General features: G+C 34.3%; 10 protein-coding genes and 2 non-coding genes across 12 annotated transcripts; 8 read left to right on the top strand and 4 right to left on the bottom strand.

The window, feature by feature from the left end:
- Positions 1–4,093: 4,093 nt before the first annotated feature.
- Positions 4,094–9,848, bottom strand: LOC125836482 (protein NUCLEAR FUSION DEFECTIVE 4-like). The gene is made up of 3 exons (XM_049515655.1): positions 9,510–9,848; positions 4,669–5,540; positions 4,094–4,598 (listed from the first exon to the last, which is right to left on the bottom strand). The coding sequence occupies exons 1-3, from the start codon at positions 9,846–9,848 to the stop codon at positions 4,094–4,096; spliced, it is 1,716 nt and encodes a 571-aa protein (XP_049371612.1).
- A 21,461-nt stretch (positions 9,849–31,309) lies between these two features.
- On the top strand, positions 31,310–31,391 carry TRNAS-UGA (transfer RNA serine (anticodon UGA)). The gene has a single exon. It is a non-coding gene; the product is annotated as a tRNA-Ser (tRNA).
- Positions 31,392–32,200: 809 nt separating this feature from the next.
- On the top strand, positions 32,201–35,400 carry LOC125836586 (nuclear transport factor 2B-like). The gene is made up of 2 exons (XM_049515772.1): positions 32,201–32,649; positions 35,110–35,400. The coding sequence occupies exons 1-2, from the start codon at positions 32,353–32,355 to the stop codon at positions 35,182–35,184; spliced, it is 372 nt and encodes a 123-aa protein (XP_049371729.1). The 5' UTR covers positions 32,201–32,352; the 3' UTR covers positions 35,185–35,400.
- A 1,320-nt stretch (positions 35,401–36,720) lies between these two features.
- LOC125836318 (uncharacterized) lies at positions 36,721–37,019 on the bottom strand. The gene has a single exon (XM_049515502.1). It carries the CDS (start codon positions 37,012–37,014, stop codon positions 36,808–36,810), a length of 207 nt encoding a protein of 68 aa, XP_049371459.1. The 5' UTR covers positions 37,015–37,019; the 3' UTR covers positions 36,721–36,807.
- A 1,133-nt stretch (positions 37,020–38,152) lies between these two features.
- TRNAS-AGA (transfer RNA serine (anticodon AGA)) lies at positions 38,153–38,234 on the bottom strand. The gene has a single exon. It is a non-coding gene; the product is annotated as a tRNA-Ser (tRNA).
- Positions 38,235–38,819: 585 nt separating this feature from the next.
- On the bottom strand, positions 38,820–39,056 carry LOC125836321 (uncharacterized). The gene has a single exon (XM_049515504.1). It carries the CDS (start codon positions 39,054–39,056, stop codon positions 38,820–38,822), a length of 237 nt encoding a protein of 78 aa, XP_049371461.1.
- A 5,625-nt stretch (positions 39,057–44,681) lies between these two features.
- Positions 44,682–48,097, top strand: LOC125836478 (uncharacterized). The gene is made up of 7 exons (XM_049515651.1): positions 44,682–45,384; positions 45,520–45,808; positions 45,920–46,130; positions 46,243–46,342; positions 46,430–46,588; positions 47,197–47,661; positions 47,901–48,097. The coding sequence occupies exons 1-7, from the start codon at positions 44,682–44,684 to the stop codon at positions 48,095–48,097; spliced, it is 2,124 nt and encodes a 707-aa protein (XP_049371608.1).
- An 8,352-nt stretch (positions 48,098–56,449) lies between these two features.
- Positions 56,450–71,124, top strand: LOC125836579 (ABC transporter I family member 11, chloroplastic). The gene is made up of 11 exons (XM_049515767.1): positions 56,450–56,594; positions 56,698–56,743; positions 57,787–57,866; positions 58,178–58,229; positions 58,343–58,476; positions 58,853–58,967; positions 59,084–59,170; positions 59,308–59,356; positions 60,565–60,649; positions 61,938–62,068; positions 70,963–71,124. The coding sequence occupies exons 1-10, from the start codon at positions 56,491–56,493 to the stop codon at positions 62,014–62,016; spliced, it is 831 nt and encodes a 276-aa protein (XP_049371724.1). The 5' UTR covers positions 56,450–56,490; the 3' UTR covers positions 62,017–62,068; positions 70,963–71,124.
- A 1,212-nt stretch (positions 71,125–72,336) lies between these two features.
- Positions 72,337–76,221, top strand: LOC125836671 (DEAD-box ATP-dependent RNA helicase 21-like). The gene is made up of 2 exons (XM_049515874.1): positions 72,337–74,553; positions 75,849–76,221. The coding sequence occupies exon 1, from the start codon at positions 72,429–72,431 to the stop codon at positions 74,436–74,438; it is 2,010 nt and encodes a 669-aa protein (XP_049371831.1). The 5' UTR covers positions 72,337–72,428; the 3' UTR covers positions 74,439–74,553; positions 75,849–76,221.
- A 6,221-nt stretch (positions 76,222–82,442) lies between these two features.
- LOC125836669 (transcription factor TCP20-like) lies at positions 82,443–83,494 on the top strand. The gene has a single exon (XM_049515872.1). The coding sequence runs from the start codon at positions 82,492–82,494 to the stop codon at positions 83,335–83,337; it is 846 nt and encodes a 281-aa protein (XP_049371829.1). The 5' UTR covers positions 82,443–82,491; the 3' UTR covers positions 83,338–83,494.
- A 2,136-nt stretch (positions 83,495–85,630) lies between these two features.
- Positions 85,631–87,443, top strand: LOC125836477 (UDP-glycosyltransferase 87A2-like). The gene is made up of 3 exons (XM_049515650.1): positions 85,631–86,132; positions 86,334–87,158; positions 87,373–87,443. Exons 1-3 carry the CDS (start codon positions 85,631–85,633, stop codon positions 87,441–87,443), a joined length of 1,398 nt encoding a protein of 465 aa, XP_049371607.1.
- Positions 87,444–89,441: 1,998 nt separating this feature from the next.
- LOC125836476 (UDP-glycosyltransferase 87A2-like) lies at positions 89,442–91,948 on the top strand. Its single transcript, XM_049515648.1, has 2 exons — positions 89,442–89,943; positions 91,071–91,948. Exons 1-2 carry the CDS (start codon positions 89,442–89,444, stop codon positions 91,946–91,948), a joined length of 1,380 nt encoding a protein of 459 aa, XP_049371605.1.
- The last annotated feature ends 17,574 nt before the right edge of the window (positions 91,949–109,522 follow it).

The following is a 109,522-nucleotide window of genomic DNA, read 5'->3' as shown; positions in this document are numbered from 1 at the left end:
TTTACTGGACTTTAAAGTCCAAAAACTCGAATTTCAGCCCTTTAGGACTGTTATTACTTCGCTACTAAGCTGCTGCTGCCACCGATTTGGATTTTAACCCAATAAGATCAGCTTCTCTTTCACATCTTAATGGAGGTTGACTCGAAAAGGAAGGAATGCAAGGGGATGGAGAGTCCAAATGGACTCAAACAGATGAGTTTATGCAAAAAATGAATAAGAAAAGGAATTAGCAATTGATCAGTGAACAAGATCTATGACAATAATTATATTATGCAACAACATCAACTTGTCAAAGGGTTATAAATGCATTGATATACATATTATAATCAAATGACCAACATCTTATCATAATAGATCAACAAATCAACAAGAAGAGAAGTCAACAAATAGAAGAAAAGCTCAAAGAAGTTTCAAATTTAAGCAACGAAGATTCTGATGAGACATTAATGGCACAAAAACAGACTCCATTTTCAATTCTTAATCTACATGAAAACCTTAAATATCATTGAAAAGAAGAAAAAAGAAAAAGAAAAAGGAGGGGGCTTTATATGACTCTGATGCAAACAATGAACTAGAAAACACTTCAAACAAATGATTTCTACGTGATATTAAATTCAAGATCACAAGTTAGCCTTCTGTACAAAATGGACAACATACAAATAAATACCCTTCAATATGCTAAGATCATAGAAATAAAATAAAGAGGATTAATAAGCGACATATGGAGTTAGGAAAAGATCTAACGATAACATGTAATTTAAGAGAAACAAAACAGTTATCTAAAGAGGGATTAAGATCTAATTTGACGTAGTAACATTGTCCCTTTAAGATTGAACCTTTTTTTTGTCTAGACAAGTAACTCAAAGATATTAAGAATAACTTATAGTTTTTAAAATAAAAGACTCAAAAAAATGAATTAGGAAGGATAGGCTCGTTCGAAATTTCAACAAGCACACCTAAGACTTAGTTGAAACACGTAATACCGAGTAACAAGATTAGTAGACCACATGCAATGTTTGAGTAGTAAAATATGCATCAACTCATCTAACACAGAAGCAAGGCTTAAATAAGCTAAACATTGCATTCTAACTAGATGAGTAGAAGAACTACACAGCTAATAACCTCACTAATTTAAACAAACCTGATGAACAAATCACCCCATTCAAATAAAAAAGGAATACAAGATTACACACTAAAATTGACATCTACAAATTCAGATTAGGTTAATGCTTTAAACGACTTTCGGAAGAACATTGGAGCCATCAACATGCATTTAGAAAATGGTGGGAAAATTGCAACACGAGATTTCAGCTAAGCATAAAACTTGAAACAACAAATAGAAAGACCTCAACATTAAGAAAAAGAAAATAACAGGGCATATAAATGCATAAGACCTTTTACAACAAATACATGGAGAATTGACAACTAAATCCAAAATTTTGAACAAAATTTTAATCACCCCTATCAAAACTGAAATTGAATAGCTGAAGGTTTGAACACCTTTATTTAGTAAACTAAATTAGTCCTACATAATCGCTAAAGAAAAACAAACACTTCAACATCAAAATTAAATTAAGAACAAACAATTAATACCAAAACTAAGAAAGACTAAATTTAACTTGGCAGATAACAGAGGAATCTACTATTGATTTCATAAAGCAGAAAACTAAAAGGAAAGGAATAAGAATGTTACCTGGTTCTGGGCAGCGAACCGAAACGACGAGTTGACGGAGATGATTCCACCTCTTTCAACTCGAACAACCTCAATACGTTTTAAAATTTTAAACTATGGTACCAAGATTCCCAAAACTTTTAGGGTACTCTTTGTTCTCCGAAAATCCGTCCCCTTGAACAGTGAATGGGGTGGGTTTATATAGAAACCCGAAAATCCCAAAAAATGGATGAATTCTCGATGTGGGACTACTGGAATTTTGAAATTCTTAGAGGATAAGGCGCGAGTTGGAATTTTGTACGAAATTGTACAATTCTCACACGGTTATTTGAAGAGAGACGCTTGATTTTGAAAAAAGGACGATCGAGCCATATGATTTCGACACCTAAGGATTCTCCAACTTTTTTGTACGAAAAGGATAAGAAAGAAAGGAGAGGAGAGAAGAGGACGGACACGCGCGATTGGACTCACGATGGGTCGCGACTGGTTGGACTGCTTTCTGTGTTTGTAGAGTTGGTCGTTGTTCTTTCACGCGAAGAAGAAGAGTATCAGGTCGGGTGGGGCTGCGTTTGTATGTTGGGTCGGTGGAGTAATGAAATTGTAGGCCAAAAGAATTGGGTTTTGGGAATTTGGGCTAAAATTTGGGTTAGAGGTTATCTGAAAGTCCAAATATGAACTAAATAAAGTTCATATTGAGGGATTCAAAGGGAACACGTCCTTTGATCTAAATCTCCATCAAACTCAAATTGATTTCAATTAATTCACGTTTGATAAAATGGGAACGAGACAAAATTATAAACTCAACTGATTACTCAAGCTTCTTTAACTTTAACAAAACAAATTAATTATTTTGAAAAGATCTTAACTAAATTGCTATCACTTTTAAAGGTAATATGATGCGTACTTAATTAAAACTCTATTTTTTGGTAAAACGATTTTCTAAATATTTATTCAAAAAAAAATATGAAAATTATATAAATCTATATATCTTAAGTATATAGAGATATATTTTATAGGAAAAACGGAAAATCGCCTTGAAAATGATCTCTAAAGTATTTTTTTTTTAATTTTCGAAAACAATTATTTCAAATTGTTTGAAGTTTAAGAAGCTTGAAAGTTAATCAAATTGTGGAGGGTGGCCAAAATTGGATGTCAACATTAAGATAAATATTTTTTTTAAAATCATGTTTACCTTTAACTTATTAAAGGTTTATATTTTCTGAAAGATGAATTACACTACTTACAAAGTTGTATTTATTATTTCACAAAGAACAATATTTCTTCTGTTTCATATTAGTTGGTCACTTTTCATTTTGTAAAGTGCTTAAGAAATCATAAATAAAAAGATAATTTTACTAATTTACTCATTAAAAAACTTCTTGAAATTCTACAAACAAATGTGAACACTCTTAGGGGTCGTTTGATAGAGTGTGTTGGAAAAATAATGCATGCATTAGCCTTGTGTATTACTAGTACCTTGTTTGGTACTCTTTTCAAGCCTATGTATAATTGTGTGTATTGCTAATACCATGAATTTCTAGGTACTAGCAATGTAATGATTTCGATGCATGCAAAAACTCAATTAAAGACTCAATTACTCCTCAAAACCTTTTTATATTTTTTCCACCATGAAAATGGAGGGAGGGTATCTTTATAAATAATTTTTTTTATGCAATACATGCTATTTTTTATCCATCAAACCAAACAATACATAAAAATAATTTATGTATAATCAACGAAAGCATAACTAATACATGCATTACTAATGTTTTTTATTTATTTATTTAGAGCATGTTTGAATTAAATTAAAAAATTATTTTTAAGTTAAATAAAAAGTCAAATTGAAATGACTTTTAAATCAAAAACTAAAAGTAGGCAGAGACCTATTTTTGATTTTTGATTTTTTAAAGTCATTTTAAGCTTTTTTTTTTTAACTTTAAAGTCATTTTAGTTTGACTTTCATACCTAGACTAAACTATTGAGGGTGTGAATTTTATACATAAACTATCACTTATTAGTTTGAGAAACACACCTCTGTGGTATGTGTAATACACTCTCCCTTTTATTTGAAAAAAAACTTGAACATTCCACATGAATAGATATATTTCACCTTCACAAAAATTAAATAATAAACTACTAGTATTAATTAAATATTAAAGATTAAAGTATTACTATCCCCAAAAAAATATTTTTTTTTAAAATAAAATTTTAAATTTTTCTTACCCCACTCCACCACCTCCTACCCATATCGCGCTCCTCCCCCCTCCCCCCAAAAAAAGAAGGGTTATCCATTCATTCCTTCAAAATATTGTATTATTTTATTTATTTTTTTAAAATTCTACCTCACCCTATTAAACATCCACTCCTTGGAAATATGAATTGACAGAAGATGTCCTTATATTTCTATCCGTCGAGGATACATTACATACGAGATCTTCCATACAGATTAGCGTACAGAGTCTTTGTTCGGTACACCAGAATCATGCTTAGAACAGCTGCAATAATGCAGAGTCCTGACAATATCAAGGAAGTCAAGAAGAAACAAATGGTACCTTCACACTTTAGAGGTTCATCCATGTTCAAAAATCTTGTCAAAACCGATGCCATCAAGCGTCCTTCATGGGGTTGTTGAGCTTGCTTTTCAGCTTCCATGTCATAAATACTACTAGCAATAAGACCTGAGAATACTAATGAACCAATTGGTGTGGAAATAGTGAGGAAATTGTACACACACCCAAAATTCTTTAACCCAAACAATTCAGAAGCAGCGGCTGGCACAACCGCCCAATGAGTTCCATGACCAAGTCCAACCAAAAGAGTACCAATATACATAGCTCCAGGCCAACCCATAGCAAAGAAGAAATGACCAAAGGCCATCACGACTTGAGCAATAGCCAACGCTGCATGCCTTGGATATGCATTATCCCTGTTTGACAATGTCATATGAGAAACTAATGAGATTTAATTTGAATATTCATGTAAAGATAAGTTCATACCTGACGATTATCTCAGAAAAGTATCCACTGCCAATACGTCTAAGGAAATTCCATCTGCTAATCATGGAAACAAATACATGTGTGTTATCGTATCCAAAAGATTGGCTCATCTGTCCCAAGTTATCAATGACAGTCAAACTAGATCCAGAACCAAAAAGCAATGAGAAAAACATAAGCCAGAAATCTGCTTTTATTAAAGCCTGGACTAAAGTAAAGTCCTCTCCCATACAAGGACCTCGTCTTTTTTGCTTTTCTAAAGCAGGAAGCAAGTCTACTCCCTTCGGCTTCTCCTCTTCAGCCTCACATGATATAATTTCTTGACCATCGCCGTGTTCTGATCTGCCAGGACCCTGATCACCTGACTGAGATAGAAGTGCCTCTTCTTCTTGTACTACTATTGGCTCTTGAGTGAAACTCAAATAGATAGGGATCACAATAGGAATTATCAAGATAACAAATAGAATAACTGTGAAGATTATAATAACATTTTGGCTAACATCAATAAAGTCTTCAACAAGCATAACTCCCATTAAGTAAGAAGCTAAAAGGAGGCATATACTGTAAACAAATGAAAAACTTAAACCATCAGAAGGCCTAACTTGTCTATGGCCTCCAATAGGCCTGATTATAAACATGAGAGCTATAATCACCATTGCTGGTGCAACGGCAATCATAAATATAAGTGAAGCGTGATCCGGGGAATGGATTACTGCATATATCTGAGTTAAAATAGCACCACCTAACCCAGCAAATCCCTTAAGAATCCCAACTACAGGACCACGACTTTTCGGGAAATTTCCCACACAAGAGACTAAAGCTGCTGTGTTGAAGTAGGTTTCACCATTTGTTCCTACAAATATAAGAATGCACATCTGCAGAAAAATAGTTAAACTTAAGTATGCTGTTAGGGCAAAAACAAAATGTGTGACAATTTTGCACTCTAGTAGACACTAATACGTTATGCCCAATTTATGTCATGGATAAAACATAATTCATTATGATGGTCAGCAAAATAGGGACTGAGGAGTGAGATCAATGGGTTTTTCTTGTAGGGAAAGGTTTGGAATTTACTGTTCTTTTTCTTGTAGGAAAAGGTTTAGGACTCTATAAATAGAGGCTTGTTCCTTTTAATTTAATTAGCATTCTCAATGTAGTCGGACTTTGAGATTTATGGTTAAGGGGGAGAATCTGTGGGATACAAGTGATAGTTATCACTTGTGTAAACCTCCTTGTATCTCATATTTATATAGTGGATTGCTCTTTTTTTTTTTTATAGATGTGGATCGATTGACCGAACCACGTTAATTCTTTGTGTTTTATGATATGTTTCTTGTTTGTCTTCTTACTCATGGTGTTTCGAGGTTTGCTTTTATAGCTTTTGCATGAAACCAGAGGCGGACCTACCTTATTAAGTGGGGGAGCAAGTGCACTCTTTAACTTCGGAAAAAATCATGTGTGTATTTATATACCTATCTTGAGAAACTGACAGAAACTAGGATATAATTAACAACGCACTCGTTCGAAACATATGAGTGTTCTTGTGCTGGTGGTAAAAGGCATAGGAACTACCTGTTTGACTAGGGTTCGAATCTGACTAAAGTGCTAATTCATTATGTTTATTTTAAGTTTTGCTTAGAGATCATATTTGATGCATCTGAAGTCTTCAAATCCTAGATTCACCTCTGCATAAAACCTAACTATTTTCAATCCTAACATGACCAGCCATCTGAGAGAAGCAGAATGACAATTGATTATATCAATATCCAAGTGCAAACTTTGGTACTATGCCTCAACTCTAAGCGAGCAGAGTTATTGTCGATATGAGTTCTTTGCATAAAGGGATAAGGGTCTGAAAAATACCTCAACTTTGGTCGAATTTGCTATTGCGATACTAAACTTTCATGAGGACTTATTACCTCCCTAGACTATTTAAAAAATACAGTATTAAATAGTTTAGGGAGGTAATAGGTCCTCATGAAAGTTTAGTATCGCAATAGCAAATTCGACCAAAGTTAAGATATTTTTCAGACCCTTATCCCAAAAATAAAACATAAATAGTTTTCTATGTATATATTTTCCTAAAATGAGGAGATACGGATGCAATTTAAATAGCACTTAGCATGCAAGGTATCAACTTGGACACGATCACTTAGGGTGTGTTTGGTATGAAGGAAAACATTTTCCGGAAAATGTTTTCCAATTTTCTTATGTTTAGTTGGGCTAAATGTTTTGGAAAATGTTTTCCAAATCAACTCATTTTTCTCAAATTTAAGGAAAATGACTTCTCTTCTAAACTTAGGGAAAACATTTTCCAAAATTATCTTCCAACTTCAAATTACAATTATTTTTTTGTTGAAAAAATCAATTTATTTTGTCCCTACCCTCAAACCACCCCCAACCAACCCCCCCCCCCCCCCAACCCAAAATAAATAAATAAATTTTAAAGCTTGTTTTTAAATTCAATTTTTTTTACCCCACCCTCACCCCTACCCCCACCCCCCCCAAAAAAAATATTAAAAATTGTTTTTAAAAGATATTTCTAATTTCAATATTTTATTTTTTTACCCACCACCCTTGCTCCCCCCATCAACCCCCCCCCCCCCTATTAGCCCCCAACCCCCTTCAAAAAGAAAAAAATTAAGTCGGTTTTTAAAAAATATTTTCAACTTCAAATTTTTATTTTTTCATCCCGATCCTCGATCACCCACTCCCCAAAAAAAAATTGAGTTTGTTTTTAAAAAATATTTACAAATTCAAAATTTCATTTTTTCACCCTACCCTCGACCCCCCACCCACCTCCTACCCAGCCCCCCACTCACGCACCCCTAACCCCCCCCCCCCCTCAAAAAAAAAATTAAGTTTATTTTTAAAAAATATTCTCAACTTCAAAATTTCAATTTTTCATCTTAACCTTGACCCCTCCACCCACCTCCTACCCAGCCCCCCCACCCACCCACCCCCACAAAAAATTTAAGTTTGTTTTTAAAAAATATTTTTAATTTCAAAATTTCATTTTTTCACCCCTAGAACCCCCACCCACCCACCCCCCCTCCCCAAAAAAAAATAAAAAATTTCAAGTTTGTTTTTAAAAAATATTTTCAATTTCAAAATTTCATTTTTTCACCCCTACCCTCGACCCTCACCCACCCATCCCCTACCAGCCCCCTACCTCCCCTCCCCAAAAAAAATTAAAAATTTCAAGTTTGTTTTTAAAATATATTTTGAATTTCAAATTTTCATTTTTTCACCCCTACCCTCGACCCCCACCCACCCACCCCCCTACCAGCCCCCCCCCCCACCCCAAAAAATAATTTTAAGTTTGTTTTTCAAAAATATTTTCAACTTCAAAATTTCAATTTTTCACCCCTACCCTCGACCCCCCCCCCCCCCTTCACCCACCCCCTACCACCCCCACCCCCCAAAAAAAAATTTAAGTTTGTTTGTAAAATCTATTTTCAATTTCAAAAATTATTTTCTACTCTAGTAAACATAAAAGATATTTCTCAAAAATATTTTTCATTTATAAATCAAACACTAAAAATCTTTTCCATAAAATATTTTCTACTTCCCAACCAAACATGAGAAAATAAGTCAAAAATCAACTTGTTTTCCAGGAAAACATTTTCCATGGAAAACATTTTCCTTCATACCAAACACACCCTTAATCTCACATTAAATGGCACAAATGCTTGTCTAACATTTACTGTTACGATTTACGGGCAACTTCGTTTTTACACTAAATACTTCCTCAAAATAGAAATGTCAGACTAGAAAAAAAGAAAAGAACAATTATTGAATGCAGAAAAAGAAAAAAAAAATGGATTCAAAATTTGAAATTTATAGATTTTTATAATAACCTCATATTTATTTGGATTTACAGTTAAATATTTATAAAATATTAGTCAATTTTTTAATATACAAGTATTAGCAAAAAGTTATTAGTTTTGTTAACCCGTAGCTAAAACTTTGAATCTGCCCTGGACAGAAACATGTTCTTCGACTTTGAGGCCATTTGAGAAGCGGAGCTAGACGGAGTTCATGGGTTTGAACGAACCCATTAGCTTTTTTACAGATTCTATATTTGTATTAGAAAATTAAATAAATATATATATATATATATATATATATATATATTAACATTTGAACCCCCAAACAAAATTGATTTAGAACCCTCAAACTCTTAACCTTGATTCTGCCTCTAAATTGAGCTCAAGCATGTTGAGATATCAAGAGTTCCACACCAAACTTTTTGAAAATTAGTTTTTGTGTTTGACAAAGCAAAAAAAAAAATGATTTCGTGACAATCCTATTATTTTAATGCATATCATACAAGATAAAACGAAATTGACTTCAATTATAAAAAAAAATGGAAACTTTTCAACGTCCAACGATAGCAAAAAGATACAAATGAAATGAGTGGACAGCAAGAGCCTCGTTTCAAAGGAAAACTCATAATAAAGACAGAGGTGCGTTCAGTACGGAGGAAAATATTTTCTATCAAAAGAAAAAAATTCTAGGAAAATATTTTTTGAAATCTTTAAATTCGGTAGATAAGCAAAGAAAAGAAAAAAAAATCCGAGATGATAAATACGTTTTTTACTTATTTTTTTGTATTCAGTATTTTAAGTCAAAGAAGTGCACAATTGAGATGAAGATGAGATGTGTTATAAGTTAGAGAAGAACACAGTCAATTGAATCACTTGTAAAACTTATTTTCAGGCTTCAATTAAGAAAAATCATTTTTTATATTTTAAGTTTTGTAAAAAAATATTTTAATTTTTTTTGATAGTTAAAAAACATTTTTCGATCAAAAACTTAATGAAGAAGGGTAGTCTTCTCACAGCCCATAATGGCAAAGGTGCAGTTCTTCGAGTAACAATAAGCCAAATCCCACCATATCCAATAAAATTCTGGATAGCACCAACAAGAAGTGCAGCCCATAAGGGAAAAATTTCACACAAAGTAGCAGCTAAAAATCCAAGACTATAACCCAAATCTTTTGCCACAATCAATCGAGCAATCTGTTTCTGATTGTAATTCAGAGAGATTTTAATTACTGGAGAAATACTGCCGAATAGGAATACAATCCCCGCACAAATTTGAATCCACATTGCAGCAACGAACACGAGCCATCTGTTATTCAAAAAATAGCCAAATCTTTCTTTCAGATAAATCGTCATAGAATCTGATCGAGCCAATTCAGAGCTTCAATTTTTGTTTATGAATGAATGAAGTAGCGTGGGGTGGGGTGGGGTGTGGGGTACTATATAGTATTACTAGTATATATGCCTGATTTAAAATGTAATAAGAATACTTAGTAATATATAATAATAATAATAATAAGACATTATAATTAATATAATGAATACACAAACTTGACCGCAATCTAAAACAAATGTTGTTTTGTTTTGGAAAATTGTATTTTAAATTAATAAAGTAATAGAGAGAAATTAGAACTCTTTTAAATAGTAACTCACTATCTTGCGGTTTCTGTAAAAGATAAACACAATCTAAATTTTTTAAATCAATTATTTTTAATTTATATTTCTACTTTTTCTAAAACTAATACACGTGTATGTATTAAAACTGTTTTCATATTTGTTTTAGAAACAATATTTAATTTTAATTATTTTTAAATTGCTTTAAATTTTTGTTTTGTTTTTTGAATTATAAATTATTTTAAATCTTTCAATTTCACGTAAAAAAAATACATAATTTGATGATAAAGTTGAAAAGTTGAAGTTCGTTTGAATTCAAAATGTATTTAAATTTGAAAACCTCCTAAAATTATGATAAAATTGGGAACTGTAACCACTTTCAAAACCACAAGCTTTTATCTTCCTATTTTTTATTTTATAAAATCATTTAAATATAAAATTTTTGTATTTAAACTCAAATCAAAATGCAGATAAATTTTATATATATATATATATATATATATATTACTATTATTATTATATAAACTATTATTATTATTATTAGATAATTTTTTTTGTTAATAAGCTTTTAGTTATATATATTTATTTGATTTTTTAAAACTCAAAATTCTAAGAATCCAACTTGTCTATTAACATCTAACATTTTTTTTCATTTAAATAAAAAAAACAAAAATTCTAATTTGTCTTCTAAAACAGTTACTTTTTTCCCTTTAAAAATTAAATTAACTCTATTTAATTAATTTATAATTTAAAAATTAAAAATTAGAGATTTTTTGTGGTGCTGACATGACACTTTTTCCTCTCCTATTCTATATAGATAGATTATATTTTTTTGTATTCTCTCCGTTTAAAAAAGAATGACCTACTTTGATTTAAAACGAAGTTTAAGAAAAATAATAATTTAATCTTGTGGTTCTAAATTAAAGTTATGTCAAATGTATCAAAATGTCATATAATCTTGTGGCCTTAAACATGTCACGTGGAAAGTTGAAGTTAAAGTGTTGCCAAAAAAAAGAAATGGTCATTCTTTTTGAAACAGACTAAAAAAGAAACAACATCATTCATTTTGAAACGGAGGGAGTAATAGCTTTACCATACCCTACTTTTTTTGAAGGTTTATCACTCAAATTATAGATGTGTGACATTAGGTGACGATAAAGAACAATCCAATCTATTCATTAAAATAATACAGTATAGTATAATACAATAAATTATAAAATAATACATAATCACTTTATATTATTATATCAAAAAATTATATATTTCAAATGTATTCTTAACCTTGTGTACAATCCAGCTTGAAAAATACGTCAACTCAAGTTAATTTTGAGTGGAAGAAAAAGATGGAATACAAAGCATTAGTAGATGTTTATCCATTATCATCCATTCCTTTGTCGATAGAGATGGACTACCTATTTTTTTTTTACATAATAAAAGCTGTAAACTACAAAAAGCAAAAAAAAAAGAGTGGTGTACTATCAAGTGGAGCCGCCTGTCTATCTCTAGTAATCTGGCCATAGTGGTGGAACCATAAATTTTATTTAGAATGTCCAAAAATAATGATGTATGACTGTTAAAAAAAAAAAGTAAAAAAATATTGTGATATTTGGGGTTCAAATTCGAACACACCCATTATCACTACGACAAAGGCATAACTTTTGTTAAGGGTGTCTAACTTTAAATATATATAATTTAAATGTAAAATTTAACATATATATACAACGTAATTTTTCGACAAAAACACCCTGGGGTGGCTGTGGCTACGCCACTGTCTGGCCGGTCTTTCTGTCCAGACCTACTTTTGATTTTTAACTTTTTAAAGTCACTGTAAGTCATTTTTTAATTATTAAAAATTATTTTTATATTTGTCAAACACTTTCAGTTATCAAAAACGGACTCAAAAGTAAGTTTGACCAACTTTTAAGTCAATTCAAACACTTTTTTTGTAGATCAACTAATATGGAACAACTATTTTTAATACAGTAATCAACTAATATATAAGAGTGATGAAAAGTATAGTTTAAATTATATCTTTAAATGTATTCATTAATAAGTGTATATTGCCTCACAAAATGAATTAATATGAAATAGCAAAAGTACAGATTCTAACAAATTCAATTATTGGATCGTCCCTCAACCACATCATTTCCATCAAAAGATTCCTTATGAGAAGCAAGTCATTTATATATGGTATTCTTTAAAGTTTGAAATGCATAGTATTTGAAACTGATTGACTTGACCACTTAAAGATTGTTGCTAAATTGAGTTTCTTTTCCTCTTGATATTTATTTTGGTATCCGATTAAATTTGAATTTATGCCGAAAAGTTTCATATTAGAGGTAAAACATTTTCACTATTAAAAAATTGCTAAAAAACGATGAACAGAAAAGCGACGGACGGCGTCGCTCCAAAAAACGACGTCATTTGCCACACTGTTCGTCGCTTTTTAATAAAAATAATTATTTTTTAAATTATTTTACAAAAAGCGACGGATGGCATCTCTTAGTCTGTCGCTTTTTTCCGTGAATTTTTGCGCCAAATATATATATATATAATTAATAATTATTTATTTAATATAGATATAGACATTGTCCGTCGCTTTTAATTAAAAATAATTATATATAAATTAAACAATAGCCACGCCGTTTGTCGCTTTTAATTTATTTACTTTATTAATTATTTTTTTATGAATGCGACGGACATCATCTTTTTGTCCGTCGCTTCTTGGTCAAATATTTTAAATAAGTGACGGACAGTGTCTCTTTGCCCCTCAATTTTTAGTGAAAATGTTGGTCAACAATTTTAAAAAAAGTGACGGACATAGAGACGTTGTCCGTCGCTTTTCATTAAATATCTAATACATACAGTTGCGATTTCCCCCATTTCCCATTTCTCCACTCCTCACCGCCGCCGTCCCTCCGTTCGAGTCACCAAGAGCTGCTGTCATCGCCGTCCCTCCAGAGCTGTCGCCGCCTCCTTCCCCTCTCTCTTCATTCTCTCCTTCTCCTTTAAGGTTAAGGGTTTAATTTATTTTTTAAAAAATCAATTTTGTTATTAGTTTAATTGTAATTAGTTTATTTGATTTTGTTAGTTATTTAATTGTAATTAGTTTATTGATTTTGTTGTGTATTGATTGTTAGTTTGAATAAGGGATTATCAGTTAGTGAGTGAATTGAAATTTTTTAATGTTAGGGTTAGTTTGAATTAGGGTATCCTAGCTAGGATTTGTTTGAATTTGGGTATTTCTTGAGTTAATAAGGTTGATTTTGAGATTTTATGACTAGTTTGAATTAGGGCATTTAAGAGGTTGTTTGAATTTGGATATTATTTGAGTTAGTTTGATTTTCGGATTTTAGGACATGCTATTTTGAATTTGGGATTTTAGGGCTAGTTTGAATGAGGGTATTTAAGGACTGGTTTGAATTACGGTATTTAAGGACTGGTTTGAATTACGGTATTTAATGACTTGTTTGAATTTGGGATTTTATCACTAGTTTGATTTTGGAATTTTAGGACTAGTTTGAATTTGTGATTTTAAGACTAGTTTGAATTTGAAATTTAGGACTAGTTTGAATTATATTTGAGATTTTAGGACTAGTAGTTTGAATTATATTTGAGATTTTAGGACTAGTAGTTTGAATTTGGGATTTTAGCACTATAGTTTTATTTTTTGATTCTAGGAGTACTTTGAATTTGTGATTTTAAGACTAGTTTGAATTTGGAATTTAGGACTAGTTTGAATTATATTTGAGATTTTAGGACTAATAGTTTGAATTGGGATTTTAGCACTAGTTCGATTTTTGGATTCTAGGAGTACTTTGAATTTGTGATTTTAAGACTAGTTTGAATTTGAAATTTAGGACTAGTTTGAATTATATTTGAGATTTTACGACTAATAATTTGAATTTGGAATTTTAGCACTAGCTAGCTAGATTGAATTTGGAATTTTAGGGATTTGAATAACAACCTAATTAGAACTTATAATTAATTATAACTTGAATTTACTATAACTCGAACTTAATTAGGAATATGAACTTGAAATATTGTTGACCTTAATCAATTAGAACTTAATTTTTAACTTTATTAGAACTTGGATTTTATTTGAACTTAATTAGAATTTTGAAGTACTTGAAATCTTATTGACCTTAATTAATTTGAACTTAAATTAATTAGCACTTTATTGAACCTAATTAATTTATAATAACTTGAAAAGTTAATTAGGAATATAAACTTAATTTTGAACTTAACTAGAACGTGAACTTAATTTGAACTTAATTAATTAATATTCATTAATTAATTAAGTTTTAACTTTGTAGATATTGCAATGTAGTATTTATATTAACAATATAAATTAGTTTATTGTGGTAAAATTATTATTAAATTTATTAATATAATTGAATATCTATATATTTGTAGATGGATCATCGTTTGTGGATGTATAATATGCATTATGAAACTGGTGCTGGTTTGAAACCTGAGTTTATTGACGGTGTTAGAAATTTTATTGAACATACAATGACACATGATATTTTCAAGAATAATGGATTGGTTAGGTGTCCTTGTAGTGCATGTAGGTGCTTAAATTTTTTTGAACCAGACACAGTCATGGTTTATTTGTACCTTAATGAATTTAAGCCTACATATTTTGTATGGATTGATCATAGAGAAAGAGATGAATTGAATGTTATGTTTTATAATTCAATGCTTGTGGATGTATATAATATGATTGCACCACATGGTCAAATTAGGGTTGAACGTGATAGGGTTCATGAAATGATCAATGATGTTTTCGGGGTTCAAGATGGGATGGAACCCGAACAATATTTTAATGAAGCTCCTAATGAAGAAGCAAAATGCTTCTATGATCAATTAGAAGAGTCTAGTCGTCCACATTCTGCCTTGTCAGTTGCGGTTAGATTAATGAATATTAAATTCGATTGGAATGTTCTTAATACGGCTATGGACTCAATGATTGATCTTTTGGGTGAACTAGTTAATCTGGAGTTTAACATACCTAAGAACTTCTATCATGCAAAAAGTTTGGTTTCTAAGTTAGGATTGACATATGATAGAATCCATTGTTGTGTTAATGGTTGCATGTTGTTTTACAAGACTGATAGTGAATTAGAAAATTGTTAGTTTTGTGGATATAGTCGTTATAAGAGGACTCCGACTAGAAAGATGGTCCCAATTAAGGCGTATCTACATATTATTCCTGGGTTAAAAAAGTTGTATGCATCAATGAGGTCTACCCCACATATGAGATGGCATCATGAATATGGCAGTCGTCTGAAAGTGCTCATTGGGCTTCAGAGCCATATGCTTAACACATGTAATTCGCCTCTGGGTGTCTTGTCTCATGCATCTGATGGTGAATCATAGAAGCATTTTGATAATGTATATCCTGATTTTGCTAGTGAACCAAGAAATGTTAGATTGGGGTTGTGCGCAGATGACTTCACCCCATTCTCTAATGTTTCTTCAATTTATTCATGTTGGCCGGTATTCTTACTCTGTATAATCTTCCTCCTGAAATGTGCATGACCAGTCCTTACATCTTTCTAAGTTGTGTTATTCCAGGTCCCCGTAATCCAAAAAGTTTGATTGATGTATATCTACAACCATTGATAGATGAACTCAAACAATTATGGTTTGAAGACATTTTGACTTATGATATATCAACTAAGCATAATTTCGTTATGCGACTTCTTTAATGTGGACTATTAATGATTTTCCTGCATACGGGATGTTGTCTAGTTGGATGACAGCTGGAAAGCTAGCATGTCCGTATTGCATGGAAAATAGTAAGACATTCACTTTAAAGCATGACAAAAAAAATACACGATTTGATTGTCATCGCCAGTTCTTGCCAATGGACCATGAGTTTAGAAAGATGAAAAATGTATTCAGGATAAATAAGATTGAAAGTGACCCCCACCTTCATTACTCACAGGGAATCAAATTCGGGAGAGAGTTTCTCAACTACCTAAAGTTACAGAAGCTTCACCTTCTAGACTTCTTGGATATGGTGTTAAACATAATTGGACCAAACAAAGCATATTTTGGGAGTTGTCGTATTGAAAGGACAGTCTGCTACGACATAATCTTGATGTGATTCACATTGAAAAAAATATTTTGATAATTTATTTAACACAATGATGAATGTTAAGGGAAAGACAAAAAACAATTCAAAAGCTAGACTGGACATAAAGGAATATTGTAGGAGTAGAGAGTTATGGCTGCAGGAATTACAAAATGGTAAAATAGGTAACCCTAAAGCCAATTTTTCATTCACATTGGATGAGAAACATGAAATTTGTGAGTGGATTAAAAATTTGAGTATGTCGTAGGGCTATGCTTCGAATTTAGGAAAGCGGGCAGATATGAATGAATGAAAATTGATAGGTATGAAAAGTCATGATTGTCATGTATTCATGGAAACTTTAATTCCTATCGCTTTTAGCCATCTACCTGAAAGGATATGGAAACCAATCACAGAGATAAGTCTTTTCTTTAAAGATTTGTGTTCTGGAAAGTTGTTGGAGAGTAGTTTGGACATGATGGAAGAAAATATTCATGTTATTACTACTAAGTTGGAGAATACCTTTCCATGTAGTTTCTTTGATGTGATGGAGCATCTTCCAATTCACCTTGTACAAGAGGCCCGCATCGGAGGTCCAGTTCAAACAAGATGGATGTATCCATTTGAGTGGTAACTATCATTGAAATATTCACTAAGTAAAATAGTTAATCATTAAGTTTTTTTTCCTTTTTAAAAATATATAGATATATACATGCAGAAAAATTGGCAGTTCCAAGCAAACAATTAAGCAAAGGGAAAAGATCGAAAGATCAGTTGTTCAAGGTCATATTGGTAGAGAAACTGGTGATTTTTATTCTTATTACTTTGGGACTGATGTGTCATGTAGGAGAAACAGCTCCAATCGCAATGATGAAGGTGATATTGATCTTTTATTTCCACTGATATCAATTTTTAATCAAAATGATCGAGGATCTAAAAAATGTGGAAAGCGAAGCTTCACTAGTATGAAAATGCAATCAACTGTGACACATATTTTGCTTAATTGTTAAGAGATTCAACCATATCTCAAGTAAGTGTTAAAAATATATTATCAAATTACATAAATAAGTGTTAATTAACTAACGAAATATCTGAATGTACAATGATCAGCTTGTTCGTAACACATGGGGTAATGAAGCCATCTATACGGAATTTTCCAAATGGCTAACAAAATATGTAAGTGTGCAAGCTTACATTGAATCAATAAGTATTTAATAATGTATTCATGTTATACTAAATTATACTATTTTAAACAACAAAATATAGGTTTACGATGAATACTCAAATGTCGAACATTTGTAATTATTGAAAGAAGTTGCACTTGGACCTGAATCTCAAATTCAAACAATGAATAAATATTGTGTCAATGGTTTTACGTTTCAAACTGAAGAAGTTTCTAGGAATAAGAAAACAATAATAACGGTGTCTTCATATAAGGTGATGTTGATGGTACTGGCCAAACTATTGAATATTATAGTGTCATTCATGAGATTATTGAAGCAAGATATTCAGGTTGACCTAAAAAGAAGATCGTATCATTTCAGTGTGAGTGATTTGGCCCATCACACAGAGGCACAAAAGTGGACTAACAACATAATATAATTGAAGTTAAGCACACTAGAAAATACAGAAGTTATGATATTTTCATCATTGCACAAAATTCTAAACAAGTGTATTACGCTTTATCTTCATTGCGTAGAGACAAAGTGGATTGGTGGGTTGTTATAAAGACTAAATCTATGGGAATAATTGAAATTGACAATGTCTTAGATGTGGTGTACCAAAATGAGGTTGCAATTGTTCATCAACAAATTGATGTTGAATTGAAAACCACACTAGAACATCCTCAACACATATTAGAAGAAGTATATGATGATGAGATAATGATAAATGTTGAGGAAGAAATAAATGAGGATAGGGAAGATGATTCAATTATAACGAAGAATATGACAATGAAAATGGAACAACTGAGGAGCAAGAATAAGATAGTGATGTAAATGAAACAAGCGAGGAGGAATAAAAGTAGAATGATAGACTATAAGCTAGTATGTAAGTTATTTATTTCCCTAATACTAATTTTATTTAATTTGTGATTTTTATATATTATCCATGTAAATTTGCATACATATGTCATCATGGGTGATTAAGGTGATAGATCTCGCGAGCATCTTGGAGTTAGTCAGCCTAATAAGACTAAAAATAAGAAGTCTATGAGACCTATAGATTCTAAGGATATTCCAGTATTTCTTTCTTCTGCGCTGGAGCAAATTACTCATGATACTCATTTATTTGTTGTTTCATTTGGTACGGCGGATCCTCGACAATATTATCATGATTACCATTGATCAATCGGTACTTCCTCTTTTTCACAGTCACTGCCTCCACGGCGCTATGAGGTCTTACCTTTATAGGATATTCGTCGAGCACGACCCTTACTGGTTGGCTGTACTCCATCTCCCTCTCCATCTCCCACAGGTACATCTCATCAACTATCTACCATGAGGATTAGAAATTTTAGTAATGAGCAGTCAGATGATGTGGCCGGCACACCTCCATTGACTCAGCATTATGTGCATCCTCGTGTATTGGCAGAGTCATGATTGAGCCGGATGAGTCATCATAAGTTTGTTTTGTTATCTATTTATTACCTTATTTTACTTATTTGAGCATCTTTAATATATTATTTATGAACTAACATGTTTATTATGTGTTTTGCAGGTGGTATCCTGCAAATGATGTTGCCCGGGCTTTAAAAGATTCTGTGAGAAGGCTTTTTACACAACCTTATCACTCCTGGAGTGAAATCCCAAACAATATACGTCAGGCGATGTTTAATGAATTTAAGGTAAATATTTTTTTAGTTAAGTTTATTAATTTTAGTATCCTTTACTTTTTTTTAATTATCTAACACTATTCATTTTTTCAGGTTATGCGTACTTGAAAACCGAGGTTTAATATGATCATTGCGATCAAATTTGAGAGAAGGGCATCCGCGAGACTGTCTAGTTGGCTAAAGAAAGCCTAGGATACTGATCAATGTCCGGTTTGGATGTTGCCTCATGTGATAGATGAGTTGCGCCAATAATGGAACACAGATAAGTTCAAGGCGATGTCCAAACAAGCCAAAAAGGCTAGAGGTAGTCTTAAGGGTGGCTCATTGAACACCAAAGGTGCAAAGAGTGTTGGAACAATTACAAGAGATATGGTAAGTTATAATTCAATTTTTTATATAAATAATTAGTTGATTAATATCGTTATAATACACATTTCATTTTTATTTATAGGAAAAACAAATGGGCTGCACTCCCGGTGTACCGGAGGTTTTCGAGAAGTCTCATGTGAAGAAGAAAGAAAATGAGTCAGATCCGGATGTGTGGGTGGAGGAAAGGGCCGAACGAACCTTTGTAAGTTATTTAATATGAATAATATATATTAATAGTGAATATATTTATGATATGTATATATATTGATGTCAATTTTGATATTTAATATGCAGAATGAGTTTAATCATTACGTCAATGAAAATCTAGATAGTTCAATCCAAATGACACCTGAATTGTCCAATCAAATTTGGACAGAAAAAGTGGTAGATGGGACACATAAGGGTAGAGTCTATGGTCGAAGCTCTCGAAACAATCTAAGACAAGTCCAGTCAGGCTTACAAGGTATTGGATCGTCATGTCAAGCTGAGGCACTTGACGGTGTTCAGATTATTGCTATGTCGGCTCAAATAGCACAACTTACATCGGCACTGACAGAGTCTGAGCGGAGAAGAGTAGCTAAACAACAAAACATGAGTGCGACCGTTCAACAAATCAAAGAACATGTGCCGAACATCGCTCGTCTACCTACTACATCTTCGGCTCCCGAGGAGACCGACAACGACAGTGAGTAGGAGGATGATTTTGTAGATCGCACTCCCTAATTTATGTCTCTTTTATGAACTTTTTAAATTTTTGAAACACATTTTGAATGACTTTATAAGTTTTTGAAATGTGATTTAGATATTTTTGGAGATTGATTTAAGTTTGTTGTTTTATATGTTGTGTGTGATGTTTAGATTATATTTTTTTTTATTAGGTTGGTTCAATATGAATTGAATTGATTTATATTTGCAGGTGGGCAGCAGAAATTACAAAAAAAAGCGACGGACATGGTGGTTTTGTCCGTCGCTTTTTTGCATTATTTTTTTTCAAATAAACCCGAAAAAGCGACGGACATGGTCTTTTAGTCCATCGCTTTTCTGGGTCTTTCAAAAAATTAATTTCTAGAAAAGCGACGGACAGTGGTCCTTTAGTCCGTCGTTTTTCTCAAATTTACAAAATTTATAATTCCAGATGGAAATAAAATATAAATGAAAATAATAAAAAAAAAAGTGACGGAGACCGTAACTTTTTTAGAAAAAAAAATCAAAAAGTGACGCAGTCCGTCGCTTTTTTGCGACATCCGTCGCTTTTTTGCGACATCCGTCGCTTTTTGAAAAGCGTCGAGCAAAAAAGTGAAAAACATGATTGTGTCGCTTTTCTGTCGATTTTGACCAAAAAAGTGACGCAGTCCGTCGCTTTTGACCGTCGTTTTTCGACTGTTTTTTAGTAGTGTTCCTAAAAAAAGTCACTTCGTATTCAAAATGACTCGAACCCACATAAATGTGAAACTTGATTAATTTGATTGATATTAGGTGATTTCATTGCAAGTTCAATAATTATTATCTTTAATCTATTAGAAAAATAGAAAAACATCATTAAAGAAAGAGATAAGTGTCAAAAATACACTCAAACTATTCCTTATTTCTTGAGTTTCATACCTAAACTATTGAGAATGTGAATTTTATACCTAAATTATCACTTATTAGTTTGAGAAACAATACACTTCAGTGGTGTGTAATGCACTCTCCCTTTTATTTAAAAAAAACCTTGATACATGGCATTTCACATGGATAAAATATTCTACATTGACTAAAATTAAATAATAAATTATTAATATTAATTAAAAATTAAAGATTAAGGTTTTCGTATCCCCCAAAAATAATTTTTTAAAAATAAAATTTAAATTATTTTTCTTACCCCACTCCACCAACTCCTCCCCCCTCCCCCGACAATCCGCCGTCCTTTTAATTATTTATAAAAAATTCAAAATTTCACCTTCCCCCCCCCCCCCCCCCACCCTCCAAAAATAAAAAGGTTGCCCATTCATTCCCTAAAAAAATTGATATTATTTTATTTTTTAAAAAATAAAAATTAAACCTTACCCTATTAAACCTCCACTCCTATTTTTTTTTCTCATTTTGTGTTAGATATGTACCTATATTTTTAGAAATGTTTTTCTACTTGAGTATCAAATATAACATAAATAAAAAAATTATTGTAAAAAGAGTCTTGCGGCATCAAATTAAAAATATTTTCGATATGTACATATCCAATAGAAAATGAGAAAAAAATTTAAAAGCAGAGGGTTAGGTGGAGTGAGTAGAATTATTGTTTTAGAAAAAATAAAAAATATCTACATTAATATTGAGGGGGTGGGTGGGAGATGAAGTAAAAAACATATTTAATAAAATAAATTCAAAAAAAAAAAACTGAAAAATATGGGCAGGCGGGGAATATGGTGAGAGGAAAAGTGATGGAGTGGGGTAAGAAAAAAATACATTTTATTTTATACAGAAAGTATTATTTTTTTGGGATAATAATTTTTTAATCTTTAAATTTAATTAATGCTAAGCAAGATAACTCATTTCGTGGATAAGGGCTATATATAGCCTTAGAATGACGTCTTCTGGTCCTCATGTGGATGATTCCCCATATGAGAAGTGAAAGGTTGGTTTATTAGCTTGAAGATCGTTATTGTGGGTACTAATAATTTATTTAATTTTGTCAAGGTGGAACGTTTTGTCCATATGGAGTGTGATGTGTAATTTTTTTTATAATAAAAGTGAGAGTGTATTATACACACTATGATGAGAGTGTTATAAAAGATAGATATGTGTTATCTCAAACTAATAAGTGATAGTTTATGTATAAAACTCACACTCTCAATAGTTTAGGTATGAAACTCAAAGAAAAAAAAAATTATGTGTGTTTTTGCCGGTTATCTGTTAAAGAAATGACTTTGAGATGCGAGAGAATTGACTTTCAAACGGATATTATTCATATACGAATTTGAAAAATACATATCATTTCGATATACACCAAATAATATGGGTCAAATTCAAGAAATCTAAAATTATTAAGCCTATGTTTCAAGATACATATGGCCCGATCGAAGAAAAAAGAAAAAAAATTATAAATAGCAAAGATAATAGATATAATAAGACTCTATAACTATAGTTTTGGTAATTGCGCTCCATAGCTATAGTTATGTTTGTTATGAAGGTTGTGTTTATATATTTTGCTTGGTCATATACAAATAGGGTATATATATACACACACACTAGTTTTTTGACACGTGCGTTACACATGATTACCAATTCCAAAAATATATGTTATAGTAAACAATATTGCTTGTTTAAGTGAATATTTGAATAATAAGCTTAGGAAAAAGTCATATTGCAGAGTCTTTTGTGAATGTTCAATGTGGATCGTCATATATATCTCTTATTCACGCAAACATACGAAGATGGTCACTGAAAAGTTTTATTAGTTAAATGCAACAATGTATATATTTATTTCAATTTGATGAGGTTAAGACAGCTGTTGACACCCAATTTTGACCCTTCACAATATAAATTAATCATTTCGAGTTTCTTCAATTTTAAACGATTTAAAATAATTAGTTTTATAAAATTTCAAAAAAATAAATGATAACAATAATAATAGTAATAATAATAATATAGCTTGCAAGTTATTTTAACTAGTTTTGTCACGTTTTATGATTGTTAGATAATATATATGTTTTACATAATTACGTATATAATTATTATATTTATGATTATTCGAAAATGGTCTCAAAAAAGATTTTAGTTTTAGTTAAATATTTGGTTAATTAGTTTAGTTATATAATAGCTTATATTTTTTTTAGTTTATATTTGAGTTGATTATTTTATTTTGTTAATATTAAGAAGCTCATTAATTAATTTATATTAATTCGTCTTATTTGGCTTTTTAATCGAATCAGTAATTAAACTCAATTTGGCAAACTTGTCAATTTTCATAGGCCATAATTGCAATTCTTGTGACTATTTCCTAATTTGCAAAACCTATCCACATTTTGACCCTATTTTCAGCCAAGAAACGGGCCAAATTCCACTCCATCCTTTAAGCCCACCTAAAGAAACCCATTCCAAACAACAACTCAACAATTCCAATTCAATATCCCTTTTTCAGCAGCCCACCAAATAACCTGCGCCCAGCCCATTAACCTACTGACCCAACCCAACCCCTTTTCCCCTTTAATTTCAATACGTACAGTAGCGTACATATCCAAAAAAACAGAACCCCCACCGCCCATACTCTTCTTCTTCTTCAGACGAAACCCAGAAAGCTAGTAAATGTCAACATCCACAGTCGCTCAGACCGGAAATCCCGCAGCAAATCGCGTCATCTTCTTCCCCTCTCCCTTCTTTTCCGTTGAAAATGGGTGCAATGGACAGCTTTATTTCTTATCTCTTCAAAATTTCGAATTTCAAATTTCATTATGATCCATATTTTCAACCTGTTTTTCCCCTTTTTTAATTGGAATCTCCCCTATAAATACCTCTGTTCTTTCATGTTAAAAGAGGAGAGAAAAAAGAGGGAAGAGGAAAAAGAAAGGGACGGACAAAGAGGAAAAAAAACATAGGAATTTGAAGGTTGGAGAATAGTATTCTTTGAAATCAAACCCACGAAAGTTTGAGCCTCGAATTTTTCGATCTTCTTTCAAGTTCTTTTGCTTTTGCTTATCGGTTGGTGAGAATCGCTATTCAAAGCTCGTTTGTTTCGGTTGCTGCCCACAAAGAGGTAATTTCTGTCCTCCTTAATATTCTTATTTCCATATCTTACTATTCCTTTTTCAAATAGTGTGTTGGATGCTTTGATTGTTGTAAGAAATAGGTCGCTATGCCTTAATACATTTGGAATATTATCATGTGTCATATTCTCTGTTCATTTTAGGTTATTTTGTAGGTTTCGAAACGATGTTAGACGTAGATGCTTTCATGAATATGTCACTAAACCAGTTCGCTTTTGCTTGTATTTCGCTGTCTTTGAGTATCGAGCTATCCTAGTTTGTTGTTGTCAATGTTGTCATACATGTAAAGGCAAAAATCTCAACTAACTTTCTACTACCTAACATGACCCATTTTGAACAAGTCTATACCATCTTTCTGCTTAAAATCTTAGTCTTGTTAAATTTAAGTGTTATCTCTTAAGATTCCGTGGAGCATGAATTTATTGGCGTTGATTTTTCATGTGTATAGTGTGCTGATTTTTCTTTAGTTTAAGATCAATTGCTAGTGGTTTGGTCATATGTTATATAATCTTTGTACTAGTCTACTATGATAAAGAATGAGCTTATGCTTAGTTGATTTCCGGCAGCGCGCAAGCGAGATCGTACAGATCACGTGTTAAGCCATATTGTTGTTTACTTTATTAGAATCTAGACCTTATTTTAGTTTGAGTTTGTTGAATATATGGTTGAGTGTCATACACTATTGATGAGGACAATTTCCATGTTGCTTAGCATTTTCGTTCACTGCATTAAGTGCTACTGCTTAACAAATGTCCTTTCTTATGGATATTGTGTTTGTCTGTGCATATTGGTGCTTGCAACTTGTTAGTTTGTGTAGTAGTGTTGCTATATTTAATATTGGAATAGAGCCTTTTTCTCTTCTTTTGCTTAACTAATTGGGTCTGCTAGGTGCCTTCAACATCTCTTTTTTTTTTGTTTTGTTATTATTTTTTCCTTGGTGCGATTAGTTGGCATTTTTAGGCTTTTATAGATGGTTTTAATTTTGAATATTGTGTGATACGTGTCATTGGTCAAATGTGCAGCATGTTTATCACTAAAAATATATGTATTTTCCATCATGAACACATCATTGTTTAGGCCATCTAAATGTTCACCAATACTACTAATGGTAACTTATCATCTGTTTAAAACATGATACATATCTCTCTGGTTGGTTGCCTAAATAATAAGTTATACGTTGTTAAAACTTCATGTCGCAATTAAATTATTTATGTATCCATAAATATTAATCCTCACCTTCGTTTTGTTACATGTGAAATTTGCTCGGAGTCCAACATAAACTCCTATCTCCTCTCCTTGCATCTCCTCGTTGGGCCAAAGGCCCAACTTTACCTCTATTCGAGTCAGCCAAAGCAATAGAATGGAAATATAGGGCTGGAAATCCAGATTGCAGGTGTCCGAAAGTCCGAAAAGGGGTTGTATACAAGATGTATACAGCTATAGACATCGATATACAGGTCAAAAAGTATGAAGATACAAGGCTGGAGTGAAATACAGGTGTTTGGAAGCAAAAAATACAGGAAACGGGGCTGATATACAAGCTGTATACACTGATATACAGCTTGTGTATACAAAAACGGGTTTTGTTTAAACCCCAAAAAAGTAGCGAATTTGGCCCAAGAAAGGCCCAAATTCAATTTTTTTCCTTACGCTTTAATTATTTAATTGCGATTACTTATTATTTGTTGTTTAACTCTAACTTTAGAATTTTTAATTTAGTTGAAATCCCCAAAAGATGAACTATTCATCTGAGTTGTTTTGTTTATAACAAAACTTATTTTATCAACTCTTGTATTTTCATTTATAATCTTTAGTCTAAAATAAAACAAAATTTATTAGTTTAAAATAGTTTTTTTCGTAAACCAAAAAATTACTCAAATAAAAATCAACTCATTTAGTTTCGTTAACATTCTAAGTACTTGCCTCTAATTCAATTGTCTCAATTAAGGTCCCATTTTCTTAAAAAATAAAAATTGCTATTTGTTTAACTATTTTCTCAAAATTAATCTAATAGTATAAATTATTATTATAACTACTTACTTAGTCATTTTCTCAAAAAGGGTTAGTCAATTAATTAAAAAATGATTTTTATGCCTTAATTTATTAAATTGGTTTAAATTATTATTTCAAAAATGAATAAAATAAATTCTAATTAATCTTGTTTTATTAATATTCTAATCACTTGTATTTCGAGTCAATTGTTCCATTTTGAATCCTTTTCTCTAAAAAATCAAAATAAAATGTGTCACTTATTTAATTATTTTCTCAAAGTTAACTAAATACTGTAAATTATCATATTATCTTTTATGTTAAACCATTTTCCTAAAAATAGTCAAAAATATATATTAGTCAAGTCGCAGGTCAACCGCATGTTAGCGGGCACTTCGAATGCTCAAACCCTTCTTGAAGTGTAAATTGAACCCCAAACCCTCTTTGATATTTTCAAATGATTTTTTCTGTTTAAATCTTTGAAAATTATAAGTTTTCTTAATTTCTTTAAAAAATTAAGTGGCGACTCTTTCTAAGTATTTTTCAAATTGTTTTATGCTTAGAACATTTTAAAAAGGTGATTTTTCTAAAGGTTAGAAAAATTACGGCACAACAGAAAATCATGTAATTAGTCTTATCTCACTAATATTACCTTATAGACATTATTTATTTTGTATTTTTCTAGTCATCTAACCAGATGTGCTTTGCATGTATGTGTATTCCACGTTAAATTGTTTAGATGTCATATGAACATGTGAAGAGAACAACTACATTTAATATTTTCACATTTGTAGTGAGATTTTTTTTTTAAAACAAGCAGTCGAAACATTTTAAAATAATAAATTTTCGAGTTAGAAGGTTTTGTTAACTTGATAATACATTTGTGACATATATAAGACTTTATTTTAAATACAAATACCTATCTAAATATATATATATATATATATATGCATTAATGAAAATATTTATCTCATAAAATTAGATATTAAATAAATAATAAAAATTAAACTAATACAAACTTCAACTAACGTTATTACAAGTAATATGAACTTTTCTTCGTCCAAAATACTGAAATATTAAGAAATAGTAAATAAGTAAAACAAAAGGGCAATACTTATATAGTAATAACTATTTTGAAGGAAACTTCTAGAGAGTTGAAATCACATAAGTAGTATTGATAAATAGAGTCTCTCTTTTGTCTTGAGCATAAAAAACTAATCATGACAATTCTTTAAATTTAAAAAAAAGATATTCAGAAGCATATATCTACATCACAAGAGAAATTGTTAACAAAAACAAATGAATTAAGACTACATAATGTTAACTTCGTATATTGGAACATTACATTCTAATGTATACATTAAGCAAAAAATAATTATTATATCATCAAAATTATTTTCCTCAAGTACTTGAGGTTATGAAATATATCCTATTATGATAGAACGACTTACTTCAACAGAATAGTGGTACCTCATATTCTGCTAAACTTTGAACTCACTCAATGACAATAAATCACACAAAAAAATTTAAAATGCAAGAAGAAGAAGAGTAGAAGATTAAAAAAAATTGTTATGGAAAATTGAGAGGAAGTACTTCTACTTATAGTCAACAAATGGTAGTATGAACAAATATTTTTTGTGTCCTATCTGAAAAGTCATGACTTTTCCGAGAAGTCACAACCCTTTGGAAAAGTGACAACTCATTGGAAAAGTGACAACTTATCGGAAAACCACAACCCTTGGAAAAAGTCACAACTCATCGAAATATCACAACCCTTTGAAAAAAGTCACAACTTATCGAAAAAGTCACAACTCATCGAAAAGTCACAACCTAAGTTAGGGATATTATAGTAATTTAACATTCAAGTTAGAAGTTCATGTTTTTAAGGTAAAATGTATATATATATCTATAATTTGTATTTATACATTTAGGATTTTTTCGGAACTTTGTTTGTATATTTCGCTTGCCAATATACAAACATAAAATTTTTTTAATGATTTTTTCATAAATCGCATACAAATAGCTAGGGTAAACATATACAAATTATGGATTTATATAATTCAAATTCTGAATTTATACAATTAGAAAAGAATTATACAAATTCTGAATTTATATAATTAGAAAACAGAATAATAAAATTTCACAAACTATAACCACAAATTAAAAATAATTGAAACTATAACTATATTATATAATATAATCAAAATGTTTATTATTTAGTATAATTTTTTCAAAAATGAAATCCAATTCATTCTATCTTTTCATTATTCTTCTCTTATGATGGAACTTTCGAGGAAAGGAGAATTAAAAAGTTAAATTTGGATCAGTAATGGCTTATGGCAGCTGTTGATTTTCCTAACCGGTTAGAAAAATAAAATGGTCCTTTTATGTTTCACCTCTTTCAAGATGTTTTAGGTTACGAAATTTCATCTCTAATGATGATTTTGATTAAAAAGTATGTGATGCGGGCTTTACCTTTTTTTAGTATACGTATCGACTAATGTTGTAATGTTTTTGTCTTTGTTAATATTTAAACTTAATATTTTATGATTTCCAACTAATTTCATTGATCTATCGAATTTTATGATATTAAACATATTATGTCATTCATACAATTGAGTCATGTTAGTTTTTTTAAAAAAAATTATATTTAATTGATCAAAATATATTATTTAGAAAAACAAACTCCTTTTAAAATAATAATTTCACTTGTGAGAGTAAAAAATATGAGCAACTTTCACGTATAGCAAACACAAAAATCATATTTGTATGTTATAACTATAGTTTGTATAATTGCACTCCATAACAAACATAAATATGTATATTTCGCTATGCATATACAAAAGAAAGCAGTTGTATATAATCTGTTTCTGTTTCGATATACATATACAAAAGATCAATTGTATAATTTGTATTTGTATAAAGCGAGAAAGAGAGAAAGACAAAAGAGAACTGGGTAGGGGAATATTTATATTGTATAATTATAAGTGTATAGAACGAAGATATATGTATTTGCATGTGTATATACAATTTTCTCTCGCTTTATACAAACAGAAACACAATTTATACATTTCTGTTTGTATAAGTGAAAGAGGCGGGGGAGAGACTGGCGAGCGAGATCTGGGAGAGGGGAGAGAGGGGAACGAAAAAATATGTATATATACAATTTTCTCTCGTTATATACAAATACAAACGCATTTTATACATTTGCGTTTGTATAAAAAGCGAGAGAGGCGAGGGAGAGAACGAGAGTGACAAGCGAGATTCACCAGGAAAGAGACAAAGTAACAACAATTTGCTATGAGGTACAATTAAATCAAACTATGTTTATAATATTTAATTTGAATTAATAGTTTGATATTATATATAATTTTTCCTAAAAAAAATACAATAAATATTTTCGTTAAGTGACATTCAAAGCTCATCTCCTCCTTATCCCTAAACCCCTTGACTCAAAAATCAAACATTCATAATTAACATAAATATTTTCATACCAAACAAACCGTAAGAGTGAAATGATAATTGTTGGAAATCTGGACTTGCTGAACATAATCTGACATATGTTTAGCATGAACTAAAAAACAAAAAAAAAAAAAAAAAAAAGTAACCGCTTGTTTAGCTGAGTCTGGAGCCTAAAGGGCAAAAGAAATTGATAAAAATTTCAAAAGGGCATATCAAATTTTTTTCTAACCAAAAAGGAAAAATAGCTACTGACGCAACAATTTTGCTTTGACGCCGTTAACAAATCAAAATCGCTGACAGCGATTTTGTCCAATTTTTTATTTTTTTTTTCAGAAAATTGCTGCATGTGCAGTGTTTTTGCGAAAAAAATAAGATATTTTTTTTATAGAAATCGCTGCCATTTCGTTATTTTTTTTTTATTTTCAAAATCGCTGCTGTTGCAGCATTATTCCTTTTTTTTAAAAAAAAAACTCCCTGCCTTGGCAGTTTTTTGGTGGAATTTTTTTTTTTTGAAATTTCTGTCAATTAGTCAACATCAAAATGACTAAAAAAAATATTTTTTTTAAAAAACGCTGCCTTGGCAGCCTTTTTGGTGGAAACTTTTTGATGTTGACTAATTGACAGAAATTTTAAAAAAAAAAATCGCAAACTTTTTTTTCCACCAAAAAGCTGCCAAGGCAGGGAGTTTTTTTTTTTTTTTGAGAAAGGAATAGTGCTGCAACAACAACGATTTTGAAAATTAAAAAAAAATAACGAAAATGGCAGCGATTTCTATAATTTTTTTATTTTTTTCGCAAAAACGCTGCACGGGCCACGATTTTCGGAAAATAAAATTAAAAAAATTGGACAAAATCGCAGCGATTTTGATCTGTTAACGGCATCAAAGCAAAATCACTGCGTCAGTAACGATTTTGCCCTTTTGGTTAGAAAAAAATTTGATGTGCCCTTTTGAAATTTTTGTCAATTTTTTTTTGCCCTTTAGGCTCCGGACTCTTGTTTAGCTAATCTTTTAAAATCAATTTATTTTTTAAAAGACAATTTTTTAGAAGCATTTTTAGTTAGAAGTTATTTGTATTAGATTTATCAATTTAAAAAATATATTTAAACAACAATTAATGTTTGATCAAATTTTTAAAAGCGCAGAATCTTATTATCAAACATTATATTTAGAGTTACCTCTATAGTATTTCTTACCTCGGAGAATGTCATTATAAATGGTCCATCCATAGCCTAAAACTCGATCGTTTCATAGTGCGAACAATCTATCTTAGTTGTCATATACAGTTTTGCTCCTTTTTGGCTCATAATCAAATACTCCCTCAATTTCATTTTATGTGGTAGCATTTTCTTTTTTGGCCCGTTTAAAAAAGAATGTCACGTTACTATAAATAGGAACAATTTAACTTTAAAATTATCTTTTTATCTTTAATGAAGTAATTTACAAACACACAAATATCTAAAGATTATTTTAGACCACAAATTTTACAAATCATTTAATTTTTTTCTTAAACATCATGTCAAGTCAAATGTGGCACATAATAAAATAGAACGGAGTGTGTACTACATTATTTGCACGCGGTTCCAGGTTCTATTTGTGTCTAGGTATATATTTGGACCCATTTTTCAAAATTCACCTAATTAGTTGACAGGATAAGCTTGCAAAATTCTAGGCATTGATCTAATTTTTAATTTGATTATATATAAGCAGATCATTGAATCAAACAATGAAGTCGATATGTCCGAGTGGTTAAGGAGACAGACTTGAAATCTGTTGGGCTTCGCCCGCGCAGGTTCGAACCCTGCTGTCGACGTTTTTCTTCTTTTTTGATAATGATGTTGACAAAAACAGTATAATTCCCCAGTTTAAGTCGTAGTAAATGTAATATTTCAATTCCCAAGTTTGAGCTCGGTCACCAGTCATAAAAAAAAAAGAAGAAAATTTTGAGTTGGAGCTTCCGTTTCATGGTTTGAGATAAGTTTATATGATGCTTTCAGACTTAATTGGGATAGTTGGTTGAGAACCAGGGCCTCAAGGTTATTTCAGCACATTTGGAATTATGTGGTAATTTAATTACCAACCTATTACTAATTTTTACAATATTTTTGAGTTCAGAAGTGATCAATTGAGATAAGAAAGCTAATGAAATGTATTTGATTTCAAGGAATTGAAGTAATACAATTGACTTGTGTTAGAGGGTTAAGAGTGAAGATTCATACCGATTACTGAAAATTGAAAAAAGTGTGAAGCACAAGAGAGAATTGCTGACCACAATGACTCCAATGCTCAGCAACACCGATGGGCACAATGCAAAAAGTTCAAAGAGTGCGCAAATCCTTGAAATCAAAAGAAGTAATGAGCATTGCGAACTACAATCCAGACGATAATTATAGTCCATATTGTGCTCTTTGATATACAGTTTTAACATTAATTATCATTTTTTTGTTTAATCGTTGGATTCATCTAAAGTTTAATTTTTATAGGTTTATGTGTGAAAAAATGAATACAAATTAAATGACATGTTTGAACAAACTAATGCAATAATCATCCAAACAGGCTGGGCTGTTAGTATAAGACTTGATGAAGTAAGTCCAATCTTATACTTTGGGCCCTTAGCCTTGTAACCAGCTCAGACAATAAGAGCGTGCGGCGCAATAATAAAAAGGGCTCTTCCTATATATTAGCAAGCTACATGCCAGCAGCGTGCTGTTGGACTTGAGTTGACACACGCAAATCAGAGTGGGAAGTAGAGCGACCGATTTTCCGATTTGCTAATGGATCCCGACGCCGTAGCGAAGGCATTTGTGGACTACTACTACACCACCTTCGATACCAATCGGGCCGGACTTGCTAGCGTCTACCAGGAAAGTTCTGTATTGTCTTTTGAGGGTCAGAAGTATCAGGGGACTCAAAGCATCTCCGGTAAGCTCACCGGTCTACCTTTCCAGCAGTGCAAGCATCAGATCAACACCGTTGATTGTCAGCCCTCTGGTGCTGCCGGGGGAATGCTTGTCTTTGTCAGCGGCAATCTCAGCCTTCCCGGCGAACAACACGCCCTCAAGTTCAGTCAGGTATTTTTTTTACTTCTTCTACTACTACTCCATTTGATTATTTTCAGGACTGCTTTCCGATTGTTACATTGACAGGCAATGTAGTTAGGGTTAAATCGCTTGTCTGTATCAGATGCCGCTAGGGTTTAATTTTATGTGTTTGGTCCATTGATTGTATGTTAAGGCTTGCTGTATTTGCATGCATTATTCATGATTGAGTACTCGATTTTGATTTTCTATTTATTTAAAATTGTAGAAATATAACTTGTTCCTCTTGTTGCTAATGTTACTATATCTTTTTTATTTCATTTCACAAAAAATATGATTTTGACTTCATATTCTTATATTTGAAATAATAATATCATTGAAATAAGAAGGAGGAGAAATGTTCGAACTTGAATCTTTTGTTTTCGAATTTAAATGATGCTGCCTTACTGTGTTTGATTATTTGTTGTGGTTTTCTGGCAGAATCTTAGATCAGTTACTTAAACAAGGGAGTAAGACGCCTAGATTTGCATTTCGAATATCAGTGCATTGAGTGCAATCCTGATACATGAATGTAATGATTACTGCAGTAGACGTGTAGTACTTTAAGGAATGTATGACACTAGTTTACTGTTTAACCATTTGTGGATTGCTTGAACTGGTGGTCCTTGTGGTAGGGAAATGGGACTACATGAGATTCTCAAATTTGGATAAGGCAGGTGGATTTTTGTTTTTCAGTTGCTATTATTTGAAGGGACAAACTAGAGGCTATGGTCTTAAGAATCAATGGTTTAATGTAAGATTGTGACACAAAATACCCGCTAGTGTGGCCTTGATTATATCATTGTTCTAGTAGGATAGCTGAATTACATGGCAAAGATAACTCTGCAGTTTCTTAAGAAGCCATTAAGAAATCCGTGTGTGTACTGTGATATCCTAGGATAGTCTATTATTTGCCCTTGATCAGTTGATTGTTTTATTCATTTACTTTGGGATAGTATGAAGACGAGTTCTCCTGGATTAAGTGTGGCAGCCTTACTCATATTTTTTTAAGTTTAGGCTATTTTGTCTTAACTTGAAAATGTTGTTTACTTGTGTACCACCAGTCGGACTGTTCTACCAAGATTCCTTATGGATATGAAAATACATTTGAATTCTACTGTCTTTGAATTCAACCTATGTACATGTGCTTAAGTGCTCCTTCTGCGTGGTCTTTTTCTTGATGTCACTTCTTTCAAATAGTTCAAGGAAAAGTTCCTACATATAAACAGTAATGTGTTGCTTGTTTCTATAATTATTTGATTGGACTGACTGGAGCAACTTTACAATTATTTGATAGAATTCACTTTGTGTGTGTTTAAGTGCTCTTTCTTCCTTGTCTTTATCGATGATATCACTTCTTTCAACAATGTGAATAGAAAAACGTGTGTTCAAAATGTAAAATGAGTGGTGTGGCTCTATTATTATTTGATTTGGCAGAAAATGCAATTGAATACCCTTATATTGCTCTATAAATTGCCCCCAAGGCCTAGCTCGAGTGGCAAAAGGTGGAGGATTTGTGGCTTAGGTCGCAGGTTCAAGCCCCACACCATGCAAAGCGAAGCCCGATATTAAAGTGGAGAAGGGTAGAGGGGCGGGCCCATTATCCACCGAGTTTAGAAGGCTGTGATTGGTCCAAAGGGCGGGTCACAGATGGATATCTCGGTTATCAAAAATAAAATAAAATATTGCTCTATAATTTCAATCAGATAAACTAAGCAAATCTGTAAATCTCTTGGCTGTCCACATTGTGAACACCCTTATATTTCTCACAGCCTCATCGAACAATACAATGCATTAATGAAAAGTTTAATTAGGAAGGTTGTTATACCAGACTGAAGAAGGGTCAGATACAGTCTTGTAATGGTAGAGTATCGTGCTTTGACTAATTTTGATGTTTTTCTTTTTGACTCACAGCTAATGTTTGATCGTTTGGTCTTGTGTTGCCACTTTATGTTTGAAAAACAACTAGCTTTGCAGACATTATCGCTTAAGAGAAAAATGAAATAAAAAATCAACTAGCTTTTGTAGAGAACTTTCCTGTCCTTCCAAACAAAAACTGATTGTTTTCTTCTCCTCTCATTGTAGTGCAGGCTCCTATGTTCATTACAAAAATAGAGTATTATTTGATTTGGTGGTTTTGGCTCAATACTGTAAACTGGTTATGTAGACAGATTTTCTTGCATCGTTGCATACATATTTAAGGAGATAAAAAAGGATATTTGTTGAATTTCACTTTCTTATTTATTCTACTCTTTATTCTCATTCCTCTTGCACCTGATCTTACTTTCCAAGCACATAGTGTGCTTTTCTGTTTGCTTGTTTCAGAACTAACAATCTGTGATGAATTTGTTGTTTCATAATTTAATATTGAAAAAGTTTATATTTTCAAGTTTTCAAAAGTTATAGGCATCTCAAATTTATAATGTCATGCTTCTATCCTTTCATGGACTGCAGATGTTTCACTTGATTCCAACACAAGGAGGAAGTTTCTACGTGCAGAATGACATATTTCGCTTGAACTATGCTTGAAGGGTTCTGCGTTAAATTATCTCCTGGTCATGTTTTCTTGATTGATTCGGCAAAGTTAGTACTATAGCAAGATATTGCTTCCATTTCAGAGTCATTGAGAGACTATTTTTTCCCGTAATGGTTTGGTGAATTTGATTGATGAACTTGGCTACAGTCTGAATTTAATGGAATTGAATGAGAGGCCTGTCTTTGCTGCCTGATGTTATTTTCTTACAAGTTCCTCTTGCTCTCGGATTTTTCTGATCATTATTCCTCACTTTTTTTTCAAACTCTATTGGATGTTGGTCATCATGATTCATCCTTTTTTTCTCAATGCTGCTATAAGTTGATGAACAAGAGATAAGTTTGGTGGATTTTGTTAATTGAAAAAAGTTGCCTTGTGACTGTGAGTGCTTTTTAGTGTCTGAAGTAGTAGTTGATCCGCCTGCCTACATTTTCTTTGAGAAGAAAGTTGTCACGAAATGATTTCTTCGCCAAAGCCTTGGCACTTGCAATTCGTGCTCAGGTTATGGCTAAATTTTACCATAGCTTGTGGAATTAAACTTTCCGAAGGTGAAAATTGACCTGTAGAATTTGATACTTGACACTTTGGCCTGATAGATTTGCTATGTAATGTAGGAGTCAAGCGCTACATTTATCATCCATAAGTCTATTTGTTTCTACTTTTTTTTGGGTCTGAGGATGCAAGTAATGTTGTCATTGACATCCAAGTGATCAACTCGGACTTCCATTTTTTATCACTTGCTTTTTACCTAGGCCAGGGTGATGGTTGTCGTGGCTGGGTTTGCCTCTTTCCCTTTTGATATTTGTATCTCCGTCCAAGGGACAACTACTGTTCAACTCCATTTCAATTTAAGTTATGTGAGCTTTTTTGGTTGGCGCGTAATTTAAGAAGAGAAAAAGAACATTTGATGTTTGATTATGAACAGTAGTAGAGTTCTTTTTGATGAATGAATAATATATGCATAGCACCCAACATTATCTCTAGGTATACATCAGATAATTAATCAAGCAAGCACTAGCGCCCACAGGCCACATTTGGTATATTGGTCTTGGCCCTTTGAATTATCCAAGGAAGTCATTATTACACATGAGAATGAAATTTGAGAGAAGTATTGAAAACACTTATGAACTTGACGTAAATTATTAGTTTCATACTTTCATTTCTGAATTATTGACAACCTTAAAAACACTCTTCTACTTGACTAACTATATTTAGATACACGATCTATCACATGACATAACGAGTGGTCTCAAACTCTTGTGGGAGCATGAAGCTTTTAATAAAAAGCCAAGAGGGGTGTTTCACAAAAATTTAAGGGTGTATTTCACTCGTATTGCAAAATTGGAATGTATTTAAGTTACACAGCAGGCTCCGTGAGTAGTCTAACAAATGAGAGGTTAAAGCCTCTGGCTTGAAGTATTGAATACAAACATATTTAACTGAAAAGAATCTTCTGCAGTTTATATATATTTAAATTATTATTCTTCCTAATAAAGATGAACTTCCTCAGTGGTAACAAAATATTAATAATAGAGCACTGAAAGAAGCATGTTTATTTATATTAGATAAAACAGTCTGCCTGTATTGGCTAACTAGTCTAGCTAGTAATTAATTTAATTTTAAACATATAGATGTAGATTGAAATTAACAAGTACAAGAATGAGGATCAAACCAAAGAGGAGAGCATGAACCAATATGGAAATCCAACTGGTCTTCATGTTCATGAAATCAACTGGCGTAATCTTCCCTGGCATTTGAAACAATAATCCTGGAGATAGAAATCCAAATAGTGCTGTTGCTATGATCGGACCAGCCCAGTCGTTCATTTTTTATTATTATTATCTTGAATTGTATCTGTATTCAAATGAACAGAAGAAGAGAGAAAAAAAAGTACATAGATAAAAAAAAAGGAAGAGCTAGCTTTAGAATAATACCAAAATGATGAGAATCGTATAAAGTAAAGGAATATATGAAAATCTATAGCACTTTCTAGTTTTTTTTTATTCCAATTGATTATTGTAATAACTTGAGTAGATGAACACTAGTTTATTGTGACGGAGGTAGGATTTTTGTAAGAAATTCAAATAATGAAAAAGTGATTTAAAAAAAAAAACATTTATCATATAATTTTAATTTTGTATATATAATAATGTATTTTTTCATATAAAAAAATTCAAATGAACCCTCGTGCTTTCACTTGGATCCACTGCTAGTTTACGGAGTAGTTATGGTGGTGGATAAGGCAATTAAACCCGTCCCATGATGTGATGGAGGACGCCAACCCGGTCAAAGCTTATTGGCTCTCTAATAAGCTCTTGTCAAGCCCACCTGATGCGCCTCGGGTGGAAAAATCAAACTCAACTCGTGCAATTCATCCAACTCGTTTAAGTTTGTGTGGGTTATTGACCCATTCATTTATGAGTTTAACCTATTTCAATCCAACTCATTAAAAATTGGGTTGATATATAACCTAAATTGATTTTATGAGAAATATTGTTAACTTTTTTTTTTCAATCTGATATGTTATATATAACCATGATAATTATTATTTTTATTAGGTACTAAAATATTTTAAAAGACCAAGTAAGACAATAAAGCTTAGTAAAAATCGAATTGAATCTTGATCTGTTATGTAATCTATTACCTAATCCATTTTGACCCAAGCAAATTTGGATTGGATTGGGTATTGACCCCATTATTGTCTTAACCCATTATGACCCGCTCAAATTTGACCCAAACCCACCCAATTGTCACCCTTATGCCTATTGACTACTATATTTTATGATATTTCTTTAGGAATCATTTAGTTTGTGGGTAAGAGATAGTAGTTCATATTTTATCTCATTACGGAGAATAATTATTTCTGAGTTAATAATTGCAAGATAAAGTAATTAAATGACATGATAATTTGCTTTTCTTCAGAAAAATTCTCTCAAAGGACCAAAAGGAAAATAAAAGCGAAAACGTGGACGGCAGGATTCGAACCTGCGCGGGCAGAGCCCACATGATTTCTAGTCATGCCCGATAACCACTCCGGCACGTCCACATCTGTCTGTTGAACGCTAATGTTGTTAAATAAATAAGTCTTTTCTCCATCACATATCAGAATATATATTATGCATCTTTCTCTGTTATTGCATTCTCATATCCATTTTTAATTTAATGGCTATTTAATTAGTAAATCTAGGAGTAAATTATCAACATGACGAAATTCCATAAAATATTATATACAAGCAATGAGCATATTGCGGGAGAATTTTGCGTATTCAATTCAAAACGTTAAAGATAATTAATGAATCATAGTAGCTCATGCAATTAGGACAATGCTAGAGTTCTAGTCATTAGCCAAAACTTGTAAGTATTCATGTTTAAGAAATTCACTTACTATCTATAAATAATTAATCAAAATCCAATAAAACTGTAATTTCAAAAATCCAAAACCCCAATCAAAATTCTGAATTCGTCTATATATATAACCGTACCATTATTAAATGAAACTTATAGTAGCACAAACATAATCAATACTAAAAAACACTAATTCATAAACATAATTAAACACTTTAACAATTACCTATGAATTATAGTAGTATATATATCATGACTAAAGAAACAAAACATAACAATAAAAATACTAAATCTTAATAGGAGGAAATGAAAAATCGGACCATATGTGAAGATTAAAGGCGACAGTCAAAATTGTAAATAAACAAAAGTACAATATGGCATGAACAAGTACTGCAATCCCGCTAGTGTACATATTCCCGAATTCGCAGAATCTTGTTCTTGATGGCAACTGGAATAACAATCCTGGAGATAATAATATGAACAATCCAACAGCTATCACCGATGGCGCCCAATCTGTTCCCATTCTTTTATATATAATTGATGATTTCTGTACTAACTTTATTTGTGAATAAGTGGTGTTTTTTTAAGGCAATAATATATATAGTGATTTTGCTTAGTGGAGAAGGAGGGAGGGAGGAAGAGGATCGATGCTAAACTTGAGAGTGAAATGCACGCATGGTATTAAAAAAGAGAAGAAAGTATACATGGTGTGTGATATATTACGGCTTTTGCTTTATGGAAGAAGTTGACAGAAAGTATTGGCTTTGTGTATAAGTTTCCAAAAAGAAAGGAAATAAAAAAACAAGCTTTTAATATTTGTATTGGAGCCTGACTAATTTGAATTGGTGTTGTTGGTTCACTCTCGCTTGCGTCTTCATATGTTCATTGGAGGGGGGCTAGAGTGCATGTACTATATGGAATTAATCAAAGAGGAATATATATTAAATATAGGATTTAAATTATATACTCCATTCTTTGTGTAAAAGGAATTAAATTTATTTTTATAAAAACAAGTTAATAACTATGTACTACTACTAACTAAGATAGTAGTAATAGTAATTTATTTTTATTTTTTGAAAAAGAGTTGCGCGCCGAGGCACTCTAAGAAAGAAATACTTCATAGATTGTGGAATAAATTATTTATCAATGATAGAAGAATATCAACTTTCTATTTCTAATCATCATGAATTGAATTATAATCAAATCACTAAATTTCACTACGAATCCACTTTATCAATTCTAATAAATTAATCAAACTTAAAATCTGATTCAGATTGGAATCCAAAAGGATGGTAGCTAGGTACATTTTCTTTTCATTCACAAAAGTGAATAATTTAAATTTAAAATCCTAAAATGAAGAAGATACTATTGTAGAAATTATAGCTATATAGATATTTCTGAATTGCTTAATTACATCACATATTTCAAAAGAAAGATTCCGTACCCAATCAAATAGTGCTACATGAGACGAAGTTACTTATACTACATATAATAGGTACTCCATCAAAACTTTAATCATTTTGAAGTCTTACATTAATCTACAAGACTTTTGTAATTACACATATATAGCCATATAGGTGCATATAGCAAGTCCTGTTTTACTGGTGAAGCTGCAACACAAACATCCTCGTGAGGATGTTAAAAACACTGCGCCTTCCGTTCAGAATTAACACGTTCAAGCCTAAAACGCTCCTGAACACTTGATATGTAACTAGCTGCTTTTAGATCTACGCTTTCATTGTCAAGCGTCGCCTTGGCATAATAAGTAGTAGCAGTACTAGTACTGCTACTACTATTAGAGTACTCACGATCATGAGTACTCTGATCAGGTGGGACGTAAAAAGAAATTTTGGGCTTTTGTGGAACGGTCACTTGCTCCTGGTTCAGTATGAAATCTACTGCAGCACTAGTAGTTGATGATGAGAAAGTAGTACTATTTGGATTATAAGGAACCAATTTTTGCTTAATTGGCTGATGATTCTGATTCTGATGAAGATGATGAATAGTTGAAGGACGGTCCATCACTTGATTCGCGACGAATCCGTCATGTTGAATCGGTTTAGATGCTACAGCGGCTGCTCGGTACAAAGACTTCACTAGCTTCCCTTTGATGAGCCCTAATCGCTTGCGGCTCGATTCCATTGTTGTATTATTTTGTTGTAGTAAATTATACTAGTTAGCTAGATATTTGTTTGAGTTCTCTGTTTTGATTGTAGAGAGGCGATCGAGAGGTCTTTATATAGTGGGGAAAAAATTGAGGATTTGAATAATTTAATTGAATATGAACTGTTTAATTGCATTATTGCTGCAAGTTGATATACTCATGATCAGCTAGGTACTATTATATTGTCCTTTAAGTTATATCCAATATCCGTCTTCGTCTTCGTTTAATTAATTATTTATCTGGAATCTTACTTTTTTGTATAACATGTGTTTCTTTAAAGACTACCAATAGTAGCTAAACAAAAAAAAAGAAAAAGAGGAGATTTATAAATATCTTGAAGCATAAATGCATGATTCCTTATTTCATATTATCTTACAGCGACGAATTTAAGATTTCTAGAATACGGATGCATCATTAAATAAATAAATAAAAGAAGAAAACATGTATTTAGTGAGAATTGATTTCTAATCTTCTAGGTAATTAATTCAATAATATATATATATCAATTGTAAAAAAAAATATATACATAAAATACTTAGCTTCACAGAGGGACTACAAATTCACGTGCCTATATATTTTACATGTAAATTCACCGATGCATGTTACAAATTAATAATGAAGCTAGAGTTTTCATTAAAACGATTCAATATATAAAGAAGTAAATTTCAACATCTACTACATATACGTATTATTTAACAAAATCGTTTTAGGAGTTCTGTGTAAGAATTATTATTAATTATTTCTTACTTATGGTCCAAGTTTACTTATAACCAAGTAATACCATAAATAATATTTAATAAGGAATAGATCTCGTCCGTACATTGGTTACTTGATGAATGTACCAGATTAAGTCATAACCTTATAAATTGGTCCTCCCTCCACCCATTAGGGTTACCACATATTCTCTACAATAATTCCATCGCTGACGGTTGTGGTAACATAAAGTTAGGGCAATGAGGTAGAAACCAATTTACGACTAACGCTTTCGCTTCTCTCTGTGATGATGTCTTCCTCATCAGGTATGTGCCCTAACAATCTCTATGTAAGATTATCATGTTAAAGATCGTGATATTATGTATTGAAGTATTTAATCTTACATGTGGCATCAGAGCCTGGATTGTTTGAACGGATAATCTTCGTATATCTTGCATCTTTATGAATAATATTTACATGATATGTATACGTAAAATTATATTTATGGTTCATAATTTGGGATTAAAAATAAAAAATAAAAAATCGTGCGATATGCGAAGATGGTTATGAACAATCGTCATTTTCTTTTGAACAATTTAATTTGACTATTTCATAGAAACTTTGATAGTTAATTGTTTAAATTAATAAAGTAAAATAATCGAAAAGAGGGTTATATGGATGCGGCATTTTTTGAAGAATTGTTTTTTAACCTTTTCCGCATCAGTTATTGGCTTTATAATTATATTAAAATAAGGGAAAAAGGACAAATATACCCTCGAGCTACCGTAAATGGTATGCAAATATCCTCCATCATATTATTGGGACATTGATGCCCCTGCCGTCTAAAAACTAGAGCATATATGCCCTTCACTCTAACGGAAGACTAAATAGGGACACGTGACACAATCTTATCCGTCGATTCGATATTTAATTGGCGGATAAGATTATGACACGTGTATGTTCGTTAGTATAAATGGTATATATGCTCTACTTTTTGGATGGCAGGGGCACCAATGTCTCAAAAGTATGACGAATGATATCTACATACCATTTACGATAGTTCGGGTATATTTGTCCTTTTCCCCTTAAAATAATAATAAATGAATGAACTTAATTTGAAGGCCTTTCTTCATTTAATGTTGAGTGACTTGATGCTATCAATAACGACAATGAACAATTTTGTTTTATTGCACAATTTATTGGCTTTATTATTAAAATAATATTATTATTCTGTTAGTTTATGTGGTAATGAATCAATTGTGCAACACCTGAGAAAATAGTTGATGCAATTTTAGCACACCGCAAACCTAAATACACTTTTACCTTGATTCACCGATGGCCATGGCCACCACTTCTGGCCAGCCTCCTCCGGAGACTGGTCAAACCCTAGCAGATCCAGTGCTTACAAGAAACTATGCCGCAATTTTACGTCCAAGCTTAGTGGATACTAAACCAGTAACAATGAGACCAATTTCATATCTTCACGGGGAACCAAGAATTGTATGGGATGAGGAGGAAGTCACACATATGATTTACAAGGAAAATTTACAATATGCTGTGATTTGGAAGTTCTCTTATGGAATGCCAGAAATCAAGGAATTACGGAAGATAATCCCGAAACAATGTGAGCTAAAAGGAGAATGCAATATTGAATTATTGGGTACTCGACATGTTTTTATCAGAGCTGAGATTATGGAGGATTATGTCAAATTGCTTTCCAAGCCAGTTTTTTATTTGACACAACGACAATGGTCGTATCCCATGAGGACACTCAAATGGGATCCTATGTTCGACCCGGAGGAGGAAACGACAACAGCCATAGCATGGATATCCTTTCCGGGACTTCCACCGATTTTTTTTGTGAAGGAAGCGATTTTTTCTCTCGCTGCAGCAGTTGGTAAGCCATTACAGGTGGACATGGCGACCAAAAATCAGACAAGACCCAGCTGTGCCAGGGTCAAAGTGGAGGTGAACCTTCAGGGAGAATTTCCAAAACGAATCAATATTGGGGTTAGGAAACAGTCTGGTGAGGTGGTGGAAAAGTGGATCAGAATAAAATACGATTACGTTCCTAAATACTGTGTGACTTGTAGGCTACAAGGACACAATGAACAAGAGTGTTATGCGCTACACCCGGAATTATATCCAAAGAAAAATGAAGCTAGTATGGAGATTGAGTTGGAGAAGCAAGAAAATAAAGGTCACAAGGAGATGGGACACACAAGAACAGATGGGGGCAAAGTTAAGTCAGGAGAGAAAGGGGAAACAGAACAAGCTAGGGAACAATTTCATGAACAAAGAAATAGAAGGAATCACACAATTCTGAGATATAATGAGCATAGAGCCAGTACACAAGTTTGGAATCCTAAGCCAAAACTTATGGAGAAGGAAAAAGAAGGGTGGAAGTTGAATGATCAGTTTGAAGCACTAAAGGATCCAGATCAGATTGAGGAGACATCTAACACAAAAGTGGAAGTGTCAACAAGGAAGTGGGTGGAGGATAACTTCACAAGCCATGAAGCTTTGGGGAAAAGTTCAGTTGATCATGAAAAGGAGAATGATGGACAAGGGATAGATGATAAAACACAAAATAAGCAAGGAGAGGACACAATGTTTTTGAACAGAAATGAAGGCAAAGAAATTACGTTATGGGACCCCGAGAAGGAGAGGAATAAAGAGTCAACACCAGACCCTTTATGCATAGTTGAGTCAAAATCGGGAGATAAAAGTATTCCATATATTCATGAGTTGACGCCAACTCAGAAGCAAAGGTATCAAGAGGAAAGAGAAGATGACGATATGGAGATGAACATCCAGAGTGCCAGCAAGGCAGGAGACTTATCACCTCGACAGATGGAGGAGCTGAAAAGTGGTTATAAGAAGAATATGATTATGCATACTATAATACCACTTCAGGTAAAGACAAGGAGAAGTAAGGAGAAAGGGAATATCATTACCCAATGATAGGACAAATATTATTTTGGAACATCAGATCTGTTAATTCTCAAAAATCATTTGAGAGATTAATAGAAATGAATAAGAGACATCATTTTTCATTCATTGCTCTTCTGGAACCTTTTCAAGATCCATATGAGATAGAGGTTTATAAGAGGGGATTGGGTTTTGATAATGCAATGACGAATTCTTCATCGAAGATTTGGATTTTTTGGAGGGAGCAGTGGACAGGTCATGTGACAAGCGATACTCATCAACAAATAACTTTGAAATTTCTTTTTCACAATAAACCATTATATTACCTCGGTGTACGCAAGATGTACTGAGACAAACAGAATGGAGTTGTGGGAAGAAATTGAGGAGCTCTCAGGTGGAAATAGTGACCCATGGATAGTGGAGGGTGATTTTAATGTTATACTAAATGCAGAGGAGAAGCTAGGAGGTCTCCCTTTTACTCACTCAGAGGCTGCTGACTTTGCACATTGTGTTAACAATAATGCACTTGTGGAATTACCAACCACAGGAAGCAAATTTACATGGTGGAATGAGAGGATAGAAGAGGGATGTATCTTCAAATGTTTAGATAGGATTATGGTCAACCATGAGTTCCTGGATATACTGCCGAGTAGTAGTGTCCAACACCTAATTAGACAGGGTTCAGATCATGCTCTCTTACTAATGATGTGTAGTTCTGAAGAAACAAATGTGGTCAAACCTTTTAAATTTCTAAATTTTTGGACTAGACATCCACAATTTTTGGAGATAGTGAGGAAAGCATGGTGCATTGATTTTGTTGGGAATCCATTCTTAGAATTTAAGGCCAAAATGAAGAAAGTAAAGACAGCATTAGGGGAGTGGAACAAAAAAGTTTATGGGAACATTTTTGAGAAAATGGCTACACTTGAAGATATGATTAGGGTTAAGGAGATTCAGCTCGAAATTAGCCCAACACAGGCTAATAGGAGTGATCTTAGTAAAGCTGAAGCGGAGCTTAAAAAATATCTCAACATTCAAGAGGAATTTTGGAGGCAAAAGGCAGGTATGAGATGGTTCAAGGATGGGGATAGGAATACAAAATTCTATCATACATATGTCAAAGGGAGAAGGAAAAAGCTGCATATATGAGAGATTCAATCCAATCATGGAGATGTTTTCAAGACTAATGACCAAATAGGAGAGACAACTGTTGATTTCTTTGGGGACCAGTTTCGAGAAGCAGATGTGATGAATAATTTAGAGATGATCGATAATATACCTCGTGTGATCTCGGCAGAGCAGAATGATAAGATGGATGAACTACCAAGCTTGGAGGAGATTAAAACGGTGGTTTACATGCTGAATGGGGACAACACCAGTGGGCCGGATGGATTTTCAGGAACTTTTTTCCAAGTGTGCTGGGAAATTATTAATGAGGACATTTCTAAAATGGTCAGGGCATTTTTTTGTGGACAGACATTGCCCAGGTTCATTACTCATACAAATCTAATCCTGATTTCGAAAAAAGAAAATGTCCACAATTTTATCGATTTAAGGCCAATAAGTTTGAGTACTTTTATTAATAAAATCATCTCAAGATTGATACATGAAAGAATTGCTAATATCCTACCAGCACTCATCTCCCCAAACCAATCTGGTTTCATTCGAGGAAGAAGCATTACAGAAAACGTGCTCCTCGCACAAGAAATAATAAGAGATATCAATATGAGAAATAAGTGGCAAAATGTAGTGGTGAAGTTGGATATGGCTAAAGCATATGATCGGGTCTCTTGGATATTCCTTACGAAGGTACTAAGGAAGTTTGGATTTTCGGAGAAAATGATTGACATGATTTGGAGATTAATATCAAATAATTGGTACTCAGTATTATGTAAATGGGCAGTCTTATGGGTTGTTTTAGTCATCTAAGGGCTTAAAGCAAGGGGATCCCTTATCACCTACTTTGTTTATCATAGCTGCAGAGGTATTGGCCCGTGGACTGAATAAATTACATGAAGATGGTGAGTTTAAGGGTTATGGCATGCCGAAATGGTCTCCAAACATAAATCACTTGTCATATGTGGATGATACCATTTTGTTTTGCTCAGGGGATAAGAAATCTGTGAAAAAGATGATGAAGGTCCTAGCAGATTATGAACAAGTATCAGGACAGATGATTAACAAGAACAAGTGTTTTTTCTACCTTCATGAGAAGGCTCCTATTATATCAGGACAGAGACTAAGAAGATGGACGGGGATACAACAAGGTCATTTTCCATTCACATACCTAGGATGTCCAGTGTTTTATGGAAGAAAGAAGGTATCACATTTTGAATACATCCTAGGTAAAATCAACAAAAGAGTGATGTGCTGGCAGAACAAGTTCTTATCTTATGGGGGAAGACAAATACTTATTGCTCACGTACTACAATCTATGCCTGTTTACCTACTATCAACAATGAACCCTCCTAAAGGTATCATAAATAAGATTCATCAAATCTTTGCAAAGTTTTTTTGGGGGAAAATAGGAGGTTTGAAGGGTAAACATTGGGTGGCTTGGGACGACCTGTGTTACCCCCTAAGGAAGGTGGAGTAGGATTTAGATCTCTTCATCATGTTGCTAAGGCTTTGTTTGCTAAGTTGTGGTGGAATTTTAGAGTGGCTACCAACTCATTGTGGGGAACTTTTATGTGGAACAAGTATTGCAAAAAAGATCATCCAATCATGGCCAAAGGGAGTGGAGCATCACATATTTGGAAAATGCTGATTCAGATTAGGGAAGAGGTGGAACATGAAATTTGGTGGAAAATAAGAGCAGGAAAGTGTAGCTTTTGGTATGACAATTGGACACAACAATGAGCTTTATACTTTATAGAGGACGGAGGCATAGAAAGATCAGACTTGGAGGTAAAAGATTTTATTGATATTAATGGCTGGAAAAAAAAGAAACTTCAGAGTTTTATCTCTGAAGACATGACTAACTTCATCATTGAGAGTATCAAACCAGAGATTGGTTATGAAGCAGACTGCCCTATATGGATGAGCAATACCAATGGGGACTTCACAGTCCAATCAGCATTCAAGATGCTGAGGAAAAAGAGAGAAGAAAAAGAATGGTTGTCGAATGTGTGGATAAATGGTTTACCCCTCAAAATCAGTTTCTTCCTTTGGAGGGTGTTGAGAAAGAGAATCTCCACAGATGATAATCTGAAGATAATGAGGATACAAATTGCCTCGAGATGTCATTGTTGTGAAGATTATGAACAAGAATCGATGGAACATGTTTTTCTAACATCTCCCATAGCCCAAAAGCTATGGAAGAAATTTGCTTTCTGTGCAGGTATTGAACTAGATGGAGTGCATTTACAACAACTTATAAACTCATAGTGGAAGTCAAGAGTACTACCAAAATACAAAAGATCTTCAAGATAGAACCTGCGACTCTTATGTGGGAATTATGGAAGCGGAGAAATGCTAGGAGATATGAAAGAGATGTGAGTTTTTTCAAACTGGTTCAACAGTGTCAAAACACAATAAGCCAGTTCATAAAACAAACCTGGCCTTGGATTCAATTTCCAGATACTTGGGAGGAAATGGTTATTTTTTTCACACATTACAAACCTAAACTATTTCATAAAAGTGTGACCTGGAAGATGCCAGAAGCAAGCTGGTTTAAGTGCAACACAGATGGATCATCAAGAGGTAATCCAGGAATCAACACTTATGCTTTTTGTAAAAGAGATGAAAGGGGAGACTTGGTCTTTGCAAAATCTTAAGAGATAGGAACTACCACAAATAATATGGCGAAGGCGATAGCAGTTCAGAGGGTCATAATTGAAACAGATTCACTAGGTATCAAGAAAATGATACTTAGAGAATGGAAAATACCTTGGGAGATGCTAGAAATAATGGACGATGTAATACAAATGGTGGAAAAAAATAGCTTCAAAGTTCAGCATGTATATAGAGAAGGTAATCAATTAGCAGACGCCATTGCTAATAGTGCATACAGTATGTTGCATATACATGAATACAGACAATTTGAGCAACTACCAGCAAAGTGCAGAAGGATTCTAAACATGGATAAAGCACAAATCACAAACTTGAGAATCAAGACAAGAAAGATAACAGATATAAGCAGCCAGCATGGATGACAGATACATTAATCAAGAAGCGAATAGTCTTGCCAGTTTTTATAGTTACATTTTGTGCCATTACCAGGGTGTTAAATTGGTGAGAAAAAAAGAGCTAACTAGTCTTGGATATGAGTTTACAAAGAGTTCCACCAGCAAATATCGAGGACCACACATTCAGAATCGATTCCAATGCGCACCTTCTAGTGTCAAAGAGAACATATTTGAATCTATAGCTATCCACGCTGTGAGATTTAGATATCAAGGCATAAATAGGGAAGGAAACATACTTGAGACATGGAAGTCGAAGCTTTGGATTAAGTTCCTCTTAGACTCCAGATGGAACTTTGAATCGATACATACACCTACAAAAAAGGGAAAGATTAGATGCTCAAAGGAGGAGGAAGATAAACAGGGGCAGTACCTTTTGAAGAGGTTGAAGAAGAGTAGTATCACACACCCATGGTTGAATATTGCTCCAAAGAAGGCATCAGAGAAACGGAAAATTCACGAAAGGAAGAAGCAAGAAGGAGGAACAGCTAGAAACATGAAAAAAGAGATTTTGGAAACAAAATTTAGGGATAGAATTGGGAATAGGGTTAAATTTAGAAAGAGGATAATCATAGATGGGTTAACTTTCCATTTTGAAAATTGGGCCAGGAGGACTTGTACTGTGTTTCTTTTTATTGAATAAAAGATCTGCGAGCTCAAATTTGGTTTAAAAAAAAAAAAAAGAATCAATTGTGCAACAAATTAAAGTGGTCATTATACTAAGTAATAAATAATGTGTGTATTTTGTGCTAAATTGTTTGTTAGTCACTAAAATGACCAAACTAGAGAAATTTACGTCTACACATATAATATTTATGATCACTTGATGCATGTATTATGTTTCTATAGTTTGTTAGTCACCAAAGTGGCCAAACTAGAATGTATAAAATTATTCACATGCACAAAATTTTATGATATTATGTGTGTATTGTATTTATATAGTTTGTTAGTCACCAAAGTGGCCAAACTAAAGAAATTAATGTCTACACATGTAATAATTATGATCACTTGATGCATGTATTATGTTTCTATAGTTTGTTAGTCACCAAAGTGGCCAAACTAAAATATTTAAAATTATTTACATGCACACAAAATTTATGAGATTATGTATGCATTTGTATTCATATAGCTTGTTACTCACCAAAGTGGACAAACTAGTATGGTTAAGAAAATTATGCACTCATAAAATTGTCATTTATCTATGAAGGTTAATTAAATGCCTATATATTGAAAAATAAATAGATAAATTGACTTTCACTATTGCTAGAACTTAAGAATTTACCCAAAGGTGAATCTATCATTCTACGAATAGTGAAAATTATGAGGTAAATTAATATTTTAGTCAAACATATATTGTATATCCAAAGATGTCGTATATGTTTGATAAAAATTATTCAATTACCTATTAAAGATAAAAATGGCATTTAAATTATGATAATGTGTTGTAGTATCTACCCAAAGGAGAATTGCGATATATTTTTATCGTTTTACTGAATTCACATTATTTTTTTATTTGTGAGCATGCATGTCTTTTTTGCAGTTATTCCTCTTCATTCGCATGCTTCGTCTGTTACTGTGTTCAATGGATTGAACTTCTCTGAATGGCATGAATAAGTCCAATTCCACTTAGGTGTGATGGATCTTGACTTGGCTTTGCTGAATGACAAACATACTGCCATTATTGATAAGAGCAGTGATGATGAGAAGTCTTTTCATAAATCATGGGAGCGCTCTAACAGATTGAGCATTATGTTTGTGCGAATGATGGTTGATAACAACATTAAGAGCACTATTCCACAAATAGAAAGTGCCGGAGAATACCTGAAGTTTATGGAAGAACGTTTTCGTTTTGCTGATAAGTCTCTCGCTGGTACACTAATGGCTGAATTCACGACCATAAAGTTTGATGGGTCACGCAGTATGCAAAATCATATCATCGAGATGACTAACATTGCAGCAAGACTTTCGACCTTGGGGGATGAAAGTGGATGACACCTTCTTGGTTAAGTTTATTCTGAACTCATTGCCTCTTGAGTATGGACCATTCCAAATTAACTATAACACTATTAAGGATAAGTGGAATGTTAGTGAATTGTCCAGTATGCTTACTCAAGAGGAGTCAAGACTTAAGAAACAAGGAAGTCGTTCCATTAATCTCATGGGTGAAGGAGCTGCTAAAGGACTTAAAGTGAAAGCCAACAAGTTTAAGAAAAAGAAAGCACATGTTAAAGTTCCACAAGATGCTCATAAGGAACTCAAGGTTGATGTGTGTCATTTTTTGTAAAAAAAAAAGGACACTATAAAAAAGATTGCCTGAAACGTAAAGCTTGGTTTGAAAAGAAAGGTACATTTAGTGCTTTTGTATGTTTCGAATCAAATTTAGTAGAAGTTCCTAATAATACTCGGTGGCTTGATTCTGGTGCAACTACTCATGTATCCATTATGTTGCAGGGATTCACTACGATCCAAACTATGAATCCAAATAAAAATTTCTTGTTCATGGGAAATAGCATGAAGGCTAAAATTGAAGGCATAAGGACTTATCGTTTGATCTTGGAGACTGGACATCACCTTGATCTATTACAAACTATTTATGTTCCTTCAATTTCTAGGAATTTGATTTTTCTTTCAAGACTTGATGTTTCTGGATTTGATTTTAAGTTTGGACATGGTTGTTTCAATTTATATAAGAATACTATTTTTTATGATTTTGGTGTTCTTATTGATGGTTTATATAGATTGAAACTTGATAATTAAACGTAGTTCACTAAATGAAAGTTCTGCTCATTTATGACATAAACGTTTGGGTCATGTATCCAAAGAAAGATTAAAAAGGTTAGTAAAGAATGATATTCTTTCGAATTTAAATTTTATTGATCTTGATATATGTTTGGATTGCATTAAAGGAAAGCAAACCAAGCATACCAAGAAAGGTGCCACAAGGAGCACTCAACTTCTTAAAATTATACACATTGATATTTGCGGACCCTTTGATGTTCCATCTTTAGGTGGTGAAAAATATTTTATCACCTTTATCGGTGACTTTTCATGTTATGAATTTATCTATTTGTTGAAAGAAAATCTCAAGCAGCGGACACTCTCAAAGTGTACGTTAATGAGGTTGAAAAATAATTAGATAGGAAAGTGAAAATCATTATGTCAGATAGAGGTGGTGAATATTATGGAAAGTATAACGAATCAGAACAATGTCCAGGTCCATTCTCATTCCTTGAGAATGAGGTAAGGGTAAATATGTATTTCATTGCCCATGAATGAACCTACTTCCGCACCAATCACAAATGGTGTTCCTCTTGTTGAAGAACACTTTAATAATGTTGAACAACATTTGGGCGAGTCACTTCAAGAAGGAACTAACTCATAAGTATCTGACGCAAATGAACCACAAACAGTGCCATTAAGAAAATCAGCCATTTCAGATGATTTTGTGATTTATTTTGCAAGAGTCATATTTTGACATGGGAATTAATAAAGATCCGATTTCATTTTCACAGGCCCTAGAAAGCACTGAGTCTGATAAATGGATAGATGCCATGAATAAAGAGTTAAAATCCATTGAATACAACAAAGTCTGCGATCTTGTTCAATTACCAGAAAGTTTTAAAAGAATCGGGTGTAGATGGGTCTACAAGACCAAATGCGATTCAAATGGTAATATTGAACGATATAAAGTCAGACCTGTTGCCAAGGGATACACTCAAAAAAGAAGGCATTGATTATAAAAAGACCTTTTCACCGGTCTCAAAGAAAGACTCACTAAGAATTGTTTTAGCTTTGGTAACTCATTATCATTTAGAGTTACATCAAATAGATGTGAAAACTGTCTTTCTTAATAGAGACATTGAGGAGGATGTTTATATGGACGAACCAGAGGATTTCAAAATTAAAGGAAAAGATCAAATGGTATGTAAGCTAAAGAAGTCGATATATGGATTCAAACAAGACTCATGACAATAGTATATAAAGTTTAATGATACCATAACATCTTTTGGATTTAAGGAGATTATCGTTGATCGATGTATATACTAAAAGATCAGTGGGAGTAAGGTTATATTTTTCATCATGTATGTTGATGACATTTTACTTACTGCTAATGATTTAGGCATAATTGTGTGAGACGAATGACTTTCCCTCTATGAACTTTGAAATGAAAGATATGGGTGAGGTATCCTATGTGATAGGAATAGAAATATTCCGTGATAGATCACAAGGATTATTGAAACTGTCTCAAAAAGGTATATCGAAAGAGTTCTAGAGAAATTTAATATGAACAATTGTTCAGCAGGAATAGTTCTATTAAAAAAGGGGACAAATTTAATCTCATGCAATGCCCAAAGAATGATGTAGAACGAAAGGAAATAAAATCATTTCCTTAATCTTCTATTGTTGGAAGTTTGATGTATGTTCAAATTTGCACACGACTGTATATTAGCTTTGTGGTCGGAATGATAGGAAGATATCAAAGTAATCCTGGAATTGATCACTGGAAAAAAAAACTGCAAAGAAAGTTTGTGTCATGTTATGAAGCCACAATTCATGCATTATAACTGTGGAACTTCATTTCAGGACTTGGGGTTGTCGACACCATTACCAAGCCGCTGAAAATTTATTGTGATAATGCTGCAACAGTATTCTTCTCCAAGAACGATAAGTACTCTAAATGTGCCAAACATATGGAATTAAAATACTTTACTGTCAAGGAAGAAGTTCAGAAACAAAGAGTGTAACTTGAGAATATTAGAGTTGATCTCATGATTGCAGATCTGTTAACAAAGGGCTTACAACCAAAGACATTTAAAGAACATGTTCAAATAACGGGTCTTGGCTGTACTTATGATTAATACATTTATGATGTTTTTACACTCTGAGCTCAATTATGTGTTTTTGATATACATTAATGAATTTCTTGTTTCTCATAATGGTGTACACATTATTGTTTTGAGATATTACAAGATAAGTCTCTAAGAGACATTATTGTGGACCATAATGTTATATGTTTTTATAGCTTATGAACCTAGTATGATAAGTTGCTAATGTAGTAGTATATGGAAGGAAGTATGTAGCTTAAAATTTATGTACAACCGCCATAACTCGCATTAGTAGTTTGTTATATTGTGGTATGTATGATGGACATTATAGAAGATATTTATTATACGCGCAATTAATGTTTATGAAATATTAATGTTATATGGTCATTGGGCCAAGTGGGAGAATGTAAGAATTATTATTAATTATTTTTTACTTATGGCCCAAGTTTACTTATAACCCAAGTAATACCATAAATAATATTTAATAAGAAATAGATCTCGTCTGTACATTGATTACTTGATGGATGTACCATATTAAGTCATAACCTCTATAAATTGGTCCTCCCTCCACCCATTAGGGTTACCACATATTCTCTACAATAATTCCATCGCTGACGGTTGTGGTAACATAAAGTTAGGACTTAGGACAAGGAGGTAGAAACCAATTTACGACTAACGCTTTCGCTTCATCTTGCCATGTTAGATTTTTGTACTCAAATATAATTAAGTAATTTTATTGATACAAAAGTTTAAATTGAATAATTTTATTGATGAGCGGTTACAAATTTGTGCAACATTTTAACTGGACATGCTATCGATGTTTCAATAATATCACATAAGAATCAAATTCACTTTACAATTTTGTAGTTGTATGTAACCTGATAAGAACAGTGTCTTTGTCACCATGAGTTAATTTTCAGCATCAACGTTACTGTTAAAGATATGAATCATGAATAATTGGCTGGCTAATTATGCTAGCCCTTCTCCTATTAAAGATTATTTTATACAGATAATAAAAGTAAATTATAAAACATGATCGACAAGGAATGAAAAGCAGAGGATGCAATCGTAGAGAGTGTAATTTTCAGGGAATATAATCACGATGCGACAATTTATGGTTAAAAATAGAATCGTTATCTTTTTGAAAATATATATGCTGGTATTTGGTCTTTAGATAAAGATATTTTAGTATTCTACACCTAGACCACGAAGTCGCACATCTCACTTATTCACACAACCAATTTGGCTAAAGCTAATTTTAAGGAACTTCTAAAGTAGGTAGGGGTCGTTTGTTATATTAAATTTTACATTATAAGTAATATTATATTTGATAGTTGATAGGAAATAAGTAATTTATACATAAAATTAATATGGTATTTAATTTGCCTATGAATAAGTTAAGAAGGAATTTATATGTGTAATTTCTCCGTTTCAATTTATATGACACCATTTGACAATGTATGAAGTTAAAGAAATAAGAGAAGACTTTATTATGTTTACCAAATTTTCCTTATTAAAGTCATTTTTTAAAACTAGAAAATGGTTACGGAAAAGGATTAACTCTTAAGACTTATAAAAATAACGTCTCAATTACTTCCCTCCAAAGGTCCAAAATTTTACAATTAACTCTCCTGCTTAATAATCGAACAAATAGTTATAAATTGGAAAATGAACAGTTAATTAATCAATCAGAAGCAAATATATATATAGCAGAAACTCTCCTCTTCACCCCTTTTGCTCTTTAAGAAAGGGAGAGAAATTCGTAAAGAAACAAATGAGAGTCCTCACGCCCTCCCAGCTGTTCTTTTCTGTTTGGATTATTGCAGAGAGGTATGCGGCTGGAAGAGTATTGTATATTTGAGATCTAGCGTTGACACTGAGTCTCGTTTGAGACTCCTTATGATTCCGAATGTCATGCAAAACAGAGAAAATAAGAGGGAGAAGAACGTAACCAGGAGTGATGCCAGTTGCTAAGTAAGAAAATATGTCATTTTTTTTTTGGACGATCTAAAAGGAAAAATCTATTACATAAATTGAGAAAAAGAGAATATCATTTTATATCGAATAAAAGATAAAAATAACTAATATAGAAATAATTAATTAATCTCTTATAAAATATTACATAAACTTTTTTATAACTAAAAAGCAATTTCTATATTACTAATACCTTAATAATGTTAATCAACTACCGATCAAACCCTTCAAGGGTTAACAAACAAATTTGCAAACGGTGAAGTTTATTATATAAATTTATAAACAATTATCTGTGTGAAAATAAGATTGTTGAAATAGAAAAGAAATGGCCAATTATGATTCAGTTTGACCAGTGTACATTACTAACATGAAAAAAAAAGAAGTAATAGAATAATCGGCAATGAATTAATTAATTGGTTGGATATTTGAGAAACAAAAATTCATTAATTTATTTATCTTACTTTTATGTTTAAAAATTAATTTTACTTTCTATATTTAATAGTTTCTACATTCAATATCGTATATGACATATTTGCGATCATAAAATTCAAAGAACATCTTAGTACATTATACATATCTTTAATTTAAAATCATTAAAATTCAAAAGTCTTCTTTATTTTCATAAAATTTGTGCAAGTCAATCTTAATCAAACAAAATGAAACTAAGGGAGGATAAAATTTAATTGAAATATTAGTTGATCTAATGCTACATAAATTAAAAAAAAAGACTATATGATAGTTAGAGCTAGCGATTGTGTTTGTGAGTGTCTATTGTCAGATTGTGTTGAGTGATGGATAATTATATGATAATAGTTAATAGTGATTGTCAATTGACAATAGTGATTAAAAGTGATTATTGATCATAAGATTAGTATTGAAAATTAATAAATATGGTGGATAATAGTGATGCAAAAAGAATATGGTAATTGGTATTTGGTAATATATATAGTAATAATGATTAGTTATGGTAAATGTCGTTACTCGTTAGTGATTGGTGCCTGATTTTTGTAATGCAATATAGTGATCAATAGTAAATGATTAATATTAGAACTTTCATTCGACCCGTTCACAACCCAGGAACCCAACAACACAATCTAAATAATCCACCTCAATTGCGGCGCTAACGTCCATCTCCCCCAATTTTCTTTGGTTACATTTTTGTTCCTCAGGCTCAGAGTTCAGAAAATGGGGAGCATTCCACTTCCCTCGTTGTCACTACTAATTTCCAGTTCCAGCTCCTCCATTTTTGGAAGATCATCAACGTTTTCCTATCCTCCCGGGCGATTCAGGTGAGTCTTGCTCCTTCTTCCTTAGTTTTTTTCTCCGGTTCGTACTGGAAGTGGATCCTATAATTTCACAATTGTCAGCTGAATTTTCTCATTTCTATTCCAGAAAGGCGGAAGCACTATCCGTTTCCTGCGATTACTCCTGTTTTGAAGTAAAGCCCTCTTAACTTTCCACTTTTCAATTGCCATCATTTTGTACGGTTTTCTACTATATAACTATATATTATCCTAATTTTAGTAAAATTGATTCATGTAAAGTTCAACGTTGTTTGCTTGCCTACATTTACAATTTTGATTAACTGAATTTCACTTACTCCATAGTCACGCTATAATTCTTCGCAGAGGTATTTATTTTCTAGAAGTGTAACCCTCTGTATCCCGGTTTACTCTTTTCTTCATTATTTGTTTGCTTTCTTTTCTCTGGGTTTATTTCATAAACACTATGGGGGATACTCGATAGCTCCGGTTGTTATGAATTTGCTAACTTCTTAGGTTAAGAGGTTTAGTCTATCTGAAGGAGTTTGGTGGTATTTGAGCTTTTCTGGAACTTGATAACTATTGCAGGCGCTTTTTATCATCTGTATACGAGCAGAAGCAATGGATATATCATAGGCTTCCTCTTTTTTCTCTTCTTCTAGGTGACAGTAGTGGCTAAGCCAGTAATTCTGATAAGGGGATTCATAAAGAAGAAAAATACAAAATGGCACGCTGATTTGTACCTTTCTACTCTTATGTGTAGGGAATTCGAGATCTTTTTTGAACAAGAAGACATAATTTTCACCTATTTGCCTAGTTTAACTTCGTGATGATTGAATCCCCTTTGTAGCGTATGGCTCAGTCACTGGACTGGTGGAGAAAGGAGTTATGCTAATTAGGTGGTGAGACCTTATTCTGTAACATATACACTCTTTAACCAAAAAGTCATTCAACAACTTTTTTTATTAAATTCCCAAATGATTTCTCTTTCTTCAATTTTCCTTACCCTAGAGGTTAATAAGTATTAGAAACATGGTATTCCTGATAACTCTAGTTCCATCAGAACTTACAAGGCATGCAACATGCTGAACTTGAATTCAGTCAGTTTTCTCTTTATAATTTATCTATTTTGGCTGTCCAGAATTATTGAACATATTGTGGTTGTATAGTGGAGGTGGTAATAATAGATGTGGAATCTTTTTTTTTTATGGGTTTGGAGATAAGGGATGTCTCTTATCGACCTCCAGGAACCAAGATCGATCTATTGAGTCAAGTCAACCTTTCCATCCCTGAAAAAAGGTACAGTCTGTTGCTAAAATTCAAATGCACTACATTCCATTACTGCTGTAGAAGTCCTTTGTCATCTTTCCAGCTGATCCTGGCTAAGAGCTAACTAGAGATTACATTGTTCATTTCTTGATTGGATAGAAGCACACATGAGATCAAAATCCAGTGTTTCATAAAATTTGTGAATATCCTAACTGTTAATAATATATGTAAAGACATATCAAGCAGTCTACGGAACAGTATCACTATGAAGAAACTAGAATCTCAAATGCTGATATGCATTTGAAGAGGCTCTCTGTGGATTTGACATGGATCTTTTGTAGTTTTGGCTTGATATTTGGACGGAGTGGCAGTGGAAAAACTACTCTATTGCAGGTGTTCCTTTTGATTTTGTCTTTTGTAATCAAATTCATTTTAGTTTTTCTCCTTTCAACCTCCAAAAGGTACTTTGTTCAGGCTGGTTTTTATCTTTGACCTTCTCCATGCAGCTGATTGCAGGGTTAAGCAAACCAACGTCAGGTTCCATATATGTGCAAAGATATAGTGATGATGATGAACAAATTAAGTCTCCTGAACCCTTACAACCTGAAAGAGTTGGCATTGTTTTCCAATTTCCTGAGAGGTACTCATTTCTTGACTGTGTGTTTCATGCATTGTCAGGATTTTCTTTGCGACACAATGCAATTTTAATCTTGAGGTTCATATTAAACATAATGCATTTTCAGTTACTGTTTTTACTGAAAAGACAAAAGCTCCTCCAGTTATCAATTTATTCCAGGTGCAGATTGCATGAATCATCAGCATTGCAATTAACTAAACACTATTTGTTTACCTCTTAATTCTGGTATTATTTACATAAGTATAGATTTATATATTTACATACATATTGGTAAAGTGAGTATTGCATGTGTTAGGTAGGAATATAAAGTTTAAACAGTTCTTTTTGGTTCCAACAACAGTTTATTTAACTTGATTTTGTCTGTTTCACTGTTCTACAGATACTTTGTTGCCGACACTGTTCTTGATGAAGTTACATTTGGGTGGCCAAGACAAAAGGGTGGCCTACAATTAAGAGAGCTTCTTGCTTCTAGACTTCAAAAGGCCATTATGTCGGTATATTCCTTTTAAGTGTGATTTAAACTGTCATTTAATTTTCTCTTCCAAATGAGAAAAGCTTGTCTACTTTCCAGCAAATTATGACAGCTTTTTATGTGGTTGATAACTCCTAGGTTGGTCTAACAGGAATATCCTTGGATAAGGATCCCCATTCATTAAGTGGTGGCTACAAACGTCGGCTAGCCCTTGCTATTCAGTTAGTAAGGATTTCTCATCTATGAAAAATAGGAAGTGTCTATGTGCATTTGTATAAACATGCGTATGCCTATTTGTGTGCAAAAAATTATTGATATTTTGATTGATTATCTGTCTGTTAATATGTTTTCTCTTTGCACAGGTCCAAACACCAGATTTATTAATATTGGATGAGCCTCTTGCCGGTCTTGGTATGAAGAAGCTTTCTATGATCTACTTCATTTTGTTTTTTTGGATTACTTTTTTTTTTTCCTTTTTGATGTTTTTCCCTTATTAGGTATTTGATTATTCATCAGTTTGTTATTCTCCCACATACGTATGCTTTTAATGCAACAAGAGTTCTGGTTTTACAGAACAAGAATAGTTGTGATTTCTAGGTTTAAGTTGAAAGGGTACAAGGGAATCGATATGCCTGCACAAGGATTTTACTTTTGTTATATTTGATGAACAACCCTTTTTTGATTCCATCTCCCATATTCTGTAATCTGAGTAATCTGTTCTTACAAAAGTCCCAACTTGTTATTCTATGACAGAAGCACCAAGATTGTAAACTCTTAGTAAACCCTATATGCTGAGCTGTTAATAATGACAAACAAGCAAGAATAGGACGACTAATCAACTTTGGTAATATAAAGAATAGAGTCACGGGTTATGCTACCTGCTTTTACTTTATGAAGAATATGCTGAAATATGTAAATCTTTCTGCCATAGAATATTAATATTCTTTGTTAGGTTGCATTATCTAATTCTCCAGAACTAAAGGCAACCAGGGTGGGAACTCTATATCTATTTTAGAGGAACTCTTCTTTGGCTTCACTTAAAAGCAATTTTTTTGCTTCTTCTTGTAGAAGCATAGAGTTCCTTGTAGGGCTATCTGATCTTATTCTCCAAATGGTTAAATCGATGTACAAATCATTGTTGTGTTAAAACACTCTTTCTGCTATCTGTGTACTAGCTCTCATATTTGCTTTTGCTAATATGTTTTTTTTTTGAGAATGGTAAAGTTGCTTTTGCTAATATGTTACAAGGGCTATTTTGAAATTTTTTGTATAGTTAATTCTTTGCTATGGTTGGTACAAGTGAAGTTCAAGAGCTTGCTGATTAGATCATACCTCTCTTTGGATTGCATGTAGTATAATGGTAGTGAGGCTTGGTTGTGGTATTGAGCAGCAGGACTATGGAGTGAAGCTATTCCCTCAAAGATTTTGAAAGCTTATTTTACTATTTTTTTGTTTGGTATGATATAGCTAGCCTAGTCTATTTTTTAAAAATGAATTACTTGTTTTTAAATATAAATAAGTTATTAGATGGACAATTTTTTTTTGTTTTTTGTCCCCAACTTCAACTATATTCCTAACCTCAGTTTCTAAAAAAGTTCATTGTTTATGAGGGAAATCAGATTGGAAGGCTCGTGCAGATGTGGCAAAATTGTTAAAGGATCTAAAGAAGGAGCTAACTTTACTTGTTGTCAGCCATGACCTCAAGTAAGTTCCTGATTTGGTCCACATATGTTATTTTATTGGAAATGAATCACCATACTAGATGTCTAACATGGTTCACTCGAGGTTTTTATTGATATCGAGAAAATTTATCGACACTTTCTGGTGACGTCTTGAAGGAAGTCATTTATCCATAACTTGTGAACTCGGGAAACTTTTCACAGACTCCCTGTCCCTTTTTCTTGATAACTGGGAAATCTGTTGTTTGCCACTTCCAGACTTGGTGGATAATGGGATTTTTCCTCTACCCTACTCCACTAGACTTGGATCATCAGTCAGGATTCAAACTCCTGCCCTGCGACTACCATACATGCCGCATGTACTACCTTTGCCACTTCCTTGGTCACATTTGGTGGTCCCATAGTGATATTAGGTGTCATGATAAAGAAATATTCATTTACTCTCCGTTTCAAATTGCATATCTTGTTTGCCTTCTACAATTTTAAAATGTAAAAGCACTGAATTTGTATTTTATTGACAATATGTGTGTTTCTGTATGAGGAACAGCCAAAAAAAGAGATGCCTCCCCGGGTCAGCTCAATTGGCAAAGGTTGAGGGACTTGTATCTTGATTCACAAATTTGATCCCCATGCCAAAAGAACTCAGTTCAATGTTTAAGTAGAGAATGGTAGAGGGGCGGGCACATCATCCCAGAATTTCGAAGGTTGCGGTGGCCCAAAGGGTTGGCTCTGGACAGACTTCTTGATCTTAAAAAAAAGAAGAAAAAAACAGGCAAACAACAGAGTAATTCTTCAAATGTTGAAAATGTAAAATTTGAGTGTGTCAAACTTTTGATTGTTTGCAATAAAAGGTGAAAACTTATCAAAGAAATGGGAAAACTAAAACAATCAATTTGAAATAGAAGGGGTAGATGATGTAAGGATATGCTTTTACGCTTACACAGTTGGCAATGTCTGAGTAAAAGATTAATCAATCAATTTTGCCCTCTAAGCAAAACTAGTTGGCCGGTTATATTTTTCACTGCTACCCTAGAAGGATTCAGAAAACTAGTTTTGGCCACTATCTTCCACAAGTGAGATAGAACTGCATTCAACTCTCAACTTAGCATAGTCAAAAAATGGCATTTAATTGGAAGACATAAATCATTATTTTGTTTCTGGTACTTCTATTTTCCTGGCAATTCATTTCTGGTTCTTGATTGATATTTAACTGATCGCAGCTGACAGTGAAGATGAGATATATGTACCTTGTGCTCTTATTGTATTAAAAATTTGGTTCCTTCTCTAATAGCTGCATTGGTGGTTATCTGTAGGGAGTTGGCATCTTTGGTAGATCAATCTTGGAGGATGGAAATGGGAGGAGCACTTAAAAGAGAGCCACTACCCATTTAATACTCAGAACTTATAATGTTCCCAATAATCATTTTCTGATGTAATAAATGAGGTATGACTATGCTATGAGGCCTCTTTATCATCATGCTCTTTCAGTTATGGCTGATCTTCATAGACTGGGAAAATGATTAGAGTTCAGGAGTAGCAAATGTGAACAATGCTCACAAGATAAAAAATGACTGATTTTGCATCATTGGAAAGGCCCTTGTTGTGAAAGTTAGGATATGCCTTTCATGTACTCTCTTACTGTATTTAGTGCCTATCACTCTACCAGGCTATCACACAGTATTCTCCTCTAGTTGCGATAGAAGATATATCTACTGATTGATAAAAAAAAGATGTATCTACACAATACAATTTCTAATATTTAGTAAGTTTCTTTTTTTATTAGTTTATATCTAGAAAGTTAAACTTTGCAAGAAGAGATAATTATTGCAACCTCACCATAATGTGAGGATTCAACAATTTAAAGAACATCTTAGCATTGTTAGCATGATGGACAACTAAATGATTGTATATATTAATGTAATTATATAGTGATATAAATTAGCATGATCATATACATTTGTTGTAGAATCAAAGGAATAAATATTGTGATAGAATAGCTGATTTGGAGGGATAGCAAGGCAGATTTAGAGGGATTGAATAGCAGATTTGTAGAGATAGAATAGTTGATCTTTAGGGATAGTAATGGTGGATCTTTAGGGATGTGTAATCTTTATTTCTCTATATAATGGAAAGACTCTCACTTTGAGAGGCATTTCAGCAGAAAATTGACATGGTATTAGAGCCTTCTCTTGGCTGTCTTGTTTCATAGAGTCATCTGTGGTTCCTTCTAATTTTTTTTTGAAAATCTTGGTTTTTGATTGACTGTTCATCGACAATTAGTCCTACCACCTGGGAATTTTGTTCTTGGTCATTCTAGTTGCTTTCTTGAGTCTTTTTAGTTTTCATAGCTATTCAAAAGCATGAATTCACATCACTTTGAATCCTTCGGTGTTCGTTTTATTGGAAAAAAATATTCTTCTTGGGAGTTTCAGTTTTAGTTGTTTGTCACCGGCAAAGAACTATGGGGACATATAGATGGAAGCGATCCTGCTCCTACTGATGCAACAAAGCTAGGTGAATGGAAGGTTAAAAATGCTCGGGTGATGGCATGGATTCTAGGGTCAATTCACCCTCTTATTGTTCTTAATCTCAGGCCATACAAGACAGCTAACGCCATGTGGGATTACTTACAAAAGGTTTACAACCAAGATAATAGCGCAAGATGCTTTCAGTTAGAGTATGAAATTGCTAATTACTCTCAAGGAGGTTTTTCTGTTCAGGATTATTTTTCTGGATTTCAGAACTTATGGGCTGAATTTACAGATATTGTCTATGCCAAAATACCTACTGAATCTCTATTAGTGATTCAGGTAGTTCATGAGCAAAGCAAGCGAGACCAATTTTTGATGAAATTACGCTCCGACTTTGAGAGTGTTCGCTCTAACTTGATGAATCGTGACCCGTCTCCCTCTTTGGATGTTTGCTTTAGGGAATTACTTCATGAAGAGCAACGTCTTGTCACACAAAATGCTTTCAAGAAAGAAAATGATGTCACTGTTGTATTTGCTGCTCAAGGTAAAGGAAAGGGCAGGGATATGAGTAGAACCCAATGCTACATGTCATGCCCCGGGCCTACACCCCGGATGTGGCTGGCACTTGAAGACCATTGCTGGCCTCAAGCGAACCCTTTGCCTTGCTTACTGACTCAGTGGAAGACTCTAGACAGTAATACAATGATCAAATTGAACTTACTCAAATAACTTAATCTAATAGCTTAGAATGTTTAAAAGTCAACATTCAACTTGGCCAAAATGGCTACTCAAGTCTTAACATATGAAATAACAATGTAAAGACATTCGACTACTAACTGTCTATGAAGCCTCTAAAACAAAGAGGGATGTCGGGACAGGACCCCCGATCATCCTAACATCTAAAAGACTAAAAACAAATAAAGGAGTCCTCCGGAATGCAAGGAAGCTCACCAACAGTCTCTGAAGGCTCAAACTGGATCAACGAGGCGCTGGGTGCTGATCCTGGTTACCTGCGTCTGCATCATAATGCAGGCCAACTGACATCAATACATTGAATGTACGAGTATGCGAGTTGGAAAGCTAAAACAAGATATAGGCTTGAAAGGATTCTGAAAGAAACACTTACCTGGCTCTTCTCAACTTCTGAATAACTTCACTCAAATATAAAGCAATAAAGCACATGCAATATATATAAAGCTTATAAAACAGTTGCAACCAACTTACTTCGTTAAAGATAAAGCAATAACAAACTCAACTTTACTCATATAAGAAAATAATATGGTTTCTGCAGAAGATTCTCTAACCGACAACCACCACTATGAGCCTAAGTGGTGATACAACGTTCTTACCATCACGTTGCCAGACTGTCTTGTACTTTGCCGTCATATAGAACTACTTAACTTAGTGGATACACTAGCTTAACTTATGTGATCATCTAAAAAGTATGACCCATTAATACCCATGATGGCTACATGGTTTATGGAGACTTGAGTTAATATGAACTCGCATCCCTATATCGGTGCTCAATACTACTCCCAAAAATATACTTAGCTCAGATGTTTTAAAACAACTCCTTTCTTTGGTTTGAGATAATTACTCAAAACTTAGCTTAACGCTTTCTTGGAATCGATGCTCCCTTTTCTTGCTCAAATGTGAAAACATTTATAAACTTTTTGGGGAATAGTTAGTTCCCTTATAGCTTTTTGAGAAATGAACTCAACTCTTCACTCTTTGCTTAACTTGAAACTTAAGTCTTAAAACAAAGTTAAAACGTTTGTTGAAGACTTTTGAAAACTTTAAAAACTTTGCTTGACTTTCTTCTTAACTTCTAGACTTGACTCTTAACTTCTCTCTGACTTTGATCCTAACTTTCCTTGAATTGGATTATGGATTCAAGGTTCATGATCTCAAGTTTATGGATGATTTCATGATGTTTATATGTACCTTAGAGTGTTGGAATCAACTAGAAAACATAGGTATATTGCTAAGGAACAAGTACGAAAAGGTGGGGAACGAAAGGGGAGAATTGGCGTCCCTGGCGCTCTGGGGCGCCAGCCCTCAAAGTTCAGAGAGCTTGTTGTGGCTCTCTGGCTGGTGCGGCGCGCCAGAGCCCAAAAGTTCAGAGGAACTTTTGTGGCGCTCTGGGAGGCGCGGCGCCCCAGCCCCCTCCCCAGAAAACTCTGAACTTTCTTCTTCGTTTTTCAACTCTAAACCCTCTAATTTCACTTGGTTCTTTCCCCAAACACTTAGAATCATCAATAACCTCAATATACAATAAATTCAACTCGAAATTTCACCCGGAAACATGAATCAAATCATCAAGAAACTTCAACAACACAATCCACAAGAATTCAACGAAACTTTCAACAATGTTCATCAAGAACTCAATTTCTAAATTTCAAAGACCTAAATTCGCTGAATGTAATCATGGTTGGCGCGTGGGTGAACTAACCCAACGCTATGTGATCTCACATACCTGGTAGGAATAAATCCTTGGCGAAAACCACAACTAAATGGATCGATCTTGATGAATTCTTGCCCTTCTTCTTTCTCCTCTTTTCTCCTTTCTCCAAGCCCTAGCGTAAAATTCCAATTTCTAAAACTGACTAAAATTTTATTTGACCCATATTAAACTCCTAAAAACGGATTAAAATAATAGGGCAAGGAAAAGACTAAAATACCCCTTAAAAATCCGGATTGGACATTTCCTTATTTGAACAACCCAACTTTCAATGGGCATATCTCACTCATACGAACTCGCAATTTCGCAAACTTGGCGGCGTTGGAAAGATCATTCCAAGAGTTTTCCAACCATATCTAGAAGTACACCTAACTCATCCTGAGCTAGGAGTTATGGCCGTGTGAAGTTGACCAAAAACTCACTTTTCCTAACTTAAACAAATTTCCAGGATTGTCACTATTTCCAAAAACGATTATTTCAAGTTCTTAGCTTCTTCCTAGCTATTTCAATTCGCTAGATGTTACACTACAGTTGCAAGGAATATGGTCATATTGCTAGCAATTGTAGCAAGAAGTTCTGTAATTATTGTAAACAACAAGGACACGTTATCAAAGAGTGTCCCGTGCGCCCTCAATATCGTAGGATCAATACTTTTCAAGCTGGGATAAATGGTTCCACTAATGATAACTCATCTTCAGGACAAGTTTTTTCTCCTGAAATGGTACAACAAATGATCGTGTCAGCCTTTTCAGCATAGGGATTACAAGGTAATGATGTTACATCTAATTTTTGGATTGTTGATTCAGGTGCTTCCAATCACATCAACTCAACGAGCATCCTAAAAAATGTTTGTAAGTATCAAGGTCCATCACAAATACAGATTGCCAATGGTAGTAATTTACCCATTACCAAGGTTGGGGACATTACTTCAACTTTCAAGAATGTTTTTGTTTCACCAAAGCTCTCAACTAGTCTTATTTCAGTTGGGCAATTGGTAGATAACAATTGTGATGTGAATTTTTCTCATAATGGTTGTCTCGTGCAGGGTCAGGTGTCGGGGACGATAATTGCGAAGGGCCTTAAAGTTGGACGATTGTTTCCTATACACTTTTCAATTCCTCCTGTTCTATCTTTTGCTTGTACTTCTACTGCTAGTACGACTGAGGTTTGGCATAAGCATCTAGGACATCTAAATTCTGTTGTGTTGTCTCATTTATCAAATTCTGGTTTATTGGGAAATAAAAATCAATTTTCAGTTGCTTCCATTGATTGTTTTACTTGTAAATTAGGCAAAAGTAAAACTCTTCCTTTTCCTAATTTTGGTAGTCGTGCTACAAAGTGCTTTGATGTCATTCATAGTGATGTTTAGGGAATTTCACCAATTATTTCTCATGCTCATTTCAAATACTTTGTGACATTCATTGATGATTATAGTCGGTTTACATGGGTGTATTTTCTTCAATCCAAATCTGAGGTATTTTCCATGTTCAAGACATTTTTGGCTTACATTGAGACTCAATTTTCTACATGCATCAAATTATTAAGATCTGATTCTGGTGGAGAATATATGTCTTGTGAATTCAAAAAATTCTTGCTTGACAAAGGAATTGTCTCACAACACTTTTGCCCATATACACCACAACAAAATGGAGTTGCTGAATCGTCATCTTTTAGATGTCACTCGTACTTTATTGATTGAGTCCTCTGTACCAACTAAATATTAGGTGGAAGCTTTGTCTACCGCTGTCTATTTAATTAATAGATTGCCATCTAAAGTGCTAAATTTTGAGTCTCTATATTTTCGTCTTTATCATCAAAATCCTAACTATAGTGATTTTCATACATTTGGTTGTGTTTGTTTTGTGCATTTGCCTCCTTCGCAGCGCAATAAACTTTCTGTACAGTCTACTAAATGTGCTTTTATGAACCCTCAGGGGTTGGCCTGCTGGCAATTGACTTGAGCCTTGGGGTTTGCTCCCTTTCAAGGTCTCAAGTTCGAAACCCACTAGGTGCAAACAATTTCTGAGGGCCATCGGACTGGGTAAAACCTGAATTAACCGTGGTGCACTTGCGGGAAACTCCTTGCCGAGGGCCTGTGCACCCCCGGGATTAGTCGGGGCTCAAAGAGACTCGGACACCCGGTGCAAATAAAAAAAAAAATAAAAAAAAATGTGCTTTTATGGGTTATAGTACTTCACAAAAAGGTTTTATTTGCTATGATCCATGTTCTCACAAATTTCGTATTTCTAGAAATGTTGTTTTCTTTGAGAATCAATATTTCTTTCCTGCGATTGTAGATCCATCGTATGTTTTTCCTCTTCTTCCTACTTTTGAGGATTCATCATCTTTTTTTAAGAGGTTCAAACCTGGATTTGTGTATGAACGACGTCGGCCAACTTTATCCTATCCCGACACTGATCCGCCACCTGAAACTGTACCACAACTAGAATCTGAGAATTCTTCAAGATCTAGTCCTCTTGAGCCTACTCGATGATCTACCAGAGTATCTCGTACTCCTAATTGGTATGGCTTTTCCTCTACTTTATCCAACATATCTGTTCCATCTTGTTACTCACAAGCTTCCAAGTATGAATGTTGGCAGAAAACAATGGAGGAAGAACTTTTGGCTCTTAAAGAAAATGACACAGGGGACATTATTTCATGTCCTTCAAATGTCCGCCCTATTGGATGTAAATGGGTTTATTCAATCAAACTTCATTTTGATGGATCTTTTGATCGGTACAGAGCTCGATTGGTTGTTCTTGGTAACGGACAAGAGTATGGGGTGGACTATGAGGAGACTTTTGCAGCCGTAGCCAAAATGACTACGGTGCGAACTATCATTGCCATTGTTGCTTCACAAAACTGGTCTTCGTATCAAATGGAAATCAAAAATGCTTTTCTCCATGGTGATCTTAAAGAAGATATTTATATGAAACCTCCACCTGGTTTGTTCTCATCGCCTACATCAGATGTATGCAAGTTGAAGCGGTCTTTGTATGGATTAAAACAAGCTCCAAGAGCTTGGTTTGATAAGTTCCGGTCTACTTTGCTACAATATTCTTTTGAGCAGAGCAAATATGACTCATCTTTGTTTCTTCAGAAAACATCTACAAGTTGTGTTATTCTTTTGGTGTATGTAGATGACATTATTATCACAGGAACTGATTCTTCACTAATCACTAGCCTCCAACAGCAGCTTAAAGATTCTTTTCATATGAAAAATCTTGGTACACTTACTTATTTTTTGAGTTTGGAAGTTTATAATGTTGCTTCAGGTGTGTTTCTAAACCAACACAAATATACTCAGGATCTGATTTCTTTGGCTGGTCTTCAAGATTCATCCTCCGTAGATACTCCATTGGAATTGAATGTGAAGTATCATCGTGAGGAAGGCGATCTTCTTCCTGATCCAACTATATTTCGACAATTATTTGGGAGTCTAAATTACCTTACTATTAATCGGCCTGATATCTCTTTTGCAGTTCAACAAGTTAGTCAATTTATGCAAGCTCCCTGTCATCTCCACTTGGTGGCTGTTCGTCGCATCATTCGGTATCTTCTAGGAACATCTACTCGTGGATTGTTCTTTCCAAGTGGTTCTCCTATTCGTCTTAATGCTTTTAGTGATTCTGATTGGGCGGGATGTCCTAATACTTGTCATTCAGTCTCTGGTTGGTGCATGTTTCTTGGAGAGTCATTGATATCTTGGAAGAGTAAAAAGCAAGATCGTGTGTCAAAATCTTCAATAGAGGCTGAATATCGATCCATGTCTACTGCTTGCTCTGAGGTTGTATGGCTTCGTGGATTACTTGTTGAGATTGGATTTCCTCAATCTCATCCTACTCCTCTCCACGCTGACAATACAAGTGCTATTTAGATTGCTACTAATCCAGTTTTTCATGAGAGGACCAAACACATCGAAGTGGATTGTCATTATATAAGAGAAGTTGTAGATAAATGAGTCCTTACTCTTCCACATGTGTCCAACGATCTTCAAATAGCTGATGCGTTTACAAAATCCATGGCACGGCAACGCCATCAGTTTCTAGTAGGCAAATTGATGCTTCTTGATCCACCAACATCAATTTTAGGGGGGATGTTAGCATGATGGACAACTAAATGATTGTATATATTAATGTAATTATATAGTGATATAAATTAGCATGATCATATACATTTGTTGTAGAATCAAAGGAATAAATATTGTGATAGAATAGCTGATTTGGATGGATAGCAAGGCAGATTTAGAAGGATTGAATAGCAGATTTGTAGAGATAGAATAGTTGATCTTTAGGGATAGGAATGGCGGATCTTTAGGGATGTAATCTTTATTTTCTCTATATAATGGAAAGACTCTCACTTTGAGAGGCATTTCAGCAGAAAATTGACAAGCATGACTAATTTCCGTGTCCACATTGATGGAGGAAATGAGTTGCTGTCTCCTTATACGATCTCGGACAATGCTCACCGTGAGCTAGCTTTTGTGGTTGTCCTAATGTCCATTTTTTCACAAGAATACTAATTCAACAATTATTAGCATTACAACAACTGATCAACCTTAATGATTATAGCCCATTTCTCCTACATTGGCGTTACACATGGAAGGAAGGAGGTACTCGTTTGTTCTTCTGTGTTAACTTTTGCTCACACCTCCATACTACATACTCCTACTTATTAGTTGTATATATTACCCTTAAAGCTCTAACAGTTGACGCGCAAAGGATCAAATTATCACTCTTTCTTGAACATTTTTCCGTCTTGAGCTCCATCACCAAGTCTGAATTACAAATTGAGATAAAGGACTGAGATGATGGCGCATAAGTATGTTTACGTAACAACAGAAGAGAATGACTGCAATTCTATGTGGTTTTACTTGCAATCAGTGTCTGTTTTAATCCAGTACCCTTTATCGCTGGTAAAGCATCATAACTTGTACCAGTTGGAGATACTTTTAAGGCATGGAAGCCAGAGGAAACTTTTTATCGACTGCACCACTTGCTCCAGGGTCCAGAGTTGCAAATCTTTCAGGAAATATTCTAATTTCATCCTTTAGTTGTTTGTTCTCATCTTTAATTGCTGAGGATGAACACTCCTTTTAAACAGTTTTAGGACCTACAACAATATTAAAGCCTAGGTGTTAAGTGATATATCCTCCACTGAGGTAGTCAACCCCTTTTACCCTTAATAGAATGAGATCTTCAGGAATGTTGAGAGGTCATAGTGACCCAAAATCACTCAAGGTTATGCTTGGAGTACTTTGTCATATGATGTTTTATAGAACTAGAAATTTTAATAGGATCCTTGCACTTCTTGTTGCATATTAGTTCTTCATTTATGTTCTTTCTTCGCGTTTCCCTTAGTTGATTCCGGCAATCATCTCTGACAATTTATAATGACTTGCAGGTTTTTATGAGACGTGAATTACATACAATTCTTGGAGAGGTGCTCAAGGTTATTGATTTTACTTCAATCCCTGACTATTGAGATCTTCACATTTCATGTAACCTCTTAAATGTAATTAACAGTTTCTGTAATGAGTTTTGAGATAGTTTCTAACTTTCTATAGCACTTAGTTTGCTCTTCAATTTTAATTAAAGTTTGATGGGTCTGCAGCATTTTCTTTGTCCTAGTCTCTTTCCAAAAGTTTTGAATGTCGATTGGAATTTTGTTCAAAATATGTATTATTGTATGCATGCATTGGTAAATAAAATTACACTGTTGAACATACATGAATAGTAGCTTTTCTAGTTGTGGCAGTGAAGGCTTGAACTTCCATTTTTGCTGTAGTTCTGGGTGTATTGTTGTTGTTCTCTTTTTAAGCCTTAAAGTGCAAATGTGCTGAAGCTAAACAGAGAGAACAGAAACTTCAAAACATGCATGCACACTTCAATCTTGCTATCATTGAAGGGGGTTTTTCTTTCTTCTTAGAAACCAACAATACTAGTAGGTGATATCTTTCTATTCGTTTTAGCTTCGGTGGATAGAGTCACACGTGTATCCCGTAAAATTAGTAATGGTGCACACGAACACCTAAGTTGTCAAAAAGAAATAAAATAGTTAGGTAACTTGTTACTCAGAAAACGGCAACTTAGTGGCCAAGCAAGAACAAGTGATCTAGTCAAATTTTATTAATTCTTCCAATTTGTCATGAAATTGTTTCTTAATTTATCAGGATCATTTTTAATGCTTTGTTAAGTAATTACTCTTATCCCATATTAGCTGTCCACTTTTTCCTCTACGAGCTTTTAAAGTAATCATAATTAAGATAAGTAATTTTACTAATTTATCATTTATCCACTCCTTTGAAAACTATTTTTTTTTTAACTTATAAGCTTGATTATGCTTTTAAAAAAATATTAATTGTAGGGGTGGAATTGAATAATTAATTTTTCCTTTAGTTTGATAAATGGACAAATAATTTGAGATGACTATTTATAATAAGTTGGACATGACATCTAATATAGGACGGAGATAGTAAAATTTCATTTTCTTAAGATAGTTGAAATTTCTTTCCAAAAAATGTTTGTTTTCCCTTTTTAATCCTTTCTTTCTTTTTTTTCTCCGAAATCCTTATAACTTTAATTAGTTAGTTATTTCCTATTTTGGTTAGTAGTAATATTTACATACATTCTGTAATCTCTTTTTGTTTTGTTTTATTTTTTTTTGAATTTTTCATTTGACTCCGATTCAAGAGCCCACAATTGAGCTCGGACTAAATTGAGTTGTTATCGCCTATTTTGGTTAGGTTATTGCCCTCGCGCCCAGTCAGCGCCAAATTTCAAATTCTCTTTAGGTCGGTTGTGCCTATAAATAGTTCCCAATTTCGCTTCTTCTCCAAACCGATCCCCTTTCACCCCGGCTTCTATACGATGACCATATCTGAGAGAAGCATGAACCGGCCCGTCGGAATCAAACCGGATCCGTCCAAGAAGCCGGTTTACCTCACCAAAGCACAGAGAGAGCAGTTAGCCCGTCAGGACGAGATCGCCGATCAGAAACGCTGCCACGAACATCTTCAGGCTAAGTACAACTGCCCTTCCTCCGATAACCACTATTGCGGCAAGAACCGAAAAAGAGATAGAGACAGGAACAGTGACAGAGATAGAGAGAAGGAACCGAATCGAGTTAGATTGGAGAATCCGGCAGAGAAGGAACTTGAAGCTATTCATGAGCAATATTTGGGATCTAAGAAACCCAAGAAACGGGTGATTACATCCAGTGCAAAACTCCGATCATCCTTCGACTGGCAGAACTCTGAAGACACTTCTCGTGACGTCAACCCTCTTTATCAAAACCCTCACGAAGCCCGTCCACACTTTGGTCGCGGATTCTTCGGTGGAATCGACAGAAGGGAGCAGAAGAAGCTTGCCTTCAAGAATGAGAGGGAGATGCAGGAGGAGATTTGGAAGAAGGGAGGTGTTGAGGCGACTGCAGTAGAAGCAGCTGCCTTGAAGAAGAAGGAACAAAATGCTGATTTGTATGACACTTTTGACATGAGGGTTGATCAACACTGGACAGATAAGAAGCTGGAGGAAATGACAGAGAGAGATTGGAGGATATTTAGGGAGGATTACAACATATCCTATAAGGGGTCGAGGATACCCCGTCCCATGAGGAATTGGGCCGAGAGCAAGTTAACTACAGAGTTGCTTAAGGCTGTTGAGAGGGCTGGCTACAAGAAGCCTTCTCCTATTCAAATGGCTTCCATTCCGCTTGGACTTCAACAACGTGATGTGATTGGTGTAGCAGAGACTGGTTCAGGTAAAACAGCTGCTTTTGTTCTCCCTATGCTGAATTATATCACTAGGCTTCCTCCATTGAGTGAAGAGAATGAGGCAGAGGGGCCATATGCGGTTGTAATGGTGCCCACACGAGAACTAGCTCAACAAATTGAGGATGAGACCGTCAAGTTTGCACACTATTTGGGTATCAAAGTTGTTTCTATTGTTGGTGGGCAGTCCATAGAAGAGCAAGGTTTTAGAATTAGGCAAGGCTGTGAAGTTGTGATTGCAACACCTGGGCGACTTCTCGATTGCTTGGAGAGACGTTATTGTGTTATGAACCAGTGTAACTATGTTGTTCTTGATGAGGCTGACCGGATGATTGATATGGGTTTTGGACCTCAAGTTGTTGGTGTACTGGATGCAATGCCTTCAAGTAATATGAAACCAAAGAATGAGGATGAAGAGCTTGATGAGAAGAAGATTTACCGTACCACTTATATGTTCAGTGCTACCATGCCACCTGCTGTAGAGCGGCTGGCTAGAAATTACTTAAGAAATCCTGCTATCGTGACTATTGGCACTGTTGGAAAGGCTACTGACCTCATTACTCAGCATGTCTTCATGGTAAAGGAATCTGGGAAAATGTTTAAGCTGCAGAGGTTTCTGGATGAGCTTGGAGATAAGACTGCTATTGTGTTCATCAACTCTAGAAAGCGGGTTGACACAGTTACCAAGAATCTGGATAAATCCGGCTATAGGGTAACCACACTGCATGGTGGGAAATCACAGGAGCAGAGGGAAATCAGCCTTGAAGGATTTAGGACAAAGAAGTATAATGTGTTAGTTGCTAGTGATGTTGCCGGTCGTGGAATTGATATACCTGATGTGGCCCATGTGATTAACTATGATATGCCAAACAAACTTGAAGCATACATCCATCGTATTGGACGTACAGGTCGTGCAGGAAAGACAGGTGTAGCCACAACATTTTTGACCTTGCAGGATACTGAAGTCTTTTATGATCTTACGCAAATGCTCATCCAAAGCAACAGTCATGTTCCCCCCGAACTTGCTAGGCACGAAGCTTCAAAGCTCAAGCCGGGAAGTATTCCTGGCAGACCACCTAGGAGGAATGATATTGTTTTTACTCATTAAAGTTGGAACTCATGCATATTCTATCATAGTGGTCAAGAGTAAAGAGTTCATATAATGGTATCTGCTGAAAGATGGAGTTGGTAGATATGGTGAAGGACTCCTACATAGTGCAGTGGTAAACACACAACCAGTTATTTTATAAATATTTTTCATTCTATTACTAACAACAAATATGTTGTTAACTTTCCTTAAGGCATTGTCACTTGGATTGTTGGCAACTGAGTCTTTCTGTGAACATCTACTCTCTTGTTTCTTATATTTCTTTAAACATTACTGTATCTTCTGACACTGCCTGCGCAGTTTTGGTTTTCCTTATATTTCTGTTATACTTTACTCTATCTCAGGTACTATGTTCTTACTTATGATTGTGATTATATGACAACAACATACCCACTCTAAACCCATAAGTGGGGTCTGGGGAGGGTAGTGTCTATGCAGACCTTACCCCTAACTTGGAAGGTAGCTGTTTCCAATAGACCCTCGGCTCAAGGAAAATTGATTGTGATAATATGATGCTGAGAATTTCACTGTGCTGGTAAAAAATTTCTTTACGTAGTGTTCTCCTAACCTTTTTACCCAAAAAAAGGAACAGATCAATGGTAGTATAGTGCAGTATGCCATGGCACTCCATTGGGGGGTTGAGGGGTTGGTTTGCAGAACCATTCATATGTCTTACCCCTTAGTAACAGTCAACGGGACTATGCAAAGCATTCAGCTTGAGGTTTCATGCATTGAAAGTGTGGATTTAGTTACGTGAGATTTGCATGCATTGCTCACTTACACTTAGTTATGTTTAGATTATGACAGATTGCTCACTTGATGGTGAAGCATATCAAGAGTTAGATAATGATCTTTTTAGGTGAAAACAATCTGAGGCCCATTGTACCATCGACACTTGTAGAATTGATCATACTACCACTATGTAAATGAAGTTCAGAAGGCTCTTGATTGATTGCAGGACATGCTTTAGTGTTTTGTTTTGGCCCAACTTTCAAATGATTTATAGTTTTCAGCTTATTTCATTCTATCAGTATAACAACAAGGCCCTTGAGCACCTTGTAAAGATGGAAAATGATTTTTAAATCATCAGCAATCTGATGGAGGAGGAGTACTATGAGTGCATCAGGTGTACATGTAATTTCCCCGTAATAATCACAGAGAGGGATGCACCAATAATTACTCTGCGGGAGAGAGAATAGCCATCCTTTTTAGTAGTCATCCTTGGTGTCCTATTGCTTATGCACCACAAGCGAACTACTTGTTTAACTGGACAGAACCTGGGGAAGCATTGGATAATGCATGAGAAATGTGGTTTTAGATGCTTGAATTAGTTTTATGGTGGAAGAAGTAGATGTTGGCACATATAAAAGTCAACTTCTGCTTCCATATAATATATAATGTGAAATGCAGGTAAAATCAACATATTGCATTTCATGTACTGTCAAAGTGCCTTCTCACTGTAAAGAAAGATGATGAGACATTGGGTTAATTTCTTGTGTGTGATTGTGCAGCACAGATTGAAGCTTGGGACTGATATCCTGTAGATAATAAGCAATTGAACAGGCATGAACTTCTTTAGCTCCTCGGAGTTATCCTAAATACTTTTTAATAACAATACATTTATACTTTATTAATGAAACATTTTTTCGTTCCTTGCTTACATCCTTTTTGCAATATTTCTGTCTATCTTTATGTATGCCAACATTCTGACACCCACCATTTGTGTATATATGATTGTTAGCTAGGCTGGCCTTTGCTCTTGTATTGGGAATTGGTGGTGGTGGTGGTGGAGGTGTTACTGTAAACAAATATTGGATAACCTTTTGTTAGTTTGCTTCTTATGTGAATCATGTTTCTGATTCTCTTGTCTGTTTTATATCCTCCCTTGTCACTAGCATGCTTTTGCTTTTGCTTTCCTTCAGGTTTCCACCGGGATGTTTATATTAGCCGTTGGAAGAGGTACTCTTTTGTCTATTATTTTGTTTTGAAAGAATGAAACAACATGGATTAGACAACATGCTCTGGCAATCTAAATAAGAGTGTCATGGGTTGCTTTACTTTCTTTTATTTTGATGAATATACAAAAAATGCTGAATCTCTCTGCCATAGAACTTTTTAAGATTCCATAATAGGTTTTATTATCTACTTCAAAAACTAAAGGCAATCAGGGTGGAAATGCATCTGTTTGAGAGGAACTTTTCTATTGCTTCACTAAAAGCAAATTGTGTTTGGTTCTACTGATTAATGGATCCATTAACTGATTTGGCATGATATTTAGGCCCTTGTAACTTTGGAAACAAATTTAAATACTGTATCCTCGCCATCATGTGAGAATTCAGCACTCTCACTGAGAGCATTTTAGCATGACAATACTTTTTCGACAATTCTTAGTGTTGCAATAATTGATCAAACTTTGTGTGAGGATACAGCCCATTTCTATTGCGCAGCAGTACATAGAAGGAGGAGGTACTGCTTTATTCTTCTGTATTACTTTTTGCTCACACCTTGACATAATAAATACTACATTTTAGTTGCATATACTACTGGTCTTTTCTCCAGTATTTTCTTTTCATAGCTGTTTTGATATGTTTTACTTGAGCCAAGGTCTATCGAAAATAGTCTTTCTACCTCAAGTCCTCTACAGGTAGGGTAAGGTTGCATACACCCCACCCTCTCAAGACCCCACTTGTGGGATTTTACTTGGTATGTTGTTGTTGTTGTATCCACTTCATCATTTGCTTTGAAGTTAGAAGCTTCCCAGGAAATAATTCTATTTGTACATATTTTTTTGGATTGTTCTCACATGTCAATCCTTGAGGATGAACTCTTATCTGAAATATTTTTAGGACCTGATACTGTCTTCAAGAAGCAGAAAAACTTGTGTAATGCTTTTATACTTTTATGTAAAATGTGCATCAATCTTTTTTGTTACAGCTAATATGAAATGTCATCTTAATGTTTAGATCATGGAAAGAGTTTGGTAGGTAGGATAAAGATATTAATTTCAGGATAAAATTTGGGATTAACCTTATTTATGTTTTAGTTTGTAGTATTAACTAATCCTGAGATTTATTTATGGGAAAATTACCTATCTACACACCATTATTTACTATATTTTCTATTATTCCTTGCCATTTTAAAATAATACAAAAATCCCTCTTTTTCCTCCAAAAACCCAAACGTCCGGATACATTGCTCTTCATTCCAAACCCACGTTTCCCCACTCCTATTTTCACTCCTTCAATCTTTCCCTATTTTCACTCCCATAATCTAATTAGTTATCTCCCTCATCCTAAAATTTGAATTTCAAAAGATTTCTCTCTCTACTTAATCAATTTCAAATCTGTCAATAGGTAATTGTCCTCTCCACTTTGTTGTTCGTTTTTTTTTCCATCAATTTTCTGATACATATGGATGCTCCTTCGTTTAGTAGTGGGATTACCCAATTACATCTAACACTGACCGAATTTATGATTATGATGATCATAAATGGGCTGAAAACAAATCTAAAAGCTTGCACGATTCATTTACAACGACGAATCAAAATTTTGAGAAAGCAAAGTCAAAGAAGGATGTACCTTCGTTGTCTAAAGTGGATGTGGAAAAAACACCCAAGAAAAGGGGTAGAAAAGTTGCTCCTGTAATTTCTCGACCTACATCACCCAGGGTATCTGTTTCCTAACTGATACTTTTTTTTTTTTTTTGATATCCCCCATTGTTAGTTGCTTCAAAAAAATTGATACATTGTTGTTAAAGTGATATCATATTACTATGTGTCTTGATTTTAATGTATTAGGTTGATACATAAAACCCTAGTTTCGTTCTCTATTTTAATTTGTGTTATGAATGTATAAGATTATAAAGTTCAAATTATATGATTAGCTGTAATATGTATAATATTGTATCGCATTCTAACATGGTTCAAACCTGATACAAAAATATCACATAATGAGTATATGATGTTATATTTAGTACCAGATACAAAATTTTGACAATTTTTTTTTACTTTATCAAGTTTTAATGAGTATCAGATAAACTTTTATCAGTATGTATTAGTTAAACAGTGATATACCTTGTAGTTGCAATTATGTATCACATACTTCAATTTTTTTGTTCACATTTTAGTTTCAATCAGTTTTCAACTAGTTCAACATGTATTATGTAGATTTTTTTAGTTGATGAACGTTATTTTAGAATTGCAGTCTTTGAAATACGTCATTAAACGAATTTCAAAGCACTCGCTAAGGTTTGGCTCTACGTACAATATGAATTTTATCGAAGAGTTTGAATTGCCCACAGGAGATGAAGGTATCAAATAATTCAATAATACTTTTGTTGGGTCATACCTCAATATCCCAAAATGTAACTACCAAGGATAGATCACAAAGTGTTTGTTGCTTTTGGAGGTGGAGTAGGACAACATGGACTTCATATTCGTCATGCCAATAAAAATGTTTTGCATTTTAGTATCAAGAAATTTGCAATCATAATTGGTTTGAAATGCACATGAAATTGGAGATTTTAGATATCCAGATTCCATAACGAGTAGGCTAGTTCAAAGGTACTTGACCAGGAAAAAGAATAGTGTAAACAAGAGATGGTTGGTTCAACGTTTTATAATGGATATTTGGGACAACATCTAGGATGTTGTTCAAATGACAATCCTTTATTTCATTCATACATTTATTTTCTCTCAACTAGGTGATACACATATATCAATCGAGGATTTCTTAATGGTCGAAGTTAGGAGGTATCAACAGTTTCCTTAGGGACAACTTGCTTTCTCAAAGTTGATGAAATCACTTAGGCAGGAGTTCACCTCTGAAAAACTAATGTATCGGTTATTCGGCATGTCATATGCTCTTAATGTTTGGATATATGAATGTGCTTTTTGTAGTAAATGAAGAGATTGTCATTAATGCTATCATATCCTTCTTTAACAACAATTATTCATTTATCACAAAAGCACATTCATATATCCAAACATTAAGAGCATATGGCATGTCGAATAACCGATACATTTGTTTTTCAAAGGTGAACTCCTGCCAAAGTGATTTCATCAACTTGGAGAAAGTAAGTTGTCTCCAAGGAAACTGTTGATACCTCCCATCTTTGATCATTAAAAAATCCTCGATCGATATATGTGTATCATTGAGTTGAGAGAAAATGAATGAAGTAAGGGATTGCCATTTAACGACATCCTGGATGTTGTCCCAAATACCCATTGTAAAACGTTGAACCAGGCGTTCCTTGCTTACATTATTCTTTGCCTTTGGGAAGGTACCTTTGAACTAGCCTACTCGTTGTGGAATCTAGATATCTTCAATGTTTTCTGTGCATTTCAGACGAGTTATGATTGCAAATTCCTTGATACTAAAATGCAAAACATTTCCATTTGCATGACGAATATGAAGTTCATATGTGTTGTCCTGCTCCACCTCCAAAAGCAACAAACACTTTGTGATTTGTCCTTGGTAGTTACATTTTGGGATATTGAGGTATGACCCAAAAATAGTATTCTTGAATAATTCGATACATTCATCCCCTGTGGACAACTCAAACTCTTCGATAAAATTCATATTATACGACCTTAGTGAGTGCTTTGAAATCTGTTTAATGATGTATTTCATAGACTACAATTTTAAAAAAAATCTACATGCTAAACTGATTGGAACAAAATTTTTTAAGTATGTGATACATAACTGCAACTACAAGGTATCTTAATGTTAATTGATACAATAATGACAAAAGTGTATATGATACTCATTAAAACTTGATAAAGTAAAAAATCTGTCAAATTTTGTATCTGATACTAAATATAACATTATATATTCATTATGTGATATTTATGTATCAGATTTAAACCATGTTAGAATGCGATACAATATTCTGCATATTACAGCCCATCATATAATTTGAACTTTATAATCTGATACATTTACAACACAAATCAAAATAGAGAACAAAATTCAAATTTTATGTATCAACCTAGTACATTTAAATCAAGATACATAGCAATATGATAATATCACTTTAACAATAGTATATCAAATTTTTTGAAGCAACTAACAACAGGGGATATAAAAAATTAAAAAGTACCAGTTAGGAAATAAATACCATGGGTAATGTAGGTCGAGAGATTGCAAGATCAATTTTTCTACCCCTTTTCTTGGGTGATTTTTCCATATCCACTTTAGACGATGAAGGTATATCCTTCTTCGACTTTGCCTTCTCGAAACTTTGATTCATCATTGTAAATGGATCGTGCAAGCTTTTAGATCTGTTTTCAACCAATTCAGGATAATCAGAATCCTAAATTCGATCAGTGCTAGATGTATTTAATTAGGTAATCTCAATACTAAACATAGAGAAAATTGATTAAAAAAAAATGAAGAGCAACAAAGTCGAGAAGACTATTACCTATTGACAAATTTGAAATTGATTGACTGGAGAGAGAAATCTTTTGAAATTAGGATGAAGGAGATAACTGATTAAATTATGAGAGTGGAAATAAGGAGAGAGTGAGGAAACGTGGGTTTGGAATGGAGAGTAATGTATCCGGACGTTTGAGTTTTTTGTAAGAAAAAGAGGGATTTTTGTGTCATTTTGAAATGGTAGGGAATAATAAAAAATATGGTAAATAATGGGGTGTAGATAGATAATTTTTCCAAATTTAAGAGATTGTCCATATATTCTAATGAAATTTAAAAGATTGTCGATGTATTCTCCGTGGTAACATGGAGTGGATTAGAAGCAACCACATATATATATATATATATATATATATATATATAAACCCAAGCGTCTGCATTCATCTCCACCCTACACATGTAGTGCTATCTCATATGTGGACATCACATCCTATTATTAGTATACTAGAATGTCAATTGTCATGCGCGTTAAGCCTTCAATTATTAAAGTAGACAAATTACACCATAAAATATATATTATTCTGTGTGTTTTAATGTGTTTGATTTGGATGCAGTTAAAAGAAAATTTTAAATTTTGTGATCTTAAATTATACATTTTGCTAAATATATCAAAATGTCATTTAATCTTGATGTGCTATGTAGAAAATTAAAAAGTTGCTAAAATACAGAGGAGACGTCTTTTTTCAAACGGATTAAAAATAAAAATAGTACAAATAAATTGAAACAGAGAAAATATTCACATTGTATTTACCTACCAATACAAAAAAAACCAAATTAAGTTTCCACCTTTCCCGTGAAATATGACCATTTGGTTCCCCATCTTCTTTCTTTTTCTATTTTCTCAGGACCCTATTGAATCAAAATGCTAAACAGTTGAAACTGGAAAGAATACTGCAAGCTATTATTCCCTTTTTCCTATTTATTTGTCAAAAAAAAATTAATTTGATTTTTCTTTTTACTTGTCATTTTTGACAAATTAAGAAAGAATAAGTTTTTTTCTATTATACCCTCAATTAATAACATTGAGTTAATTTTTTTGAAAAATTTAGTAAGTAAATGTATTTGAGACCTCATCAATTAATAGTAAAATGGTAAACTTACTACATTAACCATTATTTTTTAATAGGTGTGTCAAGTCAAAATTTAACAAATAAAAAGAGATGGAAGGAATATTATTTATAAGTTACAAGTCTGTGCCATAATGGTTTAGCCACACTAATTTTGAGTATGTATACGTAGACATCTCAATTCATTTTTTTATGTCCGTTGAAACACCTTCAAAATTAATGTGTCACATCAGCATATTGGTTTAGCCACTATTGCTCCTGAACTGAGAGGAAAGTTTCAATCTTTTCACATTTTCAAATTCTTGTGAGTGACAGAAAGTGAAACCTCCTGAAATGACAACATTGTTAGAACTTTCCTCTCCTTTTCTTTTCTTCTTTTGTTTTTTGTCTCTTCTTTGAGGTCACTTTCTTCTCTCAAACAGGACACACAAGTGAAAGAAAAAATCAAAACTTATCTTCTTTTTCCTATTACTAGTAAACAAAGAGCCTCCTTGTTTTTTTAATTTAATTTAATTATTACTATAACCTGCAAGGTAGACCCATCTAGTTCCATTCATGGATCCCAAGCAGCCTAACAACAACAATATTAAGCCTACTCATGATCAGATAAAAGACTTGCAGATTTTGAAAAATGATGAAACCAAGAAACAGCAGCAGGTGGCTGCTCCTAAAAGAAAAGATAGGCATACCAAAGTTGAAGGTAGAGGGAGGAGGATACGTATGCCTGCTCTATGTGCAGCAAGAATCTTTCAACTTACGCGCGAATTGGGTCATAAATCTGATGGTGAGACAATTCAGTGGCTGCTGCAGCAAGCCGAGCCTTCGATTATTGCTGCTACTGGCACAGGGACAATTCCTGCATCGGCTTTAGCTGCAGCAGCATCTGTTTCTCAACAGGGGATCTCTGTATCAGCTGGTTTAATGATTGAATCGGGGGCGAATATCGCGGGGTCAGGTAGCAGTAGAAGTAGTAATAGTAGGACCAATTGGCCAATGATCTGTGGGAATTTTGGAAGACCCCATTTGGCTACAGTAGGAATATGGCCTGCCCCTGCCCCTGTTGTCACTAGTTTTGGGTTTCAGTCCTCATCTGCTCCATCAAGCGCCAGTTTAGGCAGTGAAAGTTCAAACTATTACTTACAGAAAATTGGGTTTCCTGGATTTGATCTGCCTGCAGCTACAAATATGAATCCTATGAGTTTTACTTCAATTCTTGGTGGAAGTAACCAGCAACTGCCAGGATTGGAGCTTGGATTATCTCAAGAGGGTCATTTAGGGGTTTTGAACCAGATATACCAGCAGGAAAGAATGCAACATCCGCAGCAGCAACAACAAGATCAGCATCAGCATCAGCATCAACAACAATCTCCGGAGGATGATTCTCAAGGATCAGGACATTAAAGCATCCTTCAGATAAAAGACCTGAGTTAGGTTATTTTGGTGAATGAGTTTTCATTTGTTAGGAGGTGTATTGATTATAAGTTAAAAGCCATCCATCTTTTTGTTATTCATTCGCCCTTTATATATGAGTGGTGTGCTTATATCTTGCTTGCTGAAATAGACATGGTAATCACAAATACAACTGCAATTTTCTCTTATATTTTCAACTATATGAGGCTTCGGAATGATTCACGTCTTTGTATTTGTACAAGGGGTTTGCTGAAATCAATTCCAATTTCAGTATATCCAACTTAATGAGATCACAAAACTCTGCTCTAGTTTCTTCTGTTTGGGGGTTTGAGGGGAGACGGAGTAGAGTTTTTACAATCTTTTCTTTGGCCAATTCACCGGAAGAAAGAGTAAGATGAGGCATAAGTACTCTTAATTCTGAAATGTTGTTAAAGAATCAATTAAGCAATGGGACAATTCTCTACTCAATTCAATCTTTTCCTCGAGAAAACGATTGCCACTTTCTACTCGAGAAAAAGAATAAGGAACATGGTACTGAATTGCTTCTTTTCCTCCAAGTGTTGTGCATATGATTGCTGGATTTCCTTTTTCAAGAGGTAGGATGCTTTTGCTTAAACACAACAGAAAATTGTCCTTCAGAACTGATGTGATCACCATATGACGTCTAGTTCTTAAAGAAAATTCTCATGGTTTTATTGACCTTTTAGTGCTGGTTTGTCTTTCAGCAGCTATATGTATGGATATTTATTGAGAGTGAGTGTTGTTGGTCTGCATTGGAAACATGGAATACTATCTCTCTGGTGTGTGGATATTCATTTTGCCCTCCATATTTATTGTCTATCGAGTGAGTTGTCTTCAGAAATTATCAATTCTTGAAATGCAGTATCATCTTTTTGAGAAATTATTGACTTATGGTAGTTCATTTTGATATTTAGTAACTGCATTTGGTATGAGCAAGAAGTTTCTGCCTGTTGTTATTCACAAGCATTCTGCCAATATTTCGACAGGCTGCTTTGGTGTGGCATAGGATTAGTTTGCTGTATAGGTGAAACAGATGCTGCTGTTTATTAAGAGTTGCAGGAATCTAAGTGCACTTTGTGACTGTTTATGCTGTTTTTACAACTATGATTGAGTATATAAAGACTTGTTAACCTGGGATTGAAATTGATAGAGTCAATAGGCTATGATGTACTTTTCACCTTGATTTGGCTTAAATATGATAAGATTATCACTATATTTACCATTCTTGTCGCGAAACAGATATATCTTCCACGTTATCAGAACTTCAAACATTCTCTTTTAGCCATGTTGAGATATTGTATGTCTAATCCCTTTCACTTCAGCCCATATAGAGAGACCTCTGCTATTCTCATCATATTTCCATCACTTCCACTCCCCCAACACTGTTTCCTTGGTATTGGTTCTGTTTCTTCATAGCAATTTTGATCATCTTCCATGTGTCAATCTGTACCATTGCATGTAACAAAAAGGATTAATCTTTCATTGCTTGTACAAGAACTTAGATATATGCGGACAAACAAACAACATAGTTTTGTCGTACCTTTTGTGAGAAGAAGAGAGGCTCATGAAGAACAATCTTGTCCTCCTTTCAATTTGAAATTCCAACCAATCTGACCATGTTCATAAGGCCATCTCATAGCGGGGCAGCTTCATTTCCAACCTTCTTGTAGATTGCATTGGAGCGCTATTAAAAGATCCCCAACTGTGTAAAGTTGGCATGGAACTATGAGAGAACAATCATGTTACTTATAACTACTAGATCTTTACATTGTCGGTAAAAATGAGTTTTACAAGTAACATCCATGTTGATTATGTTCTCCCAGTCTTCCAACACGCCTCATCTTCCTCCCACCCCATAGTCTCATCCCGACCATCCTCACTTCCCATATTATTTATCTAGATATTTTTTTTTACTTTTCACTTTTAACTTTTCAAGTAAAGACAATTATCTTTTTCATGTTTTACAACTTTAGCATTAATCACTTATTTTCAAATTATATTTCAAGACTTAATAATTAACATTTAAAACAATCATATTTCAAATCTAAATATAACAAGTAAAGGCGAGAGGAGGGAGTATTTTATTAGTTTTACCTAGAAACACAACAATAGTAGGTAAGAAACCAGTCATTTCTTCTAGAAAACGTTTTTCTGGCTGCTCAACACAACCTCCATCTTCACTGATCATCAATCTGGTCAACTTTGTCAGTCTTAAAACCCCAGTTTTTGTTTTTCCAATTCACAAGGCAAAAAGAATCAATAAATGGAAACTACCAACGTCGATCAAGCTCTATGTAATTGCCATATATTGGTGATTCCGTATCCAGGTAGAGGCCACATCAATCCATTGATGAATCTGTGCAAGCTCATAGCTACAACGTCCACACCAAATCATCTACTACAAGTCTCTTTTATTGTAACTGAAGAGTGGTTCAGCTTTTTGAAATCGGAGCAAAAGCCAGATAATATCAAATTTCTAACAATCCCAAATGTAATTCCATCAGAAAAGGATCGGAGTAAAGATTTGTCGGGGTTCGTGGAAGCTGTGTATACTAAGATGGAAGCTCCCATTGATAGTATACTTGACGGGATTTCAAAGCCCAATGTGATTTTAGTTGATTTATACTTGACGTGGGCAGTCCATATTGGGGAGCGGAGGAATATTCCGGTGGCTTCATTTTGGCCCATGTCTCCCACGGTTTTCTCCATCCTTCATCACCATCAACTACTCCTAGCTAATGGACATTTTGAAGCCAATTGTCAAGGTATACTTGTTTTTAAGTTGTTAGATTAGATAACTGTCATTTAATTGTTATAACTGGAAACATATTTCCTTTCCACTAATTTATGAATTCTAAAAAAATATAGGAGTAATAGCTTATTAAGTTTTGAATTACGCATATTAAAAGAATTGTGTAACATGCATATAGAATATGAATTCAAATTATTGGCTTCTTAACAAACAGAGCAAGGAGAAGAGGTCGTAAATTACATTCCGGGGATCAAACCAATTTGTGTAAAGGATCTCCCACCTGTGTTCTACAGCAAATACCGGGAGATGTTGCCCTTGATTCTCGAAGCTGTATCACTGTTGGTCAATAAAGCACAATACGCCTTGTTCACCACCATTGAACCATTGGAATCTCAAGTAATTGAGGCTTTACACGCTGAAATTCCAGTCCCCATTTTCACTGTTGGTCCAACAATCCCTTACATGGATACCGAATTAAACACTAACAAGCCTAGTCCAAACTACTTGTTATGGCTTGATGATCAACCTAAGGACTCTGTTCTATACATATCCCAAGGAAGTTTCTTGTCAGTATCAAATACACAGTTAGATGAAATTATAGCGGGTGTGCACAGCAGTGGTGTCCGAACATTTTGGGTGGCACGTGAAACTTCTTCCTTACTTACAGATGGAATTGGGAAGAGGGGAATCGTGGTGCCTTGGTGCGACCAATTGAGAGTTTTGTGCCATCCTAGTGTAGGTGGATTTTGGTCGCATTGTGGATGGAATTCAACCAAGGAAGGTGCATTTGCTGGCGTTCCATTTCTTGCGTTCCCCATTGTAGCTGATCAATTTACCAACAGTAAACAAATAGTGGAGGACTGGAAGATTGGGTGGAGGGTCAATAAGGAAAGTGAGAACCTGGTGAAGAGAGATGAAATTGCTCTACTTGTGCAGAGTTTTATGGACCTTGACAGCTACCACGGAAGAGAAATGAGGAAAAGATCAATGGGAATACGAAAGATCTTTCAAGAGTCAGTTGAAAGTGGAGCCATTCAAGGTAATATTAACAAGTTCATTCGGGATATTTCTCGAGGCCCAAGTCAATAATGTTTGGTTATAAAGAAGTTATGCAGATATAGTCTGTATGAACTAAATAAATATAAAAATTATTTCTGTAATATGTTTCACTTGGGAAGAGTATCCAACTCTTTATTGAATAAAACACAAACAAGCTAAGCCCTGCCAATGTTTCTACCTGCTGTTATTCACAGGCATCCTGCCAATGTTTCGACATGCTGCTTTTGTGGAGAAAGAAACTAGTATCAACTACTTGATACAGTAATCTAATCTGCAATATTAGAAATTTGATCATTGCACACAACAAGAATATTGTGTGACTACATGTCACAGTGACTGATTATTCCTCTGTTGTGAATGTGACTAAGCCCTAAAACAACTTTCTTTGTGTATTTTTGCACTTCAAACTTGGATAACAGTTGTTCTTGTGTCACTATATAGTATTTCTCAACATACTAACAACTCATATCTTTTTTAACTTTCCTGTGTCAGTGATGGTTCAAAATCAATGTGTGACTATAGATTAAGTAAAGGAAAAGGAATTAGAGGATACACTAGTATTATGTATAAAATATTACCTTCATACTTTTTCTATTGATTTGATTATGTTAACAAATATATTAAGTACTTCTTCTAGATATACAAAATTATTAAATTAATTTTTTATATATTTTTATTTATGATAACTAAATAAGATCTAAATATCAAATATTAATATACATGTATGATATATAATAGCACTTAATTATTATGGAAATATTATTAAAAACTTGCGGTAAAAATGATTATTAAATTAACTTTTTATGTATTTTTATTTATAATAAGTAAACAAGATCTAAATGCCAAATATAAATATACATGTATTCAAAGGCGAATTCAGGATTTCGGAAGGATGGGTGCACTATTATGAAAAAATGCATCTAAGATATAAATTTAATTGATTTGACCTTTACGTTCTTAACACTAAACCGTTAAATTTTAAAAATTATAGGTTCAACATATATAATACTACTAGGAGGACTATTACTAAAAAATTTTAGGAATTTCCAATGTAACACACTTAAAATTTTTGAAAGATTAAAGAAAAAAATGATTGAAACGCCAAAAGTGTTACTCATAACCACTTGGAGGACTATTACTAAAAAAAATAAGATAGATATAAGATTTAAATTTCTATATTTGCTTAGAGAGGTGCACTCAATCATCATTATATTATATTTTATGCTACTATTAACGTGGGTTCACACCTCTATATTTAAATATTTTTTGAAAAATATAACACTACTATATATGATCTAGAGAGGGAGCATGAGTTTAGGTGAACCCACGAAACCCCCCTAGATACGCCTATGCTAATGTATTATATATAATAGCACTTCATTATTATGGAAATATAATTAAAAACTTGCGGTAAGAATGAATTTCCTTTTGCTTTGAATCATCACTTAGTTCACTATTGAGAAATTTTTCATATTTGATTGATCAAAACTTTTTAAAATATTTTCTTTAGAAAAAGCAATTTTTTTAAAAAGGAGGAAAAATAACTTCTTGAAAGTAAGAAAAACAAGTTTTATCAATAATATCTATGTTGATTGTGTTCTCACTATTCCCAAGCACGCCTCATATTCCTCCCACTCGTAGCCTCATCCTCACCCTCCATATTATTTATCTAAATTATATGTTACTTCCTCCATTTTAAAAGGAGTGGTCTAATTTGACTTGACACGAAGTTTTAGAAAATAAAGAAGATTTTTGAATATTGTGATCCTAAATTAAAGTTATGTCAAATGTACTAAATTGCCTTTTAATCTTGTGGCCTTAAATATGTCACGTGAAAAGTTGAAATAAAAATGTTACCAAAAAAAGAAAACGATCATTCTTTTTTAAATGAACTAAAAAAGCAATAGTTTTAGAATAATACTTCTTGTGTTTACTTTAACTTATCCACTATACAAAAATATTTTTTCTCTTTGATTTTAACTTTTCAAGAAAAGATAATTATTTTTTTTATATTTCATCTTTAATATTAATTACTTATTTCTTAAATAGAATATTATAGTTTTGAATATGCTAAATCTGACGAGTATAACTAAAACGAAGGAGTATTTCTTACTTAGGAGCACAACATGATAAGTAAGAAAGTAGTCAAACTTGCTGCCCAACACAACCTTCGTCTTCACTGATCATCAATCTGGTCAACTTTGTCAGTCCTAAAACCCTAGTTTTCGCTTTTCCAATTGATAAGGCAAAAAAGAATCAATAAATGGAAACTACCAGCGTCGATCAACCTCTATTTAGTTGCCATATATTGGCGATTCCATATCCAGGTAGAGGCCACATCAATCCATTGATGAATCTGTGCAAGCTCATAGCTACAACGTCCAAACCAAATCATCTTCTACAAATCTCTTTTATTGTAACTGAAGAGTGGTTCAGCTTTTTGAAATCAGAGCCAAAACCAGATAATATTCAATTTCAAAAAATTCCAAATGTAATTCCATCAGAAAAGGATCGAAGCAAAGATTTGTTGGGGTTCGTGGAAGCTGTGTATACTAAGATGGAAGCTCCCATTGATAGTATACTTGACGGGCTTCCGAAGCCCAATGTGATTTTAGCTGATTCGTTATTGCCGTGGGCCGTCGGTATTGGGGAATGGAGAAATATTCCGGTGGCTTCATTTTGGACCATGTCTGCCACGGTTTTCTCCATCCTTCATCACCATCAACTACTCTTGGCTAATGGACATTTTGAAGCCAATTTGGCAGGTATACTTGTATTTAAGTTGTTAGATTGATGCCCTGTTTGAATATTGTTGGTAGAAGGACACAATTGGTTGCTCACAATCTTTTATTATATCAAAGTAGGACTCACTTCGATATTACAATTTTGATCACTCACTTATTGCTTGCTTTAGCAATACTCTTTACTTAACACTCACTATTATCTTCTTACTTGATTACTTGGTTACAACTCAAATGAATCACCTCTATTTATTGATAGTGATAGAAGAATCTAGCTAAAGATTTTTCTACTATGTTATGTTCTTCTAATTACCTATTTTTAGAACTATTTTTTTAGAACATTTCTAGACTTTTGTCTCTAGAATATGCATTCTTTTATTTCTTTACAACTCATTAATATTCTAGATTCTTCTTTGAAATATCTTGAAAATTAATTAAGATGGTGATCAATTCTTAATATGCATGTAATGTAATTGTAACCTTAACAGTTTGATATAACTGCAAACATATTTCCTTTCCACTGGGCGGTGTCGGCTGAGTTAGAATTTTGCATTAAAAAAAAAAGAAATAGTTTATTAAGCTTTGAATACATTATTAACATATATTAAAACAACCGTGTAACATGCATATAAAATATGAATTAAAATTATTGGCTTCTTAATGTCATAATTAGATATGTCAAAAATGAGCTCAATTATAGGTAATCCGCTCATAATTTTAAGGGTTGGATTCCATCTCAACTTATTCAAACTTTAGCTAATTTTAAAATAATCCTCAATTGAGCCTAATTTAATCTTCAATTTCAACATGTTTTAAGACTCTTTATTTTCATTGATGAAATGTATGTGTACCTATATTGAATGTATGAATTACTATCTATTTTATATCTTTTAGGATTTATCTATTTATTTTTAAGTTCTTTTTTAAAATTTTCATTAATTAAAATTCAAATAGTGGTTATAAAACTTAAATAAGAATGTATTAAAATTATTGAGATTAAGCGAGTCAAGATTCAATTCATTTTAAAGCCCATTTGAGCTCAAAATAAACCTGGGCGGGTCAGCATCCAACCAATTTCTATTTCTACCTATTTTAATATCTTTGATTTCAACTCAATCCACCCATTTGACGCGCCTACTCATAATGAACAGAGCAAGGAGAAGAGCTTGTAAGTTACATTCCGGGGATTACACCAATTTGTGTAAAGGATCTCCCACCTGTGTTCCACTGCAAATACCGGGAGATGTTGCACTTGATTCTTGAAGTTATATCACAGTTGGTCAATAAAGCACAATACGCCCTGTTCACCACCATTGAACCATTGGAAACTCAAGTAATTGAGGCTTTACAAGCTGAAATTCCAGTCCCCATTTTCACTGTTGGTCCAACAATCCCTTACTTGGATACAGAATTCAAGACTAACCAGCCTTGTCCCAACTACTTGTCATGGCTTGATGATCAACCTAAGGACTCTGTTCTATACATATCCCAAGGAAGTTTCTTGTCAGTATCAAATACACAGTTAGATGAAATTATAGCGGGCGTGCACAGCAGTGGTGTCCGTACATTTTGGGTGGCACGTGAAACTTCTTCCTTACTTATAACAGATGGAATTGGGAAGAGGGGAATTGTGGTGCCTTGGTGCGACCAATTGAGAGTTTTGTGTCATCCTAGTGTAGGTGGATTTTGGTCACATTGTGGATGGAATTCAACCAAGGAAGGTGCATTTGCTGGCGTTCCATTTCTTACGTTCCCCATTGTGGCTGATCAATTTACCAACAGTAAACAAATAGTGGAGGACTGGAAGATTGGGTGGAGGGTCAATAAGGAAAGTGAGAACCTGGTTAAGAGAGATGAAATTGCTCGACTTGTGCAGAGTTTTATGGACCTTGACAGCTACCACGGAAGAGAAATGAGGAAAAGAGCAATGGGAATACGAAAGATCTCTCAAGAGGCAATTGAAGGTGGAGCCATTCAAGCAAATATTTACAAGTTCATTCAGGATATTTCTCAAGGCCCAAGGCAATAATGTTTGGTATGTAAAGAAGTCATGCAGAAATTATGTATGAACTTAATAATATAAAAACTATTTCGGTAATATGTTTCACTTGAGAAGAGTATCAAACATTTTCTTCGCTCTAAACTGCTGAGCATGTATATGGCCCAAACTTTCGCAGTACTACTCTTTGTTGAATAAATGAAGTGGAAAGAGAACACAAACAGGATGCACTTGGTGAGAGCAAGAATTTTCTGCCTGCTGTTATTCACAGGCAGCTGTCAATGTTTCAACATGCTGCTTTAGTGGAGAAAGAAATGAGTCAATTCCCTAAATGGTCATCCAAGTTTAGGAAATTATCTTGAAATATCATTTATGTTTCATTTAGGATTAAAATATCACTCAATTATTCATATTTTCCTTCAAATATACTTGACACTTTAAAAACATCACTCTCTCCTAATTGATATGACATGTCATTAAAGTCTTTTTTTTTAATAATAGATTAATTTGATTCATTAAACAATATAACTAAAATAATAATCATATTATTTTTTTAAAAAAATAAAAAAATAAAAAAATAAAAAATATATATATATATATATATTAGTTTATTAAGAATACTTCATCCTTAAGAATCTTTTATTATAATTAAACTTTTATTTTTTATGTTATGAAAAATAGGTTTTTTAAATGTAATATAATATCATCAATTTTGAATACTTATAAACATATACATTCAAAAAAAAAAAAATCGATATACATATTACTCATGAATGCTAGCTTACATCAATTAATCATAAAATTTACAATGAATCAATAATATTAAATGTCAATTAACGTTTACAATAAAATTAATTGTGAATTTTGAAATTCATGCGTACAATATTTTTTTCTTGAAAAAAAAAATAGAAAGTAAATAATATTATGGCTGTTTTTTATCCAAAAAAAAATAAATATTAAATATCTCAAAAACCTCCTTCTATTCTAGTTGATATGTCTTGTTATTAAATCATCATTTTAAAAAATAATAGACCTATTTAATTCATCAAACTTATGTCTCTACAAGGCAAATATATAAATTACATGAGCGTTTATGAAGATTATAAAAAAAAATTAAAAAAACTAATTCCTTTATATTATTTTACCAAACAAAATTCAATGTAAAAAAACTTTGTGTGCAATTATTACTTGGTAATTTTTAAAATCCCTAAGTAAATTATTTGAAAATTTTAAGCAATTTTTTAATAAAAGTATTCAAATAAATTTGTAAGGTTGACAAAAAGTTGGTAAGAAAGAGAAAATTATTATTTATTTACTTTTAATTTAATTTTTTATTCTTATTCGTGCTATATTATATTATATTTTAACTTATCATACAATTAAACACCAATATATATTCTCATCTCATCCCAAATTCATGAAATACAAGTAATAATTAATTGAATTGCATGTTTTAATTCAATAATATACATATTATATGAGATTAATATACTGATAAATAAAGATCAAAATTTTATTTTCTAATATAAATATTATTCACTTGCTATTTTCTTTTTTTAAAAAAGATATTGTAAGTATGGATTTCAAAGTACCCAATTAATTATTTTTATTAGTTAATTGACCTTTAATATTATTGATCCATTATATAATATATGATCAATTGATGTAAGTTGACATTCATGAGTAATTTATATATATATCAATATTTTTTGAATATATGTGTTTATAAGTATTCAAAATTGATGACATTATAGTAAGTTTTAAAAAACTATTCTTCATAGCATAAAAAAATAAAAAATTAATTATGATAAAAGATTCTTAAGCATGAAAATTTCTTCTTAATAAACTAATATATACTTTTTAGAAAATAATAAAATAATTATTTTAGTTAAATGAGTTTGATGAATTAAATAAATCTATTCTTAAAAAAAGAAGCTTCAATGACATGGCATGCCAATTAGGCGAGAGTGAGGTTTTTGAAGTGTTAAGTATATTTGGAAGAAAATAGGGATAGTTGAGTGATATTTTGGTCATAAATGAAACATAAATGATATTTTAAGGCAATTCCCTAAACTTGGGTGACCATTTAGGGAATTGACTCAGAAAGAAATTAGTACCAACTACTTGAGTTCAGGAACCAGGTTCCTTACTCTTAACTGAAAGCGATAACAAAAATATCTCGAGTTTCATGTAGAAAACCTCCTTACTCAAGAGAGTAAAAACCACAGCCTCCAATGTGCAGGATTTCAGCAACCAATATTGTAGACTCTATCCTCTTTTACCTTGTAGATCTCATTATTGATGGACATGTAATGTGCTTGCACCTGATATATATACAAACAATAGTATATTCAGCATTTAAATTAATGTTTTCTATTTTTCAAATGCAAGTGCTAATTTTTTTACTTGTTTTCACACACATACATTATATATATTTATACAGTTGTGGGTTCAACGAAACTGTATAATACTTTAAATCCGCCGTCATATAAAAAATACATACATATATATCTCTTCCCATCCTGATATATTTTGGGAGGGCATTTAGCGTCAAGCCTCTATATATACGTAGGAAAACAAATTTCTCGAACTTTAGGGGTCGTTTGATGTGAAGGATTACACAAAATAGTCATGGGATTAAATTGTAGTGCCACTTAATTTGTTGTTTGATTGGCATGTTCGGGATAACTTATCTCGGGATTAATAATTAGTGTTGGGATAAGTTATCCCTCCCTTTGAGTGGTATAGTAATCCCGGGATAAAATAAGTAAATGAGAAAAATATCCTTTAAAACTTTTTCTGTACATCACTTTTCACATTCATTAAGGGTACTTTTGTAAACAAATAAATTATTCTTAAAATTAATTTATGCAAAGCCTATTATTTTGAATACAACATAACTTATCCCATCATAATTTATACCATCATAACTAATCCCGTCATAACTTGAATTCAAACCAAATGACAATAAGTCCTGAATTGCAGTGGTAGCAAGTGGTTATTATTTGTCAATGCACGTAGGATGTCAGCATTGAAGCACAACAATGCTTGTAGAGTTGTAATACGTACCAACTGCGCATTAAGCTAGCTCTTGCAATGTGCATAAGTAAAAGCGAACAGAACAGTAATTCTTTCACATGATCGATAGTTCTAAACATTAAAAAAAATTGTGCCACTTATTGTTAGAAAGTTTAGGATAGTACAGATTAGACATTTGTGGCCATATTTAAGGCCACATATAATTGTTGTCATTTAGCATCTCAACGTTAATTACGTTATCAGTCCTAAAACCCTAGTGGAAATTAACTCAACCCAAATATATCTGTAAATGGAAACTGCCGACGTTGATCAAGCCCTATTTAGTTGCCACATATTGGCAATTCCGTATCCAGGTAGAGGCCACATCAATCCATTGATGAATCTGTGCAAGCTCATAGCTGCAACGTCCACACCAAATCATCTACTTCAACTCTCTGTTATTGTAACAGAAGAATGGTTCAGCTTTTTGAAATCAGAGCCAAAACCAGATAATATCCAATTTCGAACAATCTCAAATGTAATTCCATCAGAAAAGGACAAGGCCAAAGATTTGTTAGGTTTCATGAAAGCTGTGTTTACTAAAATGGAAGCTCCGGTTGATAGTATACTTGACGGAGTTCCAAAGCCCAATGTGATTTTAGCTGATTCGTTCTTGCCGTGGACCGTCAGTATTGGGGGACGGAGGAATATTCCGGTGGCTTCATTTTGGCCCATGTCTGCAACGATTTTCTCCCTCTTTTATCACTATCAACTATTTCTCGCTAATGGACATTTTGAAGCCAATTTCACAGGTACTTTTTCCACAGTTAGTTGTTAGATTATGAGTAGAAACATATTTCCGGTCAATTTATTGAGTTTTGAAAAATTATTTATATTAATGGAGTTCTTAAAATTTGGACAAATAATTTGTTTGGTCAAATTTTCGGAAAGTTAGATGTGTTTATTTAAAAAACATACTTAAAAGAATCACACTTGTTCTTATACTTTTACGGTACTTTTTCAATATACTAGTAACTGGTACGTGCGTTACACGTGTATCCAAGCAAGGACTGATTCGTGTTATAGTTTCCAACCCTTCCAATATTAAGCATAAATCTATGTGTAAAAAATCACTAAATTGCAACAAATAGTCAACATGAACCATGAGTCATTCAGTGTCCCTCATTTGACTTGAATTGATGAAAGAAATTCGAGATAAATGAAATTGACGAATCCAATTTTGACCGACTACATCATCTTTAGGAAAGAGATTTTAATATGGACTTTAGGAATTATGGCCGAACCTCGTTATCAGGTTTCCTACATATCTAAGGCTATATGAGAATTCAGGCCACTTGTAATTCAATACGCTTGATTTGACGCATGATTATGAAAAAATTCAAAAGTTATCCCGATATCGAATTATGAAGAGACCAGAATGCTTGAGAATAAGATTTGAGAGAAGATGTCGGAATACAACCGAGTTTTCAACATTGATCCCGCCTACATATCCTTAGACCTTAGGAATCAGGCTGTTTGCAGTTCGACTCTATCGGTTGAAAAGGAAATCTATTATGTTAGATCACCTTTGGTTTCAAAAGAGCGACAAAGTAAGTCGAGTATGAAAAAGAGGCTTGCAACCTCTTAGCGATGAATGTGGTGCACTTCACACCCATAATTAAGAACTTACACGGACATAATTTCCAAAGCTCTTGGTACATTGTCACTCAGATTGGAAATTTGCTTTCGGTAAAGACCAAAAAGTTTCCGGATGCGAAACTAAACTGACAAACTCAAAGATAAACCCACATGCCTTCTGATAGGAGTGTGGTTTGATTGTGGTGGAAGTCACTTCCTCTGCTCGCGTCCCAAGAGTTTGGCACTCCTCTTTGGACTATGTCCCAGTTCGCTGCTAAGAAAAAGTTCTACGTCGTGCTGCATCCTTTTTGATGTCGTCCGCATCTGTGGTTTGTTTTGGAGAATTCATCCTTTCGGATGCTCTCGACAAGGACTGAGATAAAACTCATTAGCATAAAAATGCAATTCAAATGGGAGACAGTGTCTTTTACCGTGTTGACACTTAATTGTTCTCCTTGAACATTTGACGTAAACTCTATCGAGTTTGACGTGAAGCAAATAAAGCTTGTATTTTGTATTTCTAATATAATCTTCAATGTACTCTTCTTTTGATGACGAAGTAATAAAATATGCATATATAATATGTTGATAGTTCTCTTGATGTCGTATTTGCAAAAAATAATGATGCAGTTGAGGTTGATTCTCTTTTGGTGGGCGAATCTTTCTCGCGATGCGTGAACATTTTTCCCGCGATGCATGAATCTCTTTTCGCGATGCATGAATCTTCTCTTGCGATGGATGAATCTTTTTTCTGTTGCAATGCATGACTTCTCTACGATGCATGACTGCTTTCTCTTGTTATGCATTATCTTTTCCCGCGATACATGAACTCTTTCTCTTGCTATGCATGATCTTTCCCCGCGATGCATGAATTCTTTCTCTTGCTATGCATGATCTTTTCCCCGCGATGCATGAATTATTTTCTCTTGCAATGTATGATCTTTTCCCGCGATGCATGAATTCTTTTTCTGCGATGCATGACTTCTTTCTTTAGCTATGCATGATCTTTTCCCGCGATGCATGAATTATTTCTCTTGCTATGCATGATCTTTCCCCGCGATGCATGACTTTCTCTTGCAATGCATGATCTTTTCCCCGCGATGCATGAATTATTTCTCTTGCTATGCATGATCTTTCCCCGCGATGCATGAATCTTTTTTCTGCGATGCATGACATTTTTCTCGCGATGCATGAATTATTTTCTCAATGCATGAATCTTTTGATGATTCCTCCCTGATACCGAAAGAAGATAATGCTTCACCGAGCAACATAGGTGAACTTCTGGGTATCTTTTGGATGGCGATATTGTCTTAACCCACAATATAAATAAAAATGACCCTTGAAGTAGTGGTATCATCTTATTTAACAATACGATATAGATGACTCTCCGGATAGTGGTATCGTCTCATTCGACAATACAATAAAAATAACCTTCAGGGTAAGAATATTATCATATCTGACAATATAGTGCAGATAAACGTCTTCCAGGTATCTTTAGTTGCTGAAAAATAAATAAAATTTCTCCCTTCGAGGTTTTAATTTGTCACCACTCCGAACATAATCGTATGTCCATTATGGATTTCGCCTTGCTGGGAATTTGAATGAAATAATGCTATCCATATTCCCAAATATTTGATATAAGAAACATAAAATATTTCCTGCATCCACCAAGAAATTGTCAATTTTGGGGGAGCTCCTCGCCCTTTGGCTTCCCCATATTCATTGAATGGAGGAATATGTTGATGTTGGGGTAAACCTATAAACCTGTATCCATAGAAAAATTGTTAGTTTTAAAAAAAAACGAACTGATCTGTGTCGATCTCTTCAGTTGTCTGCTCCTTGTCTTGCTATCTCCGGTTGATTTCTCCGATCTCCCGCTTCTCGATACATAAGACAAAATGTTTTTATGCAAAAATGATCAAAACATGAAGGAAAAGTTTTTCTTTAAGGAAAATAGATTTTCAAAAGTAATGTTTGGAAAAAGTCACTGTCAAGTGTCATGTCACGTCAAGTTTAATGGACGTCATTCGGAGTTGGTGTTTTGAGATCTGTCTGATCACTCGTTGGGATGTATTCAAAGTTGCTTTAAGCTGTCGGTAAACCCAGTTGAAATCTTTGAGGTCATTCTCAAAAATTTATGTCCCAGTTAACTGTCTTGGTGTATCTTCAGCTGTTGGTGAGCAATCACGGAATTTTTGAGATCTTCTCAAAAATTCTGTCTCAGTTTCAAATCTCAAAGTAACTTTAGTCTTGATTTTGTTGGAAAGATCTTCTTCTCGAAAATTTTTGAGTCCCTCTCAAAAATTCTGTCTCAGTTTCTATTGTAAAGAGAAATAGAAATCCTTACGAGAAATATGACCGAACCCTTGTGGCGCCTACGTATCCCGTTGAGGCAGGAATCAGGTCAAATGTAGTTCCCCCTCGAGGACTAACAAAAATAGGAAATTTACAAAGAAACCGACCGAGGCCGACATAGGCCGCCTACGTATCTCATTCTTGAGAATTCAGGTCGAACGTAGTTCAAATAAAAAGAAATATTAAAAGGGATAAAGGAGTGACCGAGGCCGACATAGGCCGCCTACGTATCTCATTCTTGAGAATTCAGGTCAGACGTAGTTCATTTAAAAGGATAAAATTCTAAACAAAGTGATTACAAGCAAATAGAACGATTACAAGGAGATGACAGAAAATACAAATTGAAACTTCATACATAGTATCTTTTGACAGCATCTGAGTTGATCGGTTTCGGCCATTCGGTGCCATCCATCTCCGACAGGACCAAGGCACCTCCAGATAACACTTTACGAACCATGTAGGGTCCTTGCCAATTAGGTGCAAATTTCCCTTTGTATTCGTCCTGGTGAGGGAAAATGCGTTTGAGAACCAACTGACCAACCTCAAACATTCTGGATCTCACTTTCTTGTGAAAAGCACGAATCATTCTTTGTCGATACAGTTGTCCATGACAGACATCAACCATTCTCTTCTCATCAATCAATGTTAACTGATCGATCCGCTTGCGAACCCATTCAGCATCACTCAATTCGGCTTCTTGGATGATTCTTAATGAAGGTATTTCAACTTCTGCAGGTATAACCGCTTCTGTTCCATATACTAACAAATATGGAGTAGCTCCAACTGATGTTCTGACAGTTGTTCGGTAACCCAACAAAGCATATGGCAACATTTCGTGCCAACCTCTGCGATTATCAATCATTTTCCTCAGAATCTTCTTTATGTTCTTGTTGGCGGCTTCTACGGCTCCATTCATTTGGGGACAATAAACGGTTGAGTTTCGGTGAGTAATCTTGAATTGTTCACATATATCTCTCATCAAATGACTGTTGAGATTCGCTCAATTATCGGTGATGATGGATTCTGGTACTCCAAACCTACATATCAGGTTGTTGCGAACAAAATCAGCTACAACTTTCTTGGTCACCGATTTATATGAAGCTGCTTCCACCCATTTGGTGAAGTAGTCAATCGCAACCAAAATGAATATGTGTCCATTAGAGGCGGCTGGCTCTATTGGACCAATGACGTCCATGCCCCAAGCTACAAACGGCCAAGGTGAACTCATAGCATTGAGTTCATGAGGAGGCACCCGAATCAAATCTCCATGCACTTGACATTTATGACACTTTTGCACAAACTTGCAACAGTCATGTTCCATAGTCATCCAAAAGTAACCGGCTCGAAGGATCTTCCTGGCCAATGTGAGCCCATTCATGTGAGTACCACAAACTCCGGCATGTATCTGTTCCAGAAGCTTTGTAGCTTCATTAGAATCAACGCATCTGAGAAGACCTAAATCTGGGTCCTCCTGTAAAGGATTTCCCCACTTGCAAAGAAATTGAGGGTCATACGGCGTATCGATTTCTTCTGGTTGAACGTTGCATTCTCAAGATAAGTCCCATCTTCTAAATACTTCTTGATGTCAAAATACCAAGGCAAACCATCTGGTTCTGCTTCAACATGTGAACAATGAACAGGCTGTTCTTTTACCTCTATGTCTACTGGATCAATATAACTTGTATCTGAATGTTTGATCATCGAGGCAATGGTGGCAAGAGCGTCGGCCAACTCATTCTGTGCTCTGGGAGTATATCTGAACTCAATCTTGCGAAATCTCTTGCACAACTTCTGTATGTACGGCACATACGGTGTGATTTTTGGATTCTTCACGGCCCATTCTCCTTGAACTTGATGAATCAGTAAGTCTGAGTCTCCAATAACTAGAAGCTCATGAACGTTCATGTCGATTGCCATCTTTAAACCGATGATGCAAGCTTCATACTCAGCCATGTTGTTTTTGCAATTAAATCGAAGTTTAGCCGCCATAGGATAATGCGGACCGGATTCTGACACTAAGACTGCTCCGATACCTTTCCCCTGGTGATTTGCCGCTCCATCAAAGAACACTCTCCAACCTGGGTACGCTTCAGAAATATCTTCACCCACGAATGCAACTTCTTCATCGGGAAAATAAGTCTTTAGTGGTTCATACTCTTCATCAACTGGATTTTCTGCGAGATGATCAGCTAAGACTTGTGCTTTTATTGCCTTTTGAGTTACATACACAATGTCAAACTCACTCAAAAGCATTTGCCATTTAGCCAACTTTCCTGTCGGCATTGCTTTCTAGAAAATATACTTCAACAGGTCCATCCTGGAAATAAGGTATGTGGTATAAGAAGACAGATAATATCTCAACCTTTGAGCGATCCAAGTCAAAGCACAACATGTTCTCTCCAAAAGAGTGTAACGAGCCTCATATGGAGTGAACTTTTTGCTCAAGTAATAAATGGCTCGCTCTTTCTTCCCAGTTTCATCATGTTGACCAAGCACACATCTCAATGCGTTATCTGAGACAGATAAATATATCAATAACGGACTTCCTTCTCGCGGAGGGACCAACACCGGTGGATTGGACAAATAGTTCTTAATGGCATCAAAAGCAGTTTGACATTCTCCGGTCCACTTGGTCGAGGCATCTTTTTTTAGTAACTTAAAGATGGGCTCACACACTACGGTGGATTGAGCTATGAATCGGCTGATGTAGTTCAACCTTCCTAGAAAACTCATCACCTCCTTCTTTGTCTTTGGAGGAGGCAATTCTTGGATCGCCTTGATCTTGGAAGGGTCAAGCTCAATTCCCCTCCTGCTAACTATAAATCCCAACAACTTGCCAGCTGGCACCCCAAAAGCACATTTAGCGGGATTTAACTTCAAATTGTATCTACGCAGACGATCAAAGAATTTTCTCAAGTGAGTCAAGTGATCCGAACTCTCGCGGGACTTGATTATGACATCATCTACATACACCTCGATCTCATTGTGAATCATATCGTGAAAGATGGTCGTCATAGCCCTCATGTAAGTAGCACCAGCATTCTTGAGACCAAAAGGCATCACTCGATAATGATATACACCCCAGGGCGTGATGAAAGCTGTCTTTTCTGCATCTTCTTCATCCATCAAGATCTGGTGATAACCTGCATAACAATCCACAAATGACTGCATCCCATGCTTAGCACAGTTATCAATGAGGATGTGAATGTTTGGCAATGGAAAATTATCTTTCGGGCTAGCTTTGTTAAGATCTCTATAGTCAACACAAATTTTGATTTTTCCGTCTTTCTTGGCAACCGGAACAACATTAGCCAACCAAGTCGGATACTGCGTCACTTTCACTACTTGGGACTCGATCTGCTTTGTAATTTCCTCTTTAATCTTTAAACTCAACTCAGGCTTAAACTTTCGAGTCTTTTGTTTTACTGGACTGAAATCTGGATTGATTGGCAACTTGTGGGACACCATATTCGTACTCAATCCTGGTATATCTCTATAAGACCAGGAAAATACGTCAATATATTCCCTGAGCAAATGAACCAGGTCTCTTCTTTGGGCTTCAGTCAGATGGACACTGATTTTGACTTCTTTGACGCATTCCTCATCTCCGATTTTCACAGTTTCAGTTTCTTCAAGACTTTGGCTTGTGTTGATTCTCGAATTGTCGAAATTCATCCGCAACATGTTCGGGTATCTCATTCTCTTCTTCGTATTCCTCACATTCGCCAACACCTGCTTCATTTCGTTCATTCGGTTCATGACATGACATGACATTGGCAGGTTTTAAATTAATATTACTGAAATCATAAATGAACAAAGTTAGGAAAGTAAAATATAAACAGATAAGTAAAAAAAATTTGATAAAAGAGGCCTTCATTTGAATTGAAAAACTAGAACAAACTTTGGCCACGTCTAAGGGCCATTTGCCTTATTCATCACAAGAAAATTTGAAAACTTCAAACAAATAAAGAGTACATAAATGGCGGGTCTCGGGCCTCTTCCGGACTACCACCGATTTTAAAATCAAACAAAAGCACACGTTCTTTCTACCCAGATGAGCGGGAAATCAGGAGTGGTGTGGAGGTCCAGTTCTGCAATTGCTCATCAGCCTTTTCCTTGATGACCGCATCAATCTCCTCAAATAGGCCCCAGATTCCTTCCCCGAGACCATTATCGTTGACATTTTGTCGTACCGAAAATGACTGATATAGATGAGAAATTGGCCTGGCCAATGCTTGATCAACACTCCTATTCTTCATCTCTGCTTCGTCATCTGTTGGGATATATCCCAAACCAAACTTCGCTCCTTTGGCGGGGATTTGAATAGGCTCGACAATTCCTTAGAAATATTTCCCCAACCCGAAACCTGGTTCGAAACCATTCTGGAGCATGACAGTAGCAATCATTTTGTACACGGCAGACATAGGAGGCTGTGGAGCCAAGTCATCATCGGTGGCATTTACCAGCTCCACAGTGTAAAAGTCGCAACCTCGAGAGACATCATCAACGATTGGTGCACACCCATTGGGCTGGCTCCCTTCACCATAAATGACCAATTCCTGGTCCTTCCATACAAATTTTAACAGTTGGTGAAGGGTAGACGGCACAGCCCCGGCCATATGGATAAACGGTCTTCCTAGAAGTAGGTTATAACTAGTGTTGATATCCAACACCTGGAACTCCACATTAAACTCTGCAGGACCCACTTGAATATCCAAGTTTACCGCACCCAATGTATCTCTTTGCACTCCATCAAAAGCCCTCACATTGACTTGGTTCTGGTGAAGCTTTCCCAAGTCAAATTTCAGCTGCCTCAGAGTCGAAAGTGGGCAAATATTAAGACCATACCCATCATCGACCAAAATACGATTTATTATTTTGTCTCGACACTTACAAGTGACGTGCAGAGCCTTGTTGTGCATCCTGCCTTCGAAGGGCAGCTCTTCGTCACAGAAACTAATTCGGTGCCCTCGAACAACTTGGTTTATCATAGCCGCTAGATTGTCGCTATTAGTACCCACAGGCACATATGTGTCATCCAAAGCTCTTATCAAAGCCTATCTATGCAACTGCGAACTCATCAATAAAGCCCACACAGAAATCTGAGCCGGCGTCTTCTCTAGATGCTTCACAATCGAATAATCTTTCGGTTGCATTTTTCTCCAGAACTCCTCAGCTTCGGCTTCACTGATCAGCCTTTTTGCCTAGTCCTTCTTCTGCCCTCCTTGAGCCAACTCTTCCGGTGTGTAGCACCTGGCGGATCTAGTCATACCCTGGGTAACAGCCGTTTCAATCACAAATTTTGGTCGGGTAAGAGTTTCTCTCGGCACCAAGGCAACAACTTTCTCGGGTGTCAGAATCACAAACTCTTTCTTCTCTCTAATGCTCAATGAAGCTACAGCCCTTTCTAGTTCGTCATAAGCAATCGGAACTATTGTCTTCGTCACGCACCAATCATCATCTGTCTCTATCATATTGATAGTGGCGCCTCCATGATTCGGCAAAGGATTACTATTGACATTGGGCGCAACTGTCTGAAGAGAGACCACATTCTGGTCAATCAGGTCTTGAATCTTATGTTTCAGGTTGATACAGTCTTCAGTATCATGTCCAACACTGTTGGAGTGATACGCACACCTCTGATCAGGTCTGTAAAACTTCGAGCTAGGGTCAACCGGCTTGGGCCCCACTGGATGAATATATCCTGCCGCAGTTAATCGTTCGAACAACTTTGTTCGGCTTTCAACAAGCGGAGTGAAAATTCTGGCAGGCTTCTTCTCAAATCTAGGACGGGAGGGATTGTAATTGCCTTGTTGAGGAGGAGGCATTTGACGATAATTTGGAGTGTTTGGACGGGGGGCTTGATATCTGGGATATGAATTGGTTTGGTAATTTGGTTGTGGAGCTTGGTAGTTCGAGGGGGTACTTTGGTAAAGTGGAGTTGGGGTTTGGTACGTCGGGGTATTTTGGTAAAGTGGAGCTTGGGTTCAACTCCTTCATAGCCTTTCTAATTTCCTCCTTCATATCTATCTTGACAGTCTCTTCCTTTGACCTCCATTCTCTCTCCCTCTCCTCATAGTGGTCGAGTTCCGAACCATGGGCGTCATGCTCGTTGGGGACCGGTATTTGGAAGGTGGTTTTTTGCGGTAGGGGTGGAGCAATGGATGGACTCTGTCCATTTAGAGGGGCGTGATAGTTTTGGGGAAAAGTCTGGGGGCTGGTATATTGGTTTTGGTGAAAGAGGGAAATGTGTGGGTTATTAGCGTTTTGGCTGTGAGGGGGTAGGCCAATTTGGTGGTTTGCATTGGGGGGAGGAAGTGGTGCTTGGAGGTTGGTATTTTGAGGAGGGGTTAGTGTTTGATAAGAGGTTGAGACGTAGTGGGGGTTTTGGGTGGTAAGGTCAATGATGGAGGGATTACGAGCAGGGCTTAAAGGTGGGTTCTGAGCTTGTTCCACGTTAGGAGGGGGAATTTGAGCTGGAGGCCTTCCGTCTGGTTGAGTGTTGACAGCAAAACTCGGAGGAGGCAAATCGTGTTTCCTCTGCATCTCGACCCTCATCTCAGCAATTTGTTGCATCAACTGTAGGATCAGTTCATTCTGATCAGCAAGGGCGGGTTGAGCCACCACGACATCAGTAAGGCTGATTTCTTCGTTGTTATCACTCATTGCTACTTTTCCCTTTTGTGAACTTTGATTGGGGAAGGAATCTGTAGGACCTTTAGATCTAGTGAAATAAGGATGATCAGCCAGCTTATCGACACAGACCAGTTCTAACTACCTGCTGAGAAAAACAACTCAAAGGCAAATATGTTAGTTTTGATTCGGCACAAATAATGCAAAATATCATATAGAAAGCAGATAAACATATAAAAGTTGCTTTGTTTGAGAACATGTTAACCCACGAATAATGGGGACTGACTTTTGAACAAGCAGAAATTTGCTCGTTTTTATGTTGGGGTTGGTGACTCAGAAAGGTTAAATTGCGTTGAGCTAAGGTCTTCTTGCTGCATTTCTGGGCATTCGTTGATCTGAACTCAATGTTTCTTTGTAGAATGAAGGGGAAAAGAAAATTTTTAAAAGATAGGGGCCGGGCCTTGAAAGGCTGCCTACGTATCTCCCAAGGAGAATTCAGGCCCTACGTAGTTCGAATACAAAAGGAAATTTCATTTTCATTCATTCATTTCTTGAAGATTACAAGGAAAGTGAAAAACTGATAATAAAGCTCCTAAAAGATAAAATGTGTCTCCACCCAAGCCATTCTTTTATGATTGTCGCATTAATCACGGGAGGTAAATTCATATGCTTCGAGGGTGGTTTCCTCATTCCCTTCCTTCCACCGTCCCTGAAGAGGAGGTCTATAGACAATTTCCTCCCCAGTATCTTCTTCAGTAACTTCAGGTCTAGCGCCTTTGGGATCACTGTGGGTGGCCTCTTGGCTAAAGAAAGAGTGTTTTCCACGTGGCTTCTGAAGCATCAAGGTTATCTCTTTGAGGGCATCGCGCTTCTTCCGCACAGCAGCTGTCTCTTCATCTATAACAACACATTTTGTCATCTTTGCTGCCAATTCCACGTCTAGTGCCGCATTTGCTGTTCGTGCGATTGCGGTGGAAAACTCCACTTCTATTCTCCTTTTTCTGGTTTCTTGGATCTCTTGTCTGAGTTGCTGTAATTTCATCCTCAAATCCTCCCCAGTTAGCTCTATGTCGATATTCTTTCCTTTTTCCATCTTAGCTGCAATTTTACCTTTCCTGAGATGATAGAGTAGTGGCTTAGGATTTGGTAGTAGGATTTTATTTTTTACTGAGAAACTTAAGACTCGTGGAATTTTGGTCGGACATTTTGGTAGTGACTTGTATTTGACAATTTTCAATTTTTGTATATATATTTTTATTTTTATTTTACAAGGAGTGGGCTAAAATGTCCTCATTCAAAGCAACGTACCACACAAACAGTTAAACACACAAGTAAACAGGCAAATTTCGCGTCCTAAACATGCATGTGACCCTTTTGTGCCAAGGGTAGGCCTAGCGAATTGAAGGATGTATTGCGCCATTTAAAAACAAATTGTTGCACCCCCAAAACAGAATTCATAAACAATAGAGAATTCATTACAAAGTTAAGCAAAGGGATACATCTTTTAGGGAAGGAATAAGTTGCAAATACAAAAACATCAATCCCACGCAGGGGAATAAGATAACTAAAATGCTGAAGGACCTGCTCCTCCTCTTGCTTTTTCCACTTCTTCACGAATGAGAAACTTGCTGGTTATCACATGCGGCTCAGCGAACACAGCTTTGGAAGACATTGACACGCCCTGGAGGGTGTTAAGCTGTTCATCAAAGTTTAAGTCCAAACGCATCAAGCAGGATCTCACGTCAGCTAACTCTTGCGTGGCAAAGGCTAATGCCCTTTGGCTTTCATATTCTCTATGCTGGAACTCTTGTTCCCTACGCAGGTATTCTTGCTCCCTACGTTGGAACTCTTGCTCTCTTTGGTCCCATTCCTGCTGAAAATGGTAGGCTTGGATTTGGAGCATTACCTGGACATCTTCAATCTGTCGGCCCGTGCATGGCGTTGGGTCAAGTGTACCACGCAGATCATTCTGCAACCATTTTTTGTATTCATCCACATACCCGGCTTCATATCTATTTTCTGCCATACTCTCTTTTAGGTTGACCCGTCCAGACCATTCTTGACAAATATCCTTGGCGTGAGGTATCTTATCGCACCCGTTGTAGTCAAAGACGTAGCGGCTAGTGTCTCCTTTGAATGGTAGAATCTGTCTTCTGCCGAATTGCCGCATTACCCTACTAGGATTGTAAGGTCGTACCCCTCTAATGCCAGGAAGGATTAGGAAAGGACACTTAGCCCCCTGAATAGCTATTTTTTCTGACATGAAATCTTGAAACATCCATTGTACGTCTTCCTCTTTTATGTCATGGAAGACTTTGGCCCATGATTCCCTAGTATTGTGGATCTTGAACCTGTTGTTGCTCAAATGAAACTCGTAATGGTCGAGGTGGCTTTCTTTTTGTGGTTCGGCCAATTTTTGTTTCTGAGTCTCGTATGTCTTCACCAGATGTTTAGACATCCACCACTGTAGCAAAATATTACAACCTTGAAAAAATGGAAACCCATTTTTGCATTGACCCAAAGATTGGTAGATGTCAGCCAGAATGATCGGGGCTAGGTTGAAGTATTTCTTAATTTGTCCTTTCTTACCAACACCCTAGAAGATGGCGTGTGTAACCATGACAACCCGAGTATCAATTTCATTCCCTTCACCTTGAGGAAATACCATCGTCCCTAAGAGGCATACAGCAAATGCTAAAGTTTGAGTTTGACTCCAACTACTGCGACTGAGAAACTAATTTGGAAAATTCTTATAATAGTTCTCGTGTCCCCACCGTTCGTAGAATTTCAGAAACGGAATACTCGGGGTGTCTAGCCAATCTGCATTTACTAGTAACAACATGTTCTTCAGTTCTGTGCTGGTCGGCTTATCTGGTAGCAAAATGTGGTGATCTGAATGATTTTTCCTTTTCTGGCACATTCCGACATTGTCTAGGCAATCTCTGATTTCTTCAACAGTTGGTGTCATTTCAACATCTCCGAAGCGAAACACCATCCTCTCATCGTCCCAAAATCGAGTGACCACCTCAATGAACTTAGGCCAGACTCTGAGATTCATTATTGACGGGAGGTGACCTAAGTGAATGGAGAGTTCTCTTTTTTGATATGCATTGAGATTGTACCACCATACACGGAGGAGGTTTGGCGTCTCGGTGACCATTTTGAAACTCAAGTGTTGCTTAGCCATCTACAAAAACATACAAATAATTAGATAACCCCCAAACCCAAGACACAACACTTTGTCAAATAGCGCACACATCCTTCAAACACGTAAGTATGTGCGTCCGTTCGGGCCGTGGGCCCTTTGGACTTAAGGTGGTCTTTCTAATGGACCCGACACGCCTTGGGTATTGGGTCATCATAGGCCAATGCGCTAAATTTCAGGGATTTGGTCTTGCTCTATCCTAGTATGACTAAGAGTGGGTTTTCTTTAAAGTGGATTGGTGACCCAAGCGGACTACTTGGGCTGAGACAATTAACGACCGTTGATTATCCAGTAGCCAACTACATTCGTCAGGGTGTCCCGAGAACAATTTGGTTAACGAACGACTGCGGCCCGCATAATCGTCCTTTAAGTGAAAAGAAAAAAAAATGTCATTTGACAGAATAAATAATATGCATGCAATGACAGTTGATATCACAATTTAAGCAAATAAGGCACATTTGAGGTAAAACAATTCAACAAATATTAGCAAATAGTCAAAGAGAGTCAAGTCATTATGGTTAGAACCTAATTGAATCCCCAGCGGAAGTCGCCATTTCTGTTGTGCCGTAATTTAACTATTTCTAGAAAAATCACTTTTTTTTTAAAATGTTCTAAGTATAAAAAAAAAACAATTTGAGAAAAAATACTTAGAAAGAGTCGCCACTTAATTTTTTAAAGAAATTAAGAAAACTTATAATTTTTAATGATTTAAACAGAAAAAATCATTTGAAAATGCCAAAGGGAGTTCGGGGTTC

This window comes from Solanum verrucosum, unplaced genomic scaffold (assembly GCF_900185275.1).
Source record: "Solanum verrucosum unplaced genomic scaffold, falcon-dt-bn FXZP01000278.1, whole genome shotgun sequence".
Classification (NCBI taxonomy): domain Eukaryota; kingdom Viridiplantae; phylum Streptophyta; class Magnoliopsida; order Solanales; family Solanaceae; genus Solanum; species Solanum verrucosum.
This window is presented reverse-complemented; position numbering and strand designations above follow the sequence as displayed.

Bases quoted from the DNA above. Each gene is read 5' to 3' on its own strand.
- LOC125836671 (XM_049515874.1), top strand. From the start codon at position 72,429: ATGACCATATCTGAGAGAAGCATGAACCGGCCCGTCGGAATCAAACCG.
- LOC125836477 (XM_049515650.1), top strand. From the start codon at position 85,631: ATGGAAACTACCAACGTCGATCAAGCTCTATGTAATTGCCATATATTG. The intron at 86,133-86,333 runs GTATACTTGTTT...CTTAACAAACAG, and splicing joins TTTTGAAGCCAATTGTCAAG to AGCAAGGAGAAGAGGTCGTA. The intron at 87,159-87,372 runs GTAATATTAACA...TGTTATTCACAG, and splicing joins TGAAAGTGGAGCCATTCAAG to GCATCCTGCCAATGTTTCGA.
- LOC125836476 (XM_049515648.1), top strand. From the start codon at position 89,442: ATGGAAACTACCAGCGTCGATCAACCTCTATTTAGTTGCCATATATTG. The intron at 89,944-91,070 runs GTATACTTGTAT...CATAATGAACAG, and splicing joins TTTTGAAGCCAATTTGGCAG to AGCAAGGAGAAGAGCTTGTA.
- LOC125836669 (XM_049515872.1), top strand. From the start codon at position 82,492: ATGGATCCCAAGCAGCCTAACAACAACAATATTAAGCCTACTCATGAT.
- LOC125836318 (XM_049515502.1), bottom strand. From the start codon at position 37,014: ATGAACGACTGGGCTGGTCCGATCATAGCAACAGCACTATTTGGATTT.
- LOC125836478 (XM_049515651.1), top strand. From the start codon at position 44,682: ATGGAGTTGTGGGAAGAAATTGAGGAGCTCTCAGGTGGAAATAGTGAC. The intron at 45,385-45,519 runs GTATGAGATGGT...ATGACCAAATAG, and splicing joins ATTTTGGAGGCAAAAGGCAG to GAGAGACAACTGTTGATTTC. The intron at 46,131-46,242 runs GTACTAAGGAAG...GGGTTGTTTTAG, and splicing joins CTTGGATATTCCTTACGAAG to TCATCTAAGGGCTTAAAGCA.
- LOC125836579 (XM_049515767.1), top strand. From the start codon at position 56,491: ATGGGGAGCATTCCACTTCCCTCGTTGTCACTACTAATTTCCAGTTCC. The intron at 58,968-59,083 runs GTATATTCCTTT...GATAACTCCTAG, and splicing joins TTCAAAAGGCCATTATGTCG to GTTGGTCTAACAGGAATATC. The intron at 60,650-61,937 runs GTAAGTTCCTGA...GGTTATCTGTAG, and splicing joins GTTGTCAGCCATGACCTCAA to GGAGTTGGCATCTTTGGTAG.
- LOC125836482 (XM_049515655.1), bottom strand. From the start codon at position 9,848: ATGACGATTTATCTGAAAGAAAGATTTGGCTATTTTTTGAATAACAGA. The intron at 5,541-9,509 runs GTGAGAAGACTA...ATTTTTCTGCAG, and splicing joins CACCTTTGCCATTATGGGCT to ATGTGCATTCTTATATTTGT. The intron at 4,599-4,668 runs GTATGAACTTAT...ATTGTCAAACAG, and splicing joins TTTTCTGAGATAATCGTCAG to GGATAATGCATATCCAAGGC.
- LOC125836321 (XM_049515504.1), bottom strand. From the start codon at position 39,056: ATGGGAACAGATTGGGCGCCATCGGTGATAGCTGTTGGATTGTTCATA.
- LOC125836586 (XM_049515772.1), top strand. From the start codon at position 32,353: ATGGATCCCGACGCCGTAGCGAAGGCATTTGTGGACTACTACTACACC. The intron at 32,650-35,109 runs GTATTTTTTTTA...CATGGACTGCAG, and splicing joins ACGCCCTCAAGTTCAGTCAG to ATGTTTCACTTGATTCCAAC.